This window comes from Argopecten irradians, chromosome 16 (genome assembly GCF_041381155.1).
Source record: "Argopecten irradians isolate NY chromosome 16, Ai_NY, whole genome shotgun sequence".
Lineage (NCBI taxonomy): Eukaryota > Metazoa > Mollusca > Bivalvia > Pectinida > Pectinidae > Argopecten > Argopecten irradians.
In genome coordinates, this window is record NC_091149.1 from 12,553,461 (window position 1) to 12,675,356 (window position 121,896).

Sequence of the window (121,896 nt, forward strand, 5' to 3'; positions counted from 1 at the left end):
CTGGTCATTCAAAGTACCTTAAAGATTCTCCACCGCTGAAAAATGGTGTTATTGTCTATGAAAAACAGGAGATGATGAATTAGTATTTTTTTTTAGTTACCAAACTTATTTATTTCACACCATTACCAACATTGAAAAGAATGAGCTTCTAATTTTACTTCAAGGTTAAAATATCAAAGATAATTATTTCGTCCAAAAAAACAATCCGCGGCGTTATGTCCTACATGGAATTAAGTACTGATTGCACATTCAACAAAAGCAAAATATATTATTTTGTTATTTTTGTGTTAATTAGACATACCTATACATGATAAAACACCAATTATTGCTCAAATGATGAATATCGTTTATGCTCTATCGATGATTGAGCATCTTTAACAAATTAAAATTAAACGTACTTAGACATACTGTCCGAACTGCCAGGAACATTGTATCATTTCGATGGTAGTTTTTAATTGCAATCGCCTTGGATAAAAATTTTATGAAGGCTGCACTTTCAACCAGTTTTTCGCATGCGATCATAAGAATTTACGAAATTGAATAGCCGCGACACAGTTTAGATCACATTTACTGTATACATGAGTATGGATTGCGAAATCGCTATGAAAATCGCAATTAAAAAAAACCCAAGATAACTAAGAAAAAACTTAGCTACTGCATTCTTACGTTTTATTGCAAAATGTCTAGATTTTAATTAAATGGAAACGATTTCTTCGATTTTTCATATTGGCTGAAGTGTCTCAATTTAATCAACCTCGCCTACGTTAGTGATTTTTGTCAACCGCAGAATATTTTTGCGCTCATTTGTGATCATGAATTGTCGTCAATAAATGTATTTTTATCCATGAAACATCGCAGAATTCTGATTTGCTAAAATTTCATTTCCTAGTTTTAAGTCAAATCGCGAAACTTTTGACCCCCGAAAATAACAACTTTACATAATTTTACAAGCAATAACGATGCAGGTATTACCCTTCCACAGCATTCTATTAGCTTAGTACTGTACACCATTGCTATCAGACACTGAACAAGGTGGCATCTACCCATTATAGATTGATGTTTATGGTTTAGGATTTTACGGTATATTTTTCATACCACCAAAATACACGTAGAGGTACAATCTGATTCTTAGTAAAAACGTTATAAGTGTCTGTCACAATTATGTGGACATGAAGGACAGCCGAGGTCACAAAATGTTATTAAAACCGAGGCTAAGCATATTTTTCTAATACCTCGACGTTTTATTACAATTATGACAGTCCGCCATTTTGAGAAATAAGTAGTTCGAAGAATACCGCAACTGTAAATCGATTATCCATATATATAAATTACGTGATATTTTTAACGCAAATTCCTTTGCTTGAAGTCACCAAATAAATAGTAATTTTGTTTACTCAGCGACAGCATAAAAATATATTGCATGGGTAGCCATGTAACACAGCCTCAGGCTAAATGAGTGTATTGTAACGGTAAATCAATTTTACATCCATATATATGTGAAGAAAAAATATGTTCAAATATGAATACCAGGTATTTAAATGCAAAGGTCACAGGGCAGTGTAATGTAGGTATAGCGTGTCAGAAGTTAAATGGGCTCAAAATGGTGTACAATGTGTCCGAACAACAACCAAGGTCATGGTCGGTTTAACAAATAATAAGTTATCGTTTCTGAGGACATGCGAACCTATATATGCTTTGTAATGTACAGAGTCTGTTATACTTAAATTTAGTTTACGTTGTTATTGCTGTTCGTAACAATACCTTACTGTATGAATACAGTTTTCATGTTACCATTGTTCGGTTAGATTTCTAAACGACATATGGGTATTAAATACGTCATTTCTTGTATGTGATGTGTTTTGTGTTTTTCTTCAATATCCATTTTCCTTACGTCTCCGTCAAGAGGAAGTGAGGAATATTGTTTGGTTGTTTGATTAAATTAACGTCCTATTAACAGCTAGGGCCATATAAGGACGGCATCCCATATATGCAGTGTACAGCGTGTTTGTAGTGCGGGTGTGTGTTTTGGGAGACTGCGGTATATTCGTGTTGTGTCTTCTTGTTTAGAAGGACTTTTGCCCGTTAGTGAAGAAGGAGTTATATTCGTCTCAATGGCCGAGACATCTCATTGACTATGGAAGTGATTTCTGCACTTGTTGGACGTATAGCATAAAGAAAGTGAAACACTATTGTCTATATAACGGATGGGGTGAGATGTTTGTGTGCATATGGTAACTATTAAAGAGATATAACACTAACATACTGCAGCCTCCCAAAACATAGACATTCACACTCGCAACACATTGCAAACGATGGAAAAAGCCGGCCTTAAATGACATGGACTGTGAATAGGACGTTATTAATAATCAAGTAATCATTGCAAATATTCGCACCAATGTAAAAGGTAATAATATAGGTTTAAACACAAGATGCCAAATGAAAATCAAATGTATAAGTATATATTTAAATTAATAATTTACATATGTCCCTATGTAGTCAAAAAAAGATGAATTGCGTTCAAATCAGCGTAATCGTATAATCATATGAATATTAATCCAGTGCCAGACCTGACTACTACTTCACGCTTCGACAAGATGTAGTGTTATCTGATAAGCTAAATAAACCTTCTTACTTACCACCTTTTAACTTTACACAGGTTTGGTTTGATTTAATGTTAAACTAAAAGACGGTCATAATGGGTCTTAAGATTGTTCTGGTAGCACAGGTAATAATATACTTGTCAGCATGGAAAGGAATGAAGAGGACTGTTTACAATGAAATGTAAACAAAGCGCCCTCGTGCAAAGTTGACGTATCTTACGATAACAATAAAGACTTGTTGTTATATTTAACTTAAATATACTTTGGACATCAAAACAGAATATGTGTTCGAACATTGGTACGGTAATGAAAAACAAACTGAATCGCTGGTCGGGACCATAAGCTGCGGGATTTCCTCAAGAATGTTAGGATAATTCAATTGTTTACGTTAGTACGGTCAGTCCAATATACAAATGACCTGGGCACCTAGGGCTACAACTGTAGTGTAAGTTGTGTAATACAAATCACGTACATATTACCAGAGAAAGCATTATCCGAAACTTTATCTTCAGCTTTATCCTTGATTTATGCATTCAAATACACACCGTGCAAACACTTGTCTGTCCTCTGCACAAGGGAATTGAAGTTATAGTTATGAACGCCCGGGTTTTAAATCTATTTCACGTTCTCAAATGAAATTTCCTCAGTAGAAATTAAAATAAGGCTGTTCGCTCCACTTCGAACGACATCATTACTCTGACAGCGACTTGTTTTCGAAATGGACTTGAATTGAAATTATATGTTCTGTAGTTTTCACTCACGAACCAAATAGATCTTTTAATACATGTATATTGTTCACCACGAAACAATAGCAACATTTTGAGATTACAACACTTACAATTCATAGATTTTATTTTGATTTTACAAGTACAAATAAGAGCTGGAAACGATATTTACTAGTACTGCCAAAATCATTATATTTACATATACACTGCACTAAAATGAGGACATACGGACAGAACATAAAGCCAAATTGTTGGCTACAATTTCATTTCACGTTTTGATCTAAACATACATAAGTCATAAAAAAGAAGAATTTTACACTGCATAGATAATGTTACTTTGTAATGCATCATAGCTTTCGGTACATGTAGAATTTGTCTCGTACCACCTTTAACGCAATTTAAACTCTGTTTAATCCTTATATGAAACAATGATTTGAGGCTGCATATCAGTCGATAAAATGATTAAAAACTTGGCCAGTCTTCGATCATTTCAAATGCGAGGCAGTAATAAAACGATAGCATATCAAAATACGATTAATTTAATATAAGGATTTCAAATGTACAATCATATCATTATTATTTGGTTAGCTTGGGTTTGCCTTAGAGGATATTCATTTCACCAGTTTTAAAAGGTGACAAAATGCAAACGTCTAGGGTAACTATTTGGTGGATAATTTGGTAAAAATTAATACCACATAGACATATTCGAAATTGAATTCAAATGAATCCATAATCAAGAATGTCGCATAAACATTCGATGAGTTGCGATCTGAAGTACATTGTACTTCCATATCAATATAAAGCCATTTAAATATAAACTGTTGCAAAGTAACATTTTTTAGTCATTATCATGAAACCTTATTATAAATCTTGATATGGTGATGTAGCTTGATGTATGGCATGGCGCTAGAGCGTTACAATTGGAAGGACGATGGAAAATGAGGTATTGTATCTGTTTTTCTAACATAAACTTTAGCATCTTTATTTAATAATGAGTGTTAACGTTCTCAGTCCGACTGTAACCGATAATATTACTCCATTTCGTCCCACGGCCAAGCCAAACCAATGTCCTTGAAAAATAGTAGTTTCTGCATCCGTTAACTTTCAGAAAAAGTGAGTGGGAGGACTAGTTTGTCGTTTGATAACACGCTGCGTGTTGCATACAGGGTTTCCGTCCTCTAAAGACCATCAGGTCAACCTTAATGAACATGGCTGTAGCAGAATCAATCACCCCAAAAAATATGTTTTTCATTGCCTGCTATAAACAATGTTAACCTTTTAACAATTTTGTATTTTTTAGGTTGTATAGGTTAAGAGATTGACCTTAGTATCAAATTTAATGAATAACTCCTCGTGAAAGTATTAAAACTTATTTTTTAAAAGAATTATCTAAAGCCCATACTGAGTACAATATAATCAATGTTTTATAGCTAACCGCCAGTTACGTTAAAAATTCGACATTAACACAAAGCACATATTATACTATACAGCCCTGACAAAAACAACACATGTTTAATATATTATACAGAAAGGGGAAACTGAGCGCAAATTCACAAGGATACGCCCATATTTAAAATCGTTCGTTAATACAACATTTAAAAAATAATACTAATAATGATAATTGTTTAGATTAACTTACCGTCATATTCGGTATCCTCAGTATCTAAGCACATAACTTGTATATGGATGGAATTTCCTAGAAACATCCAGGAAATAATCAAACTAAGGAATTTCATGGTGGAAATAATGTTGGTAAGTTACAACAGCAATATGCACTTATACTGCTATAATTCACATTTCTGATTTAAAATTCCAACACACAGAGAAGACCTTACGACCAAAAAATATCCTATTATGACAAAAAGACTCGAGGTGGCGACTTTTAGTTCATATAGGTAAAATAGAAGTAACCATTTGTGTGTCAATTTTGCTACCTTAAGAATAACCGAATTTCCAGGTGACTAGGATATGACGTCATTAATATCTGCTTAACATTAAGTGCAATCATCCGTGTAATTTAAGATAAAAATAGTGTTAGAGTAACTAAATCATACACAGGTGAAATTGTAGAATACAACCCGGATGGAGTACACTCGACACTCGACAACTATCGCCTAATGTACAACCTTTTTTCAGAATTAGTGTTTTCATGTCATAGTGCTTAATGTCGTTAATTAAACAAAGATACCGTTAAAGATAAATTTTATACTGTTACATATCATATCATCGGGGACTAAGGACATAAATAATTGTTTTTAGGATACTACTCGGTAGGGAAGTTATTTTCTTTCATACCTACAGGTGTAATACTGGCTAGTCCAGGGCAATACACTCATGTCGCCTGCGGCTGTATTGCATGTCTACCCATACAATAAAGCCTCGTGACGTCACGGCGTCAACAAAAACATTTTGTTCAAATATGACTGGTTTTACTATAAAAGATGCACACGATGAAATTTGTGTTGAAAATATCACATAAAATGTCATGTATGGAAACTTGATTTCCAGTCGTGGATTTCTTCGAATTTATTTCAAAATGGCGGGATATAATTAGTTGTAAAATTGCAATAAAACGTCGAGGTATGAAAGAAAAATACTCTTTCATAAGTGGATATGAAGGATAGGGATATTCTACCCTCGGGATCACAAAATGTTGCAAAACCCTCGGCAAGCCTCGGGTTTTACTACATTTTGTGACCCTCGGGTAGAATATCCCTATCCTTCATATCCACATATGAAAGAGTCTTATAATCCATGACTGACTGAATTACATTTTTGGGGTGGACTTGCTTGTACGTGTCGTTTCTGTTAGGGAGGGTAGGTAAGGAGAGCCTTTTCTTTTTTGGAAGAGATTTTGCTCACTTGAATTTTATAATGCTACCTCGCTGAAGCATACTGTCTCAAACACGAAGTTGAAAACGTCCTGTTGTTGCAGGATATTGAAAATGTCGACAGGAAAAGTTCCTTTGAAGGTGAGGGTGAGCTCTCAGAAGGAACTGTAAAAACCGTTAGATCTGCAATGTCTTAGTAGATCTGTGATGATTCATCGCCGACGAAGGATATTTTTCCTCTATCAAAAACAGGAGCAGACGATTTTGTAGATTCCTTCAGTTACAAAAGTAACTTACTCAACACCTTTACCACCATAGCAAAGTTCAAGCTTCTTGTTTTTATTTTAAGGTAAAAACATCAAAAATAATTGCTTGCGTCCCTAAAAAATCATGGCACTATCTTATACATGGAATGAGGCCCTTATTGCGCATGCACTAAATAGATGATTTTATATTATTTTTGTGTTAATTAGACATAAACGTATATGTATATACATAATTAAACACCAATTATTATTCAAATGAAGATTATCGTTTATGTTCTGTCAGCGAATGAGCATCTTTTAATGATTGTTGAATATAAATCAATGTAGAACGAATTCACGATTAATAGTTCCATATTAGTCGCCTTTAGCCATGGATATCAATATGGTGAACATTTGTCCGTAACAATAGGCGTTCAAGATGGCAGTGACGATAGGTATATTAATACCAGGTATCTGGATATGAATTAAAAACCACAAAGCGTGTCAATGAACGTTTTAGTTAGAACGTAATGAATTTTCTGTTGTATCCAAATTTACTTTATACCTATGGAGTAGTTTCGCAAAGATAACGATTCATAATTACAGTATTTTGGCCTGTTACATTTTTTTAAATCCGCGTTGGTGGCCTTGTAATTACAAAACGTTTTGGGCCGAAGTTTATTTTGATTGAAGGACAAAATTGGGTGTGTAATGCAAAGTTCTTGTCTTGCTATATCAACCTTAATTAAGTGTTACTTTAAATCAAAGTCCATGGATAAAGAAATAATAAATGAAAAAATAAGATATATATCAAAATAACTAGCGCGCATTTTGATGATTGTCTGAAAGCTCTTGCATCTATATAGGGCATATATTCAATCAGATGACAGGTAATGCTTAAATAAATGATAATTAACTAGTGTATATTGGTAAACGAAATAAGAAATAAATCTTTACATTTACTGAAATCAATTTATTTACGCAGCGAATGAATTTCATGTGATCTAATCGTAAAAGCAATTAGGCTGACATTGTATCAATTTCAATTTATAGAGTTTTAAAGGAATTAACATGGATGAAAACGTTTTTTATCATTAATTTATAAACCTAATATGTACTTTCTTAATTTAATCTCAGCCATTTAACATTTAAGGCGCACTATGATTTCGAAACATTTTTTTTTATTTCTAAACCAAACATATAAAATGAATTTAATTTTTTAGAGAGACCAACCGTTAATACTGCACTAATTATTACCCTCTAAACAATTTCAAATAGTTAAATTAAATGTAATTTTCATAACGCGGGTCGTCTTATGTTTCCAAGCTTCGTAATAAATGCCACGCAATAATTGACTACTTATCAATGCGCTGCATGGCAAAATAGCAAACTGAACCATCTTTGTTAACACTGATTTATGCAAGGAGTCTTGGATTTGAAATTAATCTTTGTCTATGGATATAGATGATTTGCCGTTAATATTATTCTTATTATTATCCCTTTTTATTGCGGAAATGTAGTGGGTCTTTAAAATTGAAATATGAGGAATTCAATTTTTATTTCTGAATTTTCTTTCTGTCGTAGAATTTTTACCCAAGATTAACTCCAGGTTTCTTTAGTTAATATGTTGTTTTTCACTATCATGTCGGCACAGTCATAGGATAAACTGTTATAATGAAATATAAACTTCAATCCGTTACTTTTCATATTTCTGCTCTAGGTATCATATGAGTGACGTTCTCTTCTATAAACAAAACCACAATTTGCTGATACTTTTTAGTAAAGAAGAAAGTTTCTCCTACTTTTCTCCAAATCCCGTCTCGATATTAAACCTATTTTAATTACAAGTGATTATTAAGAACAATTTATCTCAATGATGATAAATCATCGCCAACTGTAACCTTTGATGCGTTATTGAAACACATTCCCTTTGTCTGCTCCATCTGTTTTCAGGATCATTATAATATATCATACATACCAGGGGAAGCAATAGTATTATCATGCCTGCATTGATCAGCAGTTTAAAATACATTTCGTTTTATCATTTTCAACTATTAGCTATCCATATTATTTCCTTTTTCATGGCTGTGACCGTCATACTGTTCTGAAGATATACACAACTATTCTACAGAATGATTACCCCGATAGAACACGTTACAATTTTAGAACGTTCATTGTTCATTTGTTGATCACAAATATAATGGATGTAGTAAAAATTTTAGGTACATTTTCAGTCTTTTATATAGAAGGTTATGTGAAACTTTTATGTATTGAGATCGAGGTACAGCATGTTAGTGTGTAATAACAAATGTTCATTTCTCGTTTGTTATCGTGCCACAGCCCCAATGCGACAAATAATTCGCAAAAGCATGGTCCTAGGTTTGTTATCTATTAATATCTATTAATTCCGCCCATAAAGCAATTCTGGTTCATGATGAAAGGCACAGGTGTTATATATGGAGGCCTTAGTTTACAAATGTGATCACCGTTATGGGTATACAAATTATAACAGACCTAGTGCTACGATATAAAGCATCGACTATGGTAATTGTGTTATTGTGCCTACATACAAGGTTAAAAGCCATACTGCGTGAACGATGCAATACATTCACCAATATCTATGTAAATATTCTATTTAACTATAATTACACCACATGTTGTATGTAATTAAATGTAATATTTACCTTGTGTGTATTTAACAGATGATTCCCTATATTGTAACTATTTTAAGATGATAACGTTACTCTGTATTTGCGGGGAATCATGTCACGTCGTTGTATATTATAATAACCGCCTTGTTATTAAATCTCTCCTGACATGTTAAGGACTCCACTATGTCTCTCATTGGAATATCTTGAAACGCTTCCAAAAATTGAAATGAGTACCATTTTTACAATAATGAATGTACTTAATTGTGAAAAAGTCGGACACTGTGTACTTGTTTACGCAACGAAATCGTTAAAGCCTAACTCTAATGTTTCTTTCATTGTTATATCACGCTACCTAAACTCGCTGCTACCAAAATGGAACGCTGTTACCCAAAAGAGAACACTGCTACGCTGTTTCGGCCAGGGGACATAACCCAGAGCCTTTCCTCTCAAGGACGAGCGCTAAACCGAAGGCTTAAAGTGAGGCGTCGTCAAGGGAGACGTTAGGAAGAACAAAGTTAGTCAGGAAGAATAGAGAAGATTTGAACCAAAATTTAGTCGCCTTTTGCGATCATGCAATAGATACAGCAGGTACAATTATAACGCCCTACCTACAAATATGTCCTAAGTGGAAGAACTCTGCAGAAATAAGGCACATATCCAGATTTTCCAGTTTACTTAACATTTCTAATATGAATTATGCACAGAACAATGATATTTAAACAGTTATGTCACTATTTTTTTTCATCGGGGTATGAAAGAGGTTTCTGTTTGTTTGCAAACTGTGTGAATCTGTGTAACGAAATTTCTTTCATAATCAGATGAAATTAAAAAATAGTGACATCAATGTTTACTAATTCATTTTCCAAACTACCTGATAAAAAACTTTTACAATTTCATTGATTTTCCAAGTGATATTTATCCAAATCAATACGCAATGATAACGTTTCTACTGTGACGTCACGATTCTTGGATATTTTAATTAAGCATTGATGTCACATTTTTTTTAATTTTATCGGGGTATGAAAAAAAAAAACTAATCCGCGTAGCGGATTCTCACAAAAGTTTGATAACAATTTTTTTTCATACCCCGATAAAATTAAAAAATAGTGACATCAATACTTATAACTAATTTTATACTCTATTTGATAAAATGAAGTATGTTTAAATGTAACATTATAGTGATTTTTCATGGGATTCTTTTTTCCCGAATTAATACGCAACGTCAATGTCTCTATTGTGACGTCACGATAACGTCGGGGTTTCGCGCCATTCTCGGATTTTTTTTCATAGTTGTATGCAAAAAAATATATTGGCCAATCAGAAAACCAGATTTGATATGAAAACAAAGGAAAATTAATTATTAGTGATATGAAAAAAATGAATCGGCCAATCAGAAAGCCGTATTTAGTATGAAAACAAAAACTAAATAATTAAACACATGCATATATAAACAAAAGTTATAAAGACTATATCTACAATGTATATCTATCGTGTGTTAAGAGGTAAAGTTTGTTTTCATAAAGATATATACATTAAATCGTTGCAAATTATTGTAGTTACAATAGGACAACTATGAAATAGACATTTGAATATTCCTACTGTGTTAAACGCAACCATATAATTATAGTGTAAACATGCATTACTAGCATATAGGTCAAAGAATGAAGTAAACATCGTAAAAAGTAATTGATGCAGTAGATTGAAAGCATTGACAATGTAGAATTAATGAAAACACTGCTTCTTTGTCGAGAATTGGAAGGATATCAGGGCAAAGTTCATCAATGGTTCTCCTTACAAAAGCATTAGTTGTAGAAACATCTAAGCTAAAGATGCTACACCGCTGACAAATTGTATTTTTTCTCAAACAAAACCAGAACCAGACGAATTAGTACTTTTCTCCAGTTTCAAAAATTACTTACTTTACATCATTACCACCATTGATAAACTTGAGCTTCTTATTTCACTTCAAGATTAAAACATTTAAAATAATTCATTACGTTCCAGAGATGTTCATGGCACTATGTCACATACATAAATGAAGTATTGAAATGAAACACATCCGCCAAAAGCAAAACAAGTTTTTTTTTTAATATATTATTTTTGTGATAATTAGATATACATTAATATGAGTTAAAATAAATTATAGTTCAAATCATTCGTATCGTTATACTCTGTCGGCGGTAGAGCATCTTTAAGGAATTTCTATTACTTCTGTATTACTTTCCTTGGACATTGTTTAATCCAATATTTAGCCCAGGTGTTCTTGTCATATTTGAAAATAGGATGACAATGACACCGAGCGAATCTGAATATGATGCACTTCTCGAGACCAAACTTTATGTACCAAGTTACAAAGGCAGTGTGTGTCACATCAATTACTTATGTGTAAAATACAATGATACAGTCTTGAATGAAGCGATGAGTCAGCCATATTGGATTTACAAAAAGCACTGTCAGCTTAGCACCACATTAAAACGCATTGAATATGTGTTGTGCACTGTATGTTTTACATTAAACTTTCACTTGGCACAAATGCACGTCTTTTTAATTCGCAGACAACAGTTGCAAAATACACAAGTCATTTATAATTGTTAGGACACTATTTTAAGGATCATTCACGTTGACTAATCTTCACGATGTATAGAATTTATTAATATTCCTCGTGTAATCTGCTAGTAAATAATAGATGACGGGACGTATTTTGACCAGCCCACGCAAATATTTACTTATCTATGTCTCTAGTCAATGTTAATTATGGTCTGACTTACCAGTGTGGTGCCTTCTATTGTCTCAATATCGCGGTAATTTAATACGCTTATGCATTTTAAATTGCACCATTCTAACGAATGAGGTTTTTTTTTGCAAAAAGAAGAGGGAACTATTATGTTCATAAAGGAGGCTATTCTCTAATACATACACAATCAGTAATTAATTCCATATAGGGGATAGTGCCATGGTTTTTTTCGGACGTAATGAATTATTTTTGATATCTTTATTTTGAATTAAAATAAGAAGCTCAAACTTTACAATGGTGAAAATGGGGTAAAGTGAGTAATGTTTGCAACTGAAGAAAAAATACTCTTGTTTTTGATAGGTAAAAATACCATTCGTCGACGATGGAGATGACAAATGGTGTTTAATGAACATATTTTTTCATCGGTAGAAATTATGTAGGATTAGGAAGAGGTTTCTAATGCAGGATTAACCAACATATTTTCTTTGTTAAAAGGGAGGTAACTTTGATTTCTACATATCAATATCACTAAAGATGTTTTCACTGTAAACATAAAACAAACACTACAAAGTTGACGCAGGTGAGATGCATGGTGTTTATTGAGTTAACTTGTATGTAAACAGTTGTATGTGGATATTTGGTAGTAATCAGTGGTGTCTCGGATTGAATTCACGAATTCTGAGGTTTTACACTTGAATTGTTTTAGAGAACATTGATATACTTGTTTTAATGTAGTATGTGTTCTATTTATTATTTTTGAGTACCGACAAAGGGGCAATCTAGTTAAAATTAGACTTGTAATTCCGCTCCACTGCGATACTCTACGTTACGCTCCAATACAGTATCGTAGTGGAGCGGAATTACAAGTCTAATTTTAATTAGATTGGACAAAGGGGCAGATCGCCTCGAAAATTCGACGATTGTTTCTACACACTGTTACTTCTTATATTACTTCCTTTATATATCAAAGATAATCCACTGCTGGCAAACGATATTTTTTCTCTATCAAAAACAGAAGCAGACGTATATGGGTTTTTTCAGTAACAAAAAGTTTACTCACTTTACACCATTTTCACCACTGAAAAGTTTGGGCTTCTAATTTTACATCAAAATACATATACTAAAAATAATTATTGCGTCCTGAAATCATTCCGTGGCACTATGTCCTATGTGGAATGAAGTACTTATTGCGCATATACCAAACAAAATAGACTATTTTATATTATTTTTATGATAATTAGACATATATATATATGTTTAAATACGAATTATTATTCAAATAATGAGTATTTTTTATGCTCTGTCGGCGATTGAGCATCTTTTATGTAGTATTTATTAAAAGATAGTTACATATCGTTAAATACTTTTTAATCCTTTCGACTATCTAAATATTTCTCAAAATGACATTTGGAAACATTTGACTTGGATAACTGTTTTAATTATTTTTACTCAACTCCATTTGACACCAATATTTACGAGGTCTTGTTGACCAAAATAACCGGCAATGTTTTGATTATTTCTGTTCATGTTTCAGAACAATGGATACCAGAATCCCCAGTCACAGCTATTTCTTATATATTATAGTTGCGGTAAGTGAACTTCAGACTTGTCTATTTCATGGTGGAATTTCGGAGGTGTTTTAGGAAAGATAAAAAAAAAACCGATTTGCGTTACCTGAATTTCAGACTTCTTTTTTAATATTTGCAGTTGAAATATAGATAATGAAACTAATAAAACATCATAATGAATGCAAATATTTTAGAATGAGTTATGAAAGTTTTCTTTGTAAACGTTGCACGAACGGTGAATATATGTGTTAAAATAAACGGACAATTCTAATAAATAATCGCTGTTCTATATACTGAAGGTTACTAAACGCCAGGAAAATATCTCTAAATCGTTCATCATAATTTCCGTAATCTAATTATGAAACTGTTGTAAATACTAATGATAACGACTGAATAATTAATTAGCTATCTTTTTCGTCTGAAGATGTGTTAGATATGTATGTATATACACTAAGGCTAATGATCCTTTTAATGTGTATACAATTAACCTTGTATAATCAGGTCTATGTAGGTCTCAGACAGGGCACCATCTTCGCCACTCGGGCGCTTCGTTAGCTGGCCGCACAACATCAGATAGAATCAAGCCAGCAGGTAAGTGTATAATACCTACAGTCATTATCATCATCAAAATAATTCATTTCCTGGTGGTTTTTTTTTATTTTCATTTTTTAATCATATTTTTTATTTTTGTTTGATAATGCTTTTATTTTCAACTTATTTTTTTCTTGAGAAATACATGGCAGAGATATGTTTTTACGAAGCTCAGAAACGTCAAAGAAATTAATTTTAAATTAAAACAGTAAATGAATAATTGAACTAAATGCGTTCAATTAGAATCCGCTAATATGTAATTATAACATAAGTATTGAAACAAACTAACAAGACTAAATAAAATACTGTTAAAAACGAAAGCAAATAGGTAAATACATAAATAAAACATGATTAATTAATGAATCAAAAACAGATAACAAAACAACAGAAAAATAATGTAGGAGATACATATTAAAAAAGAAAAGTCAGCAGTCTATTTGTGAACTAATATTCATATTCAAATAAAAACATATTTTGGACTTTAATATTATGAATATTCAACCATCGAAACTGCTCTTATGGTTCAATTGCAACTCAACAATTTCGAGAAACTATAGCTGGATCGTACGAAGAAAGATGTAATAAGAACACGTTTTGTAGAGAACAAAGTTATGATAATCGCTTTCCATGCGAAGAAGCAGGAAATAATTACAGCCTTCATCAAACACTGAAACCATCCTTAGAGGCATCAATCTTAGTCAAGTTTAAACTCATCGGAGGTATAGCGCTCCAATATACAATACCTTTGATATTCCATAACATTCAATATAACAGTAAAACTGTTCTATGCAGCAATAAATTAAATTTGGATCTTATCGCTTGTCGTAAATTAATTAAAAACTTTCTTTGGGAAATTGTTGATGATTAATATTATTTCATCGGGTTTTTTTTATCTTGTGTATTTTTTGTTTTATCCATATTCTAACTTTTTGCAGCTTTACGTTATGATATTATAACCCGTTAAAATAATAAAATGGTAATGCGTTTTATATGCTTTGTAACAGTTCAACGTTTTGTTCAATGCAACCTGTATAATATGCCGTATATTGCATATGTATTACATACATATACAATAAGAAGTAAAACAAAATAAACTAAGTTAAAGATGTAGATATTTCTGTGTCTGTTAGACAACTTGATTAGCCGATTGGGATGCTAGCCATGACTAAACCAGTACTTCATAAGGTAATTTGTCCTGTACGTGATATACCGAATGTCAAACTCACCTCCCTTGTATGTCGTGATAAAAGGATACTCCCTTTTGTTACACGATTCCTTCCATTTTATCATTTACCCACGCTATTTAGTAAAAAAGAATGAAAAATATGATGGAAGAACTTAATCACCAAATATAAAACAGCAAACATGCTCCACATGCTTTACGTGAATTTCACTTGATGCATTTTCTTGTGACATTCCCATGAATTTCATCAGGAATATTTCACGTGAAATTCATTTTTCGCACCGGTTCACGTGAAATTTACAAGAGGAAACGTTGCCTGTGCAGTGTACATACAGTATTTGATGAAAACAGGTCATGACCAAAAGGTAGATTTGTTGACCGAATTTAAAGCCCATACACCAGCAGGAATCGTATACAAATGGAATATGAATATAATTAAACCTGTTTGTAAAACGCGCAAGTGACAAAGAAAAATGTCTTGAAAATCTAGAGGCCTTTTGAATGAGGTACAATTTGGTGTTGAAAATGGTCTTTTGTGACCGCAAGAAACTGGTCATTAAGGCAAGTTTTATTGTACTAATAATTTAATAACTGTTTGTAACACAAGTACACGGAATCACAAATCACGATCACCGCGTAAGAGTAAAATTCCATGTACCTATTACATAATCATAAAAATAAAAGGATAGGTAATTTGGGATTTTTTTTTATATATCAGACCCCCCCCCTGAAAAAATTGTTTCTAGCATCTCCCTGAGTATTTTTCGCATTAAGTTGAACGTTTGTTCCCATAAAGAAGTGTTGATGTAACAACTGAGAGAGTTTATCACATAAGTGGCCCAACCAACCATGTCATACTGCCATGTCATAAAAACCGTAAGACACACGTGTAATAACACTATTATGACGCCACATGTAATTTTTGCGTCATAAGCTATATATGACGTCGCATGATTGTTTCAGTAGACGGAAACATCATACTGGATTTCTACTGTTTTATATAGAGACGAAATTAAAAATCTGTGATAAATATAATCTTACACTCGTAACTGTGTGATATAAAATTTATCGAACTCGGGGCATATCAAATTATTGAATTTGTTTGTTAAATTTCATATTACATATCTCTCATATAAGATCCTCTACAGATTTCTCATTTTGCTTAATGTTCTATATTAAAAAAGACCAATGATTGGTTTGCCCGTTGTCAGGATAATGTTACCAGGTGGTTATGCTCTTCGGTGTCTTTATGGGGAAAACACAAAAAATGTGAAAAATGGCAAGTAAATTCAATTTTCGGATGTCAAAAAAAACCGGAAAGCCAAAAGTTTGCTTTGATTGTCATAATGTCCTATCAATTGTTAATTGAAGACCGCCTCCTTTTTTCGAATTTGTTACGGGTTGGGAATGAATATAAAATAATAACAAGAGTCTAGATTGTGATTTAATGAGTGGTTACGCAGACACACGAAATTAAATGACCACGAAAATAACTTTGTTTACAGTAAAGAAAACTGGTATATTTGTGTTATGTCTTGTTTTGTCTCAGAAATGCTGGTTCATTTTATTGATGACATTATTGTAAACCAACCTTTCTATCGCGGCTACCAAATTTCGCGTTAATATTCATTGTTTGTCGAAAATGAGAATATCTGAACAACTTTAAACGAGGATAAATTCATAAGGAGTATTGATGTTTAGGTAGAACGTTCATTAATAAGGGGACTGTAACAACACAAGAATTTTTGACAAAATTCATTGTAATTCATGTCTTAACAAACCCCAAAGGTTTGTATAGAATGGTCGATAGAGTATACATGAATAGATTTGACCTCATGATTGACCTGTTTGCATCTCTACTTTTCACCCTTTAATCTATGTGATGGAGCATTATTGGACACAGTCGACTGTGACGGTTCAAAATCATATCTGGGTTGTGATTATTTGCATGATGTTGATTTGGAAAACCCTGCATTGAATCTGTATACCAAAAAATCTTTTGAAAGCTCAATAAAATAAGGAAGCGTCATCAGGCTTCCGTGAAGATTTTCTGAATTAACACTGAAGCCAAAAGAATACATAATGCAACCATTGTATGATGTCATTCAACCATCAATTATTATTTCCTGTGTCCGGAAACTCTTTAATTGACTTTTATTAGTGGCGACTTTAGTCCGCCATCTTTACTACGATAGGTGTAAAGGCTATTTACCATCGTTATCCACACCAGGAAACAATTAACATGCTAAATATCTATAATTATATTGTTATCAGCTTGTTATTTGACAATCAAATGGAGTCATATCATTATTGGATTGACATTTATTAATATCGGGCATAAAAAGTCGTAGCACGTGCGACTATCTATAACTGTAACGCGATCTGGCTGTTACAAGTATCACAAGACTTAAAACAATATTTCTTACCTGTAAACTCGTCTGCAAAGATCTTTGTATGGTTTGGGCAATATCTGACTCCGATATTCATTAAGAGTGTAGACTTAATTCAAAACTCAAATTTAGCTTTCACAACTGATAAAACTTAGTTTTTCGTGAAATAGTGACCTGGTCTTCAATCGATTCTTTTTAACTAAGTCTTAATATATCAGGTTGTCGTATTTGATATATTAGATACATCCCTGATTCAAGTATGTTTTTTTTTTATATTTTTAGTTTTTGTATCCTTTATTATTATTATCTTATGTCGTTTACCTAATCAATGTTATATTGCCCATAGGTTTAGAATAATCTATTACGCTTTCATTGAAGCTATACTGAAAATATCTACTTTGCATTTAGTATGATAATAAAAGGAAAACTATTGATGTCTCGGGGATGATGTTTTTGCCATATTTCCTTTTATTAGAATATTACGAGTAAGGAAGGCTCTTGTTTGAAAAGTATAATTTGACGGATTGTTAAATTGTTTTAGTCACTTGAAATGTTCATATGAAAAAAAAACAGTACGTTAAATATATCTTTGTCAAAGACATCAGAAATATATACAAAAAAATACTAAATCTACTCAACAAATATTGAAATTATTTCCTATACCAATTATTATCAACATCAGAGCTATGATCCAAAGGAACAAAGGAACAAGACTAGATTATTGTCTAAATCATTACATTTACATAATTAATGGCAAAGTTCGTAATGAAAATTTACTGAGGCTGGAGCCTAATTAAATTACACTGTTTCAACAAAGGCAGTAAAACGATTTTTATGGCGGCACCTTTATCGGATGACAACGGCGCTAACCACCGAGCATCTAAACTCGACAATTTATTTAAAGTAGATTATATTTGTTTCTATATTTGAATTAACCAATAAGGTTACAGGTGACATCATAAATATGTCAGTTAGGTTTCAAAACAGTCGAAGATAAGATGATGATAAAAACACTAATGTCATCGATAATTTTTATTGTTTTTTTAAGTTGTAAAGTGAAATAAAATTAAAATACGTGGCGTGTTAGTTACGGTGCCAAAGATGAAATGTAAAATATGTCCACGATAATCGATTTCCATATTGACTGTACGTTCATTGTGAGGCCCCACGTGACTTGTCAACACATCACGTGACTTTTTATTGCTTCAAATGAACATGTAATCATACACACAAACTGGTATAATCATGGACTATTTTTATTTTGATCTAAACTTTTTATTAATAATAATAATAACAGAACTTATCAATACCTTAGTATATATAAAGATATATATGTAAAGTATAACATTATGATACATTTTACAAAATTTGCATGGCTATTTTCTTTAAAATGTATACAATGAAAATGTATGACTAATTTTTAAAATAGGATTTTACACATAATAAACACTCGTTTCTAAGTTCAACATTTAAAGAACACTCTGTTAATACATTTCTTTGTCAATTACCGCCTGTATATTGACACCTGCCTATGTTAATTACTGGTTAACATATACATGATAAGATATTGAAAGAAAACAACATATTTGTTTTGAATAAATTAACACAAGATAATGGATATTTTAGTAACTTCCTAATATCCTGATAGTGTTCGGATTAAAGTCTTTCTGGATGTAATCATACGTCTAAAAGGAATGCGGAAACAGAACATTCAGAAATTAGAAAGATGAAAAGAAATTATTTTTGTTTATTAATATCATTAAAAAAAAACCTTACGACGGCTATACCTAAAACCCTTAATACTATCTTAATGAAAAAACTGAAAAGACAAAATATTAGAATGGGACTCAATCAGGTACCACATGGTACTCGATAACGTTTATGCGGGGCTTATATCTCCAGTGTTGGTAGAATGTTCCCTTTGTAATACTCCTGCTGAAATGACGTTTATGTGGATTATCGTCATTCCATCACCAATAGAAACAATAGTCTCGCTTAATTGACGTTAGCTCGGAATATCACCATTTGACGTCCGTCATTCAGTCATCAATAGATACAGTAGTCCCGCACAAACATAATCAGGTATTACATGGTACGTAAATTGCAAAAATACATTTGAGGAAGTAGATTTAAAGTGAACAGTCGGGCAAGGATGGCTAAAGTCGATAAAAATGGTGTGAATGTATCCAGTATAATTTCTTATGGAATAGAAAAATAAACTTTCTCGTCAAAATCTGTCTGCCAACGTAGAAATTAATTTAAAGTATAGGAATCCTAAAACGTCCTCCCGGCTGACTTTGTCCGTGGTTACATTTCCACGCAGCCTCGCTTTCAATGCTTTCAACTTTTCTTTATTTCAATGGTCAGAACTGGATACGTAAGCAGAACTTGACCGTCGTATTAATACGTGAGAACTTTTGGAAGGCCAATGAACGCATTTAGACTGGTTTTCTTTGCCCGACTAGTCACTTTAAAGGAAATGGTGATATTACTAGCTCATAAAGGAGCCAAAACCTCGGCAGCATCACCTAACCGCACTAATGATAATTGTTACCGCAGTAGATCTGAGTGGAAATCAATTATTTCATTCAGTCAATTACATGACGTCTGCTAAAAAGACGTTCATAGTAGAAGTGTTAGGACAGTGATTTTTATTTTTAATGAAGTTTCCGTCTATACCTGTCCTTCCATATGACCACTGCCCTCACCTGTCAGTCACACATTGTTCATATCACATAATTGTCATTTACGACAACAGGTCATGATCTTTTGCGTTTAGTCATATTAATTACTTTGATAAATTCAAATTGCCTCGAAACACCGCTCGAAAGGCCACAAGTCACATACCGCATCCTGACACCTTGGCCCCTGTTGGCTTTTTGCATCTGGATTTGCTTTCCTTAAAAGGTTATCAGAAAATTGTTATGAGAATACAATGGATTTAAACGATCGGAGTCGTGACTTATGACCGACAATCTGTACTTTTATCTAATTCACTGTTTTTACTTTGACATATTCTGCAGCTTGGAATGGAAACAAGACGAACTCTGCATTCATAATCATTTTACCTAGAAAGTAAAACTATTGAAGTATTTTATACCGTTCTGCCTTTTACGTTTTTTGTGACTGATTTTTTTAGTGCATGTCAATTTTTTTGGTGTTTTTGTAGATAAATATTTAAATATTATTCTATGCATTTGTTTTAATTTGCACCAATAGTTTTAAATAACATTTTGCCAGTTTATTTATATTTTTTTCACTAGTAAATCATTTTGTAGATATACCCTTATAGCATATCTCAATAGTAACTCTTTCTTTCTGTTTTAGGTTGCTTTGGAAGTAATATTTTATGAGTTTTTCTGACACACTGGTCTTAGAAGTAGGACATTTTATCATTTTTATCAAGCTATAAAAGTATAAGGGATTTCGTATTTGTCTCCTCAGATACTATATCCCTACAAGTCATGAACGTTTTTTATTTCTACCCTGCTATTGTTTATTGTTTCATCAAATAAATAGACTGCTGGCCTAAGACATTTTTATCAATTATATTTACATTTCACTTTATTTATTCATAATAACCAAATTAATGACGAACTGAACGTAATTCTAAATATAAAAGTAAAACAACAATAAGGTGTATGATTTTCTACTATAAACGTACGTTTATCAGAAAAATAATTTAATCGTTTTTGATATTGTATACGCGAAAATAAGATGGTGTACAGTACTGAAATGAGTGATGAGAATTCATAAAGTTTACAATTGATTTAATTGCTTTATACAAAGACTGGAAAGCGTATAATATATACAATGGGACCCACTTGAATACTTTCATTGTAGACATTCAGTCGGTATACCTATACTCATAAAAATATTAACCACAAAATTAGCTTTGGGAAAATTTACTTATACCTTAGGATAAATACATTAAACACATATATTCTTTTTTACAAGGAAGTATAAGACGTAAAAAGTAGAAATTTGTGTTGTAAAAGCATTTCGTAGAACTTCACCAAATAACATTTGTTGCTGTAAAAAAATTCACATTTTATTTACAAGGTCATTTGGTTAGTGTTTATGACATTGAGGTTTACAAACAAAATAAATAAATATATAAATAATATAATAAATAAATAATTAAATAAATAAATAAATAAATAAACCAAAATATAAAATAATAATAATAAAAAAACAACGGTTTTTTCTACCTGTGGCGTTGAAAGTATCTTTCAAACTATAATCAAATTAGATCATGGTGAATTAGACTGTAGATTTTTGTTCAGACCTGTATGATATCACCCAACTTCCTCCTTTACAGTGAATGGTGTCGCTACAATGTTCCGAAGGAAGCTGTCATGTTGTCTGGTCCTGCTGATTACTGTGTGTGTGGGTCTCTCACAAGGCGGCAAAATCAAGCTGTATGATCTGATGCAGAACAGTGACGGTAAGTCAAATAAATGTCATTACAATTATTTAAATTCCAATAACTGTATTTATTGCAGCACAGCTGGTCTGTCAAGACCATGTTGTGACCAAACAGTCAAACTATTGAATCTACATTGTACATACACATTTTTTGTTATGTTTTACATTCATAACATTAAAATATATTTTAGTATACTTTACAGATTCAGTGAAATTCTTAGTTTTTGGGGAACTATTTAATCTTTAAAATCATTGCATCATCGTATCATTCATTAATAATAAACGATAAAAATATAATAGTATTAATGAAGCCATCTTTATAAGATATGAGATGATAACATATATTTATTTTTAAGTCAAAGAAGAGAGTCTTTGTTCTGTTGTCAGATAACCCAACTCTCGTACAATTACGAGGGGTTTTCGTTAATTAAAACGAAATATTGTAGATGAATCAAACATGGATGGATCTTGGGCACCTTATTCTGACGAGCATCAAAAGCTTTAATTTATATGATTGATATTTTTCTTAGTAAAAGTATATCGAACATACATGTATTTAGAGAATTTTAAGTGTTCAATAAATTGAAAATATCTATACAGTACAAAGGCGACGTGTCATATCTATACAGTACAAAGGCGACGTGTCAGAAGGAATTACACGTCAATCTTATTAATTTACATATCGGACCTGTAAAGTAAAAATAGTCAAAGGGACATAACTGCCTTTGAAATGGCTTCAGAATGTCGAAATGAAACACATGTTTTAAGGTAGTGCCTACAAATTACCAGATTCATTGTCGAGTATAAATTTTATTTCTGCTTAGTGTTTTATGGATTAAAAAGTCCTACATTTTCAGTATCGATGTGATTAAGGTGTTAAGTTACCATCTCTGGGTCAATCTATACATAGATAGTGCGATAATGTTAATCCTAGTACTCAGGCCTAGAAATAAATAATCATGATACATCGTGTCATAAGTGTGTGACGTGTATTTCTGTAATCATACGTTCGCTTTTATTCTATCTTTGGTTTTATTTCTACAGATGACTGCTTCGACAAGTCCGGTGGCATCTATAAAGGAAAGACTTGTGATGAGTTGGTAGAGGAGAGTAGAGGATACTGTTATACGTCTATCGAAGAAGTCTGTTGTTTGTCATGCTCTTTCAAGAAACAAGATGTTTCAGGTAATGATTCTAGCAACATGTTATTGTGAGTGCAATATCATATTTTTTGAGCAAACAACATATTTTTTCGTTCTAAATGTTGACGAAAACACTAAAACCTGCCACAATATGATATACATGTGGCATAAATTGAAGATACGTAATATGCATAGATGCATATGGATTATTGTCGATGAAGTTTTCTTACATTTACATGTAACAATTAAATATTGCATAAGGAGCTAAATTTGGAGCAAATTATTTCAATGATTTTTATGTGAGTAGCCGATAAATCATATTTTTTTTTATTAATTTAATGTTCTTTGTTTAGTTTTCTTTCATTTTAATCATGTTTTCACAATAATCCACGACCGTATTAATGGGAATCATTCACCTACCACGTGATACCCGATAACTTTTATGCTGGACTATTGTTTCTATTGCAAACACCATTTCGACGGGAAGATTACAAAAAATCAAAAATGGAGATACTAATCCCGCACAAACGTTATCGGGTATCACCTGGTACATGAATTAGTATCATTACTGTAAATATATATATTTTAGCGGTAATATGATTGCGCTTAATTTATTTTTGTATATATATGTAGTTCATGTTCTCATAAATGCGATAACATCTTCAAGGTCGCATTTGTGCTAAATTTTTATTCAAAATGTGTTTGAAGTATTTACTATGAAATTTTAAGATTTGATTTGTACATTTTTGTAAACTTTTCAGCTAAAGTAATTTCGTATTTTGTTCTTTCTTATTTAAGGCTGCGAATATGGCGACAAATCTTTCAGATGTGACGCTAAACTATGTGGGAAATACGACAAGGAAACGAGAGAAAATATTTGCTGTGAGACATGTGACGGGTACAAATCGAAACAAGAATCAAAACCATCTACACAAAAACCAGTGACATCGACAAAATCATCGCATACGTCAAGAGAAGTCACTGAAACATTGCCAAGGAAAAAAGTTCAGAAAGTAAAGAAACCGGTGAAAACTTTTTCATTTCCAGTCTTAAGAAAAAGAAAAGGGAAGAAGAAATCTTCAATTAAACATAACGTTAAAGTTGAAAAAGAGCCCGAGTCAAAGCCTATACCACCGACAACGTCAGTCGATAAAACGGCTGGCTGGATTGATCCAGATCCACTTCCGGTAACAACGCAAGGGAAGATAACCACCGCTGCAAACATCCCAGATAAACAGTTTAAAGAGAACTACGTAGTATCACATTGGGAAGGACCAACAACACAAGAGCCTAGACAACCAAGAATGGACACGGTTGCAGATACCGTTTATCGGACGGGCTCTATAACTCACTCACAGAATAGAGGAAATACGGATGCCTGGGTTGATCCCGACATCCCAAATTCATTACTCCCGATACCAGATAGACCAGAAATGAAGAACTCGCCATCGTTGTCGGCTCCCGATATGAGTTCTATTAACAGCTTAAGGGATACTGTACTTTCGATGCCCTCTGTTGAAGTAGAACCTGATGTTCCCGTGGTTCCTGTGGTAAAAGACACAAGCCCCTTTGACGGTTCGACTATTGTCGCTGATTTCCCAACTTCAGAAAGCTCTAATAACGATTTGATTTCCCCGGGATTCGATGTCAAACCTTGGGATTCGTATGCAGCTGCTAACAGTGAAGGCGGAATCGTAAGCGGTCCTACAGCAAGTCCAAATATTCCCGAAACCAATTTAGAGAAAAAGACAGTTGACCTTACAAATAACCCTATTAAAATCCTCAAAGCACCTGTTCCGGAACCAGACAACGAATATGCTGCTAAAGATAATAATGTTGAGTCTCAAGTGAAAATCATCACCCCGGAAGAACCTAACCCTCCGGTTATACCTATACCGCCACACGTTGTGGAAGTAAAGCCAGTAACTGATCCAGCTGTTTATGACAAACCAGTGGCACTCGAAGAAACCTCACAGGTAGAGAATGTACCATTTGTTCCTGTCGTTCACAACCAAGTTGAACAGCCAAAAGTAGCAGCTCCTTTACCAGATCCAGTTATAATGATTAAAGGACCAAAGAAAACAGAAGCCAGTCCTGCAGTAAAAAATATTCTTGAAAACTTCATAAATCCTAATGAACCGAATGCATCCCCTAACGTAGAACAGAACGTTTTACCCATTATTCCGGGACCTAACACGCTCGGGGTTTCTGTTACGGTCGACCCATTGGCTCTGCCGGTGGATCTTGAAACTGCTATTGTCGAAGGGATATCTTTACGGGATGCAATGATCAAAATCCCGAAAGAAGCATTAACAGTAAATAATCCAGCCCCAAGTGTACCCTTCTTTGGAAGCAATGAAAACTCGTTACATATGTCACCCGATGTCTCTAAGATAAAGAAAAATATAGAAATTCTGCCTTTGGAGCCACCACCAAAAGACGTAAATGTTATTCCTGTTGAGAATACATTTCCTGTCGAAATTGTAGAAAAGGCTGAGAAATCCATCCCCGTCGAAAAAATCGTTCCAGTAGAAAGTGTTCTTCCTGTCAATCCAGTTGAGAATATCGTTCCGGTGGTTAATCATATACCCGTAGAAAATGTTGTTCCAGTTGAAAATGTCCTTCCTGTAGAAAATATAGTTCCGGTAGAAAATATTGCTCCCGTAGAAAAAGTCCTCCCCTCAGTAAAAAATGCCATTCCCGTAGAAAATGTCGTTCACAAAGAAAATGTCGTGCCTGCTGAAAAGCTTCCAATAAATGATAATGCGGTTGTAGTAAGCGATAAAACTCCAGTTGAAAATGTGATGGACAGTCCTATATCGACAACAAATGAAATACACAATTCTGAAACTATAGAAGTCAAAGGCAGCGGAGATGTAAAGAAAACCTTCCTTATCAAGACAGTGGCCAAGCCGACGTCTACAGACTTGAAAGCGATTCCGGTCATTGCAGGTGATGGATTGACGATTCCTCCACCTCATACTGTCATTATACAGCAACCGTTCTATATGCCACCTTACGCACCGTGGTTCTACTCTTCTGATAGAAGCAACAATTTATATAACTCGGTACGAGCTCCCATACGTACTCCAGTCTTTGTTAGAAAAACTAAGCATTTTAAAATTGTAAGAACGCCGAAAACGGAAAAGAAAAAGAAGGTTACCAAAGCTGAAAAGATTGCGGATCCAGTACAATCAATGGCAACATGGAATAGCCTGCACCCACCGGTTACTCCGAAACCAAGCATAAGAATGTTTTCAGCCTCTCCAGTAAAAAGCCAGTCCATTTCAGATGACGATAGTGAAATGCCGAGTCCGCCAGTCCAACAAAGAAGACCTATGGTACAGAGACAACAGAGCAGGTCGACTGTCAATCAAAACGTTGGTTTACGTCATCAGACGCACACACATAGGTTCCAAACTTCACAGATCATGCAGCCCCGCCATAATAATCAACAAATGATGGCTACCTCGTCCAATTCCATCTTCAACCGTCACCAGGTGGGTTCGCGTAACCAGTTTAACAGTCAGAGTCCGCCAGGGCCCTACAATACCAACCATCCGCTCTATAGGCCACAGAGGGTGTTCGTGCACCATGTACATAGCTTTAATTATCCGAATATGAATAATATGCAACATTGGCAAAATATGAATAATTATATGCCGAAGCGTCAGTCCATGAATATGAACCACCTACCTTTTTGGTATAACGGGAGATGGTAGTGGCGTTCTATTTCTGGAAATATTTCCCCTAAACAGATAGGAATAAAATAAGTGTTACTTTCTCGGACTTTATATATCGTAAAGTTTATTCATGTTTAAATTGTCTTCATGACCAATATGTATTTTTCTCCGTTAACATTAAATTGACAGCGGAAATAAATCTCAATACTCTAACGTAAAATTCCGTAATTAGGTTAAGATTACCTTAAATTAATTAACAGGATGTAAACGACATATATCTAGTCATTATTCTAAGTTACGTATAATGTCCTAAGAGTATATTGGACTTATTAAAAAAGATTATGAGACCTTGAGAAAAAGATAGTCTAATAGAGGGGAAATTGTCTTAATTGATTTCTTAGCGGAACAATAAAAAAAAACATTCATGCATGAATACAGTATTTTTCTGACGTTGGTAAACAAATTTGTTAATCGATTGACATGGTCATTGATTTATGCTCAACTAGTATTTCTAAATAACTGCCATATCGAAGAAAAGATACTAGAATGAAAACAATAATACAGTATCTATAGAAAGTCTGATGGACCATGATCGATGGTCTTTAACTTTACGATGAATATCAAAACAGTGACAAGACGTGTAACGTATTGGTTTTCATTTCAAATCATTGGCACACTTTTTCATTAATATCTGTAGAAATTATTATATTCCATGCTTCAAAAATATTTTGTTGTATTTTAAGTGCGTTTCAACTTCAAAAATTAATGCACTTCTGAGTTCTTTCTGACAGCATTGTAAACTTTGGCATTGCTATTAAATCTTCCTAGAAAACGAAAAAAAGTATTATCTTTATTGTTAAAATGAATCTCATCTCCAGTATGAAATGTATATATAACATTTTATATGAAATGAATGAAAATGTAAGCCTTATCATGAGGTGAAAATGACTTATCTCTCTTTAATAACCCATATTGCATTGAAAATATCAAGTGTGTTTTGTTCATGTTTTCCTAAAAATCCTTTTAAACAAATATAAAAATATTGAGGAAAATTGCCTGAAACATAACTGCTGATCTCACAATTTTTACAGAGTATAAATAGTCTGTATGTATGTATGTTCATTGTTCTCGGAAGGAAACAAAACTAAACACAAGGCCGAGCATTACTTATATTGAGATATTATTTCTTTCTGGTGTATCATGATAGTATTCTTATTATTCTCATTCATATATCCTTTACTATGGTAAAGATCACATCGTTCTTCTTAGATATATTTACTGTTCTGTATGCTATTGATTCATTATTAAATGTGAAATCATCATCAAAATATTTAGACTTGTTTTCACTTCTTTCAACAATCAATAATTTTTGCTCTTGATTTAAGTTGCTAGTTCAAGATACCATTACGTCGCGTCACAAATCAGACCAGTAAATATTCTAATTTTTCCAAGCCAAAAGACTAATACTATCTTATATCATTTTAAGTATATGAGATTAAAGAAATTACTTGATTGGCTTTATTTTTAGGTGACATAATGTAAAGTCTCATGCTGTCTTAAAATTTAAAAAAAAAATACAATCAAACAATGAAATATTAAAAAGTCCTGCTATCGGTGAAACGGTTAATCAAAGTGGATAGATATATTATTTCAGGCAAGCTAGAATTGCATTCCTTCACGGAATAGAAACGTTAAGTAACATAAGTCACGATATATTGAAATAAAAAACAATTGAACAATAAAATGATAATTAGTCATGCTTAATTTTCGATGAAAGTGTAAATTAAAGAGGACAGATATATCATTTCAGATAAGTTAGAAGAATTGTTATTTGGCTTTGATCTAAACATAGATACGCTGGGGAAACAATCAAAATGGTACGGCTCAATAATTAATATCACATATCTACAAATCAAGCTTGTCCCTTTGATTTCTTCCTATCTTATATAATTTGACGTTTGATGTCGAGTGTCGTCAGCAGTTTATTGGAAAACTTCCATCTCAATATTTGTTTGATGATCTCGTTTTATTCCTCTACAAATGGAACACGACTCTAATAATTTAATAGGGAGACATTTTATGAAACCTATTTTGAATACTGCTATCGCGTTAAGAAAATTTCCCCTTTTAGGGCCCTACCCTTCAGTCCTTAGGTGTTGGAGCAAACTCATTTATACAAAATATAATTGCCATTTCCCAACAATGTTTCAAACCAGTTGCCATCTATCCAAGGGTTATGGAGGAGTAGGATTTTAAAGCAAAATTATGAAAACTTGCCCTTTTTGGGCCCTGCCCCTCTGCCCCCAGGGTCAGACCTAACTCATTTATATTAGATATGAAGGAGAAGTAGGATTTTAAAGCTTAAATTAAGAAATTTCCCCCTTTTGGGGCCCCGCCCATCAGTCCCTAGGGGTCGGAGTAGGATCATTTAAATAAAACATGTTTGGCCTTTCCCAACAATGGTTTCCATTCATTTAAGGATGAAGGGGAGTAGGATTTTAAAGCTAAATTTAAGGAATTTTGCCCTTTTGGGGCCCCACCCCACAGCCCCTAGGGGTCGGACCAGGCTCATTTATATAAAAAAAATATATTGTCCTTACCCAATGATGTTTCACACCAAATATGGATGAAATTCATCCATGGATGAAGGAGGAGTAGGATTTTAAAGCTTAAATTAAGAAAATTTCCCCTTTTTTAGGGCCCCACCCCTAAGCCCCTAGGGGTCGGAGCAGGCTCATTTATATAAAGTATGATCGGCCTTTCCAAACAATGTTTCAAAACAAATTTGGTTGCCATCCATCCAAGGATGAAGGAGGAGTAGGATTTTAAAGCTAAAATTAAGAAATTTTCCAATTTGGGGCCCCATCACACAGCCCCTACGATTTGAACCAGTATCATTTCTATAATAAATGATTGTCCTTCGCCAATGATCTTTCATTCCAAATATGGATGAAATCCATCCAAGGATGAAGGAGGAGTAGGGTTTTAAAGCTTAAATAAAGAAAATTTCCCTTTTAGGGCCCTACCCTTCAGTCCTTAGGTGTTGGAGCAAACTTATTTATACAATATATGATTGCCATTTTCCAACAATGTTACAAACCAGTTGCCATCCATCCAAGGGTTATGGAGGAGTAGGATTTTAAAGCAAAATGATGAAAACTTGCACTTTTGGGGCCCTGCCCCTCTGCCCCCAGGGTCAGACCTATCTCATTTATATAAGATATGAAGGAGGAGTAGGATTTCAAAGCTTAAATTAAGACATTTCCCCCTTTTGGGGCCCCGCCCATTAGTCCCTAGGGGTCAGAGAAGGTTCATTTAAATAAAACATGTTTGGCCTCTCCCAACAATGGTTTAAAACAAATTTGGTTTCCATTCATCTAAGGATGAAGGGGAGTCGGATTTTAAAGCTAAAATTAAGGAATTTTGCCCTTTTGGGGCCCCACCCCTCAGCCCCTAGCGGTCGGACCAGGCTCATTTATATTAAAGATATTGCCCTTACCCAATGATGTTTCACACCAAATGTGGATGAAATCCATCCATGAATGAAGGAGGAGTAGGATTTTAAAGCTTAAATTAAGAAAATTTCCCCTTTTTTAGGGAACCGCCCCTAAGCCCCTAGGGGTCAGAGCAGGCTCATTTATATAAAGTATGATCGGCCTTTCCAAACAATGTTTCAAAACAAATTTGGTTGCCATCCATCCAAGGATGAAGGAGGAGTAGGATTTTAAAGCTAAAATTAAGTAATTTTCCAATTTCGGGCCCAATCATTCAGCCCCTACGATTCGAACCAGTATCATTTATATAATAAATGATTGTCCTTCGCCAATGATCTTTCATTCCAAATATGGATGAATTCCATCCAAGGATGAAGGAGGAGTAGGGTTTGAAAGCTTAAATTAAGAAAGTTTCCCCATTTTCGGGCCCGCTCCTCTGCATTTAGGAGTCGGACCTATCTCATTTATATAAAAAAAGATTGCCCTTCCCCAATGATGTTTCACACCAAATATGAATATAATCCACTCAAGGGATAAGGAGGAGTAGTCTTAAACACGACGGACGGCGGAAGGCGGACGACGACGGACGAAACACGATGACAATGGGTCATCTTGACCTTAGGTCAGATGACCTAAAAAGCCTTCTGAAGACATTATCTATAGTAGAAGGAATTGTAAGAATTACTTTTTGAACACATTTTTAAAAAGTTTCTAAATCAAACGAAAAAGAGGTTGTCTCCTCACACAAGAGTGTGATGTTGATAAAAAATAACAAACCCCATGTAACTATTTTGGAATGTTTTAATATGGTAGATTTCCATTACTGGATAGTAACACACTGTACTACTCAGTACGAGACAGTTCATAAATAAACGAAAAAGTTTCAAACGGTAAAAGTCATATAAAACGTTCCTCACACATTCACCAAGGACATCATACCCTGACACCATATACAATACCATCCCATTTCTAAAGTTTTGATTATCATAATGTAATACAAGTTGTTGTTTAGATATGACACTAAACCGGGTTAATTATTAGACGAATTGTATTTTCCAATAAACCAGATAATAGCAAATTGATAATTAATTTGATTTTATTATTTTCCTAAACCATTTTTAACATGGTTCTTTTCTGTGCTTTGAATAATTAATCTTAAAAAAAGTAGTTACTATCAATTTTTATCAAGTGGCATACTCAATAATAGGTTGGCAATATCTATTTATTACTATAAAATGGCGTAGCATCGTTCATTATCAATATTTTACAATAAAAATTTAAAATAGAGTTATCCTTCTTGGAATACTTCTTCGCCGTTAATGTACACGTTGTTGTACTCCCAAACAAACCCGGATAAACGAAGCTCTAGATTCAAAATAATAACTGATCAAATTCTTTCAATTTCAAACTTAAATTCTTATTAAAATTTAGTTTCTGACATTTTTTTTATAAATGTTTTATTACTTAACGCCTTCCCTATTACTAAACACTAGCAAGGATAAAGTTCAGGATAAAGCCTTTGAAATAATCAATATGAACAAAAAAATATATTCATAATTTTTATATCATCCTCCAGAAAAAAAGCAACTTCAATTAGAATAAAACATTGAAATCGTTCTTAAAACCTAAAAGTTTGGCCAAAATTCGTTCTCCGTTATGTTTTATTGCAGAAATCAATACTTTCAATACAAACCATTCATTTACAAAGTTAAATTATATACAACAGAACACAGACAGCTAAATGGTTCGTCATGCGCACAACTGTTCACCATTCACATCCAATCAGAACCTTACCTGATTCGGAACCTTTCCCGATAGCCGAGGTGTTCCGAACACATTCATGTCACAATACACTGGCCTTACAACAAATACAAATATGTTAATAAATAAATCTATATACACAACCAGTAGTAATAAATTAAGTACAGTTTGTTAACACAAGTTACCCCCGTTTACTTGACATGATACGCGATAATTAGGACAATGTTGAATAATCAATGAATAAAATACAAAAAAGTAGTTTTGTTCAATTATAATAATAAAATGTTGAACCAACTACAATCCATCGCGCTAAATTCAGGAAGCTCAACAAATGTTTCTGGACCGAAGGAAAACTTACTGTAGTAGGTATGGGATAATATGAATTGGGGAACAAAATAATGCAAAACATGATAAAAACACGTTAAATGAAAGACTTTGGTAAATTGATGAAGTTGATGAATCGATTTTATTGAAACTTTCGTAGATATTAATCTTGTTTTAAAAAACAATTTTATAAAACGGATATATTTGACTCACATTGGATTCAGTGCGGAGATTTATCTCATTAAATTTAGAAAATGAAAGCTATTAAATGTCAGTATTTATTATCTCTGACCAGAACTCTGTTATGTTAGCAAACGAAATCTTGATCTTTAAATAATTAAGTTTTTTTTCTAAATCTTTCGATTTTTTTCTGAGTGTCAGTCTTTGGTATGTAAACAGTGCTACTTCACCAATCTCAGTGTAAATTAAACATTGGTAAAATATAACACATATTTCACAGAAATAATAAAATAAGGTTATGAAATGATAAACAGTTTATCATCACCTTTAAAACGTAAGGTATATTTGTTGATGAAAAAACGAATATGGATTAGTTTGGATGATACAACGTTTATCATGCTTTACATATAATGTCCCTATAAGTACATATTGCACATTTGGGAAACCGGGCTTGAAATCTATTTTTAGAAAATCAGCAGTGAAGTGATATATGGAATCAAAGTATAACACAATAAATAAATTCTTAATTTCAAAAAGATTTCGGTGGATATGGAGCATCGTGACTTTTTCATTAAACATACACAACCAAATAAGGTAACAAAGAACTGATTTACATAAATGGAGACAAACAATGAGTATTGTGTCGTGTGATGTCGAACCATTTGTAATTCGAGGCATTTGGAACAAAGTTTTGTAAATTATCCATAGATCGATGTTTGACATTGAATCTAATCTATACTCCCATCCTTTTGCCGTCGAGTTTGGTTAAAGTCCCCACACAAAATGTAGAAAAATCTTTTTTCATTGAACTACAAATGGAGTAAATATGAGTACCACTCCTACCTCATATAACACAATAAATGAAAAATATGCAAGAAATGCTAAAGAACATCAAGTTTTTTCTCTCTCATATACAAAAATACCAACAAATGCTCTGATACTTTCTGGAGCCAGTGGACTATAGTTCAAAATCCATCAGGTCATTTTGCATGTGAATTTTGATGACGATTTGTCTCAAATATTACGTCACAGTTGGATAGCACACTCAGAAACTTCCGTGCGTATCATAACGTCACTTCCGCCGATCTTTTTTGTACACGTCTCCATTCTGGAATCTCTCTCACACGCCATGAAAATGGACGGACCAGACAGACAACCAAACTTTTGACGTCAACAATCGTTGAGATATGACGTCATCAATATCTAAATGTATACGTCATCACCGTTTCGGACACTGTCTGGGTTTGATACATTTATTGTTATGTAGTACTCTGTTTCCTGGACACACACATCCGGGTGAACACTGCGTTTTACATAATGCTTTGTTGGTGCGTTCGTTACACGACCGCATACAGCGTTTTGTACATTGTCTATAAGTAGCACCTTCTGGACAGCGCTCTGAAAACGACAAAATGAAAAAGGTTATTACAATTCCATGATTAATAAAATTATGCAACAATGGCTTAATTAAAACTAATAAGTAGAATTGTCAAATATATTCACACTTTTCGTCAAAAACAGTAGTTAAATGATCTGAAAACGCTTTGAAAAAGTTTACTTCGCGGTAAGAATGAAGTGAAATGCAGGAAAAAAATAATGTTGGAAAAATGTTAATATTGAAATCAACCGAAAGATACGTCGCATATTCTTATATTAGCAAATATAAATAAATAATCATCATTATAAGAATGTTTTAAACCTATTTTGTTTATATTTGGCACTTTCATTCACAGTTGTTGTATCAAATGGCTCAAGTTCATATGAATTTACGAATAAATTACGAATATGTCATTACACGTATTGACTTAATCCAATGACAATATCCAGATTTACTGACCTGGACAGAAGCGCTGATCATCCCACGTTAACTGTATACCCTCGTTGATACATCTGTGCGCGTATGCTTTCACGGCTTCACAAGCACACTGCTTGTTATCCGGGCACTCACACATATCGGCAATACAAGACCTGAAAAAAGATAATATAATAAATAATTACTTTAATGAATTTTTTTTTCATGGCATAAAAAGTAAAAGTTAGTCCTTCTTAACTCTTGAGTACTTGTGAGGGAAAGGAAAACTAATATCTTCAGGTTAACACTAAAGGAAAGACAACCTACATACAATTTTAATTAGACATAAGCAAATTTCAAATTGGTTAGTAAAATTCAAGTAGTTGATAAAGACAAAATAGTCTTTCGCAAACAAAAAATAGAAATACACATGTTTTTTTTTGTTTTTGTTTTTTTCTATATCGTATCAGCTTTAATTTAGATTTGATTTGATAACATTTTTCAGGGATGTGAATTCCATGAATTCTTCATAAAAAATGTCGTTATCATTTATGAGTTCGACATTGAAAATGAAGTAATTACCCATGGGTTTTGTATATAAAGTAACACTATGGCATCAATAAAATCATTTAAGTGAAAGAATGCCCGGACTATAAGTCATCATATGTTATATCGCAATATTTTTTTTTTCGCTGTGAAAATAATTTTAGGTTGAACGATTATGGAGATTCAGTCGGTGTGGCTTTTAGTAAGCCATGTATTCTGACATGTTCATCCAAAGAATGATTATGATATACTACATACGTGTAAATGTAACAGTAGAAGCAAAAACTTTACTACTAATGTATATCATAGAAAAATTGCGTTCTGTGGCGAAATAAGACGACTTATCGAAATAACAGGAGTAATATCTACCTAAATCGAGATAAACAATTGAAAATGTCGCTTTACTTTTATATATTGATTTCACTGCCGTTGAGATGTGACGATTACTTTAAAACTTTATATCCTGTGTACATTACGTTGCTAATAGTGAATACCCGTTTGACTCCATATGTAGTGGTACATGTGTTTATTTCATGAATTTTAGCGGGGTTGATATTTTCGCGATTTTGCGGGACATTGCTATAATTGCGGAAATTTTATACGGAAAATATTAATAAACGGTTGAATCACATATAAAGTTAAAACCAGACCTCAAAAATTTGAAAGCGCTTTTGGTCCTCCTTTTTAAATCTAATACAATTAAAACATGAACTTGTGGTACCTTTCATTCCCCAATTAATTTCTTAGGGATAAATGTTGACAGATGGATGTATGAAATAAATTTTCTGTTGTATCTATTGAGATTTTTTTTATCTACTATTGTAAGTAAAGGGAGACAATCCCAACTTTTGTTATGGGTAAGCTGTATCTATCTTATTACAAAAAGAGAGAAAATTTGAAACAAATGGATGTAATCTAATATGAAATTAAGTAAAATCTCGTTTTCTGTATGAATTTAAGACTTCCACATGCTTGTATGGATCTAATAGTACAGTAATTTATTAATTTTATATTGGATTTGGGCATATATTGATATATCACATGTTGTAATATTACTTATGATTAAATAAAAATATATATATATAAAAAAACAAGAAAAAAAAAGCGCTTAAAGAGTACCTCGTTTTCAGATCAAATCGTGAAAACTTTGACCCGCGAAACTAACAGGCTTTACGGTATCTCATAGAAAATGACATATTCAGAATGTTGTTCATAGTAAATAAAATAACTCAGTTCATGGTACTTATTTTGTAGTTTTATTCCAAAAACATTTTGAATGTAGATTTAATTTAAGGATTGACAGTCAAAACAATTGTTTTGTACCTGTTATAGTAATAATTTGTTTCGATTATTTAAGGAATCCGAATACCCGCACAATTTACAATTTGTTTTGTATTTTTGTGGTATAAGTTCGCTTTGCGGTTTTATCAAGTAAATCGAAGTTAAAATACTTTTCTTTTCTACGAACTACATTAAATAAAAAATAGTAAATTACTTACACTTATATTTACTTTACAAGTTCCATGATATTTACGCAAAGTTCGTTACTTATAAAACACAGAAAAAATCAATCTGGTGAATGAGCGCAAATACGCGAGAACCAAATTCTCTAGTCATGCCACACTGTTACCCTATTATTACATAAAATTGTGTATTTCCGTATGATTTTTTTTTCATTTTCAATGTACTGTCCATATGTATCAAAGAATATTATTAACATTCACTCATCGAGACCATAAAAAATTACAAAATGTAAATAAGAAGAAGTCACAAAGTGCATATTACATAAACATGACTGCCTTTTTGCTGTTCATCTGGGTCTGTTTGAAATGCTTTACATAAATATATTCCTCTTTTTTTTCATTCATCTGGGCTGTCATGACACACTCATGTTGCCTTATCTTTCAAGTGAATCTCCATAATTTATGATCACATAAACATCAAACTCTTGTAATTTATACGGCAAAACATTGCAACATCAAGCATCTGGATGACTTTGACTATTTTTGAAACGTTTTAGTGATTTTACCCACCTGTAGTACTGCCTCACGTCCACGAGACGTCTACACCGAGAGAACACACTCGCTAAAAGATGGCTACATTCTCGTTTGGCACGTTTTCTCTTAGAACTATCAGTTTTACATGGAGGTTCCGTTTTTTGAACATTTTCCTGAATTGTACAAGCGGCCTTACTTCCCACGCGCCAGGTGTTACCGAAGCTTTCCCCATCACGATACAATACATCGTCCTTCCCTGTCAGGTCGTCCGAACTGAGTCCATTATAATTCCCACACAGACCTCTCATTTTCTGCTTGTAACGACTAGGAATAGTCACTTCAACAAAACTATCTCCATCCCAAATTATTTTTATTCCGATTGAGGTCATGACCTTCACCGATTGTCCGTCTCGTAGGATCGAGAACTCGGCGTGATTTGTGTAAGGAAGTTTCACACGTCTTCTGTTTACTTTCACATTCATTTTCTGGTGAAGACCGATTTTTGTGTTTCCAAGAAACAGGGTCACCATTCTTGTCCACGTGAACCAGGGTGATGTGCGCGCATCATTACGCACGCGTATTGAAAATGATTTAGTCACAATGTCTTCCGCTAAGAGGTATTTACAGGGTCCTTGGAAATTATATATCCGCCCATCAAATGTTCGATAGTGCGGGTCACCGAACACTGTACATACTCCTTTAGCTGGAAACAAAGAAACAAAGTCTATTTTAATCATAAACTACATTTATCTCGGATAGCTACATTGATTTACCAGTTGTATTTGTTATATATATATTGATATATTACAAGAAAGTTATTTGAGTTAGAATTATTCGTTGAAATACATATATGTCTCGTTTATTTTAAAATACTATTATGACAGTAATAACTTCAGTTACTGTAAATCCACTATCTTTAGCGGCTACTAAATTTTGCGATTTCAATTTCAAAACAAGTTCGCGTCGATTAACTTTCGCGAATTGGAAAATCAAATGCAAATATATATCAAAATATGATCGCGAAATTCGCGAAACTAAATCGCACGCCAAAAGTGTTGGTTTTACAGTAAGCATATTGATAAAAAGAGAACAACATTAGTATATAGCATTTGTCAATCAAAAAATTTAAATCACTAATGTTATTATTAGGTCTCCTTCCGGATTAACACTTATCTTCATATATCAACAACAATTTGGTCTCTCGACATTATTATGTTTGTTTTTCGCTGAGAATACAAATGTAACGTAAGAAATTTAAAGGGAAAGCTTCCGCTTCAGTTAAAAAGAGAAGTATCCCAATGAATGCATGAAATTTTAATTTCGATTTAGGTATCAGCACATCAAAATTATTAAACATACTTAACGAAGATACAATTTTATTTTATCTTTTCTTTATATTAATTAAATTGTGATTTTTAGAATAAGTAAAGTTAGATCTGTTCCCTCAGATCATACAAGACAAAAGAGAACTATTCTTTGAACTGTTACCTACGAGAAAGGGTCTATAGGTGCATAATGTTATTCGTCACTGTTTATAAACATTCCTTTCGGGCTAAACCGATCTTCTAACGACTTCTAAAGTAAAACTTTATGCTCTTTAATGCATTTTGGAATGTTCTCAAACTGCCACTGAGAAGTTTATGTGTCTGTAGCATTCTCATGTCACAAAACGTCTGGTAATGAGAGTGTAAGGATGTACAGGTAATAAAGAGAAATGGTCTTTCTCACGTGCATTCTTATTTACTGATGTTTGGTCTTGGCTAGAACTAGAAACACAGAGCTCGAATTTCTTATAAATCCAACCATTCATCTCATTCACAGTCAATTTCTAACCCAATACAAACATTCTACTGACTCAGACTGTTTAGTGACTATCTAATAACCGCCTCAGTAATAATTAATCCGGATAGACCCACACACGTTGCCTAGTTGGGTTTGTATGACAGTTAAGTTGTTACATAGCTGTGTAATATAAATCATCTAAGACCAATTAAAACAAGGGACTGATCAAGATGCAAATTGACTTACCTTCGGTACATCTCGGACAACATTCACCACCAACATATTGCAATCGGTAGCCCTGCAATTAAAACAATACAATATGAAGGGCATACATTTTTATATTAATATTATAACATTAATGTCATTATTGAAATGACCAAACAATATTACAGAAACGACAAATACTTGATTTGATATTTTCTGTTTGTTAATCAGTAGATATTTAGGTAAGATATTTTCATGCTTTTGTACTGATTTATGATTAAGGGCGCTATCTACAATAATAAATAATTCCTTTAAGTATTTCTAGATGTAAAGCGTGTATGAGTGAATCGTGTTTATATAAATCATTCTTATTGCTTGAGTACATGATTTTAGTTGTCCCTGAAATAAACGATGCATTTATCAATGAAACATTTCTTGTTATCAAAAGCGAAAACCACAAAGAGAAGAGACGATGAAATCAAATAGAAACTCTTCCATATTTCTAAATGTATTAATAAGACAGAATATGATGATAAGGAGCTTTCAGTTTTCGTCATCGGGCCGGCACCACACTAATTACTATGAAAAATGAATTCGCATCTTACAAACCCACCGGGGAGACATGTATAAAGACTTCAGTAAGACAGATATTATATTTCATACCATAACCTACCAATCATGGCAGATCTATAGAGTTCTGCTTAAAACAACCACTTCAAGTGAAGAGCATTGCAGAGGGGATATTCATTTTTGGATCTTTGTAGATCCTCAGGGACTACCAATGACATATTTCATAGTGATATCTGAGTGAGTGAGTCTCCCTACCATCATACCTAACAACTGCAGAAATTAATGTTTTTTATCATATAGATATTTTACTATTAAGTATCTTTAAGATATACATCTCTAAAATGATATTCAAACTCTTGAAATGTTTAGCGATTGAGTTGTAATGGATGATAGAAATGCCCGTGTAGCCGATCGTCTGGAACGGCAGACCATAGATACAGGACACTTAATTGGGAGGGGAGATACTAAGTCGTATTCAATCTTCCCTACTACATCATATTTCTGATGATTTGTGAGAGCGACAATAACTTGTTGGTTTCTTTTCAGACAAATAGCGGTGGCATTTGATCTATGTAGTATGAAAATGATCATTTACGTTCGAATACCAGGACATTCTTCAACAACATCGCATAATTTTACTTCTGTATTTGTATATATTTATATGATTAAGAAAAAACTAAGGTCATACTGAAAATATCAGATAATTTGTGATATAGGACCTTTTGTCCAGTACTCCCCCTTCGTGACTGGTCGGTCGGAAAATTTCTACCCATAACTATCAACCACTGAAACCTTGCATATTCGCAAAAATAGTTACATATATCACATAAACAATTGAATGAAAGGAATAATGATACAGAAATTTTTGTTAAAAAAGCCACACCAAAACTGGTTTGCGCCCTATAAAACCCCCATAAATACTGGTTTGCGCCCTATAAAACCCCCATAAATACTGGTTTGCGCCCTATAAAACCCCTATAAGTACTGGTTTGCGCCCAATAAAAACCCAAACAAATACTGGTTTACACACTATAAAACCCCCACAAATACTGGTTTGCGCACTAAAAAACCCCATCGATACTGGTCTGCGTAATATTAAACCCCCAACCATATTTGTCTGAAAGTTATAAAACCCTAAAAATGTTGGTCTGCGCCCTGTAAATTCCCACAAATATTGGTCTGCGCCCTAAAAAAACACAAATACTTGGGTAACAGTTGACAGTTACACCGAAAGGTCATGGGTGAGGTTTTATAAAGCAGACAGCCCGTTTAATAACATGCCAAAAATAAAAAAGTATATGTCCTAAAATTGGTGTATTCAATCTAGAGACTTATATGGAGGCTTCACATTTGCATGAAGAAACTCAACAAAATGGGTTCGAGATTAATGGTTTAGAGTGTATCCGAATGTGCGTCTAAGACGGAAAAACTCAATACTGTAGTAGCAGAAATTGATAGCCGCGGTACGAGGTGAGGTTGCTCAAAAGTTTAATGTTATACCTATGTCGAAATAAGCCCCTTTCCGCTATCACGAGAGTGATGTTTCGTTTTAAAAATGTGTTCAAGAAAAAAAATCTTAATTTTGGGTTAAAAATCCCCCCTTTTTTGGCAATTTAAAAAAAATGGTTATCATGGTTTTTAGAGGCTCACAAAACCACATTAATCAGACATGTCCAAAAAGAACTCTCCATAACAATTGCAAAGGTTGTTTTTCAAATCTACTGTACTCTGCTACCTTGTCTGAGCTCTATAAAACCCCTATAAATATTGGTTTGCGCCCTATAAATATACAACATACTTAATAGCTTTACAGACTTCTCTTTATCATGATATAATAAACGATTTTCTAAATAACATTAATATTTTGTGTACTTTTACTTGTTATCGTGATGGAATATCATATGTTTGATACAAGAAAAATTGCAACGTTTCCATCTTTTAGCAATAATGTAATGCTCGTCAAAAAGAGAGGGAGCTGATAATTATGATAAGAAAATAGATTCGCATTATTTGTTTATCATAAAACACATGGTATATACGACATCACATATTAATGATAGTGGTATCCCTATCAATAATCAATCTATTCTCCCCTGACAAGATGTTATGTGTGCATACGATAGATTCTATCGAGATAAATCCACTAAACCTACACGGTAACACTGTCAATACAGTTAACTTCGAAACAAAACTTCAGTATGTTCCGATTTAGATTTTTTTCTGCCACTGTATAAACGGGAACATTAAGGACGTTTACAACACACATAAAATCGGTATGGCTATATGATATACTCGGTCTGGTAATAGAAACACTAAGTTAATGTGTAGGAAGTTATCATTTTTAGAGCTGTAGAGTACTTCTCTACCCCTTTAATGCCTAAATCTCGATTATTTATGTACCAATAGCTGTGTTAAAGTTTTCAACAGCCATCATAACCTGTAGATGGTTATGTGCTTTTCTGATTGGTTTTTCGTTATAATGTTATAGGCATGTTTCATAGTTACAAGGTAATTATCATTAATCATATAGGGAAGGTATTATCTTCTAAAATCATGTATGTCATATTACAGTAATGTAAAGAAGATGCTATACTGCCGTGCCATTCTAATAACTAGATACTATTTATTAGACTTTCGACTTTAACTTTCAATATATCTAATAACACAAAACCAATGCTCAAGCAAAGATTGACATGAATGCTGACACCTTATTCAATTTACCCTTAACAATACAAATTAATTGAAGAACTCTTTTTTCGAAGCCACCATTACGCCGTTGTATCAGCCAATCAGAAGCAATGTTACAAAACATACATTTTTCTTTCACTTTCATGGAATGCTCGCAACAAGACTGAATTATGCAGTGTCAACATTGTTTGTATTAAAATAACACCGTCAATAGTAGAATATAAGTTACTTACCGACGGACACCACACGGTGTTTCTACAGTTTTGGACGTGACATCTTGTGGAACCGTCATCACATGAACACGTCGTGCAAACGTTTGGCCGCCATTCTTGTTCATGCTGTAATCATGGTTACAAAATTGTCAAAAGCTTGTCAACAATATAAGATAAAAAAAGATAATTAAAAGTCAGGATTCGGAGAGCCAGTTTTACTCAAATTGCAGATATTAGTTGGACGTGACAATGGACGTGGCGTGCAAATAGCATCGACTCCGAGAGTTGTAGATATGAACCGGGATTCTATTGTTAGAAATGACACATCATTTTTTTATAAAGTAAATTATCGTGTCGAAGTATCTTTGCAACCCGAATTTTGGTCCTATTCTTAGTGGAGATTTTACTGAATATATCTCCATTAGGAGATAAGATAGTCAGCACAATTTCCATTAAATATAGATCCAAAATGCGGGTCGCAAATTCCTTCAGCAATTTTATTTGACATGATAATTTGCTTTGAAAAACTAATGTATATAAGGTGCTTTATAAATAATAGTAGAAGTGAGACCAAAGCTTTGCTTCTTGGTTTGACCGTAAGTCCTTATTATGCTGAACAATACACGTTTATTGTCTTCATGTTTTGCAATACTGTTAAAATTCATTTTGAGATCGTATTTGCCGTTTGAAAAAAAAACACCAATGAATTTAAGTATTGTAATTATCAAAATGTTGCTAACCTTTGGTTTAGGGAAAGAGTTTATATAGGCTTTGCCTGTTTTTCGATCCTTTTGACTGTAAATCATGTCAGTAGAATTTGTTAAAATGAAATGTACGTTTGATGGTAAGTAACATTACATTAAGTTCTTAATTTATAGAAATGAAGAGTACAGATCACATATGAAGGTAAGCTTAGGAAACTCGTTTTTGATCTCAGATTTAAGATAAAACGTAATTTTACGACATAGGAGTGAACGATATATCCAATTAACTTATATACAGATCATTACATAATTCCATTGTACGGTATCACTGTTAAGGAGGGTTAAAATATTTCTTGTTGCTAATGCAACGACATAGGGAGGCGTCCCTCCTCCCATTTATTACTGCTTTTTGATTGCATAACTCAGCGGTGAATATCAATATAAAATCGACATCATATCAATATGAACTCCTTTAAGCCTGAGTTAGATACGGAAATGATGATGATTTCAACTCGGTGTTAGGAGAGTTAATACTAGATTTAAAATTATATTTGTATTAATTTAATTTTCATCTGAAAATTCAAGAAGAACTAAAATATTAAATATATACATATGGGTAATATACTATGTAATTGAGCACCAAACAATACTAACATTGCGATAATTACAATATTTACAATGCATACATTTTAATACTATAAAGCCAAATAAGAACAAAAAATAAATATTGGTAGTATTGCCAAAACAATTATATTTTTTACCTATATTGTGTAATATTGTTAGTACACACGGCCCCAAGTCATGAAGCCAAGCAGTGGTCTAAAATCTCATCAAACAAGCATTGTTATCAGTTATTTCGATTTGTTTCTTGTGTAAGAATATAAAAAAAACCTGTATTGTTATCACAATATGTATAAAGTGCCATGCATATATATGTCAACATTTTGATCTATCACAGTTATTTCCCTTCGTAGTGACGCAGTGAAACATTCGGCAAACCTCGGCCGATTAATATGTAGGGTACCGGAATCGGCCGAGGTTTGCCGAATGGCAGTGAAACTAAGGGGAGTAACTCTGGTATATCAGAATGGTGTATCAATAGTTTTAAAATATTTGACCAGCTCATTTGATCAAATAGCGAGATTTTCAATAGATTTCGGGGAAAAAAACACAATGTCAATTTTTTTCGACGAGTTTTGGTACATATAAATCCTAATATTTTCAAGGTTCAGTGTAAAATGTGGTCATTGCAATATAGATTATATCAGAGGACTTTCATTACAATAATTTATAAAATTGAAATTACGTTTTATGACTTAATCCCTCTTTGTATATTATAAGCTATTCAGTCTTTGTGGATGGATATGATATATGGATGGTTATTTATCAATTAAAACGTCATAAGTATGCGAATGAAAATCATGTTATTTTGAAAACTATAACGTTTCACTCACAAATGACGCAATAATCAATCCTTCCTTTAAAGTAGGCAACTCCGATATATCTAAATATAAAATGAGTAATTCTTTATAACAATTGACTCACCATATAGGTTTTATTCCTATAGTCGCATGTCTGTTTTTCAGGACAAACGCGACAACATGAATTTTCCCTCTGGACAGTTTTCTCTATTGGGCAGGGTAGCGGCGGACACGTCTCCCGATCACAAGTAAAAGTTCCGTCCTGTACAGAACGTCATAAATTATAAATAATACTTCAGATAAAAAAAAGTATGTTACAACAAAGTATCATATTATTCAAAGCCGAAGCGACGGAATCCGAGAATGACCCACAGAAAACAGTACATTAGACGGAAAATGTGAAATATTATGTGATAAACCTAGTCAAATCTTATAAATAAAAACGCCTTTCAGAGTACACTTTAATAAAGGTAATTGTTTTTATAGCATGTGAAATATTTCCTGTGATACATAAAAGGATATCAAACACTCCAGAGTAAAGTGATGTTTTATCAGACCTTCAGTTATTGAGTGTGGATATTCCATGCACAGTAAACCCAAATACCTCTATGTCGCCTACCTACACATCATCGTCTTTAGTATGCTGTGTTATTCATTTGATAACTTAACAAAAAATGGTTTACAGCAATATTATTTCGTGCGACCAAGTGCGGAATTTTCCTAAGGCTTTGATGAGTTTTCATACCATTTTGTTTGAAAATGCGTAAAATTAAGACAACCCCTTTTCGTGATCGGATTTATTATAACCTAAATTTTAGGTAAGCATTTATCTGACTTATCGTAATCAACAGTTTGTAAAGGAAATATTTCGAAGTTTTGTTGGATATATGCGTCTTGCGCAAACTCAATATTCGCCTAATTTTATAGTCTGTAACCTCGTAATTAATGCGAACATACAGACATAAAGTAATTAATAAAGACATGTGATATGATAGTCCGCTACCTATGTTATCTTTCGGTTGTTTGTTCAGCAAAAAAACACCAAAAAAAAAAAAAAAAATGTTGTTTTTAACATAAGTCGGTAATTTTCGCTTCATGGTAAGTTCGCGTGCCCATGAGGAACGGATCAAGAATAAAGACTATTTTAGTCAGGTAGCGAAATTAAATTTTTTCTTTAAATCAATTTTGATGTATAATCTCGAAATATTTCACCCTTAACGAAAACCGCCTATAAGGTAGTTAAAACAACATCAAAAAGAGAATGCTTACCACACATATACAACTCGTACAGTTGCCCGGACGAAATTTCTCTCCGCTTTTGTAGATTTTATTTTGGAAGAAACATTTACCACCGGGTAGGTTGAATATCCTCCTCTGACCTGCGCAAACATACACAATGCAATATAGGGTTGATGTGTAGGATACTGACAACAACAAACATCAATTAATCTGAGGAAACATAACTTGGGTAAAAAGTAGGTGTAATATGTTTACTACATGGATAGATAAATAAATATAATATACCGGGACTGTTTTCGCATATATTAGACAGTACAGCATTAAAATATTATTTCGATGGTTATAAAAAGAACGCTTAATTTTTTAAATGCCGGTTCTACTACAGTGAACCTCGATAATCCAGACACCTATCTCTGCCTAAACCGTAAGGATTTTCCGGATTGCCGAACTTTGTTTTTTTAGTCAATATAAAAAATTTCGGAAATCTGTTCCCTAACATTTGATTCCGGACAGAAAGTTATCCGGACTTTCGGCGTCCGGATTATCGGGGGTCTATTGAACCGGTATTTCTTTGTTTTGAATTAACACTTTCGTAGCCATGTAGATATCAAATGTCCAAATAACGGTTTGAAGAAGTTGCAACCATTCAGCCATTTCATGTAATCTTTCGATAGACGATTTAGAGTTATCTATTTAAAAAATCTTGGGATTTATTTGCAGTGGCGGAAGTAGAGTTTGAAAAACGTGTTGGGTGAGGTTACGTTAGAGTCCCACTGACTGTTTTATTACTAGGCCGTGTCGTAACACTAAAACAGTTCGGTATAGAGCCCTAAATAATGTCTCACGCATTGTACAGATATCTTAGTTGTTGTTCAATTATTCCAAAATAACAGAAACTATAATCAAGATTTTCTCGAAAACTAAATAAACGACAGCATACTAATTTTACATTATGTAGTAGTTTCGCGGGGAATTCAATTTCGCTGTAATGGCCGTCAAGTTAATTTTCCGCGAATTTAATATCCGTAAATATAATGTTACGAATAACAACTAAGATAAGCAAAATAGCTTATTACTATTACAAATAGATCCACGTAAACAATAATTCAGTATGTAAAAAAGAAAGAAAGAAACGGCGTCCGATAAGTAATGGTTTTCAAACAGAAACGGCGTCAGATATAACAATAGTTGTAAAACCAAAAAGGCGTCAGATTTAGCAAAGGTTGTAAAACAGAAAACGGCGTCAGATATAACAACTATTGTAAACAGGAAACGGAGTCAGATATAACAATTACTGTAAACAGGAAACGGCGTCAGGTATAGCAAATTTTGTAAACAGGAAACGGCGTCAGATATAGCAACGGTTAACAAAAAGAATTGGCGTCCGATATAGCGATGATTGTAAACCAGAAACAGTGTCAGATATAGCAATGGTTGTCAACAAGAATTGGCGTCATATATAGCTATAATTGTAAACCAGAAACGGCGTTAGATTTAGCAATAGCTGTAAAACAAAAAAGGCGTCACATATAGCTATAATTGTAAACCAGAAACGGCGTCAGATATATATAGCAATGGTTTTGAACCAGAAACCGAGATCATTTAACGAAGCCTGACGCTTAAAGATTCTCGTTGCGCTAGTTTAATTGTAGCAAACAATTCCGTGTGTTTTATTAAGTGATGTGATTTTCTTTAATAATCTCTGAACGAGCTCAAGTATAAACACGTCCGGTGCAACACGAAAAACACGTGCATTTTAATGTATTTCCAATCCGTTATCGACATTCGTAGTTTGATGTATCAGATAATGTACTATTCATAATCTGTTGTATAACTAGGTTATAATGTTTCCTAAAAACGCCACAGGACGTGCATATGCACGATCAAGAGATGCTGCAAAGTTGTGTAAATCTTAAGTACTAACTTTATCGGCTTTCCAATCCATCACAGACACCCTAGAGTACACGTGAAGTGACAAGACAGAGTTTGATATTTCCTTAGATTTTTTTCTACATGTTGTGGTGTTAATATTAAGATAAGACTCGATATAGTTAAGTGGCTTAGTCAAAAATTTCACGAATAATGATAAGATTTATATTGAAATGTTCTCTCGGCGGTGTACTTCCAATTTCACCAAGTACGTGTAGCATCTGAAAAGATTATAATTCATCATGTTTCATGCATTCTTGCGCCAGATATATATATATATTATTCACATACTAAATAATAGCAATGTTATATATAGTAAACTTTGAGTACAAATTAAGCTTGTTGGTTTATGTATGGAAGCAAAGTCCTTAAATAAAACAAAACAGATAAACCTGATGATTTGATGAAGTATGTTTATCGATGTAACGACTCTATTTAAATTATATACCTTCATCTATCTAATAGCAAAATAAATCTTGTTGTATAAACGAAATGCATGAAACGAATACTGTGAACGAGAAAATTTACGCGAGGGAAATATTTACACAAATTACACTCGAAGGGTATTGTACCGCGAAAATTCCTCAAATGCGTAATATATTGTTAACAATTGGTAGCTTAACCTACTACGGTATATCTATCACAAAAATAACACCAACGTGAAACGCGAAATGAAGCTCTCGTAGAAATATCCATGATAACAGTAAATAAACGAAAATATTGAGATCTTTCTTTCACTAATAAGTATATTCAAAACGAAACGTAAAAAAGAAAAAATTGTAGGTATATTACAGTTTGTGTGCCGGTTCTGACTCTTAACATCAGAGAAAATATCACACTGATAATAATAATATGATAATATAATAATAGTATTAGTATAATGATAGATCTAGTATCCATACATGATTTGTAACAAGTGCTACCCTGAGTCAATACATAAAGCGAAAACAAACAAAGACTATACATAAAGCGAAAACAAACAAAGACTATGTTTTTCATTCGTGGTAGGATCACCAGTGGCTACTTGCATTGTGGTCATTGGCTAATTCTGACCATGTGCTATTGTCATCATTGACCAGCAGGCATGGGGTAATTAAACATGTAATGGTAATTAATTGTAATGCATTACAGTTTTTCAAGTAATTGAATGTAATGTGTAATTGAAGCAAATTTCAATTACATGTAATGGTAATTTAATTAATTACATTACAAAAATGCATGTAATGCTCAATTACTTTTCAATTACATTTCAATTACATGTGATGTTTTTTAGATAGCTTTGTCAGATTACATTTTCCATATTTCTGTTCTCACTTAAGTTTTTGTCTTTTAATTTTAGCTTTAATATCTTTATGATTAGTTACTATGCATGTCTACCATACAGTTTGATAACAGTACTTTATCTAGCACTCTTGATCAATAGTGAGAATAATGTCCTTCCTACCTATGCCCTTAATTGTTTAAATCATTGACCAGACTATTCTACTAAATAACTACTAACCTTTGCATATTTTACAACAGGAGCCGGGAGGCTGCCAGATAACGTTCTTAGGACAATTTAACACCGGACACGTCTCTTTCTCACAGCTGACAGTGCCATTCTGGAAACCATAAATAAAAACATATATTATTGTATAAAACAGGCCCTGCAGGTAGGGCGTTAGAATTGTACCTGCTGCCCCTATTGCATGATCGTAAAAGGCGACTAAATATAGGATCTTATCTTTACTCTTCCTAACGGACATTATCTTTCCTAATGCCTCCCTTGGCACCGCCTCACTTTTGGCATTGTGTTGAGCGTTCGCCCCTGTGAGGAAGGCTCTGGGTTCTGTCCCCTGGCCGAGACAAACCAAAGTCTATAAAAGTGGTAGTTTCTGCTCCTGCTTAGCGCTCAGCAAAAAGGGAGTGGGACGACTGGTTCGCCCGTTGTCAGTATAATGTGACCGGGTGGGGTGTGTTGCTTGGTGTCTTCGGCGGCATGCTTCAGTGATATAGCACTATAAAAAGGGCAAAAGTTCCACTATACAAGAAGACACAACATGAATATACCGCAGTCTCCCGAAACACGCACCTCGCACAACATACATGCAACACACCGCATACATGGGAGGCCGTCCTTACATGACCATAGCTGTTAATAGGACGTTAATTAATCAAACAAACAAACAAATATTGTGTAAAACACTAGTGCGGGAGTATAGTCGAATAATAGTTAGTCATTGCAAGGCATATTGTTTGATTAAATGATGCCTAGTTGGTAGAACATTTTTTCCTATCAAACAGTCGTATATTAGACATGAAATACTTGTGTTATTAGAATATAATGAAATATTCGTCAAGTCAATAAAATATGGCCGACAGTCATTCAGGTAAAACAATTTGTAAGCGCTAGTAAAATGTTTCTTTTGCTACGTGGGCACTTCAGCAATGACTATTCTAGATCTGCTAACACACAAAAACAATCAATGGAGGGAGCAATGTTGACAGGATAATTAGGAAAGGGATACCTGAAATTACTGAATGTAATCAGCTTATTAGCAAAACAGACATGCCACCTGTCTAGATGAAAATTAAAAATATGTAAAAAAAAAAAAAAAAAAACTCAAAAACTAAAAGTCATTAAACGTTTAGAGCTTCTCAAATGTCAAACCTATTGTTAGGAATGTTGGGTTTCAACCTCTAAATTAATCAAATGAGTTAATGTCTACCTTCGAGTTGTTTGTACAATTTACTGATTCTAGTCTGAATGGATGGATAATTTTGCTGACTTTAAATGACTTTCACAAATCTGGAGAAACATTTCCTCGATGAACACGTTCACCTTGAGAAGGTCTCGAACAGAATATGTGTATATCAAATATCAGCCCCGTCCTCGTAATCAGAGCTAACAAAACCAACTGACATTTTCTCAATGAAATGATAGATATGGGGGGCAGATTGGCGATCTGGTTACAGCTCAAGTTTAAATACATTTTACCAATTTTGTCTTCACTACAAATAAACTACGGCATAAATCAAATACCCCTGGGAGCTTATTTTCAAATTTCAATACGGCGTATTATAATTAACAAAGCAGACCCCCGCGGTCCGGAACCTAGGCGAAATATGTCATAAGAACAATCAGTAAAACAACTAATAAGACTTGTGGCATACTGCTGGAGAGTGTAATTAAAAATTATTTTCTATTTAAGATAATTTTCCATTGATTAAATTTCTTAACAACGTATTGTTCTAGTTATGAAAATCGTAAAATATATTATTATGTAATTCTGGTTTTCAGCATATCATGATTACTTTTTATTTTTATGAGTTTAAATTAAGAATGCAGCTTTTAAATTGATAACAATCGTGATTTTAGTATGTCTCAAACGCCTTTATGACATTTATGAACACAACTATTGCATTGTTCTGACTGATCCGGGAATAACTTTATTACTTTAAACGTTACATTAACGTTAGTTTTACAGAAACACTAAGTCTAGCATTGATATTTGAAAATCAATTAATAAACCATAAAATATATTCCGTGTTAGTGAAATCTAAACGGGGCAGAAAAACACATAGTAATAACTGCAGAATGGTCCAAATAAGTGCATGCTTTTTATCTACAATGTCCTTTGTAAATTGGGAAAAAAATCACATCTCTATTTGAACTATTAATAACTCTTTAAAAGTCATAAAACGGTAATCAATAAGACAAATATAGCAATATCTGTCTATTTTTGAAGTTAAACACTATCAGGTTTATTCCGGAACTACAGTGATACGGTTTAATCTCTAACAGTTATATTTAGTATCAGCAGGTTAGATCGGTTTTATCATCAATCAGCGGTAGGTTTTATTCTTAAATAACTATTACGACATTAATTGTGTGTAATCATCACAAATATGTGCTGTCGTTTACAGAGGCGGATAAATCGGCAGGTAAAAACACCACAGGTGAGATGTTACAGGTGTGTGGGCGTTATCAGGAAGCAGGTAAGATTAATGGAATATTTAATATTTGTTCAGAGTGGGGGGAGGAAGTTTTATAGTCCAATACCTCAAACTGACTTTTCAAATTTGCAAAGAAAAATGATATTTGTTATGATTATATGTTTACATCAATTCAAATAAAACTATATAATCGTTTTATTCTGTTTTTGTTTCAACTTCATTGCACATGTTTATTGTAAAATTGAATGTTTATTCGTCCCGCTAACTATGCCAAGTATGTGCATTTAAAGCATTTGCAGTCAGTACATTTATTCCATTTTTGCTTGCATCTAGAAATGTTATTTGCAACGCTAATTTTCATTTACATATAAAAAGGTTTAAAACATTTAGAAGAAGTCAAAATCAGTTTCTTCTAGAAGTGACAATAGATACTTTATTAAAATGGGTTTTATTTATCTTTGTAAATCTACATCAGACAGAAATGAAATGCAATTTAAAGGCTCGATAATTGATTATAAGTCGCCGAAACATCAGATATTACTAGAAGTAGGTGTCAGTACAGATATCAAAGTAATACAACTCAAAGTGAAAAATTACTTTCTTGGAACATTGTCTATTCTATGACTGCAAAAGGAAATACTAGAGTCGCCACGTTGTCTTAAAACATATGTCTGTAAAACAAGTGATTCATAATGAATCTCATTTATTAAAAACACTGACAAATACCATATCAAAGTCTTTGTGTGAATAATGTTTTTGGATTGATATTTATGACAAGATAAGTAATTAATCAGCAACTTTATCAAATTAAATTCATTAAAAACAATTATCCAATCAAATTAATTTACAATATTATTTGCAGACAATTATAATATTAGGAAAACTAATATATTAATGGAAGCAATAAATAATGTACTTCTTCAGGAGTTGCCCAATTATATCTGATCAATTATGACATTTCGGGATTTACATTCATTTAACCAATCAAATAAATCAATTTAGAATTGTCAGCTTAATATAATTTTTCATTAATTTCAGTGGTAAATCAGCGAAAACATCAGCTAATCAACGACATCCTGACAAAAAAACCATTAACAAATGAAACGTTCTGATAGTAAAACAATCAACCAATCAAACACGCTGTCACAAAAAGTAATAATCAATAATATTGTTGATTACATACCGTACACGAACACTTTGTACACAGATCTGTTTTCAGCGGAAATACATCCCCTTCATTATAAGTTTTCCCATCATACTGACAGCCTGGAAATAAAAAGTATATAAGTCAGGCCCGGCGTGAAATAATGCGCGTTACATTAAACCCAACACCACAAGACGTACACACATTTCAGTTGACAGTATGATAGATAAATGCAGTTTTACGGAAGTTTGAGTTCTTTGATCTTTGACATATTTTACCTGTAATCTGATACACTTACAAAAGCTATCATAATTATCTACCTATCAATGTTGATGTGTCTAACGACGTTAATTCCGACTTTTCACTTACACAACACAGCAAGTGGCGAGAACGATATGGACACCTATGTATATTACACGTTAAAAAGTGTCGGTTTCAGACACAAAATGTGGGTTAAACCGGGCAAAACACCATGTCGGCGGACGGTACATAGCTTTTTATTAGTAAAAGTAAAACCACAGGAAAGTATTATGAGTTTCACTTGGTTCTTGTGTACTTTTAGAGGTACTAACATTAGGCTGACAATTATTGAGTATTTCATGTGTTCGAACTTTTTATGTCATTATCTCTAAAATAGAGAAAAGCACAAAGAAGTTGATCATATAGTGAAATAATCAAGGATATGTGATGATTTCTTTATTGTATCGTTGCAAATATATGACATATGATTCTAATATACGGACCACAATAGCATGTCCGTCTCATGCCGTAATAGTATAACTAAATATATATATATATCTATATCGGTTATATCAATAAAGGTTTGTTTTCATAAATCAAAACCAATTTTCAAAACTTTCCAATATATATCGTGATATCTTTGATACGCATTACTCCGTAGCTTGATTCAGGTTTGTTTTCCGGTACCAGTAACAATATTAATCAAAACAAATTTTCAAAACTTCTTTTTTATATTTCCCAGTAAGGAACAACAACATAAAAACAAGAACATGTTAACTAGATGAGTTATTAGAGTTCAGCTGGAAATTGTTTCCTTACAAATAGCTTTCGTTAGAATCTGACATTTATGGTCCGCCTACTGTTATTGCATACCGGGGATAATGTTGCTGTGTTGTCGATGCTCTGCTGATTGTAATGGTTACACATATTTCGTTTCGTTTTAATCAAAAAAGCTCAGATGACAGATCAGAAAAATATATTCACACCAAGATGACGATTTTATCACTTCCAATGCGGTCTGGGGCTCTCAACGGGCACTGGGTTTTGTATATACAATTATTTCAATAATTAATGTGACTTGGTGAGTGTGCTTGTTACTTTCTCTGACAGTGTGCTTTAGTGAGATAGCAGTATAAATAGGGTAAGAGTTCCAATATTGCAAAAATATACTACAGTCTCCAAAACCGCGCATGCAGTTCATACACGCAACACAAAGCCGCATACATGGGAAACCGCTCTTAAAATGCCCATGGATGTTAGTAGAACGTGAATCAAACAATCCACCTTTATAAAGAATTTTATATACAGTTGTAAATGATAAGAAACATCGAGAAAATTAATTCGGAGAAGACTGATAAATTACATAAAAAACAATGTTATAAAAACAAACAATTACATAAAAATGATTTTTTTAAAGGGATAATATTCAAAATAAAACAACAAAGATGATCTCGGTATACGTTAACTCCATCAGAATCCCCATTACTCATACTTTATAATTTATAACAGTTCTCGCGTAGTAAAGGCCTCAGCAGTCTGAGCTGTCATAACATCGCGAGACGGGTGTTTATTGGTGCCCCAGTGAATAATTGATCAACTTATTACATGACAATATAACAACAATCTGCGACATGCTTCCAGAACTCCGAAACTGATAGCTTGATAACGAGGTGTTACTGAGAGATCACGTGTTGTTAAGGAGATGTTGTGTATCCGTATTAACGGGCCGATGTTAATAGGGAGATTGTAATTACCATATTCTTAACAGACACAATTAGATTGTAATTACCATATTCTTAACAGACACAATTTAATGTTCAGTACTATTTGTTCAGTGTATTTTACGGTTCTTTTATTCGTTTTCTTTTAATCATTCATGTCTGCATTATTCATAGACAGGCATAAAATATCTATGCATAATGATTAAAAATGATAAACGCGATGCAATATAAAATTTACAGATGTACACCAAAAGAAGAAGTCACTTTTGCTCATTGAGATTTTAAGATTGTTTTTCTTTTCTTTTGTAATCATTAAGATAAAAAATGTATTGCGAAATTCCTATCAAAATGTCAGTTTCCATTTCTTTTCAGCGATAATTTACCTCACTTTGTACTTCAAAAAGTAAAGATATTTCAAAACTGAATTGTTTTCCTAGGTACCTGAATTGATAGTGATTATAGCGACATCTCATGCCATTACATACAGTGTAATGTTATGATACCTAAGTTTCTATATACATCTAATGACTTAACATCAAAATACCGTATAGCTGGTTAATTTCGCAGGCATTATATTTTTGCGATTTCGCGTCACATTGCTGTGATCGCGAAAATTTGATCCGCGAAATAATTTGAAATGGTTGAATGATATATACCCTTATATCCATATCGCAAAAATTAAAAACCGCTAATGTTTGATTTTCTAGTTTTTAGATCAAATCGCGAAAATGTTGGTCCGGGAAAATAACCGGCTTTACGGTAAGATGACCATTAAAACGAATAATCTTTAAAAAATCTTTCTAGTATTATAACCTAATAACTTATTTCCATGGCTGCTTAATTTTGCGTTGTTACGCAAAAAAATCATTTGAGACAATTTATTTTCGGGATTTCTTATTGCCCGACGAATTTAACTACCACGAAAAGAAATTAGTTTACAGTAACGAAACCATCCTTCGAGCATCATCCCGCAGACATTGCACCATATCATTAATGCAAACATGTCTCTGTTTGCACAATTTACAGTATACGTTAGGTTCATGCAATCGGGTCTTAAAATAACTGACATGAGAATACACCAGTAATAATCTACGAACACATGATCAATTCATATTGAACAAACTCCATCATTTAGGCATTAAATTAGAACACGCATCAATCAATTTCAAAGAGTCAGACAGACAAGATGAGCTATTAAACAGGAAATGGAAACGCTTAACAAACAGACGTTTAGAAGTGGGATAAGGCAGTGTTACATTGCAACAGTTGAAATCATAATAGGCTCACATTCATTTCAAACACTAAACCTGTTTTTACATACTCAATATTTTCTGGTGTGAATTTTAAGTAAAAATAGCATGAAACAAAATTTCACGTGAATTTTATGTTAATTTCACTCGAAAAAAATCACATGAAGAAATTGGCTGTGTATAAGTGGTCATGGCCTTAAATGGTAAATTACATTTAACAGATGATTATGATGTGTTGTGAATTTGTGATATGTTTACCGCCGTCGTGGGAGGACTCGTTAGTGGTGACAAGGGTGAAAAGTTATGAGACGTGGACGGGACTATCACTAGGCTTAAAACAACTGTTAAAATTCAGAGCAAGTTTCTTTTTTTATCAAAATTGCGGGGATCCGTACATTATTTTGTTTTACCGATAACGAAAGCTATCTATTTCTCACACATCAAGGGTCAGTCGTTTATACATTGTAAGTCAATAACTTACAAACACCGTTACAGATTGTACATGAATACATCTTCATCACAGATATCGAAACATAAATATGTATAGAAATGTGCATAAGGATACAATATTATGAAAGGAAAACAGGAAGGAATTATCAATTATATGCAACCTTTATGTAATGTATTCCACGCCCATTAGTCGAAGTGTAATAAACGTCGTTTCACGACACAAGTGATGCCTTTTGAAGGAAGAAATATGTTGCTTAAAAGCGACAAAGGTTTTGTCTCTCCATGCCAGAACAGTCCGTGTCTGGTCGACGAGGATCAGGATTAATTACGGATTTATTTATAAATATTTACAGCAGTCCTCGTGTGTTTACTCTATTAGCTATTGTCTCCAACAAATATTTGTGCTTATCCTATTTAACACAGTAAGAAACTGAGAACGGTGTTTAGAGTAAATTACATCTGTAAACATCATAGTGTATTCAAAAGCTGTTCTGATATCGCTACAAAATCTGCATACTGTAATCATATTAGTGGACACGTATGCGTGTGGTTGGTCAAACAGGTTTCTGCTGGCCTATTTCTAGTTTTTGTCGTCCTAAATCACTAATTCAATAAGTCAGTAACATCACTTAGGTGACTTTGAGAGATACAACAGTTGTATGGCGTAGTCACATTCTTTAGTATCAGTACCACGAGCCAAATGTCAAGTACAATGAACCCGCGTTAATCCGGACACCTTCAATTCCAGCCTAAACCTTCCGGATTGCGAATTATCCGGAGTACAGATTTTTGTGTTCATAGAAAATATGTAATGTTACGGTTATCATTTTCTAACATTTCCGTCCGGACCGAGAGTTTTCAGGACTATCAGCGTCCGGATTATCGGGCGCCCATTGTATAGTAGACAAAAAAAGGAGAACAGACCGGATCCTTTCAAAACAAATTCAATGCAAATGAATAAGACTTGAATTCGCATTTTCCTTTTTTATTTTTGTTGTTGTTGGTGCAGTAGTTTTAGATTATTTTTCAAACATTCGTATCTAATCTATTTCAAAAGTGCATCATTTGAAAATATCGACAAGACGAAAATACCAACAGATCAAACTTAATTTATCCAGACTAAAGTCAACCAAAAAGCAGGAAATACAATTGACATATTCAAACTTACTTTGACACACGGGACAGCACTTCCCAGGAACGGGAACTGGATTTGCACATGGCGCGTAACATTTCGTAGTCGTTCTTGTGGCTACGCCAGCCTGCAACAATACAAAAGTAGATTTTATTTTCCATATTTTGAAAATCATTCCAATTCTCGAAGCAAGTACAGAATAAAAAATTAAAAGCACTTATCAACATATATGGAATATACATAGGTATTATCAATAACATATGAACACAAATTACGAAATTCGTCTCACATTATCACCATCACCAGAACCATATTAGCAGGTCGACGGTAGCAATTCGCCATTTTTTTCATAAGAAATCAGAAGACTTAATTAAACATGAGATATTACGAAAATACTCTAACGAAGGCTTTGTTTGTGAAGGAGGATATGTTGATTAGAAAGAGGACTTGAATACAATATCTGATATTGCAAGAGAAGACGAGAAAGTTGGATGTGGTCTTTCCAAAAGGCAGACAGACGACACATATACAAACGGACAGGAGATAACAGCACGTCCGATCATAGAAGAATGGTAGGACGACCGCTTGACATAAACACCGTGCAATTTAAGTAAGTACCTTTTAGAAGAAAAAAACCGAAAAAAAAAAAAAAAAAAAAAAAAAAAAAACGGATGAATTATCGGCATTAGGACTGGGCAATCTTGAAAACAGTGAATTTGAATTTTTTGGGTTTTTTTATTGTAATTTTCGTTTCTATTGCAAACTGCAGTTCATTCCAAAAAGTGGGAAGAAAATGCAATTCATCTTCTGCTGAAATGTGGAGTAAGGTAAAACAGATGTTGCAATAACTTGCTGCCGTATATATGCCACAGGATATAATCAAAGTTGCGTATGGGGACGTGATGTGTATGATCCCTCGAGTCCCAGACATACTCAAATGTACGAGTAGACAGGCGATCGTCACATTTTGTGAATATTTGACAAACAAACACTCTAATGACCGGGGTAGATTATAAAGACTGGCCGTCCTGGTTTGCTTTAGGGTGTGGCTAGTCGTAATGACGAGAATATCAGCACAAAGATACACTTCCACATACAGTCAAGGTAAGCTTCATCACAAGTTCACGAAAAAAAAAATTAAAAAAAAGTTTTCCGAATTATCAAAAGCAACATCTTGAAAAATTAAAGTGTTGGGAATATGGCGTCCATTTTGAATCCAATGATGCTACGAGTTTAATTCTATTTATTCTTTCCGTGAAAAGAATTTTGACGTAAATAATTTCAGACGGGCTTAGCTAACAAAGCTTAAACATGTGGTCACGACATACACAAGTTACTGGGTTTGTATCTTATCCAAAACGTCCTTATACATCATAGAATGTCTGCACTATGTGAATAAATTATGTCGTCTGGAACGTCTAACGGAGAAATCGTGCATCTAAAAAATCCGGAGTCTAATGCCGAGCACTGATTTTATGTATTCAGGCCTACATTTGATGACGTTGAAATAACTTTACCTTACAAGCAGGTATTTAAAATTCCTCATTCTCTGACCTGGTAGCTTGGTCTCATTATGATATGTATATAATCAGTTCTTAGAGTTGTGAATTTGTGTTTTAAGGATTATTACGGAAAAAATATGAACCGTAATAAAAGCTTTCAAATGTTCATCATAACTGTATATGTGCAATGTTTTATCTTTCTTGGCTTTGCAGCTATGTTAAGAATACAGAAATATCAAAATGGTGAGTTATTACATAGTGGGTCGTTATTAAACAGAATTTGTATGATCATTTGGATCCTCATCCCCGGTCGATATTTTTTCTTTGGTCAATAAAAACATGCATCAACCTCATCAAAATGCTATGATTGTATATTATTTTCCATTTTCGCTCATCATGAAACTAATGGAAACTTTCGATATCTGTAACCCGTACGAGTCCACATGGAGGGACGGGGGTAGACATGTGTGACAGTATACAGGTATGTCCCCACCCTCATATTAAGATGGATTTCTACTATATTTCGGACACACACTTTAGCTAACAGGTGCTCCTCCCTCAATTTGTACCATCAAACCCATAAAGGTCACAGAAGTAGATATGATATATACGGTTAAGTATTTTTATGACTAGATTGCCAACGTTGGAATTCTATAGCGATAAGATAAGCGGGGTAAAACATGTGTTCAGTGAACATCTTTCTAATTAGAGTCAGTCTCGTGTAAGATTTATGAATCAACTTGGGACAAAGAACCGTCCGTCTGCATTCCTTCAGATCGTCCACTTTGCTGAATATAGTAAGATCGGGGCATCCCTAGGGGCAATTTTATCCAGGTTTCCTGCAGATACACTGTATTCGAAATACGAAGATAACTATACTATGAACACAAAATTATTACTAGTAGAATGCAGAAAATGTGTACGCGTGTCTGTTATCGGTGTCGCTCCCGGAAACAAACCGGAAATGAACATACCGGTTTAGTCATATTTAAATGATATATCTAACCATTGTAATTATAGAAAGCAATTTTCATTGATTCCATTTGCCTCGAAATATGATGTCAGTAATTCTACCAGCTGACTCTTAGAAAGAAGCGAAGCGTGACTATAGCTTATATCTCAAATTGTAACAAAAGAAGAAAATGCAGGTAGAATTAATACTAACTGCACAAATCCAGACCTTAAATTAATTCGAACCTTCTCCTTTTATTCTTGTTTTCACTTCTGATTTTTTATGGATGAAAACATGATTAACACAATAAAGATTAAAATTTAACATATGTAGTGTATAACATGATTACAAGTATTTGTAAGCAATACATCGATCAAAGAAGTGTTAAATTAAAATTGACCTGTCAATTTTAAACTTGTCGTAAAATTAACAGAGCCGACGAGGGTCGGTGTACGTAGACAAGCCTATCATTTCCTAATGTAAACTTTCTCCTGAACTCTTGTCATCTATCCACGTTTGACTGCAATAAGGAGCAAATAAACACAGTCATGGTTAGCTTAACACAACGACCAGTTACGTCCTTTCATGCTCCAGTTAAACATTCATCCTATCATGTGGTCGCTTAGATCATACAAATGCATCAGTCGTACACAATCTGATTTGCTAACAATATGTTTTATATGAGTTTTCTTTCCTTTATATAAGAGGGATATTTGTTTGATACACATGAATGTTAATAACTGCAGAGTGACCAAGCCTGTTGAGGAGGGCTTTAAATAAACAAGCCTCTCTAGCGGTTTATCTTTGTGTATGAAATGAACTTAGAGTTTTATCGAAGATAAATATTTAACCATGATCACCGCATTCCAACATTGATCGTCACTGTGTGTTCGCACGCGCCATGCTAATCCAATTACCGTATTATATCCGTTAAAAACTCCCATTCAGATTTAATTTGACATTCAAAATATACAAACTAGGTTATAAATATTTTACATTAAAGATATTTGATACATCATCTACTTCAGAGATTTAATGTCGACAGACAGGGAAGTGTTTTCTCGGTCGCTCTTTGGAGCAAACACATGCTGATGTTGGAGCCATTGTTACGAAATCTATACTTTACCTTGCGTTTTAATAATGATTTATACATTGGGTTGTATAAGATTAGGTCATTCTAGGAGGCCAAGCTGCCAAGATGTGGCACACGGTCAGGAAAATATCAAATTCGTAATAAAACAACAAAGCCATCAACTTCTGAATCGATGTAAAACAAGCTGTGACTTCATTTTAAACGTCCTTACAGAATTAGTGTGGGTGTGTCTTGTAGTTGATTTACGGTACCTAGATTGGCAGCAAAGCATACGTGTTTGTATAATCTTAAGCCGACAATGCGATTGCGTCTGTTTTTATGCCAAGTAATTAGTACGAAAATGCGGCTATAAACTCTCATCTATTATCATTTGTTTATTCGAAACTGCGGCAATAAACTTGAATATACTATCTTTTGTTGTGTAGACCTAAAGTAATAAACACGATCCTATTTCAAACGTAAACTACCGCCAGATTAGTCGGTATAAAATTAGCATGTCTGATGATGTATCGCCGGCAGATAGTGGAACACAGTCAAAGACAAATACTAACTATAGGCGCATGAACCGAAGAAAAAGACACATTTTGAATACTCTAATAGTTTGATTCTTTTATGATACCATTAACACCACATTTGCACCTACTAATATATCTATGATTTGAGATAACATGGATGAGATTGGGATTAAAGAAGAAAAAAAATAGCAAATAAAATATTTCCTTTTATCAGACAGATTAAAATGCGATTACTTTAAAAGCTTTTAAATCGTGGAATTCAGTTTCAAATTAAAGTTCCATTTATACAAAAAAATGATATTCGCCGGATACATTCACTGTGATTGCGTTTAATTCCATTCCCATTTAGCTATTTGCATAGAAAATTCTAGAACTAGATATTTTTCCGAACTGGCAGTAGGATGTTGATACATAATTATAGCATATCTATTAATATAATATACAAATATATTACGCAAAATTATATATAAATATATAAGCTATTTTTGAAATATTCTATTTGCGTGCGGTCGTTACCATATCCCTAACCTCATTTAGTCTAAAGATAGTTCTTATTAGTTAATAATGCCATTGACATAAAACATAAATCTAAGCAAGAATTTATAAGTGAGATACATAATGTACTCATATACGTCCTTGATCTAAGTCTGTACCATTGTATGGAAACCTATTATTTAGACTTAAAATATCTATCCGTATCTTACAATTAGGCTTTTGAGAGTTTCCATTCAGAATAGATATTTCCATATAAAATAATGACATAAAACAGACAAGCTTAATTTACAGTGAACTTATTCCAGTTAATTACGTTTATGTGTATTATCAACATTGCATTATGACGAGTCACGATTAAAATATATCATTTATAAATAGATTAACGTTACCAGTACTATTGCAAAACATTTAATTACCGTAAATCATATGCACCAAGGCTTATGATACGCTTAATAGAACGATTCCTTTGGAAAAATAATCAATTATAATTGTCATGTAAGCAAGGATATAAATTAAAAAAATAATGAAGTATTTTTACATTGATAACAAAATCAAGCAGAATTTGTATACTTTTGTGGAATTTTGAAAAAAAAAATGCAAACTGCATGAATTCCTCAAAAGAAAAAAAGGTTTTGCATACAAACGATTAAAAATTAAAAAAAAATAGTTGATTTTTTAAAATAATCACTGATCATTCAGTATGGATGAAATCTAGCAGACAGTTTTCTTTCCTAGTGAAAACCATATACTATACAGTTGACTTCTAACCCCATAACGATCGGTTCATGAAAATGACGTTTGACCTATTGACCCTTTGACAATTGCTCCAATAACATGTTCGGTATGCCCTGGAACCATTGTAATCAGACGAGAAATTGACACCGGTTGATGTATCGCGATCATTAGCGGACGCGACAACGCGATCATCCTCGTCTGCAAGAAATACATCCTCATGTCCATGAACCGAGGCCGGGTTGTCTGTTGTCTGGTACATCCGGGTAATTTAAATCAAACTGATGCAGGACCTGTACCATGGATATTATGGATAGTGCATGTCAAATGTCAGGAGAACCGTCGAAAACTGGAGCCTTTCTTGACTCTAAATAGCTGTGACTACAATTATTTCATATCCTTTCAGATATTTGTGCTAGATTATTAAGCAGATCATTCAATCCAAAAAATTGAACTGGAGAAATATGTTCAACCACAATGAAATAAGTGTAAACCGTTTGCCCATCGCGCAGCACCTCCTACACTACCGTATTTTTGTTCTACCAAAGTTGTTTTCAACAACGATCCGATACTGAATTCCAAACTTAGACTGGCACATCACACATCATAATTTCGTGTTTTGCAAATGCGCATTGACTACATAACGAATATATTCTACCATGTATTCGCTGATGTGAATCTTAACACAAAATCAAATCAATGCATTCTTCTTTGATCGCTAAATTAACGAAGCTTTTTTGACAGAGCAAATATCAAGTCTCTTATTCATTCAGTATCGATCATATTTCGTCACTGGCTGTGACAAGTCATTGTGTACTTTTACAGAAATAGGTAAAATATCAGTAATATCATTTCTTACAAATGACATCAAGAGTTGTCTACGATTTTGAAATTTAAAAGTACACATAGTCATCATCAGCTTCTGCTTTAGGCGTTACACTCCATTCGATGAAAGTTAGTTGTTTTAAAATTCGGTGAAATCGACATGTGTACATATCTTTGTCGCTAAAAGAAACATAATTTTGTTTATCATTGCAAATATGGGAAAAAACATTTTTAAGCTTTATATTAAGATGAGAGTCACCATCGGTAGGTTTACAAGTGATATCATACGAAAACTACAACCTACTGAAAAGTACATAGACCTTGAGGCTTTCAATGGGGAGAAGTTTTATTCATTGTTGCTTATATAAGAAATATACACTTTGGATTTCGTAAAATACGATATCGCTGATTTGGTATCATAATATTGTACAGACTTTTCGCGTTTGATTTCACAAACACTGTATATTTTTGTAGGTTTGACACAATTACGTGAAGAAAATAGATAATTCGCAGACTTTGAAAAAAAGTGACACTGTCTAATTAATTATTAATTTATTTGTTGGTTGATTGATTCATCAACGTCCTATCAACAGCCAGGGTCAGGTAAGGACGGCCTCTCATGTTTGCTACATTTGTTGCGTTTATGAAGTGCGGGTGTGTGTTTTGGGAGACTGCGGTATGTCGTGTTGTGTCTTCTTGTATAGTGGAACTCTTGCCCTTTTTATAGTGTTTTATCTCTGAAGCATGCCGCAAAAGACTAGACATATTTAAGATGACAAGACAGGAAACATTTTTCTCAATAAGAATTTTTCTCTGCTAAATTGAAGTTAAAATATTACTCCAGCTGAATTCCTTCATTTGAAAAGCAAATACATGAATTTTAACCCAACTACGATTCAAGCACATCTATTTAAGATCATATTATGTTTGGGTAAAAATTTCGTGCAATTTTTTTCAAATGAAGTAATTGAACAGCAGTAACAGTTTAATTATAATTCAGCAGACAAAAACATTGCTTATTGAGAAAAAAAGTCCTATCATATTGAAAATGCATTTTGAAATAAACATTTTATCAATATTGGTTTAAATAAATTTTAAGTAGTTGTTCGATAAAGTAACAGCGTCCAGGACTATATTATCAATTATGCATGGCCCATCACAAATTACAGCAAGAAGATACAAAATCCCTGACTTAGAAAAAAACAATCTTTTAGACATTCCCATGGCCTCAGCGTTACTTTAAGTAATTGAATAAAATCATTTAAGATGTTAAAGACGCTTCGGGAAAATGATGGGAAAATTTGGTTTACATCGCCGGTAATTTTGGTGCATACCATTGGCCGTCCACATCGACGACAGATCAAACGATTCAGGCCTTACTCCAGATAATTGGTCCAAATTAGAAACCATTTTCGCTATTTCAGCTTTCACTTGGCGATGTTATACCGTTATGTTCAGTCGCTCTGACCTACACGTGAAGACTATGATCTTAAGGAAACATGGACAAGGTCACCTGAAGGTCACAATGAAGTACCTCTAATGCACTTATATCTTTAAAGAGAATCGAATCATCAGTACTGCTATTGTGGAGGATATAGAACACAAACTCAAATTTTCAATGAAGAAAACTTGTGCATGGGAATATGTATAAATACATTTTATCGCGACCGGATCATTTTGTTTGTTAAATAATCTTACATATTTTCACCTGTTGTATTTTGTATATTATAACAGGTATAACAATATCGTTTAATTTACTGATCCTCGTACCTTGAGGTATCGCAAATATAATTTTAGCTTATTGTGATAAAAATTCGCCGCAAAATCATACCATTATTCATTCACATGTTTTCTATATAACGTTCTATATAGTAATGAGCACGATTTTGTTTTTAAATTGTCCGTATTCCCGGATGGCGCAATCTTGCCCCCCTCCGTCACGATATAACCCCCTCCGTCGCAATATTACCCCTCCAATTCCTCTCTATCCTCATTCATCATCCATGTTATAATTTCTTATATTATTAGATGTCTTAAAATAAAAAGAAATCTGACAAATTACTTGAACGGCTCTATTAAACCAATAAATTCTATAAATACATAATGTACACTGATAACCTTAATTGTGCCTGACAAGTTTTAATTACGTGGCTTGTATCATGATAACGCGTTATAAATAGAATATTTTTACTGTTAAACAGAGAATATAATTTTTATAACGATTTGATGACCGTGTGAATTATATTGACAATGTCTATAAAGTGTCCTGCAGACAGTGTTCTGCGTTTATAACGACATGAGCAAATATTGCCAAGTCATAGACATGTTTACGACTGGTCCGACTCTAACGAGGTTATGTAATTATGTATACTTTGATTATCATCACTTTTTGTCACGCGAGCGCGCGCTATCAAGGAACATCACTGTTTGTTTTGTAGTCTAAGGTTAAAAACTGCGGGGAAGCATTACATAGCGAAATCGTTGGTGCGAAATGTTCATAAATCATAGCTACGTATTGTTTCTGAAAACAGTCACAGAATGTTAATTATCTTAACCAGTATGTAGGCGTGTACAATTATATTACTGTTTTTGATGCGTTGTGATCATGCTAGTCTAGTTTTTAAGTGTATGTGTAGTTAAAGTCGAACATGCTATATGCCTATGTTTATAAACAATTAGAAATACATCAAGGTCGGTTTAATTTTAGATCCCATCTGAAACCAACTTTCCGGAACAAATCCATTGGTGTTATTGAACTTCAAGGATTTGTATCTAACTTATTTATATATGTATATATATATTGACTGTTTGTTTATGATTTCTATTTATGTTTTTTTTTACTAACAACAATTTTTTTTCTATACTGTAACTAAACAACTTGTTTCTATATAATTTCGAAGATAGAAAAAGAGGGTTTACCTAAATTACATTGCTTTTGGTGTAACATTATTTTACTAAACAACAAACCTTTTTAGTCAATGAGTTTAACGTTCAATCCATTACTTATAGTTAAGCATTCATTTTTGTAATAAAAAAATAAGTTGAAATTTAGATAAACATTGCCATTAAAATCAATCAATTCGAATAATTCTTTGATAGGTTTGTTTTGATTGCTAAGTAATGAAAACACTCATATGGCATATTTTTCTTAAAATTTACAAGAAAGACCGTCTTACACTCGTGCTTGGGTTGTGCTTACGTTTTCATTGTGAGTTTCATTGGATGTCTGTATCGTGCTAATTTTCATTTTATTTCATAAAACAGATAAACTTTCAAACAAAATTATTAAGAGTCTTAAAATATAGCAAGTATTTGTCGCGTGGTTTCATTGATATATGCCCATGACTTTAGTAGAAATTAACAGTTTTCTTTCCCTGGTCTTAAAATGAACTGTTCCATGTGCTTTAAAGCAAAATTCCGTTGACGTAATACAGCAAGTGGTGCACGTGTGCCTTAAAATTTAATACGGTCATTTATCATTCTAAACAGGTGTGCACGAAAAGAAAGAAAAAATGCAGGTAAAAAATAATCAACAAAGGTGTACTAATTACCTTTGACAGAATAAAGGTTGGCATAATCAACCTGGTGACCTAATTACATTGACCACGTGACCAGAGTGGAATTTCTAACTCGAATTAAAACTTAAAATGCATTTCCGCTTGCCGTATCGTATACAGGTGGTACGACACACACGATTTATGTTTACGGCGAGCTATGTCTGGGAGTTACAAGATCGTAGCGGAAATCTTGTAACTGAGATCGAATTAAAGCATATCGAATTCTGGTCTCCTGCTTTAATGAAGTCTTATTAGATCCAAAAGGACAAATTCCAGGCGAGGAAACCATGTCATTCTAAACACCAAACAATCCACGGGTAAACAGTTATCTCTAAAGATTGGCCCGATATTCCAAATATGGATCGATTCAATAGTCCAAATAAGGAGACATAATAGTCCAAATAAGGAGACTCGATAGTCAAAAATAAGGATCGACTCAACCAAATAAGGATCGACTCAATAGTCCAAATAAGGAGACTCAATAGTCCAAATAAGGAGACTCAATTATCCAAATAAGGAGACTCAATAATCCAAATAAGGATCGACCAAAAAGTCATCCAAAGCATCAATCAAATAGGTCGAAGGTTTCCTTAATATTGCCCCATTTGTCTGAAGGATCCAAGGAAAGTAGACACACGTCCCCACGGACTATAAATGAAGGGTTCTCATTCGATAGACAGACACTTTGACCACTAATTTTAAGTTGCTCTTCTATTAGTTTGTTTGCTGGCTTAGCATTATACAATGTCAATTTGTTGATTTTTAATATGTACAATATATGATTGCTTCGACGCTTCGGTAGAGGTCAGGACCTACAATGTAGTCAACTCAACTCCATCTAAAGGAAAGAACTCAAGGAATTCAAAGGAATTGAAGAAATATCAATATCTATAAAAGACGAATCTGATCCGAGATTCAAACAGTACACCAAAGGTAATCTAATTTGATAAAACTAGAACTGTTGCCAAAGTGAACAACTAATACCCCCGCTGCACAAATTTATTAACTACTCCATTAATAGGAGACTTTACAGAACCCTATATAATTTTCTTAACTCCTTTTTATGTCAGGATTATGTGTACCAAATTTTATCACACAGACAGACAAACAACCCGATTTCTGTATAACACCCTCTCCCCCTTAACTTCACGCGGGGGTATAAATAAATAACACGACATTGTCATCGTCAAAAATCAGTCCCGTGTGAGGTCACGTGATAGATACGGTATCGCTCTCTGCTCTTTCTGTAACTTCGCTGACAAATTATCGGGCGACACTTCATCGTGATTTAAATCGCCATTTAATTTGTGATTTCATGTAGAAAATGTGAAAAACCTGATACGTTCACGAACATGGTAGGGTCAGCCAAAGTAGAATTTGAGACGTTCTGCTTGTGCGAGTTAGAGCACATAGCTTCACACAAAAGCGCATGCGCTATTTCCTGCTCTACGAATGATTATTCAGAGGAAAAGCTCTTCTCATAGAGAACTAACAAACAGGTGTATGTAATTCTGTCTGATTAATCTCCGTCTTGGTATTTACACCCGGAAAGCAACGCAAAATCTATACGCTTGTAATTACGAGGTACCACATTTCTCTAATTTTTCGACGTTTTTCTACAATGCGCGTTATTAGTTTTCATATTCAATAATGCCGAATAGGAATATATTTTTAAATGTTTGGTTACTTTTTCGGGATTTTTTTTCTTAGGAAATGCTTTTTGACGTCGTTTCTATGTCTATGTCCGTACCTAGTCAGCTGCTTTATAAGTCTTTGAAAATTGAGTTTGATTTGGTGATAAAAATAAAAACGAATGGTTGTGGATATAGAGCTAATAAAACAAGAGCAAATCTGGAAGAAATAATACAAAGAACACTTTAATTCTGAGTTAAAGAAATAACAATATATCTCAAATTGTTATTTACTGAAAAGAATACATCACGCTATGGCAAAAACAACAGAAAATCAGTTATGTGTATATTTTTGTGTTTGTGGGTTGTTTTTTTTATATACTTTATTTTTTTAATCGCCAAGTAGATAAACTACATGTACATCATTGAATTATACATTGTATGTAACCACTTTTACTATATATGACATTATCTCAAGGTCAAGTTTATTTTGTAATCGGTAAACTAGATGACAGTTTTTAATGATAATCTAATTGGTTATTTTTTTTTCAACCAATTATGCAACAGTTGGATTATTGGGTCTTATCAGCAGATCGATCGTCTAGGAACTTGATGTAAATTACAGGTGAAATCCGATAACACTAAGTAGTTCGAAATTGATTATAATGATCCCAGGTACGCGCGTGTCACGTCTAGTTGACGGACAGAGTGTTGACAGAAAATTTAAGCGATCTGGCCGCTGGACACTTGACCATTGATACAGACAGATTAGCAGTGATTACACCTATACTTAATTTCATTACAGCTCAAAAACATTATGTCATTAATTGGGCTATTACGAGAACTGATAATGACCCGTTGACATGCGCAGCATGTTCACAATAATAAGTACCTATATCCGGTGTCAAAGACTGGTTAGATTGAAGCTGTGCGAAATGGGACAAAATCGTATTTAATTAATAAAAGAAATTCTCATCAAATATGCAGACGATCGATTTACGTGTATTGTTTATTTAGTTGATTAATTGCATTAAACAAAATGAAGTTTAAAAGCTTTAGTTGTCTAATTCAGAGTATAATAAGTTATTACCGAAATAATTTTTGTGCAAGATATTGCAGGGAACAGTTCGATGCAAATTTCATTAAACCTTATAACAAATTTGCTTTGAAAAAAATCATTAAATCATACAAAAAGTCGCGTCCACATGTAGAAAAATAAACTAAAACTTCAGCATTTTGAATATGGATGAAAGAGCTAATTAAAAAATCATCTGGGTGATAAATCTAACCAAACTTTGACATTCGGGCCCTGGTTCTCGTATAAAACGTCTGTGATAATCGCCCTGGCGCCACCTGGTGTCCTACCTGTGTGCTAATTGTCGAGACGCCACCTGGCGGACAAATAAAAAACTGACTGGTTTCCGGAATGTCGTGAATGTAAGGAGATGGCGACAGATGAACTCGGACGAGTTAGCGAATTATAGTTTAGCCTTTTGGCACACAGGTAAACCATGATCTTTATCTCACGTGCTCCACCTAATCTCCAGGTATCCAGCGATAGGTAGATCTTTATCGACCTTAGGGGCGGCATATCCCACTGTGCCGTGTTACGGTCCAGTGGTCGGCCCCAATTTTAGAATGGACACGTTACTTATCATTGGAAATAGGCATGTTGACAGTATTTTTTCCCGTTCGTATTTCCGCGTTTGTACTACACGTCTAGTCTGTAGACATAAGTCTTTTGTGAAAAGATTAAAGTGGCAGATTATGGCGGAGAATAAGAATCACAGCGCCATGAGTAGTAAATAAATTCATAGTACGTGTATGTTTTCGTAGATAAATCCTTCGCTTTACTACCTTTTACAAATTGTTAAATAAATATGCATCATAAACGCGTTTTTATGAATGGAAACGCGAAGTGAAGGTTATAAAATTGAAGATTATAATTTCTTGTAAAAGTACACGTATCATGGCCTCAGGATATTTATCAAGTGTGTATGAAAAGATGCTGTATGTTTCCTAGTTATTGCAAAGGATAGTTATGAAACAAAAACAGATCTACAGGACATTTTATATCATGTGCTTATCAATTTTATTTTGCGCACAAATCGCAGACTCAGTAATACGATACAATGATTTTACAAGTCGGATTTATAGTACAATATTATTATTCTATACTTCTAATTATTTACCCAGGAAACAAAGAGTGCTTTGTTTATTTTTGTTTGTTTTTTTGGGGTTTTTTTCTTTGTAAAAACATGACTATTTCTTAGTCAAAGTCTAATAACAAATAATGTTAAATAATTCAGGAAATTTGCTTTGTACTAACGGCTTTTAAATTACAATAATAATGTTAGTTTAAAAAAATATATAATTAAAGCCACGACTGATATATTCAATGTTTCCCTTATGATCTATCATGACGCGTAAAACCATTTTCTCCCCCTCCTCCTTGTCCTTTCTCTGCCTCCCTCCAAACCTCTTGGTCCCTTCGATGATTTTACCAACCAACCAACTTCACAATTCCTTTATCTAAGCCCACACGAAAACTAGATGACCGTATTTTCTGCTGAGTAACCCCCCTGGTCCGTCAAACGTTAGAAAGAGACAAGACAATTCGCAAGCTCTTCAATATATCTCCGATACCACGTAACCGTCTCCCAATAAAGGGAATCTATCTTATTTTACAACAGCTATGAGTGCTTGTTTTATGTATTGGAACCCTGGGCGAACTTTTTGTGCTCTTCTTCACACCTCAGATCTAGTGCCATGAGTCTACACTAGGAATTTCTATAACCCGATGTTCATTTAATGTAGAGAACGTCGTATGAATTATCTATTTGTATAATCTCTCATAAGTATTTTAAATAAAGGTGTTTTCATTCTGTGAGGCATTTTAGCACGAAAAAAACGTATTGAGTATCTAGATATCAACTTGTTAAATAATGCGAATGACAGTTTTATATACCATTGAGGGTGACTTGAAGTTCAAACAGACAGTTGGAGAATTTCTTAAATACGATTGTTCATAACAATTCTATGCTCATAAATATCCCGCTGAAATTGATTTCTATTCATTTCAAGACGCTCGCGGGTATTTTTGTTTGAAGTATCGTCAGGAATGGTGAGATTTAAATAGTTTAATTTCATTTCTAGATTCAAATAGATAGGAGGCCTAGAATTTATTTATTCCATAAAGTTTAATCGTGAGTGGGGTAGGTCCTAATTCAAAACCTGTTAACTTTACATCTCATGTTAGATCAATCTAAACTCTTCATGCTAGGCGTAGGGAACTCAATTGATAATGTTCTACAGAGATTTTATTCAATTTTGCGTGATTCAAGGGAGGTTTAGACTGGCTTAGGGCCCAGAGAAACAAATCTTGATGTTGGATACTGAACGCCCTGCATGTCGCTCATTGTGATGCTTCAGCTGACTAAGGGCATGTTCGTCACTGTCATTATTTCTTTATATATTTCATGCATTTTCGAATATTTTCCTGACTTACTTTTCTGTCTAAGCTATTGTTAAGAAATTACTCACTCAGCTGATCATGAATTATCTATTGTTTACTTTGATAAATATTGCCTCTCTTTACACTGACTCTCTTTTTGGCCTAGAGTTCGCTCCTGTGATGAAGGCTCAGAGTTCTACCCCATAACGGAGATACTCCATCATCTAAAAAGTTGTTGTTTCTGTTCCTGCGTAGCGCTATGCATGTTATAGGAAAGTAGGACGACTGATTTGCCCGTAGTCAGTATAATATGATTGTGTAAAATGTGTTTGTTTCTGTTCCTGCTTAGCGCTTAGCGTATCATAGGAAGTGGGACGACTGGTTTGCCCGTAGTCAGTATAATGTTTGGTTTCTTTGTTTGCATGCTTCGGAGAAACAGCATTATTAAACGTGCATTAATTCCACTATTACAAGGCGATACAACACGAACATTCCGCAGCCTCCCAAACCATATTGAGAATAGGCAGTATCAAATGATCCTAGCTGTATATCATTTTGGTTTACTTGTACGTTAAACCTAATAAACTTAATCTAACCCAATTTTATCACCCACTGTCTTTTTCTATAGATATACTGTATTTTGAAAATGAAGTATAGACGTTTGAAAGACAAGGAACATTTGACCTATGCATAATCTCTGATGTTAGTAATATAGTCTTATTTCAATAAAGATGTTGCAATTGAAATTAAAACACAAATTTTCCTACAGAGCGGACTAGGATTATGACTATAACTAGCAACGTACTAGCTCTCTCGATAAAGTTGAAATTGAACACATATCTTATAACGCCATATCCTCAAGTCGTCAATAGGTTTAAACATTTAATCAATAAACGTCTGATTCCATATGTTAAATATACATCATACTTGAATATGATCTAAACCGCAATACATAAACAAAAATTAATAAGAATCACCTTATCGACATTTACATCAAGTGTACATCAGTCTACGTAGACTAAACGTCTCTAGAGTCCCGACCTAGGTGAGTTCACATACAGTTATACAAACGTATATATATACCGTCGTCCAGGGTTCATCAAGGACTATTTAGCCATTTATATAGAGAAACCTTGCTCGTAAATGAACACTTATGATCTTTTTGTTCAGAAACTAGGCTTATCAATTAAGGAAAATGACATCTTTCATATTTTTGTTTGTTTGTTGCGGAATTGAGAACATTTATGAATAATATCAGTCTCTGTGTGTCATTTTTTATGATGAAATTTCATTATCAATTAAATTCATCAGTGAATGAATCCATGTTCATTGGTAGGAAACTTCATGTTACGATAACTGTAATTGGTTAATGACAGGTAGGATTTTGAAACTAATTGACAAATTGGAAGAAATTAATATCGAAATGTCGTCTTTGTAGCTATTTTATTTTCTGTCCGTCTTTTCTACCAGACAGTTGCTTGAGTTCTCGTTAGTTGTCGCCAGACATTAAACCCAATATCTCAGTTATTGCTATTAAATTTAACTTTTCCGTTTCCTTTCATTTGAACGATTACATATGCCAATTTGTCTAGCTTATGCTGCGGGTGGTTTGAAATAGAGAATATTTTGAGGTAAAAAGGCTGGCAGCGTTTTAAAGTATTCATTTGTAATGATATCTGTATGAAGCGTAGATAGACTGGTGTACCTTGCAGTGTACGGTACTTTGAGAAGTCGGCATCAACCCCGATATTTCCGGAGTTAGGGCTTTTTAGAGCTCTTTGATACCGAAAACATTTTGAATTAAAGTGAAACCCCTGTTTCCATAATTTCGAGAAAACAGAGTTCGATCATATCAGTTCCTCATTAAGTCGAAATGAACTTTACAAAATGTGTTGTTCATTGCAAGTAGGACTTACCTTGCAAGAATATGCAATGCATGGATCCGATTTATCCGTCCATATCGAATTACTTCCGTAATATTCTCCGTCTACGGTGCAACCTTTACACACTTCGCAGCACTTCCGGTGACCGCTTAGGAGGTAGTCAAACAAAATCATATAGCAGCCCTCGAGACTCTGACATTTCTCACGTTTACACTCCACCGCACCTTCCTGTAAATACAAAAAAACAAACACTTAAAGATGCTCCACTACTGACAAATTGTTTTTTTCCCAATAAAAAACAGGAGCAGACGAGTTAGTATCTTTTTTCACCATTACCGCCATTGATGAGTTTTTTATTTTAACTACGTGGCACTATGTCCTATATGGGATGAAGTACTGATTGCACTGATCGTATTAATTAGACACTCACATATATACATATACGCTTAAACACTAGTATGATCAGTCGGCGGTTGAGCATCTTCGATATATATGAGATATATCGTGATTGATTAGGTCTTGATAAAGAGTTCTAAGAAGTATTAGATACCTAATTGTGTTTGTAAACAGATGTACACAATTTTGGATCGAACAAGCAAATGACAAACATGTCTCCCATTTCCCCGAAAAGACCCCAATCATTTAATATAATGCATCCTCCAATTATTGTCAATTGAATTATACATTTTATGCTCATTCAAAGAGTTTAACGGGGTCATAACTTTCATGAAAGTAAATTCTTGCTCCTTTGCTCACACGCCTAGTTACACGCTAAAACCAAACGCCTTCCCTTCATCTCATGATTATTCTCCCAATCATTCATTACTTCCTCCCTTCTTTCTCCCACCCTTATTCCTAAATTCTTTCCCTTCCTCAGTAATTAATTTTCTTCATTCAATCATTTATTTTTTGCAGGTTCGTTTATTTTTGTCTACATTTATTGTGCGCATTTTCATATCTATTTGCAGATATATATTTTTGCATCGTTCGCCCGTTCACAAATATTAAAAATCCCCAAAGCCGTCCTTCTATTAACCTAAATCTATAAAATTTACACATTTTTGAAATGAACAACCTATATAAAACCAACGAAACTACTTTATTCCTAACTTTCCAACATCTGCAGTACATGATCTCCCAGCATGCATTAGCCTTCGCCGCCATTAAACGGTTCTGAGAGCGCAGCTGCACGCTAGGCGGTAAGATGCGATAACCTATCAGGTTGTTTCATCTACCCTATGTGCACTTCGTATTCTTAAGGTTATAAATTCTAGATTTCTTATACATTTATACTTTTACGAAAGATAATGCTTATCTTACGAAAATAGTCAACAATGTACGTTATGGATGATGTCTGCTACGCCTGGTGCAGCACTGAATCTCAAACTGGAATATTATGTGTTGAAAATGTTGAAAAGTGCATGCTTCGTAAATGGTGTCTCCATATTAAATGAGTTTTCGCAATGTGGTTTGTAAAACACCAGACAATTCATCGTTCTGATTTGGTTGCGAACGATAATGTCTGTTTCACAGATACCAATCTGACGGTAAACTATTTTGAATGTTGTTTTGAAACATCACAGACAAATTTTATTTTAAAAAGAACATGTCGTCCAACAGGGAGCAGTACATGTTGATTTCTAGGTACATGTAAATACATTGGTATAAGTTGTAGTAAAATGATGGTATATATATATTGTCTGATTATGTAAGAAGTTTTGGTCTTTTATCATGAGAAAAACCACAAGATGATAAGGCGCTTAACTGTAAAAACGAACCATTATAGCCTATTCGTGTCAAGCACTGTCTTTATTGCTGTTAATAGTTTACCTTTATTTAATTTGGTTTATGTTCCTCAACATTTAAAAAATCATTTATGTCGGTTAAGAAGATTTCTCTGATAAAACTACAAGCTATTGTTGTCCATTGTTATCATTTTCATTATGACACTGTCACACATAAACGTTTATATTGCTCTAGTATCGTCCGGATAGTATGTCAAATTGTACTCCTTTGAACTTGCTAAATATTTTGGTAATACTATGAAATAGTAAATTCTTAAGGTACATCAAATCAAGAATTTTATTATGATTATTCAAAACATACATCACACCAAAACTAGTCGATAGAAAAACATATCTTAAATAAAATATATGAAGGGATTGTAAGAAAAGCCACTGAAATAGTTTTATTTTCTCTCTAATGCCATTTAATATTATAACTGATATGTTATACTAAAGCGAATGAAAATAAATTCATCAAGACGCCATAGAAATCATAACAATAATTACTGCCGAGTCTCCCGAAATCGGCAGGGCTTATAGATTATCTACTAGTATTATATAATGTCTGATATGTATGATCGAGTTGGTAAAGCCGCCATTTTCACGAGTGATAATTTCGGTCATTACAGGAACAGAGTAAATCCCACCGCCGGCACCACAAGATCAAAGATAATCCCGGGCAGCGCGCAATTCTTTTCCAATTGATGTCGAACAGTGGCGCATGTAGCCACGCATGCACATGTAAAGACTAGAGGGGTAAAACTCGTATAAGAAGCACTTTTCTCAAGCAAATCATGGAGAATGTTAATTGATCGAGGCCAGCGGGTGCTAAGATTGGATTAGAAAAACAGATGTTTTGGGTCTCGTTTCAAATCTCGGGGCGTCATTATGTAATCTACAAATACAAGCACGGGTAATAAAATGCGAAAAAAGTTGATGACGTTTTAAGCAGAGCATAGTATCAGGTAGAGAGAAGCACAATGACGCGAGTCATTCCAACAAATACGTCCCAACGATCAATTATACAGTTAACGCTTAAATATCGTGTTCTTAATTCCACCATCTTACCCCGCACTCTGACAGCTATGAACAGCACAGGTGCAAAAATGGCGCAAATCCAATTAACGAAGATTCATTATAGCTAAGTATTTTAAAAGTAATAGCTATGTTGTTGGCATCATTCACAGTATTGCAAGCAGCTATTAATTTCTTAAAACATTCCCCATTAAGCATCGACAGCTTAAAACAGAATATGTCCACGGAATGTGTATGATTAAATGTTGTGCTGGTCGTTTTGTTGTTTAAATTAAGGCATCTATATCTTTTTTATAAAACTATCAGAACATCATCCTAACTTAATTAGTAAATTATATTAGCAACTAAATAAATTTATCTTAGAACATCATTTTAAAAAATCATATTGTATTAAGAATTATTTTAATATTTTTTTCTAAATATTATCTTCAATTAATGCATTATCTCAATTTGTTTTAACATGATTATCTTTACTTTATTTAGTTGATAGATAAATAAATTATTTTAACATTATCTTTAGTACATCATCCATTTTAACAACTAAATTATTTTAACTTAATACATTATCTTAACAAATATATTACAAAATTAATGTACCTTAATAACATCTTAAATTAGCTCAACAAATAAATGTAGTATAACTGATTTTTGGAAAGTCATTATTCTTTACTTCAAAGTCAATTATTATCAAAATAATCAATAAAAATAACGTGAATAAACAAATTCTTTAATGAAGCTATAAGTTTGGTTATTTGGCGAACATGTGAATCAAAGATCTGTTTCTCTTCTTACTAGTCCATCCTGCATGATAGGCTTTAATTGGCTAAAGGTCCCAACGTCATATAATCAAAGTGTTGTCTCTAATATCCTGCTTCTTCTGTCTGAGCTGATTGTCTATCTCTCATTCCAATAACCCCTCCCTTCTCGTATGGATTATTTATCGTCCGATATCACTAGACAAATTACCCTTCTCAATTTTATGATTGGACACCTTTTTTTTTTAAATATAACTACTCAAATTAAACTTCATTTAAAGTATGTACTACATTATATTATACAAATTGCTTGCTATTTAATCGGTATTCAAGAAATATTTACAATTCTTTTTATTTGTTAAATGTCGCCGACTGTTGAAAAAAATGAAGATATAATATTATTTCATGTTAAACACACATTAAGGAATCAGTTTTCTAGTCTATAAAAATGAATCGGGTGGATGTTTAACATAGTTGGAAATACTGACCCCTGACCCCTAGTAAATCTCCTGGCCGTAGACGATAGACTATGATCTGGAGCCAGGTATGTTCAATGCTTAAACAACTTCAAATTACAAATGTATACATCATAACTATTTCAAAACATGTTATTTAAAAACTTTTCAAATCATTTGATATTTAGATGATATTTACCTATTTTGAAATATAAATTTGAATATTTAGCCTAACATTTATGTGTTGGTTTCATTCCACAATGTCTGTAGAACGTGTATATCTACTGTTTGTTAAGCTAAATAATCTTTTATAAAGTAGTGCTTAGAGGTTTTGTCTGGTAAAACTGTCTCCAACCTAAGAGTAAGTAGTGTATAAAATCGCGCTCAAGTGCTAGTTCAAAAACTATGAGACGAGCAACAGTAAACATGGCTGACGACTGTCGGCTGGTCCCCATTCACACCGATAATATGGGTAGTCGATTTCACTCTAGGTTGTACACACGGTAAATTACAAGAGAAATTATCATCGTCTGTTTGTAGACTGTTATTAAGGGTCCACGTGCTCACGTAATCATTCAGGAGTTTCTAACGCTCTCGACATGAGAGTATATGAATGGGCGTTTCCAACAAGGCAAGCGAACTGTTTTACCATTGACGATCCGCAAAATAGTGAAACAAAAATAAATTGTAGTAGAAATCCGCGGATGTTTACTATTTTACGGCACTTAAAAGTGCAAAATTTCTTCATATTTTCACGAGTTGCACAGTCATAAGTATGGTAAAATCATCGAGATGGCGATGTTGCTTTTCCAATATAGTGCGAAGCTGCACAAAGAAAAATAATCTGGACAATTATGAATGTGCTGTAATGGCTGGAAAAGGCGACTTAATTTGGAATGATATCTGCTCTCTTCTTCAACTTTCTGTTTCCCAACGTCGCTCCCTTGACATCGCCCCAAGTTTAGTCATGTGTTAAGCGCTTGCCACTGAAAGGAAGCCGAGACACAACACAGTGATAGTCCATCAATGTGGTAGTTAAGGTAATGGGACGACTGGTTTCGGAGAGTATAATGTGGCAGGATGGAATGTGTTTTTCTGTGTCTTCGGTGGGCATGTTTAACTAAGATAGCATTATAAAAAGAATACAAATCCCACAATTACAAGGAAACACAATACCACATACCGCAACCTCCAAAAACGTACAGACAATCACGCATGCAACACACTGAACGCATGGAGGCAGTCCTGAAATGACCTCGACTCATAACAGGACGTAAAACCTAATAAAGCAAAGCAAACAAATTATTTATTCCAATATGAATACCAATTATGGCACAGACGAACGTTAATGAATTAATATTCACGTGTACAAAACACAGAATATGTCGGACAGATTTGCAAACTAAGGCATGGACAAAGTACGACATCGTTTATACCGTTCCGCACGTGTGTAGGAGTTATCAATATCTTATGAGATGAACCATGTGTTACCGAGTCTCTGTATAGCACCTGGCTCGAGCTCTCACAGATGTTCAATTCCCGCGAGATTTGGATACGAATAAACACTGAGAGCCGTAATGATAAGTCGGTGCGCTTTTTCCTTACTACCCAAGAGCTCTTAAGCGTTTGTAGTAACATAAGATAAAAGCCATTGATGAAAGCTCTCAAGGGACTAAGATCTGAATACACAAACGCGGTCACGAATGAACTAATACAGAGGTGCTGCTATATTACACCAGAATGTTTGGTCTACACACTTAACCGAACGTCACGTTCAAACGAGGTCTTAAAGGGATACGGTTATGAATCAAAATATGCAATAAGAATTTATATATCCTATAATTTTGTAAACAAATCAACAAAATTATATTTTATTTATTCCTCAACATATTGTGCATTGTCTTTGTAATATAGGCAGTTAACTCGAACTGATACACTCGCATTTTTCGGTTAAGAGATTATGATGTCAGCTCTTAAAGCGTTAGAATTTACCTAGTATCCACCATTGCATGATCATAAAAGGCGACTTATTTTTTGATAGTATTTTTTCTCTTCTTCCTATGTAAACGTTTTCCTAATGTTTCTATTGCCACCACCTCCTTTTAAACTAAGTCTAACTTTGAAAACAAAAAGTTATGACTGGAGGGATAAACAAAGGTATTCCGGAGGAGACCTCGTTATTCTCAAGACGATCACTGTATAATATGCTTGAGAAAACAGCATTAAGTCTGTTTATTTTTTAAAAATACAAACGGAAATGACGTCATCTCTGAAACCAATCTCTTGTAGTGATCACGGCGGTCCTCTCCTTGACAATGAGGAGCCGAATTGAACCCTGGGAGAGATCCTTTCACAATGAGGAGCCACAATGAACCCTGGGAGAGATCCTTTCACAATAAGGAGCCGCAATGAACCCTGGGAGAGATTGCTCTGAGACACTAATCACATGATTATTGATATATTTCATTTGAAAAAAATGGTATCCTTGAAGTATTTGTTTAAAACTGGCTAGCCGGTGATATTTTCCCGTTTCGTTGTTATGCAGCAACACATTAAAGTTAGTCTCTCCAGGAACAAGATACTCGAACCTTACAACGGACTGTTTACGTATACGTCTGATAACATTAACGACAGTCGATAGTGGAGAGAAATTCCGGAACCAAAACACCGTCAGCCGGGTGGTTATTAGACTGTCTGAGTACGTAAACTGTAAAGGATGGTATTCTAATTCAAGGGGCAACATAAAAACTTGTCTCCGTTGCAGTATTTATATCACTGACGTCAATTATATGTAAACTGTATATTTATATATCTAATATCTATCAAAATCAACACATCGGTCCAATAGCTATAGAAGTAGACACAATCCGAAAACTCGCACAGAAGACGGTTGTCAATGTGTATAAACAAGACACAACGTTATCACAAAATATTGTACTGGAGATTTTATAACACAATACTATTATTAGAAATTATACAAAAGACATCGCAATCACAATTAACTATACAAAAGGCACAACGTCATCACAAGGCACTACACAAAAGACAAATACCGATACCACAAAATATGTATAAAATGCATTTCTCTATTACATAAAGTTGTATGAAAGCCACACCGCTATCACCAGAAATTATAAAAAAGACACACCGCAATCACCATAGAGTAAACAAAAGACACACCGCTATCACCATAGAGGGTAAAATAAACACACCGCTATCACATGAGAGGGTACAAAAGACACACCGCTATCACAAGAGAGGGTACAAAAGACACACCGCTATCACAAAAGATGGTACAAAAGACACACCGCTATCAAAAAAGAGGGTCACAAAAAGAGGGTACAAAAGACACACCGCTATCACTAGAGAGGGTACAAAAGACACACGGCTATCACAAGAGAGGGTACAAAATAAGCTTAATGTACAGCGAAGTAGGCGAGGATCTTGTAATCACAAAAGAACACGAGTATACCGTAGTCTCCCAAAAGAACAAGCTTTATGTATGTGATACATGAGAGGTCGTCCTTTAATGATATAAGTAACGGTTGTTCAGATATAAAGCAAAATAAAACCAAATCAGTCCATTCTGTAATTCATCATTTGTGACCTGACACGACTTTGAAGTTAGATTCGAACCTATAGCAATAGACAAGTGTGGCTTGTTCAAGCACCCTACCCACGCCAAATCCACAATGCGATAGTGTGGCAGACCAGAATTTATTAACTGCGTGAGGTGTTGGGCTATGTACAGTGTAGAAGCGTGCACTGTGCTTTTCAACGTCCCTTAATCCGTTGCCAAAATATTTCAAAGCAAGGAAGATATATGTGTCTTTTATATGCGTTTCATTTCACATCGCTGACATATCACAAGTGCAAACTAGGTTTTCCAGACTGCAGGTCGAACTCTGTGAACTCGGAGCTAAATGTAACAATGCAGACTAAATAATCTTCTGGAATCGTATTGTCGGGGGAGTGAGTTCGCACGTGGTAATGGACCGTTGCAGTCACTCATTGGTCAATTATTAAATTAGCGTAGATGTATTATTTACTTTCAAACGTTTTATCCACCATGAATTGTCTCGTAAGAAAGGTTAATGTTCATCCGTTTCAAACGTTCAGATGATCGCTTTGAGTTGTTAGATAAAAGCTTTAAGTTGTAATTACATCATGATGAGGACTTACACATAAAGCTTGCACAACTTAACAATTTAAACAACATTTCAAAATGTACGGGGTACCGTGACCCGACGAGTGAAACTTAAAATTCGATGATTCTTTTTCGAATTTCTGACACAACACCTGGTGTAGTTTAATGAAAAATTACCAATTTATAGTAAAAATATGACAGCTGAAACTTTGATGATTAATGAAAGTAAAGCTGAAATGCAGATTTTGGAAAACCAGTTCCATTTGTTTTAAATTATATCAACCCTCCTCGCGAACCATGTCGGCCATTAAAGTGGCTATCAAAGTCTCTTTAGCAGAGATGTTGTAGAATCGGAAATGAGAATTTAACCTTCTAGTAAAATAGAGGGAGTTAATGCAACGCCCTGTAACAGCTCGGGGTTAGTCCATACAACAATATCAACTTTACAATTTGGCAAGATGGTTGGTTCTTTTAATTTGGGCCTTATCATCTGTAACTCTGACGAAATTTAAGTCGGGCTCACAAATAATGATTAAAAGTGGGTAATAAACGACTTTGAATAAATTTTCAAAATATCTTAACATTTTTGATAATTTGATGATAAATCAATCTGTTTTCAAAACAGAATGTTAAAATAGCTTTCTTATTTGAAAGGAGCTTTCAGAATTAAGTAATTATGGTTTTGGTTGTTGTTCAATTATAGCATAACATTTTTGTTGTGAGAGTTTTAACCGAAGTGTATGACTAAAGTTGCTGCAAAACAAACAATATTTGACGGACAACGGTTATGGTAAGTTGATTAGATTAACGGTCTATTAACAGTCAGGGTCATGTACGTGAGGATGGCTTTGGCGAATACGATGTGTTGTGTGTGTGAAGATCGTGCGACTGCAGTATATTTGTGCTGTGTTACTAGATACATTTATATGTAGCACTATAATTGTTCCGCTATCGCAAAGAGACTAAGGTTATATAACAGGCGTATGACTGAGCAAATCATTTTATTTTATCAATAGAAAAATTTGAAAGAAATAAAAAAAAAATCTTGAAAGGCTTGAATTCACGTGAAATATGTGTATTAATTACAAAACAGCATTGCTTCCAAAAAAACAAACACATCGAAACGTGTCATAATGCACATTCGTAGAAACCAGAAAAAATTGACCTAACTTAGACATCACAGGTGGTGAATCGGTCTTATCATCAAACTGAAATAGCAACAAATCGTGGCGTTTTAATTACTACGCTCTCGTAGTAAGTCACGTGATCTGAAACGCAAACACTCGAGATATTGCGTGGTTTTGTCCTGTTACAATAAATGTATGTTTACAATGTCCGGTACCCCGATCAATCATCAGGGGTAGTTTTTTTTATGAATGAAATTCGATCTAACCATATGGCTGACAAGTCATTGATAAAGATTAATATTTCTAGGGTCGACACCATCTTGACCTATTTTTTTAACGAATTGATTACCTGAATCCGTTGTTCACAAGAGCATTGCTCTGAAATTTGAACTATACCATTTTAAACGAAATGGTCGTCTGTTCCTTGTGTAATTGATCTGAATATGGGTTTACATTATCGAGTATATCGATTTTACTTATAACGAAGATGGTGCTTGATTTGTTATTAATACAACAACATTTAAATTATAACAGCGAAATATTGAATAAATACACAAAGCAAATTAAATTACGTTGCAGTAGAATGACAAAAGGTGTTATATTTTCTTAAACGTTTTCCTGTTTTAATGAGATTTAGATTTACTTAATACTAATAAAAGATTTTCTAAAAATAATAACAGCTCAAAGTAACAAAGTTTTGTAGTTGAATTTTATGAAGATAAATGTAGATAGATATGAATTGGAACTTGAGTAGCCCACAGTGCGCCCGATTGAGGCCTGAGGTCTTAGTCATATTGATTATGGTATCCTACAATCTACTGATGATAACACGAACTAAATTACATAGTTTAAATAGAATCCAAATTAAGCAGGTCCTGCCGGCGTTGGTTACGTGATAACACGGGGTCGCTTAAGCCGTTTAACAAACTCTTGATAAAATGAAAGGCCGCTTGTGCCCTACTAAAGCAAACATCAAATTGGCTTCTAATACGACAGTGTACTGTTAGTCTATTTGAAAACAAATTAACTTGATAACTGTTAATCGCTAACTTGTGTCTGCTGATATGGTTGGGTTCTTTGTCAAAAGTAGTAAAATGGTGACAATTTATATACGGTTTGAATCACATCTTACACAAGTACATTTTAACTTCAAATTGCAACGTGATGTGGGAAAATCCTCTTTTATAACACAAAGAAGTAAAAACGTTATGCTTTTATTCAAGTGAATCAAACAAGGTCATATCCGACCATCTTTGATTGACAGCTGTACAAAAAGTCCGGATTTTATGGACTTCAGTTTGCTATCGGCGCTTATGATTTGGATAATAAATTCAACATCCGGGCATTGAAAGAATTTAAATATCAGACAATCAAATGTCTGATTGAAATCGTTGTGAATGCCAGTTTTGTATAGAGATTGACTCGGGATATAAATACATACTATGTCTTCTCTCTTTCCTCCATTTTATCTCTTAAACTCGAATTTCACAGTCTCAGATAAAGTGATTATTGCGGCCATAAGCGGCCCAACTTCTACAGTAAAAAGTAAATTCTTTAGAAAGTTGGCGTCGAGTACAAAATAAAAAAATGAATCTTTCTTACCTTAAAAGACATTTAAAGCATCACTGTGTGTGATGATTGGAATACCGCTGTGTAGAGTATAGGGAGTAATAAAAGTACTCGTTTTATAAACTAATAAAATAAACCGCAGATTTCTGAGTCGTCGCCATTTTTGGTAATTATCGATCATGGCATATTGGGTCTGTCGACAAAGGAAGGGATGCATTAAGAGGTCTGTTGAACGTAAACCTTACAATGGAAACCCCTCATCGTTTACTTTGATGATTTGCCTGAATACGAACTTGTATGAATTTGATATTACTATGTAGTATAGGGTCCTGTCGGAATAGACCTCCCATGTGAATACATAACGACTGCATCTACATGTATGATATCACACAAACTAAAATCCAGAGAAAATATTATAACATGATTCTATGCTAGCGATGGTATGATAATTTTGAACATTTACAGTGTACCTCCTACACGATGGCGATTTGGTTAGTAATCATTATTAGGGTAGTCAACCTCCAGGAATCCAAAGACACCCCACTGAAAGACTGGTCTGGAGGGGAGACTTTGTGCGGCGCCATTTGCATGTAAGAAATTTTGAACCCGTTTATAATAACCGAATTCCATTCAAATATGTTAAAACTTGATCTGAAACAGATTTGATTTCCTTGCATCAATTTATATGAATGGTAAAGTATAATATTTTTCCACATGAACAACGATTGTTGTCTAAAAAACGTTTATCTGTTACAAGTATTAACATATGCAGATGCCATTGATAGATTCATTATCTAAAACCCGAAACGAAACTAGATCTAAACCTTAAGAATATTAGGTATGGGCTAAGAATAATGAGCTTGTCTGATCATGTAAATGCATCTTTGACTCTAATTGTAAAGACAATGGCCATGTAAAAGAAAATATCAAAAAATGGTCGAGTCCACTTTACGTAAAGGGTGATTATTATAGTAAGTTAGAGTATTAGATTACCTTTGTATTTGATTATTGAACTGATCCGGAATTGAATATTGAATTCTTTTAGGAGATAGAGAGCATAAAAAAATAATGTCATCCCCATATCATATATTTTGGTATAGTGATTACTGAATCCTAATCTAGCCCCCTCAAATGTTTCACATTATTGAATGATTTCTCCAGATGTCATATGCGTACCGACTCTCCTTTTTTGTCAGATCTATGTATATTTGACCTGACCAAAATGCATCCAAACATTTTAGGCAGTTTTTCGTGGATCTACTTCACCTTATCCATTAATATATACTACTACTATTAACGTGGCTTTTAGAAATACATACAGTATGACATCGTTGCTGTATATATATATCTATCTCCTGGCCACATGTTTAATGGATTACAATCTAGGATGTCAACCTGTTTCAGCTTTTATCCTCAGGCAAAATTTTTAAATTCAAATTTTTATTTATTTATTTATTTTGTTGGATATCAGTCAGCCCCTGTCAACACGAATTAAACTAAAGGAGTACTCACGTTGTGTCAGGTAAGTCAACTCAGTTAACATGAGTACATCAGGTAAATAAACTCACCAGCATTGACATCTTACAGGGACAACACTGTGTTAAAGTTTACAGATTTACACAAACATGATGTCTGAAAGTACTTTTTATATTTTTATTATGAACCTTTAATGTCTGTTATGAATAAATCCTTCCCTTTCCCTTTTCTTCTTTTTCTCTCTATCTTCCGAGTAACACATATACATTGCTATCGTTTTATGCTACAAAGTGTGTTATAGCTTTGCCCTATATCGTTATATACCTCTATTAAAGAGTGGACTTTAATGATTATGTATTACTGGTGTCAAATATTTTTTTTGTAAATTATAAAATGAAATATGTTTCAGTCAAAAGTTATTTTTTGTCATTCAAACATATTTTTATAAATCAAAATTTGAATTTATTACAAAAATTTCTTTATCGCCTGATCTATGAATGATTTCATATAATTGATGTTAAAAATGTTTGTGAATTACACAATGAAATATATTTCAATGAAAATTTTTTATCGATCAAACATTATTGTTTTTATCAATCACATTTTGAATTCACTACCAAAATTTCATAAAACTTTATTGGCAAAAAATAGATTCAGAATTCAGCAAAAACGACCCACATTGATCGAAACATGTTTTTTCTGACATCTTTATTCTACGGTACAGAAACGCAGATAGGTGTATGTTTGTCTAAAGCAGAAGAATGTATGGCTTAAACTTCACACTTTGACGTTGAATATGATGGCATCTGTTTGAAGTAAAAGAACAAAGGTTTCTCAGTAGGATGTTGTAAATATCCGTGTCAAATTTTACAGTCATATTTTCCAAGGACGGTTTATTATAACATTAATTTGAAAGTCGCCATTTTGTTAAATTTGTCAGACTTCGGAACACGCCTCAAATTCTAGTATTTGATTATCATCTTTTTCTTTTCTTTTTCATTACAAAATATTTTATCAAAATTTTATCAAATCTAACAGCAATCTAAGCATGTTTGAAATATCTTATCCTTTTGGTACATTTTACTTCTATCGGTGGATTATTTGACTTTTGAAATCGATATGAAACAATACATTCTGTCTTTGAATATCACAAAGTTGACTGTCCTTACAGGTTGGCATAAATTACGACGTCATTTTTTCTCTTAAAATGATTAGGCAGTGCTCGTAAACACATGACGTCACATGCAATCATTACATACAAGGGCAGATAACTCTGCAATATTAAAATATGGAATATAACACCTTGATATATGCTTTTTTAATATGATAATGGAATCAAATTTGAAATGGAAAATGAAAGACGCGAAATAACATGTTTATCATTCGAAATTATCTCTTCCAATTACAAATAGAAAATGAAGACAAAAAAAAAGACGCTGTTTTCCCCAAATCTTGTTGACATTTTGGAATAGTTTGACAAAGCTAACAATACATGTTCACCAATCCGTCAGGTGAGAGAGACATCTCGGGATAAAAGTCAGTATCACTAGACCAGCTCGATGTTTTATTACGACTCCGGGCAAAGTAGTCTCGGTCTCGATAAACAGTCGACAAGCACACTGATAAGTTTATAAATTTATAAGAAGAAAATAAATTTATAGAATGTGTAAAGAGAGCGAAGGTTTTTATCAACACAGACCGACATTTATTGCCGCTGTGTATTGATATAGGAAGGTGATTGAGACTTATGTGCTCAGCCGAGGACAGTGAGTGGGAGACTATTGTCCAAGTATGTACACCAATTGATCATAAATCGATTATTTTCCCATTTTAAAATTTACTTTTTTATTTTAGAGTCATCTTACCTGAATCTTTAAGTCTATTTAAACTATGTTCTATATAAGTCGATTTAACTTCGCACCCACGTTAACAGGATAAAAATAAAAGATCTGAAAGCCCAAATTCGTCATGTTCATTTCTATGGATTGATATCGTACCTCCGAATTATTTTCGCTTTGCTGATTTTCCTTTCTTTTTCTTTATCTTTCTTTCTTTCTTTCTTTCTTTCTTTCTTTCTTTCGTCCTTTCTGTCTTTCTTTCTTTCTTTCTCTCTTTGTTTCTTTCATTTGTCGTCAGTAGTTAGAGAAGGATTACAGGTTGACAAGCATTTCTGTTTCTTTCTTTCTTTCTTTCTTTCTTTCTTTCTTTCTTTCTTTCTTATTTTCTTTCTTTCTTTCTCTCTCTCTATTTCTTTCTTTCTTTCTTTCTTTCTTCTTTCTTTCTTTCTTTCTTTCTTTCTTTCCATCTTTCATTCTTTCTTTCATTTTTTTGTCAGTAGTTAGATAAGGATTATAGGTTGACAAGCATTCATCTTGCTCTCTTTTATTTTCTTTTTTCTTTTCTTTCTTTTTCTTTTCTCTCTTTTTGTTCTTTCTTTCTTACTTTCTTTCACTTATTGAACATTTCGTTTTAATTTGGTTAACAGTCAATACTCACTGCGATCAACCTATATATATATGTTTATGTTATAAATATACAGTCATAAACAATTCAGTTCACTATGGATAATCTCTTCAAAATTTCAAATTTATTGAGGGAATCTGTTTTTTCCATGAAATCATTGCGCCATTGTAGCCAATCAGAAGTGATGTTACAAACGGCGACGCCATTGTTCCTGTGTGAGCTGATCAAGTCCTTTTAAGTCAATGGAAATTTTCGTTTTATTGAATTATATTAGTATAGGCTAACTTTACGAAATAAGGGAAAAACAAAAAGTCTATCATAATTTGTTTCTGTCCGACATGTGTTTTTATTTTAAGTCATTGAGAGCAGCTAGAGGATGGTTCACTTACCCGACAGAAGCACGTGATGCACGGATTGTCCGAGATTTGTGGGACGTAGACGGACTGTCCTTCATTTGAACATTTCTGGATACTTCCTGGAAAATCAAAAATTAATGAGTCAGTAATAGTTCTACTTCAATAATTCATGTTTACCTGTAAAGTGCGAAACGAAAGCAAAGCGAATCGAAATGGAACGAAACGAAATAATACACACACAAAAAATAATAAATATATAAGCATGAATAGTTTTATAGAAAAAATTAAATTAAGATATTTGTGCATATAGCTTTACAAATGCATACACTCTTGTTTAAAGTTATATGTGCCATAACTGGGCGAAAATTTTGACAAGCTATTTTTTCTTTGTTAATCTATTGAAAATCATAAGATTTGGTGAATTAAGCTGAGAAAATCATTGAAATGGCTTCAGATGACTTATAAACGGTAGTTAAAACACAGAAATTATGTACTGTAAAATTGTTGGTTTGTTTGCCTTAAGTATGTTTAGATGGTAACAGATCTGGCTTCATGGTCAAATTAAAGTACGGTTATTTTCAAAACTTTAGTAACTTTTGGCAATGAATAACATATTTTAAAGCTTATCTTGATTCGTGAGTATGAAAATAAGGCACATTTAACTTAAACCTGGTATTTTTAATTCGTCTATGATTTTAGGGATGCTATGCTGTGCATGTGCATTGTATATTGTTTCATATTGCCATAAAACGTCAGCATAATTGCTAACACAAACTAAACTAAATCCATATTATTGGGAATTTCGTGTAAAGCGCGCCACCATCTAAGTTTGATTTGCAATTCATATACATGTGCATGTAAGTGCACTGTCATAATTAGTTGAATAATTAAGGAAATATTGTAAACAACAATCAAAGTGATCAATTAATATTTTTATTAGAGTAATAATCACTTATGTTTTTCAAATATTTATTGCACATAAAGCATGTGATCTATTAGATTTGTTATACCTATACGCGACATGCATATATTAACTTATAAAATGTATTAGCAAAAACAATAACTGCGAGCGTGCGTTTACTGGGTTCATACCATTTGTATGAACATGCAGTTACAATACAATTCACATTTCGCCTCTAAGTCTCGAATTCGAATCCAATGCGAGGAAGTTGCCAGGTATGGCAGTTGACAGGATTTTCTCCGGGTACTTCGGCTTTTCCCACCAGCATAAACCTGACACGGCCTTATATTTAAATGACCCTGGTTGCTATAGTTATAGGACATCAAACGAATCAAATTATTTACCATAAAATAAAACAACGAAGATGAATCATGGTTGCTACCAGATGATTGTAGAAACTATTATGTAATCTACTATAATGAAATCAAAACGAAGATAAAATGTTTTAAATTCTTATACATTTAGGTTTATTTTTACTAAAAACATCATCTCTGGAATTCATCCAAGAGGTCATCGTTTTGACATGTTTTAGCTCAATCGTTGCGAATAACATACAATAACACAGATGTGTGTTTTCAATGTCCACGAGTGTTTTTTGTTTTGTAGTGCGTTGTGTGTGTGAAGTGTGCGTTTTGGGAGACTGCAGTATATTGGTGTTGTAACTCTTTGTTAAGACTGGGAGCTAAAAGATTGATGATAATTACATGCATGTCGCATCACTTAAGTTCAATAAGTTCAGCTGTCGAAACAAGATGAGGTCTTGTGAATATACGTCATCCTAACCTACTTTGCTATTTCCCCAGAGCTTAACTTATTTACTTTTTTGAATTTATTACTCGGTTAATATATATTATACAACAGTTAAATCGAAAAGATTGATTATGATGGGGTTATCACTTGATAAGAACATTGTTCTGTGAACGTCCCACCAAAGTTATTACATATATATGTGATTTACTGAAATCTACATACCATACATAATAAACACATGTTATGTGATTTACTGAAATCTACATACCATACATAATAAACACCTGTTAACCCATTTAAGTTGATCAACCTTATTTTGACATTGTGAACTCCTTGAACTTGTTGATATACACATTTGCATAACAAGAGTGTCGTCTAGTTGGTTTGTCAAATCACAGGCGTTTGGCTCTATAGACATTTCTCTCTATATATACGTAATACAGTATTACATATATATATAGAGAGAAAAATGTCTATAGAGCCAAACGCCTGTCGTCCAATCGTGTGATTTGTAGAAAATTATCGAGTCAAGTCATTTTAGAAATTAAACAGCAACCATATCTTGTTATTACATTACATTAAAACAACAATTACATTTGTACATGTATTTTGATAAATGGTTTTAACTGATAATAGCATGGTAATGATACGAAATCGTGCTATCCGCATTGGCAGAATTAGAATCTGAAATTATGAAACTATGGGTGAATTGAGATACATATATATATATATTTGTTATTCAGATTAATGTTTTTTAAAGATTAACATTTGACCAAAGTTTAAAAGCAAGGTAATTGAATGCATATCCTCTTTGTGCTTTGTATCCTCAAGTCGGTGTGCTTTGTGATCCCCCCCCCCCCCCCGCGTTATGCCGATTGCATTTCGGAGTGTTGTGTTTGTAACAAAGATATATGCACAGTCTTCTTTGTTCGTGTAAACACATTTTAAGATGAATCTTATTTGTTCGTATTAAAACAATTACGTGATACTTATTCTACGCGATATGTGTTCAATTTTCCTGATGCACATAAGTATTTCGTGGATAAACCCATGACTGTAAAAGGGTTTTGGTCTTTTTTTTACTTTAAACATATTCATTGTAAAACACAAAAGGATCGGACACAAGTTATTCCAACTTAAACACCCGTCTCCTAACATTATAACATAATTAACATATTATACATGATGACTTAGATATCTTATACAGATTAAACAAATCAAATAATATTACTTTAAATAAATGTAATAACAATTGTGTAGTATAAGCTTTTGTATGTTTAAAGCAAATACGTATGTTCAGAATCTTCCACTGGACCTAAAATACGATTGCACATGTTCAAAAAATTTACAGGATTTTTGTAATATGACAATGTAAGGGAACTCGTGTGAAGCTCGGCAATATAACGAAGGTGGTATGAGACATAAAACATATTACTGCTCCAGCCTTTTTAACCCTAAAAGACAGGTCTGCTCCCTACAATACCACGGGGACAGTACCTGGACATTCATCAAAATGTCGTATACCTGCTCACCAGCGTACCTGTAATTAGAGAGTGGGGCGCTCAGGTCGACAGGTAATTCGTATGACCTCTCTCCACCCCATAATTTAAATTCTTTACTCACACCATACAACGTTAACACTTGCCTTTGCAAGGCCAACAATAACTAAGCGCGACTTGTAAAGGAAGTTTTCTGACTCATAAGCAGAAGTCGAAGTAACCCAAAGTGTACCGATTATCGGGTTCTTCTGACTTTATACATGACTCAAAGATATTTGTGTAAGAAGGTTTCGCACTCGTTACAACTCGGAGTAATTTTAACAAAGAATAAATGAATAAGTTGAAACTTGTAATGTTGTGAGAATTGATTTGATTTTGTAAATGACATACCAAGTTAGTTTTTAAGTAATAGGAACAGGTGTAGCGCAATAAAGGTCACATTTACACCAATAAGCAATGTCACAAGACTCTAAGAAACTACAAAACGGATACAGATTCCATACTAGAAGATCCAAGAATAAGTTACCACCTTGCAGTTAAAAACTCAACAAAAACATTTTAAAGGGATGGGCTTTATCATCGCGCCGTAACCAAGGCTTTATCTGACGTACTGTACATAGATTTCCATATAATGCATTGGCTATACCTTTCTTGCCAGTACCACTTGGTGAACGAAAAAAATAATTCTTTATAGAAAATGTTCTGAGTATAATTGTAAAGGCTTTATTTTTTAGTTTCATAAAAGACTAACACAAGTATACAACGGTGGAATTCATTTTCTAGACTCTTTTCACAACCCTTTGAAGCAAGGTTCTCCATGACTGCGAAATTGGCTTCTCTATATACCATAGGTGCAAAGCGCACCATCTGCCATGATAGGAAGCTTTGAACAATTTCAAAACCAACTGACGGTAAACCTGTTATTACGGATATAATTGTCCGGAATGTTAGTCCGGGGACTGTTTTATCATTTATTCAGCACCAAATTAGATTATAGAGACCATTCATTACGCCGTACAATACCAGTAGTAGTGTTGGTCAGATTTTAGTCAAATGACCAGCGGGAACGTTTCTCTGAGAAGGTCAAGTCTCACTCCGGACATCTGTAACACCCGTGGTCAGCATAGCTAGGTGATATTTAATACCTGTTTGTTTTCTTGTTGGGTTTTGTCCAAACGGACAGGTGAAACTTGTCTCATTGTCCACACCTGGTCGGGTTAGGCGTTAAATGACCATCGAGTTAATAAGGCGTACCAGGCTGATAATTTAGAAAGTCAATTAATGGCCAATCTCGTTTTCTCATGACAAAAATGTTTGGCCTTTACAGTGTAATTGAATCTTTCGATATTTATTTGGATAACAAATAGCCCTATATGTGACTTTCGCTTAGGTACGCCCAAGGAATGAGAGGGGCTTGACCACTGTCCGAAAAGCAGATACAGGCTACGTAGACGAAAATCACTCGTGATGAACAGGACAGGCTAAATGGTCCGTCTTTGTACATGTATATCATTTGCTCATATTAGTTTGTGGGCAAAGATTACGTCGTTTTCCTTACGTTTAAAAATAAAATAAAATAATTCAATCAAATTAAAGAATTACAATCAGTATCCATTGAAAGAGGAAATCTACTCATGAGAACAATGTAAACTGTCAGGTTGGCAACCTGAGGTTGTATGTAAATCGTAACTATGACTATAACTATTTTGCATTTTTTTTTTATTTCTTTACAGTTTTCATTTGACATAAAACACGCGCACCATATCTATCATTGAGGAAAAACAAGTCTCATTTTTTTCGCTGACCTGTTTGGTCTGTGAGTGATGAGTTAGAGAATGAACAGACGCTATTTTCATAACCTTTTGTTAATGCTTCATTAGCACTCATTAACCGGCCCTGCACACTCTATCGTGCATCGTGCGCACGTCTGCACAAAGGACCAGGTAGCTGTCACCATCTTTAACTACCTACACAGTATACCTGAAGGCTAAAGACGTTACAAGGTTGATGTGTTTGTTGTTTCTAAGGCTTGTTTATGTGCCACGCACTCCCACTCGCTTAATCCATCTAAATTAATTACTTTTTATGCAACTACTTTCACTTTCTATATATAAAACACTATCAATATAAAAAAATATATTTGATATTGTTTTAGTCATTGTTAATCCTATCACGTGTTGCTATTTCGAGACACATCTATGAATCGCTGTAAAATCCATTCCTCAAATTCACTTAGATACAATTTTGGGTAGAAAGACCAAGTCCAAGGTCAATTGCGCATGTGCAAAGTTGAAGCGGAAATCATAATTGAATAACTGTCAGTTATGTGAATGACACGGTCTGCTGATTTTGGTTAATTTGAATAATTTATGTCAGTGATCTGTTTTAATGTATTAGGTGTTGATTACACAGAAATATAACATATGTATGCTGTAACGATCACATGTTTACGGCATGTAATCCTGATTCACATCCGAACATTTCCCGGCATTTTACGTAATTTTCGAAAATCCTGTTTGCTGTTGGATTGTGGGCGTACACTTTTCTCCGTTATGTTTCTACGGAAGTGGATGTATCGTCTGCTCAGTATTACAAAAATAGTCAGTTTTGACGATTTTAAAGCCCCTTAATATTGACGAATTTTGACCTTTATTGTACTCTTCCAAGATCTCATTCATATAAAGCAATATACAAAATTTGGTTGAAATCGCTTTGAAAAATTTGGTTAAATATTTAAATTATCGCACGGAAACCGTTTCCCGCACGCCGACGCCGCCGACGCCGACATAGTGATACCTAAGTGTCGCCCTTGCGTTGCAGGCGACACACGTTGCAGGCGACACAAAAATTGTAAATTTTATCTTATATGGGCCACCAATAAAGGATTTTGAGAATTGTAAAAATGCTTCATATAACTCGTGTCCAATCCTTTTTATTCAACAATAGGATACTTTTAATTCAACATTTCAAAACAGATGATTTAGAAAAACGCCATCACCGGGTACAAATTAGAATATTTCACAGACATATAGTCCCGTCATCTTGTGACAATATTATTGTTTCCTTAGAAAACAGAGCACAGCACGGGCAACTGTAAGTAAGAAATGTCGGTATCCGTAAAAATTAAGGATAATTTACAGAAATGGATTTTTGTTTGTTTGATTAATTAACGTCATATTAACAGCCAGGGTCATATAAGGACGGCCTCCAATGTATGTGGTGTATTGCGTGAATAGAGGTCGATGTGCCTGTTTTGGGAGACTGCGGTATATTCGTGTTATGTCTTCTTGTAGAGAGGAACTCGTGCCCTTTTTATGGTGCTATACCACTGAAGCATAGTCCGCTAAACCTGCCTATATTATTAGGCTTTTTTTTTAATTTTTTTTTTTTTTTTGCCTAATATATAGTCAGCTCGCGGTACCTCTTAAAAATGTGAAATCGTAGGCCAGATTTGGCCTACGCTACGTCAACGGTATATTTCTAATATATCGTCCATGCAATGCCGGGAAAACATACACATACCTATATATTGGGATCTTATGTACTCCACTGCCCCCATGTTACATCCCATTTATGAAATTAAACAACTCTGCACAATGAAATACTTCCGAGACCCTTCTATTTCACAGATTTGTAATGGCCGCCGTATACACATTTAGTAGAGCAAACGGCAGCCAATCAACTTCGCTTCCGGTTTTATTTTTAAAAAACCACGTGTAGTTGAAAGATAAACAAAATGCTAGCCAGTTAGAGTTTTTATAGTGAAATTATAGTCGACATACACGACATGTTGTCAAATATTCAAATTGAACACGACTATTGCTGGTACCGCATCACTTTCGCGATATTCACGTTGCATATACATGTAGCATATACACAGTTGAATTTTGTTTATCTTTCAACTACACGTGGTTTTTTAAAAATAAAACCGGAAGCGAAGTTGATTGGCTGCCGTTTGCTCTACTAAATGTGTATACGGCGGCCATTACAAATCTGTGAAATAGAAGGGTCTCGGAAGTATTTCATTGTGCAGAGTTGTTTAATTTCATAAATGGGATGTAACATGGGGGCAGTGGAGTACATAAGATCCCAATATATAGGTATGTGTATGTTTTCCCGGCATTGCATGGACGATATATTAGAAATATACCGCTGACGTAGCGTAGGCCAAATCTGGCCTACGATTTCACATTTTTAAGAGGTACCGCGAGCTGACTATATATTAGGCAAAAAAAATTAAAAAAAAAAAAAAAGCCTAATAATATAGGCAGGTTTATGGTGCTATACCACTGAAGCATGCCGCCGAAGACAACAAGCAAGACGTAACATGCAATTAAAACAGCAGACAATAGTGGTATAATCTCTTCAATTTGTAATCATTTCTATACTTTTCCAGACTGATACATCGTGGATCTAAGTTGAATGAAAATTCTTTAAAGATGCTCCACCACCGACGAATGGTATTTTTCTCTGCCAAAAAACAGGAGCAGACGGATTAGTCTGTTTCTTCAGTTGCAAAAGTTACTTACTTTACACCGATACTACCATTGAAAGGTTTGAGCTTCGTATTTTTCTTCAAGTTGAAAATATCAAAAATAATTAATTGCATCCGAAAAATGTCCTTGGTACTATGTCCTGTATGCAATTAAGTACTGATTGTGCATGCACCAAAAGCAAAATATATTATATTATGTGCATTTTTCGTTAGTAAGACACATATAATCACGATTATACATCAGTTATTGTTCAAATGATGGGTATCGTTTATGCTCTGTCGGCGGTGGAGCATCTTTAAGAGATAGAGAAATCATAAATAAGTCTCAATGGGACAGATACACAGTGATGAACGAGCGCCGATTTAGTATTCAGTTGTAAAAGTTATAAGAGAAAAAATGTCATGTCCGCGGCGACAACTGATTATCATATGTAGATTTAAATAAAACACACAGAAACAAGGCTTACACACTGTAGTTTATAGTCAATTGTCAAAATAAAACAATTAATTAATCATTTTTATGTGGCACAGGTGTTAACTCGCGTATCTAAGTATAACCGTAAAATCCGTATCAGTTGTAACTCATCTAGACAGGAGAAACATACCGATGTTAATGTCTTTATACAAATAAGTAGATTATATAATGTCAATGTCCTAGTTGATTTACTTACTGGTTGATTTAAAATGACACAAAGATAGAAGATAGTGTAGAAACAGAACAGACAGAAGCGTCATCTTTTGTAGTTTTCAAAGGAAAAGCATTATAACGTGTGCATATAGATTGTATATTTCTGTATTTGCATATTACATGGTTATCTGCCCTTTCGGGGAGGTATTGATTGTGACGTCATGAGCGTAAAGTCATTCATTAGAGAGAAAATGACGTGAGTGGTGCTCACAAAATAATGACGTCACAATGGATACATTACAAGGGAAGTAACTCTGTAATATGACGGAATAGGGTCACGCAATTCTAAGATCATGTAACTCGGGGTTAAATAACAGAAAAGAAGTATGTCGATTTTGTTTAGTATGACATCAAAATTTGTAAAAACGAGTGCAATATTCTATTCATCACCAAAAGTTGCAGACACGACTCAATCATTTGTTGTGAAAGAACCAATAATAGATACGAAAGGAGATTTGGATTTATGATATATATCATATCAACATAAAATTCAATTTTGCTCTTTATGAGCTTTTTCTTTGGCCTAAAATATTACTTTACCACCCCATGACGGGATTTTTTATTGTCGTTTGCAACGTCATATCTGACTGATTGACACAAAAAAAAAATGAATTAAATTCTTTACTGTCCATAAATTAGCTTTTGTGACTATCTTTTGTCACATTCGAATGACGAAAACGATATAATCGGATGTATAGATGTATGGCAGAAATGAGCGTTTTTGTGGTAGATTGAAAATCAAACAGTCGCTCTTTATTATACATACGATACACTTATTAACTTTTTTTCTGTGCTTAATGTAACGAAGCATGCATGGCGAACATTGCATCATGAATTCTTATCAGTATTCTGCATTAGAAGAAGATATAGCTTGCAGTAAATCTACAAAACTTTGCAATGTTATGTCTATGTGGCTTGAAACATACACGTTCGATACTACTTCTTTAACTAACTCATAAATATCAGTGAATGTAATTCAAAAGGGAAGCTGCGGTATTCACAGTGTAGGGAGGAGGAGGTTTAGCGCTATCGGAATGGTCGGACGTCACGCCATGTTACAAAAAATTCAGATGAACACTATTGAAATAGACTTTGCAAAGGTGTCCATTGAAAGACATATATCAGAGAAAATACTCTTTTACACAAATATATACAAAAGATTGCCAGAAACTACTACATCTCATTCTGTTTCTGATTTCTGGGGATATTTCCTGACCCCGGCTGACCTTTTAGCTGTCCGACATATAGAAGTACGTTTGCTACAAACTCCGGACATTCTCCCAGACGGAAACTCATCGTACTCCCTGTCACATAAATCAGGGCCAGGAGAATTCCATATCGATACTTTTGGAAAATCTATCAGTCAAACCGAGGTTTGTGCGAGATATATTCCCTGTGCCTATCAAGCGCCGCGAGGATTATGTCAAAAGGTCACCAAATGCTAACAAGATCCGCCAATATCACTCGGGGTCATCTCAATGCTTAAGTGCAAATTATACAGCTAGATTTTTTAGTTTCGTATTTTGCTGATCTTGAAATATTTCCATTGAACTTGTTACACTCTTACTAAATGATCTGATTGTCGACTTTATGATGCTTAGGTTACGATGTCTGGTCAGGGCGTATCTTTCTTTACCCAGACAAAATGTATTTCTATCAAACTAGTCCGTACATCGAGCGAAGTGCATTGAAAGCTTAAATGGTTTTGAAGACTATCTGCTAGTAGTTTTGTCGGGAGTAGATTGCGTATCCGAGGTGTAAGTTTACAGTAGTAACGAATAAGGTACGGGCTATCTCCGATACACGGACACGCCCATCTCTCCCAAGACGACAGTCTAATTATATAGTCGCTACTCCGTCAGTGACATAAACCTTCATCGTATTTCCTCCAAATTCTTCACTTTATTACTTCCCACAATAAATGAGCTCCAAAATTCTAAGTGTATTGCTTCTTAAATAGCAGATGCACTGTCACTCCTGAACCTCACCGGTACCTCTATCCTTCCCCTTTAACAGACGTCAAAAATTCCCCTTCGATGTGCCTCCAATGACCCATCCCCCTTTGGTGTACCCCTTAGTCCGCCTCAACTGCCCTGTCACGCGTAAAGGTTTAGCCACGCCTACTGCATGAATGACCTATTGGATGGTTGCCCATTTGGAATATTTGTGTGTAAGTAGTATATATCGTTTTATGTATTCACTTTTCTCGAATCAAGACGATACTAACAACATCACCTCATAAATTTGTATATTCGTTTTTTTTCTCTTCTATTTTTTTTCAAAGAGACTCAAGGTTCGCTGAAATTTAAATTGGGCTGACAGAAGCGTTTCTATGCAAGATACAGATGCTGGATGCAATATCTCGCCCAAAGAAACGTCATATTTCACAAACACTTATGACGTAACTCCCATAAACAAATGACGTGGAAAGCTATACCTGCTCTCAAAGAGAAAATATACTTTCATCGAGACTCACATGTGCTTACCGGGTTTCGTTTTACTATCACACCATATTAAGACAAGGACAATATATGACAGAGCCTAAGAAAAGAACTTTATTTCAGGACATTTCATATTTATACAAACCTTTTTGAATGATAGTTAGTTCCATTAGAGTCCAAAAATTAACATTTGTTTACGATGAACTCTATCTCAGACCATCTGAAACTTTACAGCTTAAAATGTCTCAATTTAAAAATAGGCCTGAGATTACAAATGCAGTATTATGAAGTTTCAAGTTTTCTTGCTTTTAGTTAATTTTTCTTCTGCTTGAACCCTGCAATTTACAACGTGCCTTTTAAATTTAAATATGAAAGTCTGAAAGTTGCTAGTTGAATGGATCCCCTCTTGTGTGAGGGCAACTTATGTATCATTTCCCTCTTATAAGTAATAAAAAATATAAAATATATATATATATATATATATATCACAGAGATGTCAGCTGTATAATAATAATGATGAATAGGTGACGTACCATTACATCGCTAGCTTAGATCTTCAGGACGGTCACCGAACATGCAAGGTACTGCGTGCGTGTATGTTTTGGAGGACTACGGTATCATGTTATGTTGGTGTTGGGGTCTCTTTGTGATATTGCAAACTCTTGTCCATTTTATAGTGCTATCTCACTGAAGCATTTTTTAAAAGACGCCGAACAGCACACTCCAATCGACCACATTAGACAATGCACTACAACAAACCGCGGAAAAGCGTCTCGTATACATAATTGTAACATCGATACGTGTACGATTTGACTGTCGTTACTGATTACCGAATTATCATGAATATTAATTACGGCTGATATTACGTGATACTCGTTATTAATTTTGTTAATTACTGACCTTGAATTAAACCGGAATATAGTTGACTACTTTACATCAAAGATAATCACGCGCTGCGTAGTTTTAAAATAGATTTACTGACTTAGGTGAACTAGCTTAGGCATTCGTACTTGTTAATTTCTAGTTTTAATATTTGAAAATAATTGATAATCCCAATATAAAATTGTACTGTTATGTAAGCATATTCCAGAATGATATCACCACTTTTCATACCAACTTACAATGTACGGTAGAATGAAGTGACTTTTGTTGACGATTCAATAATGCTTTGCATGACTTATCAACTACTGTTGAAAGATTTTTTTCCCATTTTAATAACACAGGGATTTAATCAATAACATAAAAAACAGACACATTTATGCAATATTCGTCTAAGAACACAATTGTACTAAAATTGTTCCAGTTTACATTTCCACTGCTGTTACAATGTAAACTTTGGCAAATGTCTCAAAGAATCCCGTTGTTTATCGAACATGTAAAAGGAGCTCTCAGCGCATTCCTCTACCAATATACGTACATATGAAAGTATCAAAGAATTGAAGAAAGTCGACCTTTTTGTATGTGTGTTCTTGTATAGCGATTCTACTTACACATGAAACCATATACATACAAATGTAGTACAACTAGATCGAGTTATCAAATTAGATAATTTTATAATAAAAAATGTGAATGGAATCTGATATGTTGAATGGGTGAAGTACTGGATAAATACGTTCAAGGTTGATTTATCTAGCCATTAGTTAGATGAAAAGATATTAATATGTCTGAATGTAATCTACAAGATGTTTAAATTTTCATTATCTTTTGATGACAAACTTATTAAGTTTACATGTGGATGATATAAAAAAACGATCGACCGACGTCAGCGCGTTTGAAAATTATTTCAAATAATTCAATTTTTATTTTCTCAAAAGAGACCGATATCAATCCAAAGTGAAGTTACAGTATTGAACATCCGATACTGATATTTCGTGATTCGAAGAGATTAAATGCGTCGACTTGTTTGTAACTCTCCTGTTTTGAAGTTGTGTTTAGTGTGTCTAAGTTATACTTTGATCACCCTTAAGTAAGTTTGAAGAATACAGATCAAAATTTTGTCTTCAAAGATCAACATAATTGATTTACATGTAGCAAACTTTGCACAGACTCAAACTAAAATTTACGATGGTATTATTTTAATTCTTCAAACCCGAATCTGTCTATAATGTTTCGTTTGAAATATAAAACCCGATTAGGGATGATCGTTTTATATAAACGCAGCAGAAATATTTCTTATGGTCAATTTGTAGATTTAGAAATCGCTGCTGTAGAGAAAATCGGTTTAACTTTAATTCTGGGCCATGTGGTGAAAGATTTTATTAAAAAATGACCCTTTAATGCGACTCAGAGAGGAAGAACAATATGAGCTAACTGGCTATTTCCGATGATTTTAATTAAAGAAGACGTCACTTTGCTGCCAGTTAATTTCTCTGTCTGGCTCGATATATGTTATGACCTATTTTATCCCTCGAGACGTACACGCGACTGGTTTATTCTACTTAAAGCGAGTTATATCGATATCCTGGGCGAATTGTGGGTTTGATTCTGGGTTCTGAAAGTTCAACTCAAACTTTCGCATCAAACACTGTATACTAACTTGACAACTTGTGATATTCTATTGAGCTATTTTTAAACAGTTCGTTTGCAACATGCATTTTAATTGGCTGATAAAGATGTTAAAATAATCTTGATTGGTTAATTATGTGATGTGATGTTTTCCCACACATAATTATCTTATTCATGCCATTTATTTGCAACTATTACTTAACTTAAGTCTGTGGTACTGAAACGCAGAATTTCGAAACAACTTCCCAAAATTATTACTTTTAATTACAATATCAAAAAGACACATTTTTTAATTATCTTTCATATATGACATTAACACGATCTCGAAATACAATGAGAAAAGAACAGTAGAAGAAGTTAAAGATTAAATGATTTAATAACGCTGTCAATACTGTTATCAATAAAAAGCCTTAACCGCAGTGTACAAGTGAAGTGTAAAATAAGAAACAACTCCGTCGTCCGTAACTCAATGTTTTGAGAGATGATGTGCTTAAGGTGATTTATTAGGTGTTACATATATATTGTAAGTGTTGATACCAAGAATACCGACCCACGAAGTGCTGACGGGTCATTTTCTGATTTACACTCCAACAGACAGACTCTGGTTCAAATTTCCAATATTTTATTTCGCTAACTTGGCAATATTTTTGTATCTAGATCGATTTAGTCTGCGGCAGGGATATCAGCAATCCAAAAACTTGATTTGGTAATCTACCATGGTCTGAGATGATCTGAAGTAGAGTTATCCGCTCGTGAACATGCTTGAGTAGTGATTGCCACGTCATTTGCTTTTGGGTATTACGTCATTCATATATGTGTGTACAAATGGCGTCATTTTAGAACCATTCCTCCACATTCGAACCGGGGAAATGATTATACATTTTAAATCTGTTTTAGGTTAGCAACTCTGAGCGACGTGATGTAGACTCTTTGAATTAATAATTTTATTTTATTTCACATTTTAACGACTTATCACTTGGCGGATTCATGGACAATAGAGGGTCCCGGTATATTGTTTGTGATAGTATAGTTTTGTCATCTTACATCTTTAAATGTAGCGACCAGACCGGGATTCGAACCCGGGACACTCCGAACACTAGCCGTGTGCTCTACCTCGACTTAGTCCAATCCCGCTACACATCGTACAAATATATGAAATGACAATGAATCATTACAAAGGGAGTACGATTCGGTGAGATAGCACTATAAAAAACAATGTTTCTACTATCACAAGAAGACACAACACGATTTTATACCACAGTCCCTTAAATATATATCACACACAATGCCTATAATATGTTTCACATATTCAGGAAAAGTCGCTACTCAAAATGAAAACCAATATTACTTAGTTTCCAATGAGGTTAATATTACCATACCACTTTAGTCGCCACAACCCTTCAAATAAATTTAATTTGTTTTCATATGACTGTTAATTGGTAGACGCTAAATATGTAGAGCAGTTATTTCATATATATTATACAACTTGCTTACAGTGGAAGACATCAAGACAAATTGCATACTGTGTTTGACAATTATGGGGCTTGTTTTCATTTTTTTGCTCTGCGAATGATATGAATGCTGAACTTTTGAAACAATATAAATACTGAGCGCAACAGAAGTTATTACAGGCCGGTCTGAAGGACCCCCGGCACTGTAGGGGGTCTATGTTGTAAGTAGTGATACTCTTATGTTAAACTGGCAGTCAGTGAAATGAGGTTCAGTTTTAAATATCAGCTTAAAGATGCTACCGCCGCCGACGAATGGTATTTTTACACCTACAAAATAAGGACCGGACGAAAAAGTGTCTTCTTTCAGTTACATAAGTTACTTATTTTGCACCATTACCACCATTGAAAGGTTTGAGCTTGTTATTTTAATTTAGATAAAATATCAAAAATAATTAATTGCATCCCGACAAAAATCCACCGCACTATGCCCAATAGGAAATTAATTACTGATTGTACATGCACCAAAAGAAAAACGAATTATTTTAAATGTATGTTTATGCTAATTAGACACATGTATACACGAGTATACATCAGTGATTGCTCAAATGATAGGCATCGTTTATGCTTTGTCGACGGCGGAGGATTTTTTGAAATTTAGATTCTTTTGGAGAAAGTCGGGAGTTTTGTTGCCTTGAATCCCAAACACTTGTTTTTGTGATCTTACATGTATTTCCCCGATCAAGCTTTCAGTTGAAGTTACTGCCTTGGTTTGGCAACTTCGCCCGAAGATCAGTGTGACATGTTCTTGATATCCATACTATATCGAGGGTGGGATGGGGGGAGGTAAGGGATTGAAAATGGCAAAATAGTGTTCGTCTGTCCTTAGTATGTATATGTGTGTAGGGGCAAAGGGAATAAATGCTAAGTATACAAATAACAAATATAGTTGGATGTGTATCTCAATTTTGAAACATTTAGAGAAATTTGAAATATGAAGGAAAGGATTTAACTTTGATCAAATATTTTTAAATGTGGCTTTTACATGAGATGAGATTAATTTTGCCAATCAACCTAATGGAATATATTCATCATATCCACCAATCATGCTTAGTCCAGCTTTTACATCAAGTCATAAAAAAGTGAGAAGTAGAGGCGGCCCGCGCGAGAGTTCGGGTTACATGTTAATAAACTAATACTCGGTCGTTATTATCGTTTTACGACCTCCTCTAATGTCATTAACTGTACGACAGAAAGGTTCATAAACCTACAGGAAAACACAGGGGCTGTCTCGACATACTGGTACAATTATACCAAGGCCAATTACCGTTAGACAAAACATCTGAAGCCAGATAGACGGCTGTTGAGTTTGAAATTAATTTGCTTATTTTAAACAAAACTGTCATACTTGTACGCTGAAGAACCATTACGAAATGGATGTGTGTTTTTTGAAATCTGAACATTTTCACGTGTCGGAATTCTTACACGTATAACTCATTTCGTAAACCTCACAAGCACAGCATGATATGCATTGTATAAATTGATCATATAACTAACGGCGTCTTTCTCCTATACGACACAAATTTTAAGATTTATGAATCCGGAGTATCCGGAAGAAAAGCTTTCAAACAAAGGACGGTTCCTGGCAACTTCCAATCGTAGGTTTGAACTCATTAATCTGAAAAGATGGGATCTTGAGAACAATATCTTTTATCGAAGGAAATATATACATATATATAATCTGTAATTATATACTTAGGTTTGATCGGTTCAGTTTAACGTCCCATTAACAACCAGGGTCATTTAAGGACGGCTTACCTTCAGACCTGTAAGCAGTGTGTTTCGTGCCTTAGCTACCACTGTCATTCAAAACAATGAAGGTGCTAAATTAATATTACCTTTAGTAAATCAATCAATACGGATCGATAATTGATGATAGTGAATCACGCGCGGACTACAATTACACTATATTTAATCCAGTTTATCAATTAACAAAATATCCTGAATGGCTAATCAATAACCGGTACCGATTTATTATAGTGATCTTTTGATCTGGTCTAAAAATAGAAGTGACGTGCGAAGTTACCTATAAATAGGAACCAGTGACGCATGTTTGACTTCAATCTATAAATCAATCACCAATAGCTTATCGATTTTTTATCGATCGTTAGCGTCATTTTGGATTTATGCCACGGACAGCATTCTATTAATCACATAGTTCAAAAGTGTAATTTAGATATGGAATCATAACTATATATATATTTTTTTAATTGACGGATTCCTGTAAATTAATTATAAAAGCTTTCAAAGCTTTGACATGAACTTGTTCGCTAGTCATTAGTACACTGGACCGATAGAACAAGTTTTGGCGATATCCACTACACTGTATATAGCTGGTCGTATGGTGGCTGGGAAAGGACATGAAAAATAAAAAAAAATTGCGCGCGAACGCAATACTTTTGCGTGCGTATCGCCCACCATTATCATGTCAGAACGATTGAATCAGATATAACATCGGTACCCACTTTGAAAATCAGATCGCTGGAGAAATGTTATATTTTTCTTTACTTGAAACATCTAGTTCTTAATTGTTTTTTGACTTGGAGCTTATTTGCTTATAGTTTTCTTATCATCCGAAAATCTTTAACATTTCTTTAACACTATGTGTATTGAAAACACTACATGGACACTGTATGCGATATCGATTCAAGTAGTTACGAACGCGTTTTTCATTGGGTAGAAATAACTTGCGTGAATCAAATAAAATGGTTCCATTTCTAATATAAGTTTATAGTTGTTTTGCAAATTCATTGTTACATATATCTACAAGTAAATAAATTTTGAAAAGGACATGAAAGTAGATCTCCCAAAAGTAATCTAAAGCCGTTTTTATCTTCAAAATCATTTTTCATTTTGACTTTATATTTTCCTCTTCGTGTAAATTGAGTCTTTAAGCGGTATTTTATCTGTTGTGAGGCAACAGCTATCCATCTTCATTCAATTAAAATATGAAATAATCATTCCATGCATCAGTAACTAGGTATGCATTTCATTTCGATTTTATTACAGTTAAGCAATCGTTTCTACTAATTCAGATGAAGCGATGATATGAAGCTGTTATAGAGCGCGTTCTCACTTCAGCGGTCTTAACATTAATTCGGTACAAGATTTACACCGGATTTACAGCATCCGAAATAGGACCAAGTTCTCTAAAGTGAATATCGTAGATTAGAATTTAATATCTTTTTCGTGCTCTATCATCTCTTTTCCGTCGCTGTGAAATTTCATGTTATATAGTTTGTTTTAAAGATACAGTTTAAAGAAAAGGAGGGGAAAAAACCGATTAGTTGCACATACCGTAATAACGGAAGCCGGAACGACAAGATACCTATCGATTTTGAATTAGTGTCTCCGTACCGTTTAGTACAGTTTTACTTCGTCATGCACATACATAATTATTTATTTAGTCCGTTAAATGTGAAGTATCAATGATTTGTTGTAGCGCCATGTTTATCAAGATAAAGAAATTTTAGAAGGTGATGGCACCAGTCTCGGGCTGCTTTATACGAGTCTTGAAATCGACGAGACATCACTCAATATAAAAATGCAATTAATTGTATTTCGGTCAATTGTTCAAATCCGGAGAAGCGTCGAACCGGATTCGTATCTTATACTAGACACGACACGCCTTTATCTAGAGCGTCAAGAACGTGACATTTATAAAATACTGTATCGGCTTTTTAATGTTAATTGATAAAATAAGTGTGAATAATCGCAGATTTTGAAATCAGTCGCGACAAATTTTAGGTAATTATAAGAATACTAAACTTTCAAATCTTATTTAAAATCTCACTGAGAGACACAGATAAGGGGGTATATGTTCATGCAAGATTGAATTTCTAAAGCATATTTCAAATCAATTATCACCTGAAACTGTCGTCTTGACTTTAAGGTACGAAATGTTTTCGGTTTTTTACTTTACTGATTCTAGATAAAAATTATGGAAATGGGGCTATGATCAGAGGGCTATATTCGTGTGCTAGCTTTATATAAGTAGACCTATTTTACGTTTCGCAATCCGTGGTTATGCGCGCGTTATAGCCTCGTGGCGATGTTCTGGTACGATCGCGTAGGAGGTTGATGTAAAAAAAAAAAAAGTGAACCACGCGCACCGTCTATTTACTGAGTCAATATAAGTATGTTTGTGTATATATACACGGCAATTCGCTTCTGAATAGAAGTCACTCGATCGTTTGTTTGCAGAAATGTGCAGTATCAACAGTCAGAAAAAATAATAACAAAGAATACGATTGTATTTCAGCTGTCTTTTGACTGTCTTTTTTACAGCTAATAATTTTTCCTCATTTTTTAAATAGAAGTTATGTACTTGTTTTGTTTTAATTTTGTTTACTGTTTTGCATTTTTTTACATGAGGAATTTGATATACATGTAGTGTATGCATATTGATACTGCTACCCTGGCCTGTGATTTATTTTAATAAATCGGCCTAAAACATTAATATACATGTATACACTCTAATTTCTGTACGCGTCACCGAAAAATGACCCCTAATGACGATGATGTATCGGTATAACACGTCCCGAAATGGACATTTGTCAAGTGAACATGGCGATTAACCATTCTATACAAAAGAGAAGGGTGTCCTTACAAAAAGACTTTCCATGTCTTGGTTTTATTAACTAGCAAACTTATCAAAGACGTGGTCAAGTCTTGTTCAGTTGTCTGTACGTCTCGGAAAGCATAAAAAGGATACACTCGGTAACAATCGGGAATACTCGACATTTTTCGGAAACGGAAAAACTTCGGAAAATATGGATGTTTTAATTGAACTGACAGACAATGATTCCTTCCTCCACTGAGGAATCTGGTTACAAATAAGTTTCAAATAAGTTACATCTTTTTTTTCTAAAAACTTGTCTTTTCTCTATTGTACACTGCTATAGTAAAACCCCATTCGGCAAACATCGGCCGATTCCGGTACGCCATGTTGAAACCTTGGAACCACGATCAGACAATTTTGGTTCTGGGTTAAAATATAGGACTATTCTTCAAGTTACTCATGACCGAAATTAAAATCAAATTATCGGGTTCGATTATGTCAACACTGACAACAGTACTAGTGTCGTCTGCTCATTGTTCAGATTGTCACAGTGGTACAGAGCTATATTGGTCGAATAGTTTAAACAAATACGATATACACTGGATAGTAGTACTAATATAGAGTGTAATATTGTACCGTATAGCAGAAACATATATTAGATATGTTTCTGGGGAAAGTGTAGTTAGCTGCAATGGCTGTGTCTTGTGACCTTTATCGTAGAAACACAGGGAGCTGAGAATTAGTACAGTTTATATAATTATGGACCCACCAGAGTGCCCTAAGAACTTTATAGCTATAGTACTACGTAGGGTATGAATTTTGACGATTTTTTATCTACACCCATAAAACGCATAAAAAATGGTCTTGGGGCACTCTGGTGGGTCAATAATTATATAAACTGTAACTAATTCTCATATCCCTGTGTCTTGCGGGTCTATAATTACATAAACTGTAACTACTTCTCAGATCCCTGTGTCTTGCGGGTCTTTAATTCTTTAAACTGTAACTAATTCTCAGATCCCTGTGTCTTGCGGGTCTATAATTATATAAACTGTAACTAATTCTCAGATCCCTGTGTCTTGCGGGTCTATAATTATATCAACTGTAATTTATTCTCAGATCCCTGTGTCTGGCGGGTCTATATAATTATATGAACTGTAACTAATTCTCAGATTCCTGTGAGTGGAACTACGTTGAAATTCGGGTGCGTTCGTTTAACTCCAACAAATGGTACAGTAATAACCAAGCAGACTATGAAAGCAGAGAATGTTCTTCAAATTGCTCACACACACTTGGAGCAATTTAGCTTTTGATCAACTGGAAATATGGCAGAAATATGGCGTCTTCTTCAGAACATATGAACATTAATTTATGATTTAAAGTGCAGATAAAAAATAAGAAAGTTTCAGCCCAAAGATCTCAATTAAGAGGCCTGGCGGTGATGTTGTCAGGAATTTTAAAGCTGCACGTTAAGTAGTTATCGACAATAATTTTATAGTGTTATCTTGCTGAAATGTCCTGGGCACGACAGCATGGCGTTACTTGAGCTATCTCGTGCTCCATAATTTAAAACTACACGTCAAGCAAAGATCGATAACTAATTTATGTACTTTACACTGGGGGGTATGATACAGAAATCTCATTAATCAACATATTAAAAAAAGTGCATGTTTCTCCTTAGGAATTCTTAACAACCATTTAAATATATTTCTATTATGTAAATGCGAAGACAGTTCATTTTTGTTTTAAAATATTAAGGCGCCATCAAATATCCAATTAATTGATAACTCCAACATTTGCATATTATTTTTAAAATAACGCATGATCGTAGACTATAATTAATTTTGAATAACTGACAAAAAGCATTTAAATTCTTAATTATCATTAACTATTTCGTTTAATTAAGATCATTAGAGTGTTTCGTTTAATTCATGTTCCGTTATTAACATGTTTCTAAAACTTCAGACTAGACATTTCTTTTTTAATTTCATCCATCATATTTATGAAAATATAGTTGTAGCCTAATTGAAAATTTAAACATCGACAAAAACGGTGTAACATATAAGTATTTTTTGGCCAATTTAAAGAATTTATGAAGCAAAACATCGCGTCTTTTAGCTGATAAGACACAGGTAATGTGTGAATGATTCTATTAATATCTGTACGACTTTGCGTGATAATGCAGACATGACGCAAGGTTCCGTAATGAAGCCCCCCTTCAGCAGCTCATTCGCCGAGTGTGGCGGATAGACTCCCGTAGCCGACTGGATGGATTCTTCTATAAGACGAACAGGGTTAGAGTTTATCAATAGAATTATCATAGAAGGCGATCCTTGCACATATTTCAGTGATATAACGGCAGTAACTAGGCTCTCAATCCTGGCACATAGTCAATGATATATGATACAAGACCTTTCATACAGAACGCAACACCGTGTCGCGTGTTTCATCTGTGAAACTGAGAACAATTATCTGTTTCAGAAAAAAAAATAACTTAAAAAAATACTCAAACTCTGTCTTTGAAAATTCCATCTTTGATTAATGCATGATATTTTTTTTTCTTTCTTGTGTAATGGTATATGTGTATACATAACCCACAACTACTGTTACTCCGAAATGACGGTGAACCCTTTGAACTGTAGAGCGCTACTACATGTACTATACAGATATACGGCACGCTCTATACACCAGAAACATAATACATGTGGTATGTAATTGATAAAAATATGTACTTAACAGCTCGGCTATGATGACAATGTTGAATTTCATATTGTTTAATTAGTATTACTAGTAATTTGGCTGAACCACGATTCATGTCCACGCATCGCTATCCGTGTACATAGTATTTAGTGGGTTTCTTAAATAAACTTTCTTTTTAAAGTTTCACTCGCTCGGTCATATGAAATATACCACACTAGTATATTTGTTGGTTTACTTTAAACGAGCTACGGAAATTTAAATCAAGTTGCGTAAGTGTCAAAATTTAGTAATAACTCAAATTCTATAAAACCAATATACAGCCAGGCCTAGGGTATGCGGTGTCGCGAACTGGTATCTGTTGAAACAAATCTAGAAACGGAATAAAGTAATTTTCGAATTTCCTATGACGATCTTAATACTCTTTGACATTAAACAAGGTATATAATATGACAAAATCGAACAACTTTGATTTTACTCACGAAGGATAAACGTAGAAACATGTAAAATATATCTAAAATTGTGTATAATTATTTTTCATATAAATAAACATATACTAAATGTACCTTCTGTTTCATGCATTTTAATGTTTCAAACGAGAATTGCCTTTCCTTAAGATCGATGGCGATGAAAATGACTAAACTAAACAAAAATGGATATAAAACAATGCAAAGTTCGTCGTTATTAAAAAACGGAGAACTTATGAAATTCTTGTCTTCCTTAATAGCAACCTTGCGATTTGGCTCGTTCGGTTCTAATCATTTACGGAATGGATGGGCCAAAACCGTGTAGCATGTAACAGGGCTTTTGCTTGCAATGCATAAGTTTTGACGTGTCTGTCTTTCAAATAATGGCTATTGTATGATGTAAAAGTTAAATGGAGTACGTGTATTGTTTTAAAGGAATTTTGTGCGTTTTCTAGAATAACTGTTATGAGCAGGGTATTTGTCCGTGGCTAATGGGAAGTAATTAGTTAGAAAGAATCCCAATTATCGGCGAATCGTGAGAGAAGAAGCGATATTTTTTTGCCCATTCTCTTACGTACACTACATATAACGGATATAGGTAGTTATCCTCAAGTGGCTTTAAGTTATGTTTCCCCAAAGGACACTTTAAAAACGCAAACATTTTCGTAAATAAATGTCATCAGTTTTTAAAACCTACGGTCACCTGTTTTGAACATTTTAAGGGGATGCAGCTAAATCTCGTTTTTCCCGAGATCAATAACGATATTAACACTAATTTTGTAAATCATGCATTCAATCTCACAAAAAGTTCATTGATTTGACTTTGGAATGCGTTATGCTCAAAGAAAGTCTTCCGTTGATACGGCTATACCAACATTTTTTTGTTTTGTTTTTGCTCCATAGAAAAGTATAAAGAGGTAAGTAAAGTTACTTTGCTAAAATTTTTCAACTTAACATCTGTTGAGCTTTTTCTGTGGAGAACGTAATAAGTAATAAGGAATTCTTTCAAGCACTGAAGATTGTAACGTTGAACATTCGTTCATGGTCAATCTGTAATGTAGACATTCTGTACAGTACACTATATATTTAAGTTTATCTTGATCTAATTCATGTTCTAATTCACAAGTTCAAACGAACAAAAACTATTTATCAATATCAATTTAGACTCAATGCCGTTTATCTATAGCTAGATAACGGTTGTCTGCAGTAGCAGCCCTTACGATATTAATGTAATGATAGCAAGACATCTGGCTATACAAGGAAATACTGAACCAAAGTCACAAAATACTGAATCTACGTCACAAAATACTGAACCTGAGTCACAAAATACTGAATCTAAGTCACAAAATACTGAACCTACATGTACCTAAGCCACAAAATACTGAACCTAATGTACCTAAGTCACAAAATACTGAATTTAAGTCACAAAATACTGAATCTAAGTCACAAAATACTGAATCTAAGTCACAAACTACTGAATCTAAGTCACAAAATACTGAACCTAAGTCACAAAATACTGAATCTAAGTCACAAAATACTGAATCTAGTAATCACAACTACTGAACTAAGTCACAATATCTAAGTCACAAAATACTGAATCTAAGTCACAAAATACTGAATTATCCAAGTCAATCAAAATACTGAATCAAGTCACAAATACTGAACAAGTCAAAATACTGAATCTAAGTCACAAAATACTGAACAAGTCACAAAATACTGAATCTAAGTCACAAAATACTGAATCTAAGTCACAAAATACTGAATCTAAGTCACAAACTACTGAATCTAAGTCACAAAATACTGAACCTATGTCACAAAATACTGAAGCTATGTCACAAAACACTGAACTTAAGTCACAAAATCTCAAAGAAATCTTCATTCCCTTTTTGGCAAAACTTAACACTTTTACAATATCTTCAGACTGTCCTTTCATCTCTTAATATTAGCGTTTTTATACATTTCACATAGGAGTATATCATGTATAATGAACACTCGCTTGGCTATAATATAGAATTTACTATCCCCGGGGGTGATGCTAATGAATCGACACGCCTGGTTGATTATGGGCCTTACTAATGATTTACTAACTTTACAAATGCATAATTTCTACTATCTTCTATAGCTTTTACGTGAAAACCCTCGTAACTCAACTTCTATACGTGAAGGGAGTTCCGGTTGAGAGAGATGGCTATAGCCGAACACAGGTATACAGAAATAGGGTTAAGCGAATGAACTAGCTAATGTTTTACGCTTGGGCAGTTCTTCTGAAAATTCTGTGACATTTTATAAACCTTCGTCGGCTTTAATCGTACATTTTTTCATATTTTCATTATAAATTTTCTTTACGCTTTCAAGGGCTGTAACAGCTTTTCATAAGGACACAACGTCGTAATGAAAGAAATGTGCAAAAGGCGACATTTTTATTCGCTTAACTTCCTTAAGGTATGTGTACATTGTCTGTTCTGGTAAAAGTACACTTTGTGATCTTGTAAAGCATCTCAGCTTTCTAAAGTAATTAATAAAGGTAATTTAAATGGCTGTGAAATAATGATTGAAATACATATAATCTAAATTTGAATTTTATGGTCAAATGGAGACACAAAACTTGCAATATAATGAACTTTGTTTTTGATACACAAACACATGTAGTTAGAAGACGCTACCATCAGTCAAACTAATTGAAGGTACGGATGTAAAACTGTATATATTTGATTGAACGCGCGTCAGGAAAATGTTTCTACACATTTCAAATTCAGGAATGTAATTCATGTTTAAGACCTGTGCTATTACAAGATTAAATTATTTTCCAAATAAGGAAATCGCTTAAAGAATCCGCCTGAATGAAAATTATGATGAATGATCTAAATTAGACAGAATTATATGTGCATGGTATTTAGACCATAAATTACCCAGAAATAAATGCATGCACATTAAATGTTTAACTTGAAGTGAAGATGATGGATGTCTGAATTTAAAATTTCCCTGATTACGTCACGACACATTGGCAATATGCAGGGGTCAATCACAATATATACTATAGTGGTGTGTTTCCTTTAATTCTCAATATAACAACAACAAGGTTTGTATTCTAGCTACACGTCTATATATCTACGGTATTATTACGCGCACAGAGGTGTCTGTATCATATTTGACTCAATGATTTCAAAGTAGAACTTAAATGAACCTAATAAACATTACTTACACATCGAAGTCGAGGAACACCGCACAGTTGCCAGAAGCATTTTTTCCTATATAAATTTAGTATCAATATAACCTATATTTCACTTACATAATCAACCTATACATTATGTACCTCTAACAGATAAACCCGGTTAATATAAGCATCATTTACCTATCATCATTTTAGTCTGTCATATTAATTTACAAGTTATTAGCCCTTTAAGAGACTAACGGATAATATTAAAACTGAATCAGTATATCATGAAAACGGTATAAAACTGTGTTGTACTCGTTACTGTGAGAGAATAATAGAATGCGAACAGTTTAAATACTACGATCGACCAAATACTTTATTTTAACTCTGCCTTTCATGAGTCAAAAACCTATCAATATGTATCTCAACCATCGTTTTGGTTTTACAGTGCGGTAAACTATATCTGTGTAGTTGCTAAGGGAATGGTAGAACATTACGGATACTACAATCGAAGACCATCCCCTGTTTTTGACTTCTGTCTTCCAAACAGATTCATAAACACACAATGCTTCCAGCGAATTATACTTTCCCCCACACACAAGCCTATAAATCTGTATCTGTCGTCCATCTTTTTCGTTTTACAATCGGATAAATTATCGCTTGGTTTCGCAGGCATTACGCCTAGTACTGTACACGAGATCCATCGAGATACAAAATATGGGTTGTGCAGACACTGTAGCCCGGTACCAAACCCGGTTCATCAGCATTAACAGCTTACAGCATAGTCATTACAACATTTTAGGAACGTATGTCCATGGTATTCTATTATGTATAAACGATGTTAGGACTTAAAGCATAATATTATTATATTGGAATTGGTTTAAAAGAATTGCACATGAACATTATAACGATTTGTCTATTTGAAAGCACAGGATGCTGGTTTTTTTCTTTTACGATTTCACTATAATTAGGATAGTGATTATGTAAATAATTGTTTTTTAATTATCGGCTCATCATATATCACACTTCTAGTCCCTGTGTTTTTTAGTGTTTTATCAGTGTAATCACAACATCAAACATCCGAAAACATTTTATCAGCAGAAAAACTAAATTAATCAGTCAATCACATTCTACTGTCAGATCAAAGAATTTTTATTTAATTTATAAACATTATTTTGCTTGTCTTACATATCATGATTTTCGATAAATTTGCTGGCTCATTGTTTTCTGGGTATTGTGGTGGTTTTTTTATCGTTGAGCATGTTAATAAACTGCCTCCAACCATGATGGTAAAGAATGTCATGTAACTTAGTGTATTTCTGTTTTAGTGAGTAGACATTCTGCATAAAACTGAATCAAATAAATGATTAATTAATATGGAATCTTACCTGTGAGTTGAGCGTGGACTACCGGCGATTTCATCACAATTAAGCATAATATTCCCCAGAATACACACAATATCCTCGTCGATTTCGTTGCTGACGTTGTATCATCGTTGGATGTATTTGTACACATAGTAGCTCGTATTGATGAGACGTTCCACTCACCATCCGGATATTTTGTCCCTAACTCACGATGATTAGAATCGCCAACATTCATAAAATGTTAATTTTAATCGACCACAGTTAAAATATAATTTACTGTATGTATCCTATACCTCAAAATAAACAGTGAAAATTTGATTTGTTTTGTAAGTTGAGGTATATTTTGATTTTTTTTTTATTAATGGATTTATTGTAAATTCCAGCGAAGAATTAAATCTCCGTTTGGCATCTTAATGACACCGTTAATTAGTGTGTCGGTTGACAGTAACCTCTGACACCGTTACGGCTAATTGGAGTCTTTACAATAGTTAAAAATACTCGAAGTACAACAACACACCACGACTTATGTGTATACAGCTGTCAACTGCCTGTCGTGACAACCAAGTCCTTCAAATTTTGTACCAATTTTTGTTTTAAAAATCCAAACAAAAGAATAATGTTTTATATCTTTCTCTTGAAACAATGTGAAGTTAAAAGAAAGCACGTGCCTATATTCCGTATCTATAACTGCACGTGCTTGTATGTTCTTCGCGAACAGATGTTTACCATCCGTGTTGTGTGTTGGGGTTAGAACAGATTTAAATAGTTTTCAAACATAGGATGATTTATGTAAATATTTCCACAAGTTAATATAACTCTTAATCACTCTAGGCCTATATCAAGAGATGTCCAGTGTGACGAAAAATCGTCGAGTTCGATTCACGACACATGTCTAGAAATATCGGCGTGTTCGATACGCTCTGTCAAGTGACAAATTCCTACAGACGATATAAAAATGATGTTTTAATACAGAGCCGTTATCTGCAAGTTCGGTTCCATGAGCACGGTCCTTGTTTCGTGAAACAGTTGAATTGTTTCTCCTGATAGAAGCAGACTTATCATGCCATCACTCAAGGTCTAGAGATAGCCATTGAGGTACCTCTCATCCCTTCCAAGTTTGACAAGTGTTAGCACTGGAAGTCAATGAACAAACTCTCTTAAATATCAACATGCCAATATCACATGCTGGAACATATTTCGATGTTGACATTTTGTCGTCAATCCCGACACAAGACATAGATCCTGAATGTTACGGTGTATTAAATACTTCAGTATCATTCCATAGACTCCCGTGTTCTCTGTAAAAAAAAACCTCACACACGATCCTTCCACCTCAGTGATTGGTTCAAATTATTTATCGGTATCCAATGGCATTATGTCAACTGATGCACATGTATAAAATCCGCACGTCCGGTGTTGTTTCCATTCACTAGAAAATACTCCTCCACATATAAGCACGGTCGGGACAACGGTACTCCGGATCACGGTTGAAACAATTTTTACTTCAATTTATATCTTTCCCCGACCGCGTACAGACAGTCGAGTGAAGTCGTCGACTATTTGCTCTTCAGTCATAGCAAAAAGCCTGGTCGATCTTTTCACAGCGTAACATTATACACACCGTCTTTTTAGTGTAAATACTAAGTGTCCTATAGGCCAACAACGTCTGCGCATATTTTTCTCGTATCACTTCTAAATACTTCTGTCTCATAACATCAAGTATATATTATATAGAAGCAGATAGACTATATCTCTGAAGTCTCCACACAGATGCGTGCCTCGCTCGCCGACACTTAAACATACAGTATATTAGGTGAGGAGTTCTTTGGATCACTGAATAACCGGGGAAAAAATCTGACGAAAAAATCCCCCTTTTGGAAAATAGGAGTAAAATGAGAGAGCGTTATTTACACATAAGGTTAACAGAGAATCGACACCCCTTCAATGAAATGGACATCTGTCTCTCACGCAGTCGGGAACCAATAGGGACCGTCACTTTCAGTGAATAGGGTAAGGGCATTAAAGAATTGTTGGTGACGGTTTGTCTCATTGGGCCGGAGCATGGCGTAGCATACCCACTATTAAAGGTAACCCGCCAATCAAAGAGACCTAGTCAGCTATGTACGATAAGCGTGCAGGTAGACAAACTGAACCTATAGACTACCTGTACCTGTGTTAATGCTGTCGGTTAAATACCTGTGGTGACTTTTGTCGACTGTGTTTACATTGGCTCTAAAGTATCGGTATTGAGAGAGTCCTATGTACAAACTAATCTTGTTGTTCTCATTTAAATATTTTATTCAATGCTTACTTTTTTATCTATTGAAATAATATGAATCAGATTTGTTTATTAAAGCGTAATATATTAAAAATATCATAAATATTGTTTTTATCACACTTTAAAACACATCAACATTCATTCATACTTGACTTACGAGACACTGTATTTTATTATTTGACTTTTTAAAAGAGGATAAAGTCACTTGATTAGCAATATGTTAAATGCAAAGTAATTAGATAAATTGTGCTCCCCATCTCATATAGAAAGGAGACCTGTTCATATTGATGAGAATATTATGCTGCAGTTTGATATAATATTATTGGAAAAAGCATAATTCTAAACACAAAGATAATAAAACATATTTAAATGACAAAGGAAATATTTACTCAAAGATATTACGCCAAACATTTTTTAAATTATCTATATTTTTATTCAATCATATGCAATATTACAACAGGTGATATATTGACACATGTCCAAATCCTAAACAATAAGCATACAGCTATTTGGATATACGATTACTACGGTACTGTATTTATAGATCCATGCAAGCATGTGAAAGTAGACAAGATATTGTGCTATTTTTCTATTGTTTCTAATCTAAATACGACAGATATGGGATTTAGAAAATAAACAAAAGAATGACATTTAACTGCACTCAGTGGAACAATATCCAAAAAATATCTAAACATGTAAACATCATTTAGAGATGAAGACAACGCACAGAATTAACACAAAATGTATGTACTGTGCAGAATTAAAAAACAAGTAAATCAAATATGATTATTTTTTACCTAGATAATGGTGGTACATTGAAGTACCATGCCATGTTGTCAGGCATCACTTCAAGATTAAGGAACATGGGGTTCAACATAATACAGTCACAGAAAAGATATAGCCGTTGGTCGGCGAAAAAACAATATAACTCATTATGTATTATATGTTTAATGAGAAATCAGTAATTCATAAGTGATGTATATATATACCATACATGCACTGTGTAGCGTAAAAAATAACATATAATAAAATTTAAGTATACACAAGTTCACACTCACTCCTAACGTAGTGTGGAGAGACATCTCACTTATACTACTAAAACTAATCTTAACTATAATCGTCATAAAATTCAACAAGTAAATTATTTTTTATTCAGCAGAATAAAACATTATCAAATTGATTTTGTCTATTTTCATTTTACTATATACCATCAAATACAATTTTTCATTCTTACACCAAATTATTTTCACCACATTATCACATCATACTAATCTTATATTCTAAGTATACATTAAACTATCGTTCTCATAACACAAGAAACATCTTTACATTTGCCACTATACAATGTTAAACTGTACAATTTGTCTATTTTTCATTCTCACACCAAATTATTCTCACCACATTATTCTAAGTATACATTAAACTGTCGCACTCATAATACCAGAATCGTCTTCACATATGCCACTATACAATGTAAACTATATACGACCTGTATTCTGTTCTCTTGTGCCAATTTACCCCAAACGTTTCTATGCCTTTGTATTTTTTTTGTACTAAAGAAAATTGCTAATTACTTATCAGTTGGTTTTGATATCTATTTGATAGATTTTGAACCTAAAATTGAATTCATTAATGTCATGAAATGCAATTGCTGTAATACATACCCTTTCTTCTTTGTCCCACCTGGTGTAGATTTCCCGTTTCTCAATTTCCTTCACTTGTAATTTACTGACGATCCTCGGCCCTCATTACTGGGGTGTAACCCTGCACAGAAATATCACTGTAATGGGCACTGAGGATGGGGTAAATCTCTCAGTTTGTTGGTTACTCAAAGCTGAAAGAGTTTCTATTTTGCGTTATTTTATCAAAATTCCATTGTAACAAACAGAAAATGCTCAATGACAACATTTATGTGAATTGATATGATTTGAAACATTTTTTTATTTATAATCAAATTAAAATGGTATCAATGCTTACACGGCTATTAGTAAGATGCTTAACTTGTTGATTATCATTTTCTTGGTTGCTGTGAAAGAATAAAACCAAACGGTTTTTTATGCAAAATTGTCTCGTAGGTCAAACACAAAGACACCTATCCACGAAGTACTCCTTCAAATTCCTAAATCATGTATCGTGGAACATTTTATAAGAACATGTACTAAAAAATAATCATTTTCCAATACCTTAATTTACTGCATATAACAATAGTTTTACTCTTTTAACATCTGCATTGTATAAACCGCGCTATCTATCGATGGAAATTATTACCTAATTTGAAAAATATGCTGACTATATGTTGTTAGCTATTTAACAGGCAGAAGCAGGTGGACAACTAAAGTACTGTCTTCCCATCCTATACAAAACCAAGCCTCATCGACTTTACATGAAAGAAGTAGGAGTAATTTTGGAAGACTTACGAGAAGGTATATCTGGCTAAACTTCATTGTATTATATTGTATTGTAATGTATTGTGTTGTATTGTATTTATTGTATTGTATTGTATTGTATTATTGTATTGTATGTATTGTATTGTATTGTTATGTATTGTATTGTATCATATTGTATTGTATGTATTGTATTGTATTGTATTGTATTGTAATGTATTGTATTGTACATGTATTGTTTGTATTGTTTTTGTATTGTAATGTATTGTAATGTATTGTATTGTTGTATTGTATTGTATTGTATTGTATTGTATTGTATTGTAATGTATTGTATGTAATGTGTATTGTATGTATGTATTGTATTGTATTATAATGTATTGTGTTGTACATATTGTATTGTAATGTATTGTATTGTAATGTATTGTATTGTATTTATTGTATTGCATTGTATTGTATTGTGTATTGTGTATTGTATTGTATTGTAATGTATATATCCGTGTGTTTCTGCTTGTGATACCAGGGAACCCGATATCGAATTTATAGTGTTATCTCACTGGAACATACACAGTACAAACTGTACCCAGTGACACAAGTCATATTGTTTCATCACTTTTAAGTTCTCCCAAAATCAGTTAAAAACTTTCACGTATTAATCTTTCACAATTTATATCTGTTTTATTGACTTGAAGATTAAACTGATAAGTGTAGATTTTTGCTTAGTACGATCACATTAAAATGGAAATCCTCAAAGCTTCTTACCTTTATTAATATTATCCTTTTTATAAAGAAAACCCTTCTCTGTATGGTATAATGTCTGTGTATATGGAGCTGAGCTGGAAATCCACTCAGGT

The 121,896-nt window shown here is 33.8% G+C and overlaps 1 protein-coding gene across 1 annotated transcript; it reads right to left on the reverse strand.

Annotated features, from left to right (window-relative positions):
- Nucleotides 1-33,348: 33,348 nt before the first annotated feature.
- LOC138310378 (BMP-binding endothelial regulator protein-like) lies at nucleotides 33,349-118,308 on the reverse strand. The gene is made up of 13 exons (XM_069251576.1): nucleotides 116,408-118,308; nucleotides 89,327-89,412; nucleotides 74,160-74,354; nucleotides 57,524-57,614; nucleotides 52,734-52,816; nucleotides 49,116-49,215; nucleotides 45,716-45,825; nucleotides 44,571-44,708; nucleotides 42,343-42,447; nucleotides 38,894-38,945; nucleotides 36,902-37,568; nucleotides 34,368-34,498; nucleotides 33,349-33,928 (listed from the first exon to the last, which is right to left on the reverse strand). The coding sequence occupies exons 1-13, from the start codon at nucleotides 116,616-116,618 to the stop codon at nucleotides 33,750-33,752; spliced, it is 2,148 nt and encodes a 715-aa protein (XP_069107677.1). The 5' UTR covers nucleotides 116,619-118,308; the 3' UTR covers nucleotides 33,349-33,749.
- Between the last annotated feature and the right edge of the window lie 3,588 nt (nucleotides 118,309-121,896).

What these genes read in the sequence shown, in the direction of transcription:
- LOC138310378 (XM_069251576.1), bottom strand. Translation starts at nt 116,618, where the DNA reads ATGAATGTTGGCGATTCTAATCATCGTGAGTTAGGGACAAAATATCCG. An exon ending in ACACCGTGTGGTGTCCGTCG is followed by an intron (nt 38,946 to 42,342) that starts GTAAGTAACTTA and finishes TTTTAATTGCAG; the next exon opens with GGCTACCGATTGCAATATGT. An exon ending in GACGTGAGGCAGTACTACAG is followed by an intron (nt 34,499 to 36,901) that starts GTGGGTAAAATC and finishes ATCTTTTTTCAG; the next exon opens with GTCTTGTATTGCCGATATGT.